General features: G+C 44.0%; 19 protein-coding genes across 24 annotated transcripts in view; 11 read left to right on the top strand and 8 right to left on the bottom strand.

The window, feature by feature from the left end:
- LOC8058374 (phospholipid-transporting ATPase 2) overlaps nt 1-14430 on the top strand; it is a 17323-nt gene extending 2893 nt beyond the window's left edge. For both annotated transcript variants that reach the window (XM_021453156.1, XM_021453157.1), the window contains exons 5-25: nt 359-451; nt 590-764; nt 2447-2613; nt 3152-3256; nt 3823-3920; nt 4013-4155; nt 4504-4600; nt 4694-4803; nt 4881-5045; nt 5569-5723; nt 5803-5883; nt 5980-6100; nt 8273-8379; nt 9751-9882; nt 10703-10856; nt 12287-12404; nt 12491-12664; nt 12795-12846; nt 13434-13561; nt 13643-13793; nt 13880-14430. In XM_021453156.1, coding sequence (XP_021308831.1) covers nt 359-451; nt 590-764; nt 2447-2613; nt 3152-3256; nt 3823-3920; nt 4013-4155; nt 4504-4600; nt 4694-4803; nt 4881-5045; nt 5569-5723; nt 5803-5883; nt 5980-6100; nt 8273-8379; nt 9751-9882; nt 10703-10856; nt 12287-12404; nt 12491-12664; nt 12795-12846; nt 13434-13561; nt 13643-13793; nt 13880-14212 — 2859 coding nt within the window. In that variant the 3' untranslated portion in view covers nt 14213-14430. The remainder of the gene's footprint in view (nt 1-358; nt 452-589; nt 765-2446; nt 2614-3151; nt 3257-3822; nt 3921-4012; nt 4156-4503; nt 4601-4693; nt 4804-4880; nt 5046-5568; nt 5724-5802; nt 5884-5979; nt 6101-8272; nt 8380-9750; nt 9883-10702; nt 10857-12286; nt 12405-12490; nt 12665-12794; nt 12847-13433; nt 13562-13642; nt 13794-13879) is intronic.
- On the top strand, nt 24471-25966 carry LOC8058373 (GDSL esterase/lipase At4g10955). Of its 2 annotated transcripts, none has more exons than XM_021452661.1 (2): nt 24471-24773; nt 24894-25966. In XM_021452661.1, the coding sequence occupies exon 2, from the start codon at nt 24916-24918 to the stop codon at nt 25651-25653; it is 738 nt and encodes a 245-aa protein (XP_021308336.1). In that variant the 5' UTR covers nt 24471-24773; nt 24894-24915; the 3' UTR covers nt 25654-25966. The 2 variants fall into 2 exon arrangements, with proteins under 2 accessions (XP_021308336.1, XP_002463102.1); XM_002463057.2 differs by having other exon boundaries at nt 24478-24767.
- Nucleotides 28348-29141, top strand: LOC110433163. Of its 2 annotated transcripts, none has more exons than XM_021454899.1 (3): nt 28348-28561; nt 28677-28767; nt 28906-29141. In XM_021454899.1, the coding sequence occupies exons 1-3, from the start codon at nt 28450-28452 to the stop codon at nt 28952-28954; spliced, it is 252 nt and encodes an 83-aa protein (XP_021310574.1). In that variant the 5' UTR covers nt 28348-28449; the 3' UTR covers nt 28955-29141. The 2 variants fall into 2 exon arrangements, with proteins under 2 accessions (XP_021310574.1, XP_021310573.1); XM_021454898.1 differs by having other exon boundaries at nt 28350-28561; nt 28677-28771.
- LOC8058372 (protein EFFECTOR OF TRANSCRIPTION 2) lies at nt 43860-47219 on the top strand. Its single transcript, XM_002463056.2, has 3 exons — nt 43860-44090; nt 44276-44638; nt 45830-47219. The coding sequence occupies exons 1-3, from the start codon at nt 44001-44003 to the stop codon at nt 47021-47023; spliced, it is 1647 nt and encodes a 548-aa protein (XP_002463101.1). The 5' UTR covers nt 43860-44000; the 3' UTR covers nt 47024-47219.
- LOC8078973 (SUMO-activating enzyme subunit 2) lies at nt 48927-56740 on the bottom strand. Its single transcript, XM_002460895.2, has 11 exons — nt 56457-56740; nt 56251-56340; nt 55085-55168; nt 54757-54975; nt 53192-53293; nt 52388-52831; nt 52070-52299; nt 51719-51812; nt 51454-51636; nt 51139-51236; nt 48927-50611 (listed from the first exon to the last, which is right to left on the bottom strand). The coding sequence occupies exons 1-11, from the start codon at nt 56499-56501 to the stop codon at nt 50275-50277; spliced, it is 1926 nt and encodes a 641-aa protein (XP_002460940.1). The 5' UTR covers nt 56502-56740; the 3' UTR covers nt 48927-50274.
- LOC8078972 (peroxidase 70) lies at nt 60228-62105 on the bottom strand. Its single transcript, XM_002460894.2, has 4 exons — nt 61642-62105; nt 61343-61534; nt 61067-61232; nt 60228-60800 (listed from the first exon to the last, which is right to left on the bottom strand). The coding sequence occupies exons 1-4, from the start codon at nt 61873-61875 to the stop codon at nt 60415-60417; spliced, it is 978 nt and encodes a 325-aa protein (XP_002460939.1). The 5' UTR covers nt 61876-62105; the 3' UTR covers nt 60228-60414.
- LOC8058371 (threonine--tRNA ligase, chloroplastic/mitochondrial 2) lies at nt 64418-69515 on the bottom strand. Its single transcript, XM_021454329.1, has 8 exons — nt 69109-69515; nt 68795-68941; nt 68551-68698; nt 68189-68442; nt 67242-67619; nt 66304-66612; nt 65211-65411; nt 64418-65028 (listed from the first exon to the last, which is right to left on the bottom strand). The coding sequence occupies exons 1-8, from the start codon at nt 69406-69408 to the stop codon at nt 64768-64770; spliced, it is 1998 nt and encodes a 665-aa protein (XP_021310004.1). The 5' UTR covers nt 69409-69515; the 3' UTR covers nt 64418-64767.
- LOC8058370 (GDSL esterase/lipase At3g26430) lies at nt 73368-77271 on the top strand. The gene is made up of 5 exons (XM_002463054.2): nt 73368-73814; nt 75745-75957; nt 76080-76249; nt 76355-76625; nt 76716-77271. The coding sequence occupies exons 1-5, from the start codon at nt 73541-73543 to the stop codon at nt 76982-76984; spliced, it is 1197 nt and encodes a 398-aa protein (XP_002463099.1). The 5' UTR covers nt 73368-73540; the 3' UTR covers nt 76985-77271.
- On the top strand, nt 78738-87180 carry LOC8078971. 3 transcript variants are annotated; one of them, XM_021453444.1, is made up of 7 exons: nt 78770-80242; nt 80349-80492; nt 82877-84428; nt 84510-84654; nt 85474-85633; nt 86408-86587; nt 86912-87180. In XM_021453444.1, exons 3-7 carry the CDS (start codon nt 83909-83911, stop codon nt 86915-86917), a joined length of 1011 nt encoding a protein of 336 aa, XP_021309119.1. In that variant the 5' UTR covers nt 78770-80242; nt 80349-80492; nt 82877-83908; the 3' UTR covers nt 86918-87180. The 3 variants fall into 3 exon arrangements, with proteins under 3 accessions (XP_021309120.1, XP_021309119.1, XP_002463097.1); XM_021453445.1 differs by lacking the exon at nt 86912-87180 and having other exon boundaries at nt 78738-80242; nt 86412-86556; XM_002463052.2 differs by lacking the exon at nt 78770-80242 and having other exon boundaries at nt 80296-80492.
- On the top strand, nt 78927-83514 carry LOC8058369 (FBD-associated F-box protein At5g60610). Its single transcript, XM_002463053.2, has 7 exons — nt 78927-79393; nt 79489-79675; nt 80015-80242; nt 80349-80492; nt 82877-83041; nt 83316-83419; nt 83502-83514. The coding sequence occupies exons 1-7, from the start codon at nt 78927-78929 to the stop codon at nt 83512-83514; spliced, it is 1308 nt and encodes a 435-aa protein (XP_002463098.2).
- Nucleotides 88211-89413, bottom strand: LOC8058368. The gene has a single exon (XM_002460892.2). It carries the CDS (start codon nt 89217-89219, stop codon nt 88374-88376), a length of 846 nt encoding a protein of 281 aa, XP_002460937.2. The 5' UTR covers nt 89220-89413; the 3' UTR covers nt 88211-88373.
- On the top strand, nt 91515-98141 carry LOC8078970 (NADH dehydrogenase [ubiquinone] iron-sulfur protein 4, mitochondrial). Its single transcript, XM_002463051.2, has 5 exons — nt 91515-91773; nt 93052-93140; nt 93973-94102; nt 95065-95094; nt 97741-98141. Exons 1-5 carry the CDS (start codon nt 91609-91611, stop codon nt 97798-97800), a joined length of 474 nt encoding a protein of 157 aa, XP_002463096.1. The 5' UTR covers nt 91515-91608; the 3' UTR covers nt 97801-98141.
- On the bottom strand, nt 98243-99620 carry LOC8058367. Its single transcript, XM_002460891.2, has one exon. It carries the CDS (start codon nt 99409-99411, stop codon nt 98434-98436), a length of 978 nt encoding a protein of 325 aa, XP_002460936.1. The 5' UTR covers nt 99412-99620; the 3' UTR covers nt 98243-98433.
- LOC8078969 (probable amino-acid acetyltransferase NAGS1, chloroplastic) lies at nt 102114-108385 on the top strand. Its single transcript, XM_002463050.2, has 10 exons — nt 102114-102491; nt 104219-104306; nt 104734-104942; nt 105373-105524; nt 105732-106248; nt 106384-106481; nt 106796-106907; nt 107011-107170; nt 107514-107586; nt 107703-108385. Exons 1-10 carry the CDS (start codon nt 102177-102179, stop codon nt 107854-107856), a joined length of 1878 nt encoding a protein of 625 aa, XP_002463095.1. The 5' UTR covers nt 102114-102176; the 3' UTR covers nt 107857-108385.
- Nucleotides 111175-112809, bottom strand: LOC8058366 (cysteine-rich and transmembrane domain-containing protein A). Its single transcript, XM_002460890.2, has 3 exons — nt 112633-112809; nt 112307-112478; nt 111175-111492 (listed from the first exon to the last, which is right to left on the bottom strand). The coding sequence occupies exons 1-3, from the start codon at nt 112679-112681 to the stop codon at nt 111447-111449; spliced, it is 267 nt and encodes an 88-aa protein (XP_002460935.1). The 5' UTR covers nt 112682-112809; the 3' UTR covers nt 111175-111446.
- LOC8078968 lies at nt 115039-116045 on the top strand. The gene is made up of 3 exons (XM_002463049.2): nt 115039-115557; nt 115657-115726; nt 115851-116045. The coding sequence occupies exons 1-2, from the start codon at nt 115101-115103 to the stop codon at nt 115719-115721; spliced, it is 522 nt and encodes a 173-aa protein (XP_002463094.1). The 5' UTR covers nt 115039-115100; the 3' UTR covers nt 115722-115726; nt 115851-116045.
- LOC8078967 (non-specific lipid-transfer protein C6) lies at nt 119121-119671 on the bottom strand. Its single transcript, XM_021453616.1, has 2 exons — nt 119293-119671; nt 119121-119206 (listed from the first exon to the last, which is right to left on the bottom strand). The coding sequence occupies exons 1-2, from the start codon at nt 119669-119671 to the stop codon at nt 119121-119123; spliced, it is 465 nt and encodes a 154-aa protein (XP_021309291.1).
- Nucleotides 122028-127794, bottom strand: LOC8058365 (putative MO25-like protein At5g47540). The gene is made up of 11 exons (XM_002460888.2): nt 127188-127794; nt 126403-126564; nt 126133-126251; nt 124964-125038; nt 124228-124321; nt 124084-124143; nt 123551-123619; nt 122919-123017; nt 122763-122807; nt 122586-122688; nt 122028-122365 (listed from the first exon to the last, which is right to left on the bottom strand). Exons 1-11 carry the CDS (start codon nt 127311-127313, stop codon nt 122307-122309), a joined length of 1011 nt encoding a protein of 336 aa, XP_002460933.1. The 5' UTR covers nt 127314-127794; the 3' UTR covers nt 122028-122306.
- LOC8078966 (histone H3.3) lies at nt 130160-132389 on the top strand. Its single transcript, XM_021454635.1, has 5 exons — nt 130160-130249; nt 131371-131448; nt 131543-131622; nt 131767-131857; nt 131997-132389. The coding sequence occupies exons 2-5, from the start codon at nt 131371-131373 to the stop codon at nt 132165-132167; spliced, it is 420 nt and encodes a 139-aa protein (XP_021310310.1). The 5' UTR covers nt 130160-130249; the 3' UTR covers nt 132168-132389.

Raw genomic sequence — 137532 nt, 5'->3', positions numbered from 1 at the left:
AAAGTACATATATTATTCCTTTTAACAACACCATCGTGTTTTCATAAATCATATATGAAATCTCACATGAAGTGTGATATAAGTAATAAACTGTGGTAGGGCTGGAGTTTGAACAGTCTGAAACTACTTGTGATTCGAATTCCAGACAAACTTTTCTTCTTCATTTATTACCCAGCTGATGAAACGTGATTCCAGAAACAAGTTTAGTTGGCAACCATGTTTTATTATTTCTCGACATGTGCCTTGAATTTTTTGTCCTTAGATGGGATATACTTTTGAGTTTATTGTTATCCAGTTAGTTCTTTACAGATTGAATATATATTATCCTCCCATTCTTGAATTCTAATTATGTTTGTAGACAGCTGCTCTTGATGGGGAAATTGATTTGAAGACAAGAGCAAGCCCACCACCTTGCGTAGGGCTGGAGTTTGAACAGCTGCACAAAATAAAGGTTAAAAGTTTATTTCTTTTTCTTTGTTTTTGCTGCTCTGCTCTCATTTATTTTTTCTTTTGTGAAAACAGCAGGGGAACCCCCATTTTAGTATGCCTTCATTTAACTTCTCATTACCTTTATGAATTAACTAAACAGGGTGTGATCGAGTGCCCGATACCAGATAAAGACATACGAAGATTCGATGCAAACATCCGCCTGTTTCCTCCATTCATTGATAATGACATTTGCCCATTGACTATTAATAACACATTGCTGCAGTCATGCTACTTGAGAAATACAGAATGGGCTTGTGGCGTAGCAGTTTATACAGGTAACTTGTTGATACTTTTTTTTTGTTTCATGTAACAGCAAGGCTACGAAAGGTTAAGAATGTGGTCATCCTACAATAATCATGGAATGATCACTATTAATGTAAACAAGGCTGTTGTCGGCAATGTTACTTAAGTTGACAACTTGGATTTCTATAGCATTTACATTTTATCGTTGATCAATATCAAAATATTTACTTTGGCATATATTCTTCATAACATTTGAGAAAGGCTATGTATGGATATGGATATACAAATAAAGGGCAAGACCACCTATCCACAACCATAATGAAGAGGACCCCTGGATGGATAAAGCCCAACTTGCTGGATATATAAGCCCAGGATGGGAGACGTCCAGGGGTTAAGCAAATTCAAAGTCCAAGAGAAGCCTAACAAGCTCGTCGATGTTACCCCTTTTCTGATCTTGCCCAATCAGTAGCGTAGGTTGGGCTTTGCAGCCAGGCCTAGGTGTTCAAGTTACAAACTTTAGTTGTAATCAGATCATCAATGAATAGGAAGAACATGTGACATATAGTTGTTATCCTCTGGAAGCTTGAATCTATATACATTGTGTGTCTTGAATACTCAGTATTCATCTATGATCTTGTGGTTTCAAAAGTACCAAATTCCATCATAAGTATTATTGTCGATTATCAGATTGTCAACAAACATGCGTGTGGATAGAACTATTAGTTTTTTTTCTCTCGAACATGCAGGAGAGCTGCATATCATTATATTAAGAAGGAAAAAGGGGACAGAGCCCTTACAACCCCCCCCCCCCCCCCGGTCAAACTCAGTCAAAGATAGCACTTTTAGTGTCTAGTTCTTCATCACCTTTTAAAACTGGTGTGCATTTCATCTTAGATGCCGGAGTACGATAACCTGACAGTCCATCATGTTTGAAAGAACTGCATTTTGGTGAGATATGGATTTTGTCTTACTCAGTTAGAATTTGATAATTTATAAGGCCCTCCAAATCTTATTATTCAATATGTTCAATTTCCCCCTACTTATACTGGCCAATTAGACGATTTCAGCCGGCATACCTAATTATCTACGGATATGGGTATTGATTTGAGCGGTTGAGCCAATGAGGATTGATGGCTGAAATTTGATTAGGTGATTGATTGAATCTTACAACTACTTGTTAATGTTCTCAAGCGAAAACTTTCATACAAATCAGTAAATTTTCAAACAAACACTATGGACTAACTCAATTATATATGTACTATTGTACACATTACACACTATAAAGTTCCAAAAAATGCTTGTTGCTATGTGATTTTGTCCTTAGCAGCTGACAAATTTAATAGTTAATGGGCTTATTCAACGAAACTGAACTTGAAAGGGCTTCATTGCACATTGATGACAGGAAAAGGGGCTGCAGTCAGTGAGATTGTGCTTTAGTGCCTTGATTGCAGAAATTTAAATAATTTGAGGGCTTTCAGTAAAGATAACACTGTTTAGCCTTACAACAGTCATGTAGAACACATTATTGTTAGATTTTTTTACTCACACCCCTCCTACAAATTTAGTTTCAATGGTATTATAGTAATCTGCAGAGTAACTGGCAAATGTGTTTTCAGTCATACCATTTTTACATATGAATCAGATTTTGTGACATGGATTTATTTTAAACTTCAACTTTACCAGGAGACTGATTATTGATAATCTCTGCTTCCAGGCAATGAAACTAAGTTGGGGATGAGTAGGGGTGTCCCAGAACCCAAGCTAACTGCTATGGATGCAATGATTGATAAGCTTACTGGTGCCATATTCTTATTTCAACTTACAGTCGTTGTCGTTCTTGGGGCTGCCGGCAATGTTTGGAAGGATATGGAAGCTCGCAAGGTAGTTTTGCTTGTAAATTTTCTCATTGTGTTCTACATATTAGCTCCATTGTTACTAGTGTATTGGGGACCTGCAAAAATATTTGCAGGATGTAAATTCTTGTCACAAACTACTACTGAAATGATAGAGTTTATTGTGCATCTCTTTTCAGAGGTTTCAAGTTTTGCCATTTTGAGATTCGTAGGTAATAAAAGATGGGATCGCCTTGGAGTTACAAAGTAATTTTAAGAAAATTAAGCACCTAATTAGAGCTGAAGAGTATTTGGTGGTGGGTGTGTTCATCGGATTGCCCCCCCCCCCCCCCCCCCCCCCAAAAAAAAAAAACTCAATATATAAGTTCTGTATTTTGACCGTAAGGTTGGACATGTGATTACAAAAGTATCTCAAGGATCTGACATGCGACCTCTTCATTACTCATTGTGCTAATTTACCTGCCCAAACGTGAAGCCTCTCATTAACTGAATTATACATGGCCTCATTGTTCTTTTGGCCTTCTATATTTTGTTCATCATCTAATATTTTGCTTGTCTCCGTGTAGCAATGGTATGTTAAGTATGATGACAATGAACCATGGTATCAGATTCTGGTTATACCTCTGCGGTTTGAACTATTGTGTTCTATTATGATTCCCATCTCGATAAAGGTATGCTCATGAGTTTTTCAATTCACATGGTCTTCAGATTTTTATATAATTCGTTAATTCCATTTCTCATGTTATGGCACAACTATTTGTCTGATATATTGTTGGCATATTCACCAGTCTATCCTTTTTAAAATATGCTATTGCAGCCATGCTGTGTTTACTATTTAATTGGTGGAAAAATCTTCTTGCAATTGCATAGTTGCATTTGTATGATTACTTAAACACTTACAGCTCATAGATATTCTGGATGTTCAGTTACTCTGGTCTATGGGCAGTGGTCTGCATAGACATCTTAGTACTATTTAAACTCATTTTCACTTGAGAACTATTGAATTCTCTATTTGTTTTAGCACATGCACTTTCTGTATGCAGTTTATGTTTTCCATTTTATAGTTTCCTTCTGTATGTAGCTGCGTTATTGTCTTCTCTAAAGTAAGCAATGCCATAATGCTACAGGGAAACATTGCACAGTAGATACACTTTCTCTTACGGTCATACCAAACGAAAAGTTGCTTCTATTTGATACTTGTCAGTGATGCTCTAAAGAGGATTTATGTGTCTTGTAGGTTTCTTTGGACTTTGTTAAAAGTCTGTATGCAAAGTTCATAGATTGGGACGAGGATATGTATGACCTGGAAAACGACATACCTGCCCATGCAGCAAAGTAAGCAACCATGCGTATTTCTATCGATAAGGAGACGTGCAATTGTTCTTTCTTTTCCTCTGCTAAATCTACCTTTACGCAATAATTTTCAGCACAGCAATTAGTGAAGACTTGGGGCAGGTTGAATATATTTTGACAGATAAAACTGGGACATTGACTGAGAACAAGATGATCTTCAGAAGGTGCTGTATTGGGGGCACCTTTTATGGGAATGAATCTGGAGATGCGCTCAGAGGTCATACTTAAAACTTCAATTAACTATTTTCTTAATAGTTGCAAAAGTTAGGATCCCGTGTGCTTTCTCACTATCTTCTCATATCTGGGTTCTGCCATCTTTGTTTCCAGCTTCCATCTTTCAACAACATGATAAAAAGAAAGAGCCTCTTTTTGCTAGCTTTAATTGGTCCTCCTGCAAGATTTTCTTCTAAATTGCCTTTTTCTGTTGTTAACCACTACTTTTGATACAAATGTACTTGGAACTCATTTAAGATGTAGAACTACTTAATACTGTTCCAAGTTCATATTTATGCCAGTTTTAGAAAAAACTTCATATTTATGCCGACTAATCGTTCTCCCTGTTTAGATATTGAATTACTGAACGCTGTCGCCAATAATTCTCCTCATGTCATCAAGTTTTTGAAAGTCATGACACTCTGCAATACAGTAATTCCTATAAAAAGGTTAGACATTCATCCTTCTGACAGTTTCGCCCACATATTCTCTTCATTCTTACCATTTATATTTTATTCTTTACCAAACGCTATGGCTTCCAGTCCTAGTGGATCAATTTTGTATAAAGCCCAGTCCCAGGATGAGGATGCTCTGGTTAATGCGGCTGCAAATTTGCATATGGTTCTTGTCAGCAAGAATGGAAACAATGCAGGTAGGTTTTCTGGTTCCTAAATTTGTTTTGTTTTCTATATTTTATTGGCTAAATAATTAGACATCCACTAAAAGCAGAAATTCACTTCAACCGGCGAGTGATGCAATATGAGATACTTGACATTCTTGAGTTCACATCTGACCGGAAAAGAATGTCTGTTGTCATTTTGGATTGCCAGAGTGGCAAGATTTTTCTCTTGTCCAAAGGAGCTGATGAGGCAATGCTTCCTTGTGCTTATTCTGGTAATCGCCTCGATTATTAAGCATAACATTTTCTCAGTATCCTTTAAATATTTTAGGACCTAGCATTTACATACTTTCTTCTTATTTTGTGGCATAAATTTAATCCACACTTTACTTCAGAAGTAATAAACGTCTGTTCTCTTGACTGTGATCACTCCCTCTCTCTTGAGAGTCTATCACAAATACACAGTAGCTTCTCTCTAGTGGACACAGTACATAGTGACACTAGTTGTTTTTTGTCGATGCGGCCACACAAGAGCTCACCATTCTGTCATATGAGAGGGAGCTGTCCTTGATCCCTCCTAATTAATGTACTATGATTGCCCATTATTCTCCTAAACTGCTAACTGAAAATCTTCTATACTAAATACTCTGTTCCTACACAAAATGAACTAGGACACATGCAGACACGCAGGATTCTAGCTAACTGGTCTTCGCAAAGCAGAACATAGAATTTTTTGTTGATGCAACTCTATTAGTAAATTGTGTTTGAGCTGAGGATCTCATGATAGTTAATTTTCAGGACAAAAGACAAAGACGTTTGTTGATGCAGTTGACAAATATGCTCAGCTGGGGTTGCGCACACTCTGTTTGGGATGGCGTGAGCTGGAACCAGAGGAATACACTAAATGGTCTCAATCATTTAAGGAGGCTAATAGCTCGTTGAATGACAGGGAGGTAATTATCATATTTATTAATTCAATTGAGAAAATTTTGATAGAAATAAAAATAATTCCTCTATATTTGCTTTGCTCAGTGGAAAGTTGCTGAGGTTTGCCAAAGGTTAGAACATAGCTTGGAGATTCTAGGTGTCAGTGCAATAGAAGATCGCCTCCAGGTTCTACTTTGGCTTTGCTTTTATATCATGTAACAATACATTATTCTTTTTAGTGTTCACCGGCCACCTGGCCCTTATATTTGGATCTGTTCATAGGATGGGGTACCAGAAACTATCGAAATACTGAGGCAGTCAGGAATCAACTTCTGGATGTTAACTGGTGATAAACAAAGTACTGCCATTCAAATTGCTCTATTGTGCAACTTGATTTCTTCAGGTATGTGTGTTTCATTATACTAGTTTTTACAGCTTTACTTCATTGTAGTTCCATAAACTTATTTTAGAGTTTTAGGGCTACACCCAGTCTTTTAACCAAATAACCAAAAGATAGTTGAAATCATTACAGCATAGGAGGTTGATCTGGGACCAGTCAGTTCAAAACTCGGAGAACCTCACAAATAACCTCCAAGACTAAAACCTGAAAAAAATTACATCAACTTCATGCTGTTGGCCAGATTACACACCAAGCTTCTGTGACTGGAAGTGGAACCTCCAGGTTGTTATACCTTCCCTCCTTGCAGCTGTTGAGCGCCAGATCTTCCATGTTGATCTGGGACGGAAACTCTTCTAACCTCGTTCCCAGTTTGTTCAGTTCCAAAGCCACAGAACTGTTTTTGCCAAATTCCTGATCTCCATTGTAATCTGTCTCAACCACTTACTTTTCTGCTGTACACAGAATTATCCAATTTTATACCATGCCAACCATTTTGTACAACAGCACATCCATTCCTTTCCAGCCTACTTTCTGAAAACAAAGATCATCTGAGTTTCCAGATACTAAGAGCAGCAGAAGTAACCATATTAAGTAAACCTAGGGATGAAAACGGTACGGATATTTTCCGACCGTATTCGAGACCGAATTTGTTTAGAGGGGTTCAAATCTGTCCGTATCCGAGTCCGAATATTCAATATCCGATACCGTATCCGTATCCGAATACTTAAATCGTATATTTATGATGTCGACATCCAATCGTATCTTATCCGACATAATTGACATTATCCGTATTCGAATCCGAATCCGACCAGAAATATGAAAACAAATATGATATTGGCGATATCCATCTGTATCCGATCCGTTTTCATCCCTAAGTAAACCATGCCTTTTGTTACTCTGCCAAAACGTTCCTACATCATCCAGACTACCGCCTATGTTTACTTTAAGTATATCAGGAAGCATACTCCAAAGCTGTTTGGCCACAGCACAATCAAAGAACAAACGTTGCACTGATTCATACTCACAACATGTACTTAACTATTCGTAAGTGCATCCATAGAGGCCACAGGGAGTGAATAAAACCAGTGTCAGCTGAGTAGCTCATCAAAAGTACATTCTAAAGGAGGCCCAGTGCAGTTTTTTTCTTGAATAATGGTGATGTGGAGATGAATTAAATATGGAAAAAGTCTATATAACCCCCCAAACTATCTAGTAGGGTGGACTACTTCACCCCCGAACTATAAAACCGGATTTTCTACCCCCTGAACTTTTAGAACCGGCAAATAACCCCCTGGAGTGGTTTTAGATGGTGGTTTTGTCTTTTTCTTTTTTATTTATTTTCGCTGAATCTTTTAAAAATCATAATAAATCGCAAAAAAATCATAAAATAAAAAAATCAATTTTGTTGGACTCCTGATGAGTAGATCTACACAGTGAATATATAATATGGTATATTTTAGTACAAAGTTTTTGTTGTAGCTTTAAATCTATGTTTTTCTGTAATTAATTTGAATAATTCATATATGCAGTTTCTATGGTCCAATTGTGGTAAAATTTTTATGGTGGGTTCATTATTGTATGCTTGAACTATGGTAAAAGCTTCGTACCCATTGGATCACGTATAACTTAGTTATCGATTTATTTAGCTCTATTCTTGTTAAATCTATGCTTTATCTAAAACTAAGTTATACATGATCCAATGAGTATTAAATTTTTAACATAGTTCAAGCATACAATAATGAGCCCACCATAAAAATTTTACCACAATTGGACCATAGAAACTGCATATATGAATTATTCGAATTAATTATAGAAAAACATAAATTTAAAGCTACAGCAAAAACTTTGTACTAAAGCATACCATATTATATATCAAATGTGTAGATGTACTCATCAGGAGTCCAACAAAATTAAAAATTTTATTTTATGTTTTTCTGTGATTTATTATGATTTTTCAAAGATTCAGCAGAAATAAATAAAAAAGAAAAAGGCAAAACCACCGTCCATAACCACTCTAGGGGGTTATTTGACCGGTTTTAAAAGTTCAGAGGGTAGAAAATTCGGTTTTATAGTTCGGAGGGTGAAGTAGTCCACCCTAGATAGTTTGGAGGATTATATAGACTTTTTCCAATTAAATATCATTTTTACTTTTGTTGCCTCATTGCCTGTTTGTAGAACCTAAAGGGCAGCTCTTGCATATCGATGGGAAAACTCAAGATGAAGTTGCTAGAAGCTTGGAAAGAGTTCTTCTTACCATGAGGATTACGTCATCAGAGCCTAAGGTTTGTTAAATGTGGTGTATTGCACATCTCATTTTGGTAGCTTCAGAGTCTGGAAGGACAAGCAGACTCTAAACTATAATCTTTTGGGGGCCATAGGAGTTTTTGTCCTGTTTGAACCCCTCATGCACATGTTGATTCAGGCCTATTATTTGCTGACTCAAACATATAATGCCCTGTTTGGATCCATTGAGCTACTAGTTAGCTGCTCATAATTAGCTTCTTTGTATCCAAACAGAGTCTAGCTAATTGTCAGCTGAATACCCAACTAACAACTATCAAACCAGCTAATAGTTAACTGTTACAATCACAGGCACTCAGGGCACACTCGCTGGAGGTGGACATGGCCTCTGCTCTCTCCTAACCAAGCTCTAGATACCAAATGTTACAATCACAGGCATAGAATACAAGTAGTTTTGGGCTGCCAGAGGGCAGCTTGGCAAGGATGCCGCTTGGATTGTATTGAAATTGCAGGAATAACTTATCTTACAAGAAGAAGACCACTGCTTATATATAGCAAGTGGTGCCGTACCTACCCAAGGCATATTCTAACTGCATAAAGCAGATGCTATGATTCTACTTGGTTCTCAAGGCACCATGATCAACTTGGTTGCCAAGGAACCTAAACTACCTTACAGTGACTAGTAAAAGTAATAGGTAACTAGATACATGGGTTTAGCACTAGGCTAACACCCTCATTAACTAGCTAATGTTAGGTATGAGCTATTATTAGCTAGCTAATGGATCCAAACAGGGTCAAATTCCCTCTCTTCTAAGACCATCACCTGCTGGAATGAGGCACAGCCAACTGCAACAGCAACTCTCACTGGGTTATGAAGAAGCATATCTGGTGGTGACAGTTGCCATTAAGTTGCTTCATTAGCTATGTCGAAAAGGTATTATCCACCTCTGCCACAATACTGGGCTGTTGACCTGGAATAGTCGCAATTAAATCCAGGTGGTCTAGTGAACTTAGGTTGGTCCTGACACTACTTGTTGTAACTCTTATCTTTATATGCCACCATCAGCTCCTCTCAGATCTGAACTACTCCCTGCCATTGTTACTTTCTCTTCTGGCAGGATGGCCTGTCATTTCCTTGTCAACCTACCTTTCTGATCTCTGATGCGGTCATTGCTAAGGCATTGAGAGGGAAAAAAAAACAAGTTTCCTGAATGGCTAATTTGACCCTTTTCAAATAGCATGATCAAAATAAAAGCCATCTGTGACGATTCAGTGACCAGCTGGTCCATTGGCCGATTTAAGTATTTGTAAAATTAGGATGACTTCAAATCTATGCCTTTACAATGATATTATCACCTTAAAGAAAGAAAGTATCTTGACTTGCACCATGATTTTGTATTTGCTTGAAACAGGAGCTGGCTTTTGTAGTGGATGGCTGGGCACTAGAGATTATTCTGTCACACTATACTGAAGCTTTTACTGAACTAGCAGTTCTTTCAAAAACTGCATTATGCTGTCGTGTTACACCTTCACAAAAAGCTCAGGTAATTCTTTACCGTTGCCTTTTTTTTTCTTGCTTGAACAAAATATATCCATCAGCATTAGTTATTTGTATGAATAAAGTAATGTTTAAAGTACAAATTGTTATTTTGAATAATAAAGTGCAACATAAAAATATGTTTTTTAATCAAGAGTAAAGTTCGATTTGCCCCCTTGAACTTGTTGCGAAATTTAAAAAACACCCTCAAACTCGAATACCAGACAACATACAACCCTTAACTTTCAGAGCTGGACAAATTACCCAATAAAATAGTCCATAGTGGTTTAGATGGTGGTTTTGGCTGATGTTGGACATATGTGTCATGTGGGCCCCACATGTCTTTGGTTTTCCATCTTGTATTGGATGTGTGTGTGTGTGTGTGTGTGGGGCTACATAAGGAGCTAGCATAAGACAAAACATGGTAAATTTATTTTTCTTATCAAAACACATGTATACACATAAGATCTGGCAAAGTTGACATGATATCCATTGGAGGTCTACTTGGGTCTGTGTTATCTTCTAATCTTTTGTACCCAGTTGCAAATTGTCTAGTTCACTTTGGCTTTGTCCTAAATCATACTTCTCTAATTTTGACCCTTATAGAAAATACACCAACATCTACAACATCAAATTAGTTTCTACCACGAACTATGTTGTGATAGTACATTTATTTAATATTGTAGATGTTAATATATTTTTCTAAACACTTAGTGCAAGTTAGTGAAAGTTGACTTAAAACAAAGCTAAAATGAGATATAATTTGGAATGGAGTAGTACTCTGTTTCTCCTTGTAAATTACTCACCCTAACATTTTGTTTCCATAGCTAGTGAAGCTTCTAAAGTCATGTGACTATCGAACTTTGGCAATCGGTGATGGTGGGAATGATGTAAGGATGATACAACAGGCTGACATTGGTGTAGGAATTAGTGGTAGGGAAGGTCTTCAAGCTGCAAGGGCTGCTGACTATAGCATTGGCAGTGAGTACTTAACATCTTCTTATCTTTTTCTTCTGCTACCACAATTATTATGGCGCTACATCCTTTACTTATAAGACCTGCGGGTTATCATGGTTTCTGTATACTAGATAGCTGTGATAATATTACTGTTATTTATTCTCATGTTTTTGTTGCAAATTATCTTGTTTAATTTTTCTGGTATATCAACTCCGTTTAATACGTCTTCAAGTCAGTTATAAGTGAATCATTTGTGTGTTAAAGTCAATAAGAGAGTCTGGGAATACCAAAGTGTACTCAAAGCAATTGGTGTTGCATAGCCCAACAGTGACATCTTGGCCTTTTGGCAGACAACTGCAGTTTGATGACTCTTGCCGACCATGGGTTGGTTGGGTTCTTCATGTGCACTTTCTACTAGGTTTTCAAGGGATTGAAACTTTGACCTGTATATTGTGAAATGTGAGGACTCTACTAATCGGTAACCAAATTGTCTCCACTCAACCAAGAAAAGGAAAGGAAAAAAGATCAGCCAGTCAAGCTGGTATATATATTCCTTCTAGAACAAGAGGGGAGCCTAATGACTATACAATTTATCTTTTTGGTGCCTGGATCGACTTCTTTGGCACCAAACAAGTAGATATGAATATTTCGAGTTGTTTGGTCATATGCTGCCCTGGGCTCATTGAGATACAAGTTCAGTTATTTCTATGTTCAAGATACTGTTGATATTAATAGTGATATGCCAATATGTGCTCAGCTTTCTTGGCCTTCACATGGAAATTAAGCTTCTAGCTCAAATATATTTCCATTTCTGTGGGAAACGTCATCTTACAGTGTTGTCTGTTGGGAAGATCAATCTTGTAGTCCTGTAGTTCTACACTCATACTTTTGTACCCTGATAAAGTGAAATATTTTGTGTGGTCATAAGTTTTATAGCCTATCGGTTAATGAAGCATGCCTTGTCATTTTTCATTAACTCGTACTCGACTTATGTGAGGTCATAACAGTTTTTTGGCTGTGGTTTGGTATGAATTCGTGTGAATTTATATGCTCTCTGTTCTGGTCTAGGTTCTACAATATTTTGATTAAACTCTGGAGTAGTTAATACCGTGCAAGTTTAGGGCCTGTTTAGATTTGAAATTTTTTGGCCCAAAGAGGAAAATTTTTATGGAATTAGGGCCTGGGAACTAAATGGGGCCAAAAAATTTTGGGCTGCAGGGCCTGGTACTGTGCACGCACTCTCATGGAAGCCCACCAATGACAACTGCAACTGCATGTAGCCCAAGTTGTGTTGGAAAAAAATTTGCCAAACTAAACACCTAAAATTTTTCGCGTGCGTCAGACTTCTGAGCTAAAGTTCTGACCACAAAAAATTTTACCACTTTGGCCAAAAAAATTCAAATCTAAACAAGGCCTTATATAACCTTTCTGACACTTCTATTTTTACTTGACAGAATTCAGGTTCCTGAAAAGGCTGATTCTTGTCCATGGGCGGTACTCCTACAATCGCACTGCCTTTCTTTCGCAGTACTCTTTCTACAAGTCATTGTTAATTTGCTTTATTCAGATACTGTAAGCCATAAACCTTTGGTACTTGTATTATGGTAGTTGGACATATAGTGTGTGTATTTTCTTGATTGCTCATATTATGTGCACAGTTTTTCTTTTCTTTCAGGCATTGCTGGAACAAGTTTATTCAACTCAGTTAGTTTGATGGCTTATAATGTTTTCTACACAAGCATTCCTGTTTTAACTACTGTACTGGACAAGGATTTATCTGAAAAGACAGTGATGCAAAATCCAGAGATATTACTTTACTGCCAGGCTGGAAGGTAAGCTTGCATGTTGCTGTTAAGGGTCGGTATCTCTTTTGTGATTTATTCTTATCTGCCAGCATCCTAGATAAATTTTATTTTCTTACACCTTGAATTTCTTTTAACTATTTGATGAATATATTTGTAGGCTTCTCAATCCAAGTACCTTTGCTGGTTGGTTTGGTCGATCGTTGTATCATGTAAGTTCTTTGTTCTATATTGCCTTTTTGCTCATGGTTTGCAAATGGTAATTTGTGCATTTTCGCTAGAAGAGCTCAGAATGCTACTGGGATACATATTGCTTAGATACTACCAATACATAAGAGTTCAACAACTCTAAAATGTTGACCAACAAATTGGATCAGTAAAAAACTGAAAGCAGTTGGTCTCTGGAACAGCACCTTAAGGCCTGGTTTCTGAGATCCAGAACACTGGATTTATTTAGCTCAAGAAGACATCAGTAAGAGCTACCAATCAGTCTAGTGGTACCTACTACCTACTTATATGGCATTCACAACTATCGTAAAAAGTGTACGCAAACCTCTTATGTTTTTTTCTCAAACACTGTGAAGCTCTTATCTTAGTAGTTTTCTGCTTCACCATTTCCTTAAATACCTCAGTTAAGCCCGCTATTGACTCATTGACTATACTTAAAATATGTACGCATGGACATATACTTAAGTAGATGACCCATAAGACTGGAACTGAGTGTTTTTTAGGTTAGTTAAATTAGTATGTTATTGTTTATTCGGCTAATGTGTATGTTTTCTCTTTTCCTTGATTGCAGGCAATCGTTATTTTCTTAATAACCATCCATGCATACGCTAATGAGAAAAGCGAGATGGAGGAGCTCTCAATGGTTGCACTCTCAGGAAGCATTTGGTTGCAGGCATTTGTTGTGACATTGGAGATGAAGTATGGATTAGAAAAGCTTTATTCTCCTAACTAAGAACTGCTATTTGTTAAAGTGGTCCTTATTTGCCTTCTCACTTGCAGTTCCTTCACATTTCTGCAACTTCTGGCCATATGGGGAAACCTCATTGCCTTCTATGTCCTCAACTTTTTTATCAGCAGTATACCCACTTCTGGAATGTACACCGTTATGTTCCGCCTTTGCAGACAACCGTCATACTGGATAACGCTGGTGGTAAGTTCTGCTAGATGTTTTTTTATTGGTTTTATAAAGGCATGCATTCATCAAATCGTAGTGACTATAATGTGTCATTGTTCCAGTTGATCAGTGGAGTTGGAATGGGTCCTGTATTAGCTCTGAAATATTTCAGATATACATACAGACCTAGCGCGATCAACATTCTTCAGAAGGCCGAGCGCTCACGGGGGCCAATGTACACCCTGATGAATCTGGAGTCTCAACTGAGACCAGATAAAGATAATATGATGATAGCCAGTTCCACAGCGCCAGCCAAGAATAAGAGCTCTGTTTACGAGCCTTTGCTTTCTGACTCACCGATGGCATCCAGGAGATCCCTTGCACCATCTTCATTTGACATCTTCCATCCAGCACATTCGAGAACATCTCACCCTAGAAATATCAAAGCCAATTGATTTTTTTTTTGGACCACAGTTAACTCCTAACAGTATGATGTATACCAGAATGACAAAGACTAGCTGTCAACTGAATTAGATATGTTGCACAGTTCTGTTAATTATTTAGTAGATATATTGCCCAAAAAGATAAACTGAAAAGTCATAAGCCTTTGTATCATACACTGTATTTTATACCTGCTAGCATTTCCTGGAAAATATCTTGGTCTCCCACTCCATATTCGAAAGCTTCGCAAAATCGAGGTACAACCGTTGATAGATAAGATTGGTGCAAGACTGCCGGGATGGAAAGGGAAGCTACTATCTACTTCCGGAAGGGAAACTCTAGTCAAGACGGTTCTCTCAGCACAACCAATTTATCACATGACCGCCTTCCTAGAAATGAAATGGTTAGTACAGAAGATCGATCGCATTAGGAGGAGTTTTCTATGGAGGGGTGACACCCCGGACAAAGTGTATGGCGGTCACTCCCTAGTAAATTGGCCAACGACGTGTCGACCGAAAGAAAAAGGAGGGCTTGGGGTGCTGGACCTAGAACGTTTTTCCCGTGCGCTAAGACTACGATGGCTTTGGTTCAAGTGGAAACACAAGGAGCGTGCTTGGAATTGCCTAGATTTGCCATGCAATTGGCGTGATCGCGATCTCTTTGCGGCCTCCACAGTGGTAACAATAGGAGATGGTAAAACTGCGAATTTTTGGACGTCGTCCTGGATTGAGGGAACATCGCCAAAGATCATTGCGCAGAACCTTTTCCGAAAAGCTAAGAGAAAAAATATTACGGTGTGGAAGGCACTTCAAGATAACCGGTGGGTGGCACATATTCTACCGCTGCAAACAGTTCAAGAGCTGCATGAGTACGCCACACTATGGGAACAAGTACAAGAAACTACACTTGAGGAAAATAGTGAAGACACAATTCGTTGGAGATGGACAGCAGACGGGAATACACAACCAAAAGCGCATACAACATCCAATTTGAAGGATCTTTCAGCAAGCTAAAATTGACACCAATTTGGAAAGCACAAGCTGAACCTAAATGCCGATTCTTTGCGTGGACACTTCTGCACAAGAAAATTCTAACTGCCAACAACTTGATAAAACGTAATTGGGCAAATGATCCCATTTGCAAACTATGTGGAATGGACCCAGAAACGCCAACTCATCTTTGCAAAGACTGCACCTACGCAAAGCAAGTCTGGTCTTATTTAAAACAATGGCTCAATCTATACGCGCTAAACTCGGTTGGAATGAATGGATCCTTACATGGTTACTGGTGCAAATGTCGAGCAAAGTTTGATAGAAGTGAACGTAGAAAGATAGATGGTGTCATGATCTATTTTTGGTGGAACGTCTGGAAGGAACGCAATAGAAGAACTTTCCAACAAAAACATCTGCAACCGATCCAAGTAGCCCAGCTGTGCAAGGATGAAATTCAACAATACCAAATGGCAACAAGACCTAGCACTATGGTTGAGTAGGTGTTTATGCTAGTGCAATACAGTGGTTTAGAACCGGTTACTTTTTTTTTTTTCCTTTTGTTAGTCTTTTGGTTTTTGGCATGTGTGCCATAGTAGTTTAAAGTCGAGTTGCTATGTAAGTTGTTGTAAATATTTTCTGTTTTTATTTTTCCTCGTCTAATAAAAATACGGCAAAGCTCTTGCCGCCTTTCTAAAAAAAATGGGTAATGAATAAATTATTTTTTCCAGTCCATCAGATGCACAAACATAAATTAACGTCCCAGTCATACCAAAAAGACTGCGTTTTTTCAAGACCTATCCAGTTTTAAACTGTGATATAGTCTCGGGCCCCAAGCCCCCAACTCTGTAGAGAACTGCATTTTTCCCTTTGCTTTCCCCAGTTTCCTTCACCTTTTTGTTCATCATGTGGTTATCATGCACATTGGAATGGTTATAGTAATATCTCAGTTGCAAAAGCATTTTGCTTTCTGGTGATGCTGCTTATACGCAGCTAGAGGTGGAATTCCATACAGATCAAGTTCTACCCGCTAGTTTTGGTGAAGAGAACAAGTAATCATTCATTTACAATGTATAGATAAATTTTCGCTAACGAAGAGGTACGTGATGTTGAAGTTCATGTTTTGATTTTTTTTTTCTTTTGTATATCCTTTTAGCTATTAGCCAAGACGAGGAAAAATGACACTCCCTATCAGAGTGGATCATGTACTTGCTGCCCCTTCATCGCTATCGTCTAGAATCGTAAGCATTAGCAAGCTTTGTTTAGAGAAGTCGACAGGTTAACTATGGTCTATGTATTACTATAAGAGTGAACAACATAATAAAGAAAACAACCAACAACATGATAACAACCATAATATCTGTCAATGGCCAAGCTTATCCCCTAATGGTCCACCGCCATATGGCCACTACTTGTCGTGAAGAGATGAACGATGGGGCTATAGGGCCTAGAACTAGAAGCCTAGGACTAGGAGACGTCGAGTGGATGTGCTAAGCGTGTAGCTGACTCCCACAAATCCACACAAGGTAGTTATCGATCCAACATCTATAAATAATCAATTAATGTAGTTTTACATGATATAATAAACATTTGTATGTATTGGTCGAATTGAACCAATGTTTATTCACTGAACGCAAGATCATTGCTAGAGCTATAGGATGGCGTGGCCACATGATTTCCATCAAAACCTTCTTATTTTATTTTTTTTTCCATTATTGAGGGTGTGTTTAGTTTCCCAAAGAATGCAAAATGCCAACTACTTTGAAATGATAAACTGCAAAATGCCAAAAATTTTAGGATTATGTTTAATTTTATCTAAAATGTAGAATTTATTGCCCTCATTAATGGCCTCTTGAGGCTCTTTTACGTTTTTTTTGGCCTCTTGAGGTCAAAATTCAAAATAGAGAATAACTATTTTTTTACCAAAAATTTTATATGGTGTTTAATTCTATTATACAAAATGATGGACCAAATCCTAGAAATTTTTGGATGAAAGAGGAATTAAACAGCCCCTGAATTGGAGCTGGACCATCTTATCCTAGACCAAGCATCGCCAATATTCCCCTTCACATATTCTTTGCTAAAAAAAATTATCAGTACACATCTGGTGATGATAAACAGGAACAACTACTTGACATGGATCTCATCTTTAATTGTTCGCCCTCACTTTCCAGTGCTCCATAGCTGTCTACCAGATGATTCTATCCCTCGGCTCCTTCCTTTGGCCTAGCTAGCTTAAACTAACGAGTACCCGGTCCTTCCTACCAGCTTCTAGCTAGATCTGTTTTTTCTACCATGCATGTTGTCTGCTATGCGTCTCTATTAAGGCCTTGCTTAGTTTCTTTTTCTTTTCTTTTTTTAAATAGACACTATAGCATTTTCGTTTATATTGGACAAATATTATCCAAGCATAGATTAACTGGGCTCAAAAGATTCGTCTCGCAAATTACAAGCAAATTGTGCAATAAGTTATTTCTTTTATCTATATTTAATAGTTTATGTGTGTGCCGCAAGATTTGATGTGACAGAAAATCTGAAAAATTTTAAAAATTTTTGGGAACTAAACAAGGCCTAAATTCCTTGAGAGATCTCGTGGAAGGTGGGATAAGCATTTCCATGGACTACCTTGACTCCCATCACGTCCAACCATTTCATCCGTCAAGACTGATGATTCTTCCTTACCACCACCTGAACACAAAAAGGCAACAGATGGTAAAACGATTCTTCTTCAATTGTCACAGAGAGAGATAGATTGACGTAGCAGCAGAACAGCGAGGTAGAGAGCCACTAAATATATAAACAAGTTTATCTTCGGTTAGATCGCAGTTACTGGATATTTGTGATCATGTTAATATTCAATACAATCGTCAGGACTCCGGAGCAACTAGTGAGTGGTCTTTAGTGTTCACAAGCTACCCAAAATATGGTCTACTTAAAATATGAAAAGAAAAACCGTATAGTATAGTGCGCCTAAACCTTTTGTGATATGTCGGTCCAGCCACTCAAACTCAAACAGTAAAAAGTAGAGTAACCCACTGAAGACTGAACTGTCTTTACGTTCTTGAGACTTTACTTCCCCAAAGTGTATTCACGCATGTGCATTTCGGTTCAGGCCAGCAGGTTGGCTCGACGGGCCGGGCTGGGCTGGGCTGGGCTGGTGCCCATCAACAAGCAGGCCTAGAGCCCAACCCAAGACGTACAACCATCCATCCTGACAGACCGGCTGCCCAGGTTGCTTCGGCCAAAAAAAAAAAAAGGTTGCCTCGGCGGTTTGGCTGAAAGGCTATGTGAGTCTGGCAACCAATTTCCAAGTCTTCCTAACAGATTCTCTCTTTTTTTTTTTAAGAAGAGCCAAAGAGAGAAAAGCTTGGTATCAACTTGACCGCAGTTGAAAGCACTGGATTAACAACAAGGCGCGAGTGAATAAGTTCCCTGATTGCCAGTGTAGTGCTGAAATGACTTGCAAACCTTCGCCACTAATCTACATGCGTCCCACGGAGTTCCATTTCTGCATTTGAGCTCTCCGTGTACTGTTTCTTTACCAAAGGAAAAACACATCATGGCCAGAATTGGACCCCCTAGTTCAGCTCCACACCTTCTTTTTTTTTTAGGCGTAGCCCGCACCTTTTGAGCTTTGACGACTAAAACTTAGAACCTATTTAGATCTTGTGAGATCCAGCTTGTGAAAACATCCAAACATCCATACTCCACACAAACAAATATATGGAAGTGCTATAGCACACACGGCCACGCCACCCCTTCCCAGTCCCTGCTTTACGCCACCTCCAGCCATTATCGGATTATCCAAGGCTTTTTTAGCTGTATTTTTTTGAAAAATGGACATTATAGTACTGTTGTTTATATTTGATAAATATTTTTCAATCATGGATTAACTAGGTTCAAAAGATTTGTTTTGTAAATTAAAAATAATTTGTACAATTAGTTTTTTTTATATATTTAATGTTCCGTACATATGCCACACATGTGACAAAAAAATTAAAATAATTTGTAATTTTTTTTAAACTAAACAAGCCCAAGCAAAAAGCCTCACCAAAGGCAGGTCAGAGGCCAGAGCAGCACGGCAGGCGTCGGCACGCAGCAGTCACCGTCCCTGAGTGCCCGGTGCTCGGTAGTGGTAGTGGTAGGGACCGAATTGTCGTTCACACACAGACACACCGTGATAGATAGTGATAGTGACCAGATATTTTGGCAGCAGCGAGCCAGCGATCACAGGCAGGTGCAAACGTCGCCGCTGCTCTTTTTTTTAGCAAAAAAACGTCACCGCTGCTTGCGTCCGCAGTGCCATGTAGGGATGAAAACGGATCGGATACGGACGGATATCACCGATATTATATTTGTTTTCATATTTGTGGTCGAATTCAGATCCGAATACGGATAATGTCAATCATGTCGGATAAGATACAATTGGATGTCGACATCATAAATATACGATTTAAATATTCGGATACGAATACGGTATCGGATGTTGAATATTCGGACTCGGATACGGACAGATCTAAACCTCTCTAAACGAATTCGGTCTCGAATACGGTCGGAAAATATCCGTACCGTTTTCATCCCTATGCCACGCAATGCCGAGCCCGCCCGAACATGCCGCTTGCCGCATACTACAGTCCGAGTCGTGAGTCGTGACATGAAGGCCCGGGTGTGATTACTATGATGAGTGTTGGCAGCACAACGAGGTACCTAACCAAGTTCACTAATACTAGATGTCAGCTTTATAAATCATCCCCTGTCAAAAAAAATATAAATCATCAAGTGTTATTTCCAATTTTCCACTGCACTTGTGTCTGTGTGCACCGTCGTCCTTCTCACCTCTGACCTCCCTGGACTACATGTGTTAAGTAGAAGAGCAACCTGTTGTACTACATATAGCTTGAACATGGCATATTGCTAGGGGTGTTTGGATCCCAATAAAGCTTAGAAGGTGTTAGAAGGTATCATATCGGGTGTTCAGATACTAGTTAGAAGGACCAAACATGAGCTAATTATAAAACTAATTGTAGAAGACATAGCTAATTCACGGATTAATTTATTAAGCCTAATTAATTCATAATTAGCATATATTTACTGTAGCACTACATTATCAAATCATGGACTAATTAAGTTTAATAGATTCATCTCGTAAATTAGTCTCAATTTAATACTTTAAATTAGTGTCCAAACATCCGATGTGACAGACAATAAAGTTTAGTGGCGGCGGCGGGAGGAGGGGGGAGGGGGGGCTAGCCCCATCATCTCATCCCGCTCGAATTCACGTACATTTCGTCGCCCCTTACCTTCTGTCCTTCATGTAGGCCTGCCCGCGACTAGCGCACCGCTACGCCATCATCGCCTTGCTATGCCTTGCACGCTTATTCACCACGTTGTGCTTTGCGTGCTTCTCCAATCCATGACTCGAAAACGATAGGAAAGAGAAGTGAGAGGAAAGTAAGAGATAATGTAAGTGACTATAATATAAATAATGGAGGAGAGAGAGTTTGGGTCCCATACTATTTTTTAGGGTGAGAGAGGAGTGAGTCTGGCACTGCTTTTTGGGATTTATATATGCACAGAGTGAAATTTGATTCATGCCTAACATTTTTATAGAAAGTGTGGGGTACGACCAACTCTAAAAACCAACATGTCCAAAATTTAGTTATATTTTTATGAATGGTCGGCTTAAAAGATTGAAAATCATATTTTTCAGGAGTGGTTGTCTTAATACTACTGCCCTAAAATAGATACATTTTTAGAGGCAGTTATACCTTGTGCCACCCTGAATCGATCCAATGGTGAAGCTATAGAATGGCCTAGTTAGTTATAGTTTATTAAGTCAACCATCATGACAAAAAGAAGGTAATCCTAAAAATTATCCATTCATGTAGTAGTGGCTTCTGGTTCACTTGTACCCATCAGCATCCATATGTAGCACTTGGTTCTTATTCACTCCTTCTCGCAACCACATATCAATCTCTTATGGGAATATGATAGAGAGGTTGATATAGTGATATGTTGTGAAGAAGTTGGTATAGTGATATGTGGTGGAGAGAAAGAGTGGAACTTAGTTCTTATTCATAGTGTGGTTGACCTCTTATGAGAACTTGGTTCTTATCCATACCATGATTGAGCTTGGATTTGGCGTAGCATAGCTCTCTCCAAGGCGCTGCTTCTCTTTCGACATGGAACCGCTCCCTCCTTCCTATAGTGAGCTGGATGCGATAATCTCGGGCTCATAGCTGGAGTTGTAGCCTCTGGCCCATCCCTCACTATTGCACATCTAAGTTTGTATATGTTGCAATAACTAATTTATGATGTGATTTTTCTTTGTATTGCATGAGACTCTTGGGAAGTTGCAACAAATGATTGTTGAATGTTGCATAGGTCATTCATGCACTGCAGAAAGTAAGTTTTGATGTTGGAATTACCTTTTTCTCCTAGTGCGCTACAGCAACCTATAAGTTTTAGCCTGTTCTATATGATGTGGCAGGTTAATTCAATTTTTTATAAAGTCAATTTAGTTGTTGGCATTACCTTTTTCCAAATGTTGTGGCACTCAAAAAGTGCTTTGATTGTGATGTTGTATTCAATTTGTGATGGTGTAATGTATGATCTTCTTTTGTGTTTCATGAGATTATCTAGTTTGAAATGCTTCATCTTTTTCATGTTCCATAGTCGATTTTTTTGTATCATATTAGATAGTTTGTGATGTTACAGTACATGGTCTTTTACTAATAGATTATTTCTCATGTTGCAGTAAGAAAATTGAGATGTATTACATGATGTTTGACGTTGTAGTACTAGATTTGTCATATTGATTCAAGATATTTTCATCTCTATATGTTCTTATGTTATTGTCCTTTTTTTGTTATTGCAATGTGCAATGTTTTATATTCTAGAAGATGATTTTATGTGTTGTAAATACTTTCTCTTTTTTCCTACTATGTTCTTATGTTACCGTCCTTGTTTTGTTATTGCAATGTAAAATGTTTTATGTTGTAGAAGACGATTCTACATGTTGAAAATGGTTCTCTCTTTCCTACTATAATGGATTTGGGGATTAAATAATGTGCAAGCAACATGATGATATTTTTTGATGGGATATTTCCTTCTTCCTTTTCTATTGAATGATACAACGTGATGGTAATGTTTGATTTGGAGTTTTTCAGCTTTGTGATTAAAGGCTCAACTAATTAAAGCACCCAACTATCCAAACATACGGATGATAGCATACATTATTACTCTTTAACCTGATGGATTAGTTGCTGATCCCGATGCATGGACTAGATCCGTGTGTCATCTTAGTGGAAATTCTAGTCTGTGTTGATATCCATAGAACTAAGGAGTATCGTTATTTGGAACAATTCCTTACAAAATCAATGCATTCTTCAAGGCTAAGAATCACTTCACGCTCAATTTCATTGTTGCATGATTCCTCGAGTTCATGAAATGGGCATAGTGAAGATAGATAAAAACCAAGATAATCCTTTCCAAAGCTATTCATCCCACGTCAAGATCAATTCGTTAAGGCATATTTTCTCCATTTTTTTCCTTTGGGGGCAGCAAGAGCATAGAATATGATACAAATAATGGAAGCCAAGTGAAGTGAGAATCTTGCAAATTTCTTCGCTAAGCCGGGAACACCATTGTGCATACTTCTTAGACCGGTTCCACGTATGTAATAATTGAAATGTTACTTACTATGTTACAAATGACATATCACTCTAAATTTATCCTAAATCAAATTTGTTTTAACTTTGACCAATACAAGTTCATAGAAAAAGAACCATCAATCTACAACATCAAATTAGTTTTAAAAATCTTCATGGATTATGTTTCAGGTGTATTTATTTATTTGATCTTGTACATCTTAAAAGATTTTTCTAAAAACTTAATAAAAGTCGAGTAAATTTAGAAAGCTACGATTCAGAATATGGATGGAGTATCGGCTCTAGCTCTACAAGGTGAAACTCTAGGATTCTTTCTTTAGAAAAAAAGTGAAATCCTGATAAACCCAAGCCCAGAACAACCGGGCCATCCTCAAGTAGTACAAATGCGCTCCGAACCCTTGGGTCCCAACGGGCCCGGCGTAGGGCCGAAGTTGGATCGCGCAAAGGCAAAAGCAACCCGCACCAAGCACGGCGTACGGGTGACCGATGGATCACACGTCTACGTCCACTGTGATCAAAGGCAGGAAAAGCGCAGGCATCCGTCAATGTGAACGAAATCAGCACGCGGGAGCCGATTAAGACCGGATTAATCCCTGCTAACGGCGCACAAATTCCCCGATTAGGAGCGCAAAACGTGGGGTTTTACTACAATACCCGCCGCGCACAAATTCCCTCTATTTTATTATTAGTATTAGTAGTAAGCAGTAGTGCAAAATTTTGTCCCAAAAAAAAAAGTAGTAGTGCAAAACGTGCCCGACGCAGATGGCACGCACGCTAGCTAACCACGCGACTCTCACCGCCAGGTGGTCACAGCGCTAAATATCTATCTCTCCATCTAATCACCGGTTGCTTTGCTTGCCGTTGCGTGACGACACCAACCACGGGGACAGGAGCAAACCAGGCGGGCCGCCGGCCGCTGCTACTGCTAGCCGGCACGCCGCACCCGGGCAGGCAGAAATGAGAGATCCCTGCGGCTCCTGCCGTGAAGCTGTCCGTGTCCCCCCCGCACCGCAGCATCGCCGCCGGGCTGGACGGACGACACGGGCCGCCTGCCTGGCCTTACCAGCCCAGCCCCCCCCCCCCCCCCCACCTGTCATACGGCCACGCGAAATGATTCGTTCCTTAGTCCCGTCACCATCGTCCGAGGACGAGCTATGCTACGTCGCGGACGTAGCTCATTACATGTACACTGCACGCTTGGTCCAGCACTTGCACCTCCAGCAGCCGGTGCCGGGGAGCGAATATATGCTCGGCAGCAAAAGCGCACATCGCCGTGGTCCGTCCGTCCGTCCGTCTAGTCGTCTACTCGCGGTCCGCGTGCCTGGTGCCTGCCTCCCCCTCGCCTTTGCAGCCTGGCGGCAACTATTGGTGCGCTCGCGTTGGCTGCCATCCATCCACCCCACCCGCGCCGCGATGCCGACCGATCGAGATCTCGTGTGCGGTCCGATCCGGTCGATTCAGTCTAAGTCCTCGCTCGATCGAACTGGGATGGAAAAGGAGGGAGGAGGGGACGGGGGTTCCCGTCGAGCGAGCGCGCTTTGTTCTGGCGCGTAGGGGCCTTTATTCCCGGCAATTAAACAAATGGGATTACGGGCTTTGCTCCACTAGCTAAGCAAATTGGGTTCGGCGTGATCCTCCTGGCCTGGCCACCGCTGCTGCCCTCGGGGGTATATATTGCCCGCCTCCCCTGCCACGCCTTCCTTCCCTACGACACCAACGGCAGCTGCAGCTCAGGCACAGCATAGCACGCAGAGTAAGGAACAAAGATATCTCTCAGATCAGCGAGTGGCAGCTGGTTGCTTCAATCAAGGATATATTAGCTCCGTGGTGGCCATGGCAATGGCGCAGCAAGCGAGCTTCCCCTGCTCGACTGCTACTACTCAATGGAGAGAGCTCACCAACACGAGCTGGTGAGTGTATGTGTTCGAATTCGATCCTCCCAACGATGGTTGGGTTGTTGGCTATTTGATTCTTGCAGCTCGGTTCGATCAACGAGAGATGTCTGTGCTCATGGATGTGTGCATTGTTGTTTACAGGAGGGACGATGACTACCGGCGCATGGTGATGGCGTACCTGATCGAGGCGGTGTACCTGCTGGAGCTGGAGCGGCAGGAGCGCCGTGACGCCGCGGCGGTGGCGCAGCAGTGGTGGAAGCCGTTCCACTTCCGCCTGGCGCACGAGCTGGTGGACGACCGCGACGGCTCCGTGTTCGGCGCCGTCTTCGAGCGCGACCACCACGGCGTCTCCACCGACGCCGGCAGCAGGCCGAGCCCGAGCGGCGCGCCCAGCGCCGTGATCGCGTTCCGGGGCACGCTGCTCCGCGCCCCCACCATCCGCCGCGACGTGGAGGACGAGCTCCGCCTGCTGGCCCGGAACAGCCTCCGGGGTTCCGCCAGGCTGGGGCGCGCCGTGCAGGCGCTCAGCGCCACCATCGACCGCTTCGGCTCCGAGAACGTCTGCGTGTGCGGCCACTCCCTGGGCGCCGGCTTCGCGCGCCAGGTCATCCGGATGCTCGTCGCCTCCTCCTCCTCCTCGCCGCGCCAGCAGCAGCAGCAGCAGCAGCAGCAGGCGGCCGCCTTCGCCGCGGCGTCGCTCGAGTCCCACCTCTTCAACGCGCCCTACCTGTCGCTGCCCATGGGGGTGAGGAGCGTCGTCAAGACGGCGGACTGCCTGATCAAGGCGGTCCGCTCCGGCGTCGCCACCGTCGGCAAGTGGCACGGCAAGGCGCTCCGCAACGTGGCCTACGCCAACTGCATCCTCGGCTACACCAGGCTCGAGAGCACCAGGAAGTTGTGAGGATCGGATTCGGATCGGATGCACTCCACTCCACCTCGTCGAATCCTCGATGCTGACTTGAGCGGTTGAAGCGTTGAACCGCCCTGCCCGCGAACCAAACTGTACCTATGCGACCCGTGTGTGTATGATCGATCGCCTTCATCACCTTGTAGTAGAAAGTAGTACTTAGTAGAAATTAATTCAATTCTAGCAGGAGACGAATAAGCATCTGACCGGCCGGAGGATGCAAGGCTTTGCATGCATGCTTTGCTTTGTACAATCTTTAAATGTGAATTATAGCAGCTATATATTTATTATTGTTCTTCTTCTTCTTCTTCTTCTTCTTCTTCTTCTTCATGTACTACTATTTGGCCAAGCTGTCTTGTTTTCATACGATTACCGATTGCCGAAAAAATGGAAGAAACAACGGGAAAACTGTGATGAGATCGAACACGAGCTAGTGACCAATGCAAAGATCCCCTCTGCCGGCAGTTCGACGAGATTGGCTTGTAGCTTTGGCCTTTGGGCCCAACCTTGTAGCATGAATCTGTCTCAACGTACACCACCACACACACACTAGCGCACTCTTTGAGTGCTTTCATGTCGCACGCTAGCTCTTTGATCGCTTCTGGTCCAATCGATGGGCACGACAACAAGCTTCTCGATCGGCCGGCATGTAGGACAAAGGTGTCTCGGGTCTCATCGCATTGATCGATCGAGCGGCACCGGCAGACGGTCGTGCCGGGGGAGCATCCTACTGCCATGTCCTGTAACAATGTTCGTGCTGGTTTTGAGCTTTCAGCAAGCAGCTATCATGGGGGCAGGCAGACAATTATGGACACTTTCCATCGTTCCTTTTTCTTCTATATGTGCTCATCTTTTTTTTTGCCGTACTTCACTCTCGTCTCTCTTTGAAACTTTCTTGATTTTGCAATCTTCGAAAGGGAGATGGTATATCAATTGATAAATCTGGACACTTGTAGATTAGGGCACATTTTATTTCCTGATGAGCATCCGAGAGCCAGATTGGCTCGTCCAAGAAAGCAAAGGAAAAAACTTGCTTTCGTAAGCATCAGGACAGCTAGCAAAAAATCTAAATGGCGTCCACTATTCCAATTTTTTACCTAGCAAAAGATACAAGCGCCCTAGTCTTATACCATATTTTGTCACTTCTATTTTTAGAGTCCGCACCACCCACTAACCTCACAAACTTTTGTTAGGCCATGCACAGCGCAGGGCATGCACCTATATATAGAAGTGTTAGCCTCACACAAAAAGATTCGCACCAAGTAGGAACAGATATTTGGGACAGAAGCCAATAAGTCACCATTCACTTGTTTTGTGGTCCTCAGATAATATTACACTTTTCTCTTCCATATTTTCGCTTTCCTCTCACACTCAGCTCTTTTTCTCTCACATCTTCTTTACTCTTTTCTCTTTTGTATTTCTTCTTTCCTCTCACACTCTCTCTCACATGTTTTTTTCCTGATGCTATGGTAATCTTTAATTTGTAGGTTGTCTTGACAAGTGTAGAGCACATAATTTATGTACGCAGTGGTATCCGAGCATAACTAGATCTGTAAGATCACAAGTGAAACCACTGCGTTGGGCGTGCTCTTAGTGGCCATAGTTTAGCCAAAGGCTATTTAAACACTCTTTCCTTTGTAAATTTGCTCAAAAATGATGGAAGAATGGACATTAACATTTGAAAAAGTTGGGTCGAACTCCCAAAGTTTCTTCCGGAAACACGGTCCAAAACTTAATTGCAGCATTTTCTTGGTTTGAAACTTCCCTGTTAAGGATTTTCACAAAAAAAAAAAAAACTCCAGGCTTGGTGTCCAGAACTAGTCAGAACATTCGCAACGCGGCATTGGAAATTTTGGACTGAACTGCCCGTGCCGTTGGAACGCGAACGGTAGACCCCGTTCCATTTAGTTGCTAGAAAGACAACACGCCTCAGACGGGGTCACCGGCCTGGCCCCGTCGGTGAGCACTACACTGGGTCACTCTACCTGAACAAGTGGATGGAAACACGACGACTGGCCCCTCCTTTTGGCCACTGGCCAGGTCCATGCGCTCACATGCAACGCACACACACGGCGCACGGCCGGCCGGCCGGCGAAAGCAAGCACCAGACTCCCCGGGTAAAGACAGCCGAGGAACGTACGGAGAAGCGCGACGGAGCAACCCGCAACAGCAACCGGGGTGGGGTGGGGTGGCCCTGGCCTGGCCCGGTGGGTGGCCAACACCGCGTGGCCAGTGCGGGCTACGGCAACGGCAAGGCCACAAGGGCAAGCAACCGCCAGGCGCCAGGGCGCGAAACGCGGCCCCCACGTTTCCACGGCTAAAATGTGGGCCGGGACAGCGCCGCCGCCACGACGATGCATGGTTGGCCTTTTGTTGGGCGATCCGCGATCGGGTGGACGCGTGTGCCGCTTGGTTGCCGCCTGCCCGTTTTGGGGGGCAAATGACAGCGAGGCGCCGAGAATAGATGGCATGACTGGCGCATGTGACACACGGCTACAGGTGTGAAGACACAGCCAACAGCTAGGAGGGATCCAAAAAAAAACAGAAGAAGCAGAACAGATCGACTGCTGAAACGTACTAACAGCATTGTTCTCGTTCGTTGCAGAACTAAACGTTCAGCCTTTTTGGGGGTGGTCACGTTGCACAAATAGAGGCCCTCCCCTCTCTGTCCATGTAGAGGATTCTTCTGGCCTCTGAAACTGTTTCCATTTGCCGAGAGACCAGACCACGACGTCGGACGGAGCACCCAGCCCCAGCAGCGGCTCAGCCGCGGACGGCAACGCTCAGGAGATGCTGCACAGGAACACGTCTCATCGCGACGGGGCCCAAGGGGAAACGCCGTCGTCGTCGCCTTCCGCCGCGGCCAGGTCACCGTCCGCCGCCAGGTCGTCGTCCGCGAGCAGTACGTGCTCCGCCGCAGTCTCTGAACTCAGCTCCCACGGGGATGTTCTGCTGCCTGCAACGCCCATTTCGACTCATCTGATCGTGTCTGCATGCGTCTGCGCTTCTCTCTGCAGGGTCTTCTGGGCCGATGACGCCTCCGTCGGCGGCGACGGTGCGCGAGGCCCCGGACCCTCCGCCGGCGAGGCAAGGCTTCATCGTCGGATTGTACGTAAGCCACAAAACGTAGCTGGCAGCTACGACTATTATTTGGTCAATCAATTCTCCTGCTGCTCACGGATTGAAGAATAATGTGGCAAATTTTCTGTTCTGATCCCGACACCGTTTCTTGCCATGCGATTGCAGCTTCATGGCGGTGTGCTGCTGCTGCCTAGTCGACGAAACGATTATGTGACGCGGATCGGTGTACATCTCCATCAAACATGCATTGTACATAAATAATAAATTTATGATAGTACAGTAGTTGTGATATATGCTAGGAATAGGCTGCATTTTCCCGTCGCAGCCATGCCCCCATATTGGAATGAACATGTACAGTACGTTCTGGAAATGCAAACAGAGTGCAGATGCTGGCTGATGAAGTGATGAAAGATTTACTGGACCATGCGATACGTGGTAGCATAGTGCCATAGCCACCGCCCACACCTAAGAGCCTGTTTAATAGAGCTCCATCTAATTCTGATTTTCTATTAAATGAAAGTAATTCTCTTTGATTCTTTAGTATAAATTCTCAAAACCACAATAGAAAATCATTTTATAGAATCAGGAAAAACTATTTTTTCCAACTTTCACTCTCTTAGTTCATTTTAAAGAATCAATTCAGTAGAGAATCATTTCTGTCGACGAAAGCTAGTCGGCAGTCTACCTTGGGGTATACCCACGGTAGTAGTTTATCGGTAGACGGTGCGCAAACTACGAACTCGATGGTGACGCAAGACACGGACAAGCTTTTTATCCAGGTTCGGCCGCCGAGTTGGCGTAATACCTACGTCCTGCGTCTGGTTGTATTGGATTGTGTTGAGAGATAATCTGTCCTAGGGGGTCCCCTTGCCCCTCCTTATATAGTCTGGAGGGCAGGGTTACAGATCTAGAAACTAATCCTAGCCGGTTACAATTGCCATAGATAATTCGATATCAATTCCTATTCTAACCGACTAGAATCCTGCTTGATCTCCACGTCCTGTTTCCTTGCGCGAAACTCGGGCTGTCGGATCAAGCCTTGAACTCGTCTCGTAGTGGGCCAAGCTTCCTAGCTGAAGTCTAGCCGTAAGGGTATAGGGGTTTATACCCCCACAGCTAGTCCCCGAGCGCCATGTATTGTGACGCAACACTCCGTCTTGAGCTTCTTCGATCAGCGTGGCCTGTCGTCTTCAATGAGCGGGGAAATCGCCCAAACGGTTCATTGATCAACGTTGTCATCGAAGAAGCAGGTTGTTCGAAGAATGCATGGTGCTCTAAAAAAAATTTCTTTCCTGGTGAAGTGTGCCCACTTTGCCTTTCTGAAAGGTAGAAGCAACAAAAAAGCAAGCAAATTCACCGCTAGGTGAAGTGTGCCCACTTAGTCCCCGAGCCTGGTAGTAGGTGTCGTAGGCACGTGGTGCCAGGGTCAAAAGAAAATTCCCCAAAGTAGTTTTGAGACTGAGATGCATCGCTAGATGCATCGTACCGATGTAGTCCCCGAGCTTGCTGGAAGGCGAAGTATGAGCCTTGTAGCAAGGTCTAAAGAATTGAATTTACCAGTCCCCGAGCATGTCATGCTCGTCTGCAATCGAAAAGACCAATCGACCAGTCCCCAGGCACTTAGTGTGCTGCCTGGAATTACATGTTACTATACTGTACGACCAGTCCCCGAGCATCGAGTGCTCAGTGGTCGGTGCATGCTTTAAAGCTTTGAGCTGATAGACTGAGAGACCAGTCCCCGAGCGTCGAGTACTCAGTTTCCTAAGCATGCTTTAAAGCTTTGAGCTGATAGACTGAGCGACCAGTCCCCGAGCGTCGAGTGCTCGGTGGTCGGTGCAGTCCTTGAGGTTCTGAGTTGATAGACTGGGCAACCAGTCCCCGAGCGTCGAGTGCTCGGTGGTCGGTGAAGTCTTTGAAGTTCCGAGCTGATAAACTGGGCGACCAGTCCCCGAGCGTCGAGTGCTCGGTGGTCGGTGCAGTCTTTGAAGTTCCGAGCTAATAGACTGGGCGACCAGTCCCCGAGCGTCGAGTGCTCGGTGGTCGGTGCAGTCCTTAAATTTCCGAGCTGATAAACTGGGCGACCAGTCTCCGAGCGTCGAGTGCTCGGTGGTCGGTGCAGTCCCCGGATTGCTGACTCACTGGCGTATGTGTCTTCTTACTTTTGAAAAGGTCTTTCAAATTTAAAGTTGACGTGACGGGGTCTCCTGACGATATGTCAGACGGATGCATGAAAAGCTGTGCCTGGCAACTGTACAACCGCTCTTTGCGTGGTTTGAGAAAAGGAAACCATCAATTGGTACGAAAACTCCGCCGCATTAATTGTCTATAATCATTGTAAACCGAAACGCCGCGTCCGCCGCATGGCCTGCCCACTTCCCGAGATTACAGGAAGTGGGAGAGGTGGGGTCGCTGGTTTATAAGGGCCTAATAGGACCGCCTGTACCGCTTCTCCGGCCATTGCCTTCAAACCTTCCGTTCTCATCTTCTCCAATCACCTGCATCTTCCTAACTCCGGTCCACATTCGCACCTCTAATGGCGAAGAGCGACTCCAGGAAGAGGGCCGACCTGATGGCCAAGGAATGGAAGAAGTCTCGCAGCACCACAAAATCTCTTGGTGACCTCGTCGATATGGGGCTGCTGCACGACGCAGAGCTCGGCGGCTGGAGGGCACCAGAGGGGGAGAGCTACCCCGATCCTCGCGCCGGTGAGGTCGTCGTTTTTGAAGACTTCGTTAAGAGAGGTTTTGGTGTTCCTGTCCATCCTTTTCTTCAAGGTCTTCTTTTGTACTATGAGATCGGGATTTGCAATCTGCACCCGAACTCAATTCTCCTTATTTCCACCTTCATCCATCTGTGCGAGGCCTATGTTGGCATAGAGCCGCACTTTGATCTTTTCCGGTATCTTTTCTGTCTGAGGAAGAAGGGAGCAGTTGGAGGCTCCAAGGTTGCAGGTGGAGTATACCTCAACCTCCGTGATGGGATGAAGAATCGCTACCTGCACTGCCCATGGAACACCTCCTTGACCGAATGGTACAGGAAGTGGTTCTACGTCAGGGAGGAACCGGGCAGCTCCACGTTCTGCGACGTGGGGTACGTTCCCGAGAAGAGGGCGAGCTGGACTGACCGCCCAGAGTTCGACGGTCAAGTGGCGGTTCTGATGAAGCTGATCGACTGGTCGCGCCTGGATGGGCTTAGCGTGGTCGGCAACTTCATTTGCCGCCGGGTGATGCCCTGCCAGAAGAGGGTGCACTCGGCGTATGAGTATGCCGGAAGCACAGACCCGACCAGGATGCGGTCGGAGATCCTGGAGAAGGCGGAGGTACAACAGCTGCTGAACGAGCTGTTTAACTTCGCGGATGGGGGCTTCACCCGTAGCAGTGATCGGGTGCAAGCCTTCAAGTTAGGACGACCAGCACCAAAGGTATGTAGCAGACTTCGTTTGATCATTCGTATGTCGCCTGTAGTTGGCTCATCTCTGTTACCTTTGCAGGTCGGTGATGTCGACCGGTGCGTAGTGTACGTATCACTGGCACCGGGGATGGAAGATCCTGTGGGAGAGGTCCCGCCAGAGGAAGGCAGAGCCCGCCCCGTCCCGACCTCCGAGGAGAGGGTGGCGGGGAAAAGGCCATTGCCGGTGGATCCCCTGCCGACGCCGGAGTTGCCAGCAGACCTACCGGCGGAGAGCAGCCAAGCGCCGAAGCGTCGTCGGCTCGTGCGGATTGTCGACGACGACGACGACGAGGAGGAGGCTGCGCCGTCGTTGGTCCGACGGCCTCGGGGCCGCCCAGACGCTGCACCGGTCGCCACTGATCGAGTGGCCAGCGGCGCGGCTGCCCCGCAAGTTGCCGAGGTGGGGGCACAGGCGCCGACCGGCCGGGCGAGGAGGAGGTTCACCGCGACCCATCGCCGGTCAGACCTGTAAGTGTTCAACTTACGTATTTTGGACTCCCCTTCTTTTTTTTTTAACTTTTGTTCCTGTAGTGCGGCATCGGATGTCGACCCTGGCCAAACTGCCGGCCAGGGAACGGGCGAGCCTGCCCGCGGTTCTGGGGATGCGGCCCCCAAGACCACAGAACAGCCGACTGCTGCAGTCGCGCCTGGGAGCACCGAGGAGCTCCCGAGCGCGGCGCCGACTACAACAAGCAGCCCGACCAGGGTTGGGGAGGCTCCCCCAACTGACTCCTCGGAGAAGGGAAAGTCTCCGACCGCTCCTCCTGCCGGGGGGAGTGAGGTCCCCCCGCCGCCCCGAGCAGGAGCCTCTCCGGCTGCGTGCTCCCCAGGTCTGGTCCAAGGGACGGTGACGCCTGGGACCACCACCGGGGGTGACGCAGCCCAGGAGGAGGAAACCAGGGTGGCCTCCGACGACGAGGTAGAAGAGATCGAGGGTCGTCCCCGTGATGGCCGCCAACACGTGTATGTGTGGCGCCAACGCGGGGATCACTTTATCGGTCATGAGGAGCTTGCCGAGTCCGAAGAGGCTGCCAGGGTGGAGCGCGCGGCCAAGCGCCTTGTCGACGAAGTCAAGGTAAGCGTCGTTTTGAGCTGCCGCGCATTCTTTTGCCTTGTCTTCTGCGCATTGTTATATGCTTGCTTTGTAGGACGTTATGAAAACGGCGAAGTACCGAAAACGGTGCTTTGACCAGATAGAAGGCGTCATGGCCGAGAACAAGGCCCTTGCCGCGGAGGTAGACCGGTTGCGGGCGGAGGTCGGAGAGAAGGTGGTCGAGATGAGCACCGAGAAGGAGCGTCGTCTCGACCTCGCTCGTCGCCTGGCCGACCAGTACCGGCTGCAGGAAGGTTAGTCTCACGCTCCGAGCAGTTTCGCAGACTTGTATAGTTTGCTTCGCTGACCAGTTTAGGATTCACGCAGACTTGGAGGAGGAGGTGGCGAGCCTCCAACAAGAGAAGGAGCAGCTCGGCCAACAGCTCGCCAGTGTACAGGAGTCCGGACGGCGGGCGGAAGAGGAATTAAGTCGAAAAGACCGGGAGTTAGCTGGTAATGGGTGCCGCCTTGTTGGTTGCTACCTGCCCCTTTGCTTGTCTGGTATGCCGAAAGTAACGTTTCGTTTTGTTTGCAGTGCTCAAGGTGAACGCCAAAAAGCACCTGGATGAGCTGGTCAAGGACCGGGACTCCTGGAAGGTCAACTGTTGCAGGATCTGGAAGGGAGTGTCCCCGGTCCTGGACCTGATCAGTCCCGAGCTCCCGGAGAGCCAGCCCCGCGCACCGCAGTTGACCCCGGTTCAGAAGGCGCAACGGGCGTGGGACTGGCTCCAGCAGTTTGTGAAGGACGCCGGGGAGTTTGCCGGCGCGCACGTCCTCAGCATGGTACGCGCCCACTACCCCCTTGTCGACTTGAGCAGGCTGGAGAAGGGGTACCCGAAGGAAGTCGGCCCACAGGAAGCGGACGAACTTCGGGGTAGTCTGCTGGACTTGTCGTCGACAGTGATCGGCGACATCAACCTGTGCGGAACGGCCACTCCTCCAGACCAGCCGAGCTCAGATAGGTCGGCCAGGGAGTTGTCGGGCGCGTCCTTTGCTGGAGATGGGCGGTCGACGCCTGCGGTCTCGACCAGCCAGGCGCCGGTGGCCCCGACCCCTTCGTCCGGGCAGCAGGGCCAGGCGGGTGATCAGCCCGAGCAGCTAGGCCAATAAAGTAGTCTGTAGGAATAGACTAGTATCTGCCCGTCAGGGTATTTATTGTAAACTTTGTATGTAAAGTTTGTAATAAAGTTTTCTTTTTTGTCATGACTGTTGTTTTGAGCGCTGTACAATATCTGAGTGACGTGTCACCGTGTTTGTCTTGGTTGTCGCCAAGAGCATCCATTGCAGGAGTTTTGCCGAGTGCTGTGTATGACAAGGTATAGGCGAAAAATAGAGAATCTTATTATCAAAAAATTATAAGATACTTACAAAAGAAAGTCATTAAAACTTTATGGATAGAAACGTCGCAGTTTGTCGATGTGCCAAGAGTTAGGTACTCGTGTTCCGTCTGGGTATGCCAATCTGTAGGACGTAGGTCGTGTGACCTCGGTCACGACGAAGGGTCCTTCCCAGGGAGTGGATAACTTGTGCATTCCCTCCTGGCTTGTTTTCCATCGGAGCACCAGATCGCCGACCACGAAGGAACGGTCCTTGACGTTCCTGTTGTAGTATCGCCTGACTGCCGCGAGATATTTTGCTGTTCGGAGACATGAAACTAAACGCCTTTCCTCCATGCAATTGATTTCGAGTTCTCTGGCGTTGTCGGCGGTCGCCTGGTCGAAGTGCTCGATTCTGGGAGATCCGAAGTGTATGTCGGACGGCAAGACCGCCTCTGCACCGTACACCATGAAGTAGGGAGACACCCCTGTGTTTCGACTGGTCTGAGTTCGGAGGCCCCAGACCACTGCCGGCAATTCTTTCATCCATCGACCGGGTGCTCTGTCGTTCTCGGTGTACAATCTTTTCTTTAGGGCGTCGACGATCATTCCGTTAGCACGTTCAACTTGACCGTTGGCACGTGGATGTGCCACTGACACATATTTTATGACTATGCCTCTGTCATCGCAGAAATCCCAAAAAGTGGTGCCAGTAAACTGAGTGCCCAGGTCGGTGATTATGCTGTTCGGGATGCCGAATCTGTGTATGATTTGATTGAGGAACTCCACAGCCTTCTCGGAGGTTGCCTTGACCAGGGGCATGTATTCAATCCACTTGGAGAACTTGTCGATTAACACGAAGACAAACTTGAAGTTGCCCGGAGCTGGTTTAAATGGTCCGATCATGTCGAGCCCCCAGCAAGCAAAGGGCCAAGACGACGGGATGGTTTGAATTTCATGGGCAGGTACGTGGGTCCTCTTAGCGAAAAACTGACATCCTTCACAATGTCGAACCAGTTTTTCTGCGTCGCTGACCGCGGTTGGCCAATAAAAACCTGCTCGGAAAGCCTTTCCGACCAGCGTTCTAGATGCGGCGTGGTTGCCGCAAGATCCGGCGTGTATGTCCTCCAAGAGCTTGATACCATCGTCTTGGGGTATGCACTTGAGCAGTACCTCGGAGCTTGCGTTTTTCCGCATGAGTTTTCCGTCAACCAGGATGTAGTTCTTTGATCGTCGGATGAGACGCTCGTTCTCTGTTTTGTCTTGAAAACCTGTCCCGTCCGAGATGTATTTGATGAACGGGATACGCCAGTCACGCCCACTGGTTGTCGGAGTGGCGTCATCTATGAGCATTGCCTCGGTGGGTTGCTTGTCGACCAGGGTGGAGCTTACGCTCGGCTCACGGATGTCCTGGACGAAAATACCCCGCGGGATTTGGGCCCGAGACGAGCCTAACTTTGACAACGCATCTGCTGCTTGGTTCTTGTCCCGGACCACGTGGATGTATTCTATGCCATAGAAGTTAGTTTCCCATCTGCGAATTTCTTTGCAGTAGAGATCCATCTTCTCGTGGGTTGCGTCCCACTCTTTGTTGAGCTGGTTGATGACCAAAGCGGAGTCGCCGTAGACATAGAGGCGCTTGACCCCCAGTTCGACGGCTAGTCGTACGCCATGTAAGCAAGCTTCGTATTCGGCGACATTGTTTGACGCCGGAAAAAGGATCCGAAGGACGTATCGGAGTTTGTCCTTGTTTGGTGATACGAACAATATCCCAGCGCCTGCACCGTTGATGTTCAAGGACCCATCAAAGAACATTGACCAGTGGTCTGAGACATCTGGAACGGAAGGTTCATTGAGGTCCGTCCATTCGGCAATGAAATCGACCAGGGCTTGAGACTTGACAGTGGTGCGACTCTAGAACTCTAGGGAAAATGGACATAATTCCATTGCCTATTTCACGATTCTGCCATTGGCGTCTTTATTGCGCAGGATGTCCCCGAGAGGAAAGCTGGTTGTCACCAGGACTCGATGGCCGTCGAAGTAGTGCTTCAGCTTTCTAGACGTTATCAGGATGGCGTATATAAGCTTCTGTATTTGTGGGTACCTGGCCTTGGATTCGTTTAAAACTTCACTTATGAAGTAAACGGGTCTCTGGACCTTGAAGACGTGACCTGGTTCATCTCGCTCGACCACTATTGCCGTGGAAACAACCCTGTCGGTTGCAGCAATGTAAAGGAGCAGGTCTTCATTGGGCTGAGGCGCTGTGAGGACAGGCGGTGAAGTGAGGAAGGTCTTAAGCTGAGTGAACGCAGCGTCGGCTTCTTCTGTCCAGGAGAATTTTTCGGATGCTTTCAATAGTTTGAAGAAAGGGAGGCCTTTTTCCCCCAACCTTGAGATGAAGCGACTGAGGGCGGCCATGCATCCGGTTAGCTTCTGAATATCCTTGACGTTCTTCGGTGGTCGCATGTCGAGTACGGCCTTGACCTTTGAAGGGTTTGGTCGTATGCCGTCGCAACTGACGACGTTGCCGAGTAGTAGACCGGAAGGGACGCCGAAAATGCATTTCTTGGGGTTGAGCTTCCACTTGTACCTATTGAGTGCCTTGAAGGTTCGGTCTAAGTTGTCGATTAGGGTGCTCGCGTCCCTTGTTTTTACGACCACGTCGTCCACATAGGCCTCGACGAGGTCATCGCGAATCTCGTCGTGGAGGCATTGCTGGATGGCCCTTTGATAAGTGGCCCCGGCGTTTTTAAGTCCGAAAGACATGGTAGTGTAACAGTATGCGCCGAAGGGCGTGATGAAAGATGTTTTGATCTGATCTTCTTCCTTTAACGAGATCTGGTGATAACCAGAGTAGCAATCTAGAAAGGAGAGGAGTTCGCATCCGGCCGTTGAGTCGACCACCTCGTCGATGCGAGGAAGACCAAAAGGATCTTTAGGACAGTGTTTGTTGAGATCGGTGTAATCAACGCACATTCTCCATTCATTATTCTTTTTGCGTACAAGAACCGGATTGGCGAGCCAATCGGGATGATACACCTCTTTTATGAATCCGGCTGCTAGAAGCCGTGTTATTTCTGTCCTAATGGCCTCCTTTTTGTCACGAGCGAACCGTCGCAGTTTTTGCTTGATTGGTCTTGCGGTCTTCGAGACGTTTAAGGAGTGCTCGATCAGGTTTCGTGGGACACCGGGCATGTCTACGGGTTTCCATGCGAAAACGCTCACGTTGTCCCTTAGAAACCTGACGAGCGCGTCTTCCTATTTTGGATCCAGGTTAGCCCCGATGAGGGCTGTCTTCTCAGGGTTGCCTTCGACTAGCTGCACTTCTTTGTACTCCTTGGATTTCGAATTCTTTCTGGATGTCTCCTGCTCAGGTAATCGGAGCTGGTCGGGAGGCAGCTGCGCGGCTTGGCTTGCTGTTTCCGCCATGCGGATTGAGAGGTCAATTGCCTCGGTGATCTTGAAGCTTTCTTCTTCGCAGGTGTACGCCGTGTAGACGTTGCCTCTGACGGTTAGGACACCCTTCTCCGTGGGCATCTTAAGCACTAAGTATGAGTAGTGCGGGACTGCCATGAACTTTGTCAGCGAAGGGCGGCCCAGTATGGCGTGGTAGGTCCCGTCAAAGTCCGCGACTACGAAGTTGATGAACTCCGTCCGGAAGTGATCGGGTGTGCCGAATTGGACAGGCAATGTTATCTGTCCGAGGGGCACCGAACTTTGACCCGGCAAAACCCCCCAGAATTGGGCGTCGTAAGGTTTTAGTTGCGCCGGTGATATCTTTAGGGCGGGCAGGCTGTTGCGGAAGAGAATGTCGATGGAGCTTTCCCCGTCCACGAGCACGCGCTCGAATCTGATGCTATTGATGCAGGGATCAAGAATCAGTGGGAAACGTCCCGGCTCTGGGATAGCGGCCCACTGGTCCTTCCTGCTGAACGAGATCTCCCTGTGGGACCACGCGGGAAATTTTGGATCTGCGATCAGCCCGTCCGTGCTGTCTATGTTGAGGCAGGCTCTCTTTAACAGCTTTCTTTCTCGCTTGGACTCAGTGGAGACCTTGCCCCCGAAAATGGAGTGGACCACGTCGGTGGGGCTGACGTATTGGTGTCGGGGGTCCCTGTCTTGGTCCTCATCCTCATCTTCGTGGTCGTGCCCGTCGCGTTTGTTATTTTTCTTGGCGGAGTCCTCTTGGGCGGCCCGCCGTGTATAGATACTTTTGAGGACGCGACACTCTTCCATGGTATGGTTAGACTTTGGGTGTAGCTGGCACGGTCCCTTCAACGTTTTGTTGTAGTCGTCTTGGTAGTCCCGTCGTCCGTTGGGACGTTTGACCGTATTTACTTCGTGGTCGTATTCACGAGGGCGCTTCCCTCTGAAGTCGTCGCGGCTGTCGCGCCGCCGATCCCAACCCTCTCGGTGATCGCGGTTGTCGGAGCGGCGGTGAGTTCTGTTGTCGTAGCGACCACGACCGTCATCCCGCCGAGAAGGCTGGTCGGGGCCTCTCGCGTCGTCTCGGATTAGTTTTTCTGCGTCATCAGCATCGGCGTAGTTTTTAGCCGTGGCGAGGAGCTCTGCTACCGTTGATGGGCGTTTACGCAGCAGCTTGTTCCTCAGCGCTTCATGGAAACGCAAGCCCTTGATAAAGGCTGATATGGCCTCGTCGTGAGAAATCTTCGGGATTTTGAGGCGCATATCCGAGAACCGTCGGATGTAATCGCGCAGAGGTTCATTCTTCTTGTCTCTTATCCTTTCAAGGTCATACTTGTTCCCGGGCTGCTCGCATGTGGCGATGAAGTTGTCGATGAAAGCCTGTCGTAGCTCTTCCCAAGATTCGAAGGAGTCCTCGGGCAAGCCGAGAAGCCACTGATGACCAGCCTGGTCGAGGACTACGGGGAAGTAGTTAGCCATGACGTGCTCATCTCCTGCCGCTGATCGGACGGCGATTTCATAAAGGGTGATCCAGTTCTCTGGATTTTCCTTGCCGTCGTATTTTTTAAGTTTTTCGAGCTTGAAATTGCGGGGCCACACGACCTGACGGAGGTGCGAGGAGAACTGCCTTAGGCCCGGAGGACCGTGGGTCGCGTCGTACTCGATGCGGCGCAGGTTTTCGTGGACTGCTCTTTCTGCGGCGCGCCTGTTGATGCGATCCCGGGCGTCTTTGGGGGGGATGTTGTGGCGGAGATCCCTGTGTTGATCTTCTTCTTCTTGGTCGCGTACACGGTTCTGCTGGCGGCGGCCATCGGCGTCCCGACCACCATCGTCGCGCCGTGAGTCCCCTCGACGGTTGTCGGGGGAGCGGCTGCGGCGGCGCCTGCTGGGTGAGGCCCGGCTGCGATTAGTCTGGTCGGAGGCGGCTTCCGTATAAGAGACGTCCTGGACTCTCTTGAGTAGAGTGGCTGTCTGTCCCATTGCGGCGATTAGGTGTGCTCGGATACTGGTCCGGACTCCCTGGCATTCGGGGGTGTCAGGAAGCCGATCCAGGTTGGCCATGGCGACAGCCACGTTGGCGCTTGGCGTTTTGTAGACCGGCTGGTCCCCGACCATGTCAAAGGCATCGTTGAGGTTACTTGGTGGCATCTGTTGTTGCTCATCCGCACGCCGTCGGGCGCGATCGGCGTTACGCTGTTCGCGGAGTTGCCTCTGGTCGTCTGTTTCTCCGTCAACGGCCGGCTCGTCGGCGCTGACATTGAACACGATATCCCCTCGCCGGGGGGGGAATATCGGGAATCGGTCGAAACCCGGAGGGTGTGAAGGAAAATCCAGGTCGTAGCCCTCGTCTTCGGTGTTTATAACCTCGGTGGGGACGGAGCCGGTGCTTGAGTTGGTGCTGGAAACCTGGCCGTCCCGTAGCTCTCGGATTGTCACCATGTTGACATGGTGACGATTGTTCCTTGTCGGCGACCAGCCCGCTTTGCTGAAAACGGATTGAACATGCTGTGAGTAGACAGAGGCCGAGTTATTCAGGCCGCAAGGATGGTCTCCCTTTTTGAGCTCGACGGATCGTCCTGAGGAGGTTGAGGTTATCGTCAGGGACGTTCCCAGCCGTTCGTGTGTGGTGACACGAGTTGGCCGGCGGGATTTCGAAAAATCCGCTTGAGTGGCTTGGTCGGGCCGGCGCAGAACTCCATCTATTAGTTGGGAGACTTCGAGCAGCTTGGAGTCGGCGCGATCGAGCGCTTGGAGGAGGTCCGAGCAGTCGATCTCCTTTCCCTTGTAGAGTGGGAACGGTGGTCGGGAGTTTGGTGCCGTCATGCGTGTGGTCGGAGACGGCGTGATCTCAGATTGGATCTGGATCTCTTTCGGGACCGTGGTCGGGAAGCCGCCGCTGCACGTCGTCCACGTGATCTGGCCGACGGTAAACGTGAGGCCTTCGGGCACGGTCGCGGAAGCTGGGATCGTGACCATCTTGTTCGCCGGAAAAGTTGCACGCACACCCCCTACCTGGCGCGCCACTGTCGACGAAAGCTAGTCGGCAGTCTACCTTGGGGTATACCCACGGTAGTAGTTTATCGGTAGACGGTGCGCAAACTACGAACTCGATGGTGACGCAAGACACGGACAAGCTTTTTATCCAGGTTCGGCCGCCGAGTTGGCGTAATACCTACGTCCTGCGTCTGGTTGTATTGGATTGTGTTGAGAGATAATCTGTCCTAGGGGGTCCCCTTGCCCCTCCTTATATAGTCTGGAGGGCAGGGTTACAGATCTAGAAACTAATCCTAGCCGGTTACAATTGCCATAGATAATTCGATATCAATTCCTATTCTAACCGACTAGAATCCTGCTTGATCTCCACGTCCTGTTTCCTTGCGCGAAACTCGGGCTGTCGGATCAAGCCTTGAACTCGTCTCGTAGTGGGCCAAGCTTCCTAGCTGAAGTCTAGCCGTAAGGGTATAGGGGTTTATACCCCCACAATTTCTCTCTGAAAAACTGTTTGCAGAGCTCCAGCTGGATTCAGCGGAAAATCAGCTATGCGAGCTCTGCCAAACACCCTCTTTCCCACCTCTTTGTCATGCAGCTTCCAGAGCAGGCCACTTCGGTGCCGTAGGGGTGGCCCACATCTGGTCCAATATTGTCCACTTTTATTTTATGGGTTCTCTATACTTAGTAGGTTGTTATACCAAATCTCAACACAATCGTGACAACAGCTTCTGTATACCAAGTTTCAATAAAACCAAGATGTCTCCATCTTCTTCTCTTTCTTTTGGGATAAGAACTTGTATAATTTCATCAATCTCAAAGTCCCTTGCGGAATCATTTCGGCGAATCCTCCCCCTCATTGTCGATGTTGTCATAAGGTTATTTCATTGTGCAGACTGGTGGTATTTTTTGTTGTCTATATTTCACCTACTTTATTAATAGGTCTTGTCCGTGTGTTACACAATGAAAGAAACATAAATTTTCACAAAAAAATTAATCTTTTATGAGCACTCTCAAGCTCATGTATTTTAACATTTTATATCGGTTGTTTGCCAAAATCAAGATATGTGGGTTCATATTCATGTGTTGCTTGATGTGTTTCAAGAACTCTCCAAGTCAAACAAGATTAACACAATAAAAAAAAATCTTCCTTTTATAACTAATTATTTGTCAGAAAGTGTTGGACCCTCATTCGGAGAGTCTAAGTGCGTATATCTCGGCACCACGTTCAAGTACATTCGCACAACAATGAAATAGAATGGTACATAAAAACACCTTACAACAATCAAGTCCATAGCATGCTTGAGTGGTAGAAACTCTACATACTAGCAAGTAGCAACTCTATCTCCTAGCAGGTCATCAAGGCCTCGCGTAACTCCTATTTCTCATGGATTCTTTCCTTGTTGATGCCTTTGGGTTCTGTATATGTGAATCAACGAGTGAGTATGTAAATAAAAGTGTTATCTATTCCGATCACATGTTTGCTAAATTAATGACAATAAAAATAAAGAACTATCAAAGTTTATGAAGTGTTTCACTAACAATAATGCAGAAGGCAGAAAAAGAACCCCCCAACCCACCACGCGCGCGCGCACACACACACTCAATCTCTTGTGTGGTAAAGATTGGCAAAATGACTTATATAGAAGTGTTGACCTTTTCATACTCACTCGTTGATTCACATATACACAAAAAAGTCATGTGCGAATTAGGCAAATCGAGCTGTATGAGCTAATGTATTGTTTTTCTACGCCTAAAGGCCTATTTAATTTGACCTTCTAGCAAGGAGTGCTCCAAGCATCGATCTCCATCCCTAGACACTCAAAATCCAACGTCTAGGGAGCACTAAACACCAGGTAAGTTTGCCTAGGTTGAAACAAAATAATAAATGTCTTGTTCGTTTGAGCTTATCAACCGAATCTAAAGCCATTTAACAGTGTTTTTTCTCACAACAAATCAGCCAACGGTACTTTCTACCATGACCTATCATCCAAACAAACAATATGTTGCTACCTGCGTTAGAAGGTCATCTGAACAACATACCATAGCTTTCTCACAAGCTCTAGGCGTTGCTCTAGATGGCATCCAAACACAACCAACGTACAGCTCGCGCTTCCAACTATAAGAGTAGCTCCAGTGTAGAGTAAAAGTCGAACCGTGGAAGGAAAATCGAACTTTACACACTAGAGTTTTTGATTGTTGGATGTGAGAATTTATCGACCCTCCAAAACGGTTTGAACCATGAGCTTCACAAATGCACATATAATACTCGAGGCATAGAGTCTTCAGGGCAGACACAAAAGCTGATCGGTTTTGTGAAGTAGAATATGTACTTGCATTTTTTTTACTTGAACATGGGTGATACCATTATACCAAACAAATCACGTGATTCCATCCAAATTGTTAAATGTTTGATTTTTTTTAAGTATCTAGTTATAATATATATTTAAATATGTAGTCAACACTATTAATCTAGAAATATCAGAACGCTTATAATTTGAAACGGAGGAAGTAAACTTTTCTGACACACCAATAATAAACATTTTTAAGATTCTTCGTCATATCGAATCTTATGACATATGCACGAAGCATTAAATATAAATAAAAAATTAATTACACAGTTTGTTGTAATTTACAAGATAAATTATTTAAGTCTAGTTAATTTATAGTTAAATAATAATTATAAAATACAAACAAAAATACTACCGAAATTCCAAAACTGTTTTTTATCTAAACTAGACCTTCTCGAGCTGCTCTTGCCTCAGAATTCTGGTGGTCCCCCTCTAGCCACAACCCGACAAAGCCCGGCTCAAGTTGGAACCCATGACCCACCCCTGCGACCTGCGTCCACGGCCAGCCCAGTCCAACGAGCCCAGATTTTCAAAACACGACACGAACCCGCTCCCGGCGACCATGCCGGTGGTGCGGCAGCGGCGGCGCTGAGCCGACTGCCAGCCGCCCGCAACCGGAGCAGGCCAGACAGAGCGATGCCTGCGCCTGCCGCACCCGTAACCGCCAGGCTGAAGCGGGAAGACTGCCCCCGCACCAAGCACGACTCCCTCTTCTCCCCATGGAAGGTGCAAACTCCCCGTCTCATCACTAGTTCGCCTTCTCTCCATCTGCTCCTGTTTCTGTCGCGAGCTGGCTGAGGGCACGATGCAGTTCACGGGATCTGGCTCCCCGACCACCAATTCGCCATCTCGCCTGTGAAACCTGGTGTCCAATCTGGAGCGCCTCAACCCCTCACATCTCCCATTTCCAGGTTCTTGTCGGGCCGTCGGACTGGAAGGACCACGCTGCCGGCAAGGAGGGGGTCCAGAGGTACCGCATCCGCAACCTCCCGGACAACTTCCCCGGTCTCTATGAGCTAGGCGTTGCCGGCGCGGCCGATGAGGGCGTCAGGACCCGGAGGCGTGACGCGCGAGGCGTCGTCGTGGTGTACCTCGGGCAGGCCGACAGTGTCCGGGCGAGGCTGCAGCAGTATGGCCGCTCGGGGTCGCATCTGGACACTGCAAATTCGCTGGGCTCTGCTGGTAAAGATGCGGTGAATGCGCTCGCCGCGGGTCCTGGACTGTTCAGAGAAGTGTTCTCCAGAGGCTACTCCGTCGTGTTTCGATGTGCACTGGTAAGCATTTCTATTTATCCTTTTTCCATTCTAGGATTTGCGGGGTGGTGGAACTGTTGCATTGTGCAAGTGTAGCAGCGTATTGCTTACATTAACATGGTTACATGCCAATGATGTCTGAGTTCTGAATGAGATTGTAGTTTGAAGGTTTCTGAACTGCAAAGAAGAAACCTATGATTTCGATGTATTAGAACTTGAACGTATTAGCCCATTAGGATCACTAGCCTAATGACATGAACACACTAATTCCATGGTTAATTAGCACAGACCTTGATTAGCCGAAGATGAATAGATGCGGACCACAAAGTCTCCTGGATCAGCCTCCTGTTGTCGGCTTCAATCTGCAGTGGGCATCGACCTCCTGGATGTTGATGGATCACCATTACACTTACAGACAAATGGTGGTGGCGATGGTCTTTAAGACTCGGTCAAACAACCTAAGCCGAGATCAACTCTAACAAGATGCCCACAATATTTAAGTAGCCTCCCATACATAGATAGCATTATGTTCAGCTGACAGAGTGATATTGTGTATATGTGTTCACATGTTTCGTTCTGACAAATGTTATGCTTGCTCACTTAATCCATTTCACATTGTTTCTTGCTGAATGTACACTTTGCTTGATTTTCTTCATAAAGAATTATCATTCTTCTTCAGCAGTTGAATTGTTAGATGGTTTGCTCTTATCTTAAATTTAAATTGAGTAATAGAAATACTTCCTCCTAAAGGTTTCTAGTCTCACCTTCACTGCTTCCTTCAGTGTTACATTCAGAATTGCATTTAACTACAGTTGAACTATCAATATGCTGTTCCACATGAAAGACAGCCTAACTTTGCTCACCCATTCATGGAAAACTACTTGGTGATATATTTGTCTTGTGGCATTATTGGAATGGAAAAGGAATCACCCCTCCCTCCCTCCCACCCACCCACACACGCGCATTTCATTCATTCCTAATGCATATTGGTTGGAGGAGATTATTTTGTTTCGAAACATGGCCTAATGGATGTAGGGAAATCCGTTGATATTTATATACTTGCTTAGTTGCTTTATAAAAACAGAAAGGGTCCGTTATGAATTCCTGGTTGTCCTTTTCACCTTAGCAGTTAACATCTTAATTTGGTTATTATATGAGTGGTCTTACATTTTCCATTCTTTGTTTGTCCTTTCTACTATTGGAAATGAACAGATGGACAATAAACAAGAAGCTGAGAAGACTGAAGCACTACTGTTGAGAGTATTTGATTATGCATGGAACAAACTTCAGAATGGTGCTTGTCGCCGGGAAGAAATACTGCACAAGTTAGAACTGCAAGCAGCCAACCATAGATCTCTACTTAGCAGAGTAAGTGACATGAAACAAAAAATATTTGGAGAGAAAGCAGGTATAAAGATAAAGGGAAGTGGGTCTGCTAACACCTCGCCTGGCATAATTAAAAGTATGCTCCCAAGGGTTCGTACTATTGTTCGTTTCAGACCTCAGGTACTTAACTCTGAGGACAATGAAGGTGAGATGACTGATATTCCCTGGAAGAAAATATCTGATATTCCGTATGCAAATAGACAAGCACATAGAAGGAGGTCCGAAGGATACAAAGTAAAAAAGATTGATGTTACAAAACGGAGAACCGTGCCGATACAGGATTCTAACTCTGTTTGTGGAGTGGTGCTGGAAGATGGTTCTTCTTGTCTGGAGCACCCAGTTCATGGAAGAAAGAGGTGCAGCTTACACAAAGGTAAAAGAGTCAAAGGCAGCCCAAAAAGTTCACCTACTAGCTATCCTTGCCAAGTTGAGATTGCAACTACTGAGTTCGTACCTTGCCTAACTGAAGATTTGGACAACTCAGTCCCAAAACAAGAAAGCGAAATACTGCCCAAAAATATGTCTATAACTCTGAAGGAACCTTTGAGGCAAAGCAATAGCTTCGAATCAGAAAAGGTGAATACTGGAGAAGCTTCTACAGAAGATGGAACATGTGAAATCTCCAAGGATGCTTGTGCCTTAGAAGAGAAGGCTTGCCATGCTGAATCTGAGTCTAAGGAGCAGCAGCCTTCTGGGAGAATGTGGTTTGAGCTGCTCAAATCACAGACGAAATCGGCGAGCACACATTCATCAAGAGGCTCAGGATCTCAGATAACAGTAATGACAGATAAAAGGCCTTGCAAAATGGTGTCAATTGCAGAAATGGAAAGGTGTGAGAAGGACAGTGGAATAGAGGTCACTGTTGCTTCGTTTTCCAGAAGCTCAGGATGGCCGTGTACCTGTGGCGCCCATACATCAGACGGTTCACCTTGTATGAATAGGCCGGTTGAAGGGAGGAAGAGATGTGCATTGCACAAAGGGCAAAGAGCAGCATTCCTCCCTACATCATTGGTACAATAGACAGGACGTTTTTTTATTCTTACATCCAATTGTTGTGTTCGCACTTCTGTTAGCAAATTGAAACACAGAAAGCTGTTTTTTTCATAAAGTCGTTTTTCTCCCAATGACGGTTGATCATTCATATTTACAGACGTTTTGTAACTGTATTTGATGGATTCGTAGAAAGCTGAAGGATGGGATCTTCTTATGCTGGCCATTGCTCGTCTGATGGGCTTAACTTCTCCATTTTCTACATCATGAATTTTCACGCCAGTTTTTAATGTTTTGCGCTTAGGCTACAGAATTGTACGCTTGGTCGCTTGGATCAAGTAACCGGTAGGCGTACAAAATGGCAACGATCAAGTAGGCGAAATAGTTAAATTGTAATGGCAGATCTCACAACTTTAAATGTTGTAATGGCATGATCCAAATAACACTTTTTTATAAACTTTTTTTTTTCATTGAGTTCACCCCTGCTTTCCTGGATCGTCATCGAGGAAATCGTCTATTTGATGATGGGTTTGATCGCCCAGACGGCCAGACCAACGCCAGGCGGGCAGAAGATTTCACGAATTCGCAGAAAATTAGTGTGACGCTATAAAGTTCTCGTGGGCCTGCGGATCCAAATTTGAAAGCACTGCCCGAGCGTCCGCACGCACCGCATTGGCCAACGCAAAAAAAAAAAAAACGCCGAGACGATTGCCAGCCGCAGCCTTCGCCTTCGCTCCACCCATCCATCGCCCCCGTGCTCACACGATGCTCCAATCCCAACTCCTCCGATCCTCGCGCCTCTCCCTCGTCGACCCCGTCGCCACCGACATCAGCTGCAGCCGTGGCGGCGGCCGCCGCCGCAGCCGCCCGAAGCTCAAGACCAAGACCATCGCATTCCCGCCGCCGCCCCTGCGTCGTCTCGTCTCCACCTCCCTGCGCCGCCTGCTTCCCCGCCCGCGCCCCCTCATCGTTCTTCCTGGCGGCGGGGGCGGCGGATGGTTTAGGTTGGGCAAGAGGAGAAAGACAACGGCCGAGGAGGTTGCGGCGGTCGCGCTTGTGCTGGCGCTCGGCGGCCACAGGCTCGCGGCGCTCGCGGAGGCCTGGAACGCGTCCGGCCTGAGCCAGGTGCTCGACGTATGGGCCGCGGTGTTGGGGAGAGGGCGGAGCAGGCGAGGCGGCGGGTTCCGGCGGCTCGCGGCGTTCCTCCTCGGCGTCGTGGTCTGCGCGTTGGTCTGCCACATGAGGGGCGCGGCGTTCTTGGAGGGGATCCAGAAGGCCGGCGGCGGCCGGAAACTAATGCGGATTTTCCTGCATTGATGGATTTCTTCATTTTTGTTCGTGCTTGAGGAGAGTTGGAGGTTCTTTGATGATGCGGATGGATAGTGTTCCCGTTCTTGGGAGTTGGAAATGTGGGTTGTCGATTTTTATTGTTTTTTTTCTTTGAGAAAATGTGGGATGCCGATTTCGTTATACGTTGGACTGTTGATACGTTTTTATAGTTCCTGCAGTCCTGTTGATTGGAGAATTTAGGGCCGATTTGGTAGCTGTGGTGGCCAAGACAGCTTCAACTGTGACTTGCTCGGTGGAGCCACAAAGGGTGTGTTTGGTTTCGTGGTTAACTTTAGCCTGGCTAGAATCCTAGCCTGGGTAGCCTTAGCTTGCTCCCACTAAGCCAATCTCTAATTGTTTGGTTGTTTGTGCTATCTAAGTCTGGCTAACTTTATGATATGTTTGGTTGTCTGATTTGTTTTGATATAGTCACCTCTTCTTTAAATGAGTAAGGTTACTCCTTTGACATATTTCATCAAACAAGTAGTGGGCATCCTCGGTGACCACGGTACACGACAGCAGCAAGATGACCAGCGTAATCATGAAAGCAAGCACGGCGAGCACAGCCAGACCATCTCATTAAATGAGGCCGAGCGGGGCGATATGCGACAATAATTTTCTCCAAAAACTAAAATACAGCGTCATGTATAGTCGCATTAGAAAACAGAAATAAAAATTAGAGCCAAATGCTCAGTCCATCGAGGCAAAATCCAGAAGAGAAAAGAGGTCTCTGTTGTGCTCACGCAGTCACGCCGAGTTGCCGCTGCGCGTTGGCAGAGGCAGACTGGAATCAGGAGGCACGCGACGACGCCTCGAGCTCTCGACGGGATTTCCTGTCCACCCTTCACAGCGACGTGGTGCGGCGGTCATCCAGCGAGCGCTCCAGCCCCAATTTGATGTCGCCTCCGGCCTCACCGTCGATGGAGATGTCGGTGTGGCGGTCGTACAGCTCCAGCGAGCGCGCCGACCCTGATTTGATGTTGCCTCCGTCCTGACTGTCGACAACGACTCCAGCGAGGTTGCTCGTGCTCTTCCAGAGACGAGATCTGACGCTTCAACCATGGCGCGCGCGAGAGGGTGGAGGACAACGGCGCACGCGAAGGGTGGACGATGCGGCCGCGGAAGACGAAGACGGCGTGCGTGGGCGGAGCCATTACCGTAGAAGATGAAGTCAGAGTGCGCGAGCGGTGAGGGGAACTCTGCAATGGCTGGCCAGAGCCTGGCTCCACAAAAACGCCCAGCTCCTGCGTTTTTCTGGGGCCTGGCTAAGTCTCTTTGGGTGGCCTGCTTGGGCCTGGCTAGGAGACTTATTTAGTCAACCAAACAGGCTCAAGTTGGCTCTAGAAAGCCTGGTTAGGAGATAGCCAGGTAACCAAACAGGCTCAAAACAGCTTCAGCTGTGACATGTAACCCGGAGCAGCTTTGCTTTCCACTGATTTTGGTCATTCTGGTGAGTACCATACGATATCCTATGAATGATCATTCACTGGTTTCGAAGAAAACCCATGCGTTATCCGTAATACAGTAAATCTAGGAGTTTGTAAACCCAGGCCTTGTTTCTCACATATAGCGTAACACTAATAGGATTACAGGATGAGTCCATGTTTCCAGACACTGTGAATGGCACATAATGTGACAGATAACTTAGTGGTTAACCCGGTCACCCCTCAAAACTGAACAAAAACCATCACTAACACAGGACCTTGGCTCTTGAGATACAAATGCTATCTTGCAGCAGGCTGTCAGCAGAGCATTAGTTGCTCATGTGCCTAAAACCTACAAATTACAATCCTACAGGGCGGTATCTGAGGCCAAAAAAAAAGTATCTCAGGCATTGTTACCAATGTCTCAACATCAACCTAGCATATCACCGCATAGATAAGTTATCAAAGATGTTATGATTGAACAATGTGTTAGCCATGATGCCGGGAGTCAAGAGCTGTTATCGTTTGCTATTGCAATCTCTTCTTCTTGCTTTGCCTTGGGTCTTCATCAAACATAACAAGCTCGTCGTCGTCATCATCTTCAACAACTTGAGCGCTGCTTGAACCAACATCCGAAGGATTTTCAAGAGCATCAAAATTTTCCTTTGCCTCTAATATTTCGTTCAGCTTACGCTTCATTCCAGGCTTCGCTGATATATCCTCGGCAGTACCATCAACATCTTCTGTATTCGATGAAGATGGAACTGATCTATTCTCACCATTACTGGTAATTTGCTTATCAACTGGGCCAGACCACCCAGCAAGAACCATTCCGTCAGGCTCCTTTTCTTCATCGAACTCATCCCTGCATTGACCATTCAATTGATGAAGATACAGAATTGTGTGCGGCCCAATAGTACAGAATTGCAGCATATGAACACCATTTTGTATCTGTAGGACACAAGCAATTTGGCATCCAATAATCATAGAAATGGAATATCTCAGAATGTATCTATTATATAATCAAGGTTAATTGAAAATAAGGGCAAGTTACACTACCATGCAGCTCTAGTTTTTGTATATGAGTGTAAGGTATTGCATATCTCGTTATGTATCTAGCATAGAAGCAAGGTTGATTCAAAATAAGGGTAAGCTACATAAAACAATGCAGCTCTAGTTTCTGTAGATGTGTAAGGTATGGCATATCTCATTACATATCTATCATAGAAGCAGAGGGTTAATTCAAAACAAGGGCAACAAGTTACATAATACCATGCAGCTCTAGTGTTTTTTAGAGTGCAAAGGTACACAGGGGCCAACCACCAACATTTCCCAAGAAATGGAACCATGAAATTATAGGGTGCATAGTCAACAGAAAGAAGGAAAAAAAACCTGTGTTTGATGTTGATACTGCATTTTAGTTCCTGGTGAAAATCCTCGACTGTAAGCGTTGTACCATTTAGGACTGGAGCTGGAAGTTCAGCCAAGACCTGAAATAATGGATCAACTAAGCAGGGAATAAACACAACTAAGGACTGCAAGCTTAAAATTTAAGTTTATACAAATCAACTAAGCTGGTCATGAACACAACAAAGGGCTGCAAATTTTTAAGAAACAAGATAATTAGAATATATGCCACAGTGCATACAAATGACTTTTCTTGAACAGGAAATTAACTCAGAAAGTATACAGTTAGTATCACAGCACCTTTTCGAGGTTCAAAGCATAATTTGCAATCTCATCCTCCTCCAAATCTTCACCATCCTCAAAAACAAGTGTGGCGCCAACCATTATCAAAGGGAGGTTCATTCCAAGTTTGCTTTTTATGACTTTTTCAATGACCTCCCGGAGCTTTGTTGTCTTAGTATTAACCTCCAGAACAACTGGGGTCTGTTGCGTTCAGTTTCACTTCATGTCAGTGCTGAAGAAACAGATAAAATGTAACAAAAGCCTTAACTATAAATGTACATACCTCAGAGCAGACATAGCATGATTTACTAGGTTCAAAAGGCTCAACAGGCATCAAGAGCATCTTCCTTGCTGGATGCTCAAGACAATACGTCATTCTGTAAAACATGAACCATGAAGTTACATTACTTCTATTTTAAACATGCCCAAAAACCAATAGGAAAGCAACAAGATCAACTATATACAATGAGAAATTGATAAAGAAAACAAGTTCCATTTTAGTCTAGATATTTCACAACTTTGACTCTTCAGAAGCAAGCATAAACATAAACTAAGCATTTGACATGAAAAGCAAATCTTAGATAGAAACCGTTGGTGCAAGAAATACAATATGACAGGTTTAGAATGTGGTTACCTATAATCTTGATAATCACCCTTGAGAACTTTAATTGCTTCAATGACGATTAAACCAGCTATTATAGCATTAGTAGTTGCCACAGCATGAACTATATTTCCAGCAACACCTTTAGCTTCGAAAAGGCTATGCAGTGGTATTCCAAAAGAGGAAGCTCTGATATTTGCTGCAGCAGTAACAAACTCGACAGCCAATTGGTCATCCTTGTCAAAAATAAGGCTCCCTATTTCCTGAAAGAGAAAATTAAGCCTTGATTAATTTCTATATAAAGAAAAAATTTTAAGACATCATACGACTCAGAAAAAAATGCATATGAACCTTCTCTCTTTTCTCAAAAAATAATTTTAAAGCCTCCAAGAACACTCTTGAATTTTCAGCAAGACTCCATATCTCTTGCGAATTTCTAAGGCCTAGGGATACCATAGCAGACGGATCCTGCTCCTCATTCATGTGATCCCGAGAACGACCATTTTGCTGAACAGCGTCTTCAGGCAATGCATCTTTAATGTATATCGGGTTTGGCTTTCTCCGATTCTTCCAAGTTTCTTTATTATCCAAGGCAACTTCAATGTTGTAACCAAATACGTGGTCATATATTCTCTGGGCATATTGCTCAAGATCTTCATCTACACTCCTTTCAAAAACATCTGTTTTTGAACTGCTATCATCTTTCGAGTGCACATTAAGATCATTACCCTGGTTTTTATCACCAAATAGCTTTGCAAAAAGCAGGTCTTTCGCCCAAACAATGCAATGAACAAACTGCAAAGAGATAAAATCGGTCATTAGTGCAGATGCCAAAAATAACAAACTGTCTGTAAGAATACAAGGGCACTCATGCCCAGCTAAATCCAATAAAACATTGGATTGAGATAACTTGCCATAAAAATGGGGAAAACATCATTTTTTCATATACCAAAATGCAATACATAATAGTTTACATTTATGAATCTGAATAGCAAACACATTCCACAAGATGTTCAAAACAATAAAAAACTAAAGGATTATAAACTTACACTTGCATGCATACGATAACACAAAGAAAACAAGAGCGGATATGCAGCATAATAAACTGTCCAACAAAACAAATAAATAAAAAGCTGAGCCGGAGAGGTAGGTAACCTTTGATGGTGTGCTTGTAATTGTGCAGACAGGATATGATTTAGGTACAGGCTTTGGTTGACACTCATAGCACTCTGTTTTACCCTTGACATGAACAGTAACCTGAAATATATGAAATGTAAGTATTTTGAGCAAAGCATTAGATGGAGTAATATGCAGGGTGGTGTCGATTAAGTTTGTTATTAGTGACAAATATTCAACACATTTGAGTTAATAAATGTATCGTTTATTCAGCTGAAAATAAACAATGTACCGGATTTTATGTATACTAAGATGCAATGGCCAATTAATACAGACCAAAATCAATGCGAACATTTGATCATAGTGCGATACGCTGACTTGTACATATTCCACCAGCATTGCAGAATTACTGAATGTCTCAAGCTTCAAATTCTGAGAGCACTGTTTGCACACTACCAAAATCCAATAAAATCACCATATCTAATTATATTACTAACCAAATAAAAAAAGAACACAGTGCATATAATATGTAAAAAAAGATTGTATCAAACCATCAGAAATCTGCTTGAATCTTGCAGATGATTTATAATCATACTTTTGGCGATCCCTAAGTCCTAACTGCTAAATAAACAACCATTTTAAAGAGGTAAAGTAAAATTACATGGAAGAAAGAAAAATGACATATCAAATTCAGAGTTCAGACTAGCCTATCTAGACCCCAAAGTTCCAGCTGATTTTATCAGCATCCTCTCTGTAAGACTAAATGACATTTACTATCTTAATTTGCGGGCATAAATAAACAACCAGAACAAGTTAATGCTTAATGCTAACTGTGTCAGCATACCCTCTCAGGCCACTCAATTTATACCCCAGAGATTTCATAGCAGCGACATACTTCTAAGAAAATGACAATATATACACCTGCATAAATTTAACTGAATCCCCACAGATTTTCTACTGATGTAAATCTTCTAAAAAACAATATCAAAGGCCTATACAAAACATTTATCTATGACTGAAATTCCATTGCCTTTGTAAACAAATTCGGATTTACCGTTGTGGATAAAAGACAACATTCATCCGAGGGATCATTATGTATTCTATGCCAAATGCAGAACATATAAAACCAAAAAGGTGAACATCTATAATAAAAGAAGATACGCCATCAGAGTTTCTCTAAGGATAAAATATGTTGTGTGCTAGTTGAGAATTCAAAAGGTTGCACGCTAGCTGAGAATTGAACACAGCACTGCTAGTAAAAGAAAAACACACATCAAAAACAAAAACCATTGTTACTGACAGATGTAACTAGATACCTCACGACTCACATGCTTCTTACATATATAAAACAAAACCAAAGAAGTTATAGTCATCAGTACGAACTAAAATCACAAGGAATACATCAATATGAAATAAAGCTATAAGCATATACTTGTTTTTGAAACAAATCGGACAGGAGAGCTGCCGACTGTATTAAAATATAGCCCATACTGGGTAGTACAAAGATACAACAATGACCCGAAGGATCTAGCAACAGCAACAGCTATAACCATATACTGCACAAGTGATTTTGAGACTATGACTGCAGTATTTGGTTGCCTTACCTGTCCCAAAAAACCAGTAGTACCACTTTCAACCAAAGGAACCTCAGCAGCAAGGCAAAGGCGGTTAACATGGCGTCTAGCATCCAAGTTATCAAGACCATTCAGAACAACATTAAACTGCTTGAAGAAATCAACATTGAAATTAGAATCCTTCACATTTGCATGGTACGGTGTTATATTTATATTTGGCCTAAACTTCAACACAGCATCCCGAGCAACCTGGCAACACCAATGGTATAAAACAGTGTAAGAAAAAAGAAACAACAAGCAGGTGATTACAAGAAAAACTATTACATGGATAATTATTCTAGTCAAATGTGAAACTCACTTTAGCTTTTGACTGCCCAACATGACTCTGCCGAAACAAAAACTGTCTATTCAGATTGCTAACTTCAATTGTATCCAAATCAATCTGCAGAGAAAAAGGTTGGATTACTTGGGTGCACCGTCTGAGAGGAAACAGACAGATTTTTATTATTACCATCAGCAATAAGGTAGTATAATCTTTACAAATGCATACTTATTTACTTACCAATTATCAAAGTATAAGATGGATAAAAATCCATAATAGGAGTCAAATGATAGGCATCAAAATAATTAAAAAAATTACAGATGCAGCAGAAATTTATTATCTCCCTGCGATATGCCATATACAGTAAGATAAATGGTTGTTTGCCTGGCGCAATATATAATATAAGTTAAGGAAATAATAGAAGCAAAAGGGCCTCACAAAGTGCAAAAAGGTCCCACACAAGGTGGGGTCTTGGAAGGGAATTTATAGACAGCTCTGAATTTTCTTACTTTACATGGAGGCTGGGGTTCAGACCCGGGACCTCCTTGATACTTTTTTTTTTGGGGGGGGGGGGGCGCAAATGGCACAAAAATACGTTTGCATCACCTTGTGCTATGCTAAAGACAGCAAGATAGAGGTTTTGTAGCTTGAGAAATGATTTTGATTTGTAAGCCCAACCTAGTCTAATGGGACATTGCGATAAAAGGAAATACATCGTAGATATCTCAAGCACATTGATTTGTGTACTTTGGTTACCTAAACAAGGACTAGGATGTGTCCATTTATAATTTATAAACTGGTTATAAACTACACTGAACCTAAGTAATTAAGGTAAAAAAAATGAAAATGTTTCATGCCAACATAAAAATAAGCACCAGGACAAGAAAGGGCCTGCAGATAGCAAGGCGCTAAACACAATTGTAAAAAGGAGTGCCCCCAGAATGCAATAAGAACCCACAAGCACAATTGCAAGCAAGAGCATTGAAGTCATCGGCGCTACAGTAAGTAAGCCATCATAGCAGCAGATTGCAAGCTCGTGGGTTGAACAGTACAGGTCCACTTCTCAACTCTAGGTCAACGCTATCCCTATCATAGATCCCACTAAAAGCCCAGAACACACCAGCAAACCGGCATCCACAGGCCCTGCGAAATCCAGATTCATGCAAAGCGGGGCAGTAAACCTAGACGGAGCGGAGACTCACGATGTGTATGTCGCTGAATCCGGAGAGCGCGAGCGTCTTCAGCAGCTCGCAGCCGATGCCTCCCGCCCCAACCATCAGCACCTTCGCCGCCTGCATCCCCGCGCACCGAGACGCACGCACGCACACCAGGAAAAGCGTTAACGAATCAGCCCTGCGCGCAGGCGCAACCCGAAATCCAACAGCGAACGACGGGCCCCGTCACTCACCTTGACGGCCTCCTCCGAGGACGCGGCGGCGGTGGCGGCGGCCATCGTGGGGCGCGCGCAGTAGTGGGCGCGGCGAGGGTTTTGAGTGAAGTGGGGTTTGGGGGGCGGATGGGAATTTGGGGCGAGAGGGAGTGCGGTTTGGGGGGAGGGGGATTTGGGGCGAGGGAGACGAGGAGAGGACGGCGGGCTGCCGAAGCGTCGTGGAAATTGAGGGGGCTGGCCGGATGGCTGCCGAGCTGCTGGTCAGTTGTCGTCCCCGGCTCGATCGGTTCCCCTACCCCTTGGACTATGGAGTATGGACTCGAGACGCGGGAGGGGATCGGACGGACTCGCTGCCGCTGGTAGGCTTTCGGGCTGCCATTCTGCCAAAAGGGTTTGGGCGTGGGGACCAAGTCGTCAGTTGATGAGGCTTGTTTAGATGTGAAATTCTGTAGTATTTTTATTTGTTTGTGATAAATATTATTAAATCATAAACTAATTAGAATTAAAAAATTCATCTCGCGATTTACAGCTAAATTATGTAATTAGTTTTAATCTTCATCTATATTTAATGCTTCATGCATGTGCCGCAAAATTCGATGTGACGAGAAATTTTGGAAACTTTTTGGTTTTTTTTTTTGAACTTTAGGTCTTGTTTAGATGCATCTAAAAAACTAAAACTTTACAAGATTCCCCGTCACATCGAATCTTGCGGCACTTGCATGAAATATTAAATATAAATAAAAAATAACTAATTGCACAGTTTACCTGTAAATCACGATACGAATCTTTTAAGCCTAGTTATTCCATGATTGGACAATATTTATCAAATAAAAACGAAAATACTATAATATCAAAAACTAAAAAAAAATTGAATCTAAACAACGCCTAAAGGCCTGAGTTCTATGGTCTCGCACGAGCTGGTGTTGGTGCGGCAGCCGGCAGCGGTCATGTTTGACCTTACCTCTGGCTGGGCCCGGAAAAATCGATCGGCTAGGCATCAATCTTTTCATTCCAAAAACACAATCTTTCCTTTTAAAAAACAATCTTTATGTTAGCATTTTCTTTCCAGATTGTTTGGATCAACTCCAACAGTTTAACTAAAATTAATATCTAAATTTTATTATTTAGTCATTATATAAAACAAAAACTTCTTAAAAAATAAGAGATCCACAATAGTCTTGTCATTTTATAAAGTCAAGGTAGTGAGTGCCTATAGTTGGCTATATATAGCCACCGAAAATTAAAAGTTTTTTATTTTATATAATCAAATAGCATTTATGTTTGAGCCTATTTTTTACTATACAAATTCTAAAATAACCTCCAACCTCCAGAACAAGAATAGTCAAGTTGTTGGAGTTGCTCTAACACAATATATTTAGTAATTCATAACTACATTGAGATAAAACCGAAACAACCAAAAAATGTTTTCTATAAGCAAAACTCGAAAAGTCGGTTCTGACCAAATTTCCAAAATCTGATTTCTTATATCGCTTCTCTTATTGTCTCTCTCCTCTTTTTTTTTTTCTTGCCAGCTAAAGGATTGATTGACTCGTGAAAATCGTTAAAGTATCCGTTCTCACTTGTGCCACCCAAACTAAGACGAATTTTGATATATACATGGAATGATGGAATGCATGGGAATATGTTGTTTCTGAGAGAACGTTGGATTTGAAGGTAACCCCCAAGTAAAAGACCCACAACTACGACATACCAGGATCATCAATGAAGACAAGTCACTTGTCAAAGAAATGAAGACAAGTCCCAACCACCTTGATCGTATTTTTATTCTCTGTGTGTAAATAACAATACCAACACGACTTGATATGTGGCATTGTTACTTGTTTCCATAAAAGCTATTTCAAATGTTGTATTAGTGATAATCCGCAGAGTCATTACTATTCATGGGCAACTAGAACACCATATGCCCTTGAAAACCTACAGCTTCACCCACCCTTAGAACATGCTCGGGTAGTCCATGCTTTTTTAGAACTATTGGTGTTAAGATAATCAGTTTGTTTTCTCTTCAAAGAAGATAAAGTAATATTTGGAGAAGATAGATCATTTTACTCAAATATCATAACTTATACAAAAATTGACAAAGGTGTGAGTTTTCATGAAAAACGGGTGGGAAGAGAAAAGCTTGGAAAACTAGTAATGCAATTATAGGAAGTGTTTTCTAACACAGGGCAGGAGGGTGTGTTGGGTAAAATGTTTGGTAAATGAGCGTTATGCATGAGTAGAAGGTGCCCACCTCAATCACATAGGATTGGTTCATCTAAGATACCCAACCTAGCAATATTATGCAAACCACATGTGTGTTTGTAACAGGACAAACCTTTGTTGAAACTCCATTAGGCTAATATAGTGCACCCTAAAGGCTTGGCGAGAAACGAATGGTTAGAAGATAGAACGGGACTTTGTGCCCATCCAACTCCATTGGGCTCATATAGTATGCACCCTAAAGGCTTGGCGATGAACGGATGGTTAGAAGAAGACTAAGACTTTGCCCCCGACCCGGCTAGCGCTTGCAAAATCCTAGTGATCTATGTGAAATCATTGAGGCCTCCTTTATTTATGGTACCAAATATATGTGTGAAATGTTTTGCTAAGTGAGATGTACCAAACATCCACCCTAAATGCAGTTTTTTTATTACGATGAAATGTTGTAGGCTCAAGTGAAAAACCTAAACCTAAACTTTATTTTATCCTCCCAAGCATATAAATTTATTGTAATGGTTGAGATTTGTTGAGGATGAATATGCTCAAACTTGGCTTCAAAATGTTAAAGAAATGAAGTTAATAAGATTGGATGTTGAAGATAATGATTAGATTATTCATATACCCAAATTGCCTATAAGTTTTCGGGTATGCATGTTGTACATGCTGCAAATTTAATGGTTCTTGTCCAAATCCGAGTTGAGTAAAGGTGTATAACATCACCAAATTCTCTTTTACAACAAAATTCATACATCATCTTCATGCTCTATTATGTTTTTTTCTAGTATTAGCTACTAGCTTAGTGACTGATACAGCAAGCACCAAGATTCCCCAAAAATGTATACAACCAATGTCGTGTCTTATAGAAATAATTTAGAAAGATATACATATTGATTCATGAGTGGATAAATAACACCGACACCGCAAAAGGAAATTAACCAAGAAGTCAGGCTCAATTGTCAACTATCAAACCCTCCCCTTGTAGCTAGTCCCATTTTTCTCTTTCTTTCCTTTTTCTTTCCTTTTTTTTGTGTGGGGTGGTGTGTGGGTGGATGGGGGGCTTCCCTTCTATAGTGTTGGCATGAACCACACATGTCACGAGTGAACTAGAAACCATTAGTCTTGTGCTAAATGGGGTCTTGGGACACACCTGGTTGCTATCCATGGATGCCTCGCCAAATCTAGTTTGGTCGGCCAAAGTCTGGCATGTGATTTGGTTGCCCTGAATTGGCTGGGAAGAGGCTCGAAAATAAACTATGCATTGGTACAGTAGATCATCAAATTTGGACATCCATTCGAAACAAGTCTCTCACCCACAATCAATGACCTAATATTAGTTGGCACCTATTGGGCTCAATCAAAGTCCCCCTTAGCGTTGCCACCATTGCTAAATTTCATGTAGCATAGTCCAAGGTTCCTACAAGCTTAACTTTATTTAAACTATTTTTGTTAAGTTGGTTTGGTCTAAGATAATGTACTCCCTTTATTTCAAATAAAAAGATACTCTGGTTTTTTTAGATGCATTTGTTTTTACTAAGTACTAATATCTAAGTGCATAGCAAAAACTGTGTATTTAGAAAAGACCAAAATATCTTAGAATTTAATGGAAGAGTACTTCTTTAATCCCAACATCAACACAAGCTATATGAACTCGTTGCCCCTTAATCTTTACAACTTCCTTTAACCATGGTTGGATAGCTCAGCACACTCAATTTCTTTCAGAAGTGCGATGCATGCAATGCAGCATTCTGCAAGCTAGCTAGTTCACCCTCCGGCAGTTGCGCCGGACCTCTCCGCTGCTCCCGGTTATGACACCAATGCCGCCCATCTTGACCATGGCAGCGGCGAAGTCGCTACTGAACCGCGCCGAGCTGGCTGCGTAGCTCCTGACCAGTCCGTCCGTGGAGCCGCCGTTGAAGAGCTCTTGATCGGAGTGCAGCAACCCCTGCTGCGCGACCAGGTCGCCGTAGTACGCGTTGTCGAACGCGTTCGGCGTGGACGCGTCCAGCGGCGCGTTCGCGCCGCCCCCGCCGCCGGCCGGGCAGCCGGCCCTCAGCGACGCCGCGAAGGCCGCGTTGATGTTGGCGTCGTTGTAGATCCTGGCCTGGTAGTTCTGGCACTGCGCCTGCCCCGCCGTGTGGGCTCCTGCATGCACAACGCAACCGCGTCACGTGTCAGTGGTGACCAGCGGTACGTGGCGGTGGGGGGCGGTGGCGCGGGTGCTAGCTGCCAAGCTGCCACCGCTGTTAGAGTAGAGGCACAGAGGGGGAACTGGTAGTTGCATGGTCACGTCGTCGTCGGTGACCATGCCAGGACGTCACTGAACTCGATCGATCAGGCGCTGTGGTGCTGGCTGATCACTGATGAAACCGTGTGATTGGATTGGTCAGTGACGACAGCGAGGAACGCACCAGACAGAGCGACCATGTCGGTGCTGCTCAGGCCTTTCCTGGCGAATGCGGCGAGCAGGGTGCTCAGGCTGGACGCCGGCGAGGGGAGGTCGGTGTTCGCGGTGGAGAGGCTCGCCGTGGTGGAGTCCCTCCTGCCGAGCTGCACCGTCCACGATGGCCCTCCTAGCTGCACACCCAAGATCGCAAGACAATGTGTTAACTGTGTTAAGTGAGCTGGAGTCCTCCGCGTGAATACTACTGCGACTGGCTCATGATTGGGATGATTGTCATCCGTACCGCGACGACAGAGTCACGGGCGGCGACGGCGAGGATGTCGGCGCACGACACGGTCCGCGGGCACAGCGCCTCCAGCAGGGCCTTGATGGTGTCGATGACGCCGAACCCCCTGAGCGACCCCGCGTTCGGGCCCGCGCTCTTCTCCCCGGTGAAGTTGCCCGTGTCGTCCAGCAGAACGGACGCGTCGCAGCCCTGGCGCACGCACATACACAGGCAGCAGGTATATACACAGCTCGTCACACGACTGGTTCACAAAGAGTCCTACACCTCGACCGCGCGACTGCTGTGGATCGACTTGCCTGCACGAAGCAGTCGTGGAAGTGAAGCCGGAGCAGGGAGGCGCCCATGCGCCGGTCCAGCACCAGAGCAGCCCGCACGGCGGTCTTGATGGTGACGAGCGCGGCAGGGCACGACGAGGCGTAGAACGTCGGCGAAAGCTGAGCCCGTGCGGCGGCCACCACCGTGGCCAGTGCCAGGATCAGTACTGAGAGCTTGGAGTGGCGAAAGCGATGGCTGCTGCGTGCAGCAGCCATGAGCGAACACTCGCTCCGGAACTGAAACGTATTTGCGAGGCTGAGCTCAGGTGCTTGGGTTCTTGTGTGCTCTGGTTACTGCCTGCAGTGCTGGCAGCTTGTGTGTATATATAGGCTAGATCCGGCCAGACTCAGAGCAGCTTTGCCTTTATAATCGCTGGTCTTCGTTGGACATGTCCATGCTTTTGGTTCAATCAAGCAAACCGATCGAAAATTCCATAGGTTAAATTATTTGATATGGTGTAAAGTTCTTTTGTGTACTCATCGCAATCACCGACAGTTTGATAGTTATCGAGCATCATTTTGACGAGAAAGATGCGTAGTCATGAACCAATTTGGTCGATCATTGAAACAATTTCTTAGTAAAAATAAAAATAAAAACAATCATTGAGCGGTATAAGGAGGTGGAGGAGCTACGTCCTACGACACACGGGTCTATCCCAATTCCCAAATGTGACACCACGGACCACATGTATTTTTTGTGTGGATCCGTTTGCAATCGGATAACCCCAACGGTCCCCCGTAGAGCTCACTTTATCTTTTTCTCTTTTCCCCCCTCTGCAGCGCAATGTCCTTTTTTTTTTTTTTGCGAACGGCGCAATGTCCAGTTTAGACCATGAAGTTTTCACTTTATTTTTTGTTCTATTTCTATTTTCCTATTTTTATCTTAACTTATCAATTTTTCTTCTATGCACTAAGAATACATTCAGATTTACAAGTTTGTCCAGAACGAGTTATATGGAAATTTGTTAGACAAGAAAAATGTAATGTATATATATGCGATTCATAAAAGATAGGTTGGTGAGTATTCGTGTGCGGACACCATGTGGTGGATCCCTGCTTCAAGCCACTTGCGTCTTGCGGTGATTAGTCCTGGCTGTGATGTGGTTTCTGTTCTTTAATTTGTAGTACTATATATTTGACAAACCATCGAAAGATTTTTGTTGCGGTATTTACATATACGTGCCTTTTTATTTTCCTTTCACTTTCATATGTACATGACCTACAGTAGATGGCCATTTTTATATTTCTATATATCTACCGTTTCTCCAATATCTTGGTATTTTTTTTCTTCATTTGTCTCGCCTTGTTTAGTTCATCTCAAAAACAAAAAACTTTTCAAGATTCTTCATTACATCGAATCTTGCGGCACATGTATGAAATATTAAATATAGATGAAAACAAAAACTAATTGCACAGTTTGTCTATAAATTGTGAAACGAATCTTTTAAGCCTAGTAACTCTATGATTGGACAATGTTTGTCAAATAAAAACAAAATTACTACAGTATCAAAATCCAAAAACTTTTTGATCTAAACAAGGCCATCTATGGCCATGTTCATGGGCTGACGTCCGTTCAGTTTCCACTTTTCTTTTTATTTTTGTATTGCTTTCTCTATCAGATTTTATTTTCTCAGTTCCTTTTCTCCTTTTGTCTTTTCATCCTTTTTCGTTTTTCTTTTTTTTGTACGTATATTGAGAAATTTGATCAAAATAAATTACATAAAGACTATATTGGATAAATTGTATGTATATATTTTTTTCAAAAGAAGTTGGGCAACAATAATATAACTTACGTGAATAAGTTATGTTATTCGTATAATTTATTATGTAAACTCATGATTATAAAAGTTATGTTGAAAAATTGTTATGAATAAGATTTCCCTATGGTAATTTTCAACAAAATTTAGACTTCAAAAGTTATGTAGAAAAGTCATCATGACAAATTGTCTATATAATATTATTAAAAAACTATTGACTAAGTTATGCTAGTATGTTATGGCTTGTAAAATATTATGTGTAGAAGTTATATGTGCAACTTTATAACTTTTTAAAATATCGCGAAAATAAAATTTCCAAAAATGAAAAGAAAATCGTGGGGGGTGGTGGGATTGGCCGCTGGTTTGACTTTCTTGTAACTTGATCACTGCAAGTCGTTGCAGTATTTCACATGAATCATGTATGAGCTCTGAACGGATGGACATCTGAGTACCTCGTCTTTCTTTAACCCCTGAACACTTCTCTTTAATTCTCGGCCTATGACAAAAAAAAAAGTTAACCATGCACTACAGACAAAAACTAATGTTAATCCTATTATTATAGATTCAGGTTGACATGAAGAATCACATTCCTTCTTATTGAAAAAGATTGGTGGTGAGCACTGAGCACTGAGCACTGAGCACTATTTGAGCTGAACAGGATTCCTTCAGCTACAAGATATGCCCATGGGTCGGTGACATGGATATTTGGTTTTCTAACACTATCTGAACACAAGCTTTTGAGATTCTCTCTGCTTTATAAGCTGTAGCTGACCCACATATTCCCCGAGTCGCACCCACAAAGATTGATTGGTTCGGACATCGATCTCACGGCCAACTTAAGTATGCTTGAGGATATGATGCGAGAGGCTAGGGATGAACAAAACACACATTAGTGGAGATGTTTTGCATCAATCCAAACACAGCCACTGCATTTTGCAGTACGAATATATAATTAAACTCCAGGCATAATTGATCCACCGTGTCATGTAGCACATTCGATGTAAAACATATAGGCCTTTGAAACGGTGAATTCGTAATGAAGATGACTGAAATGGCAATGATCACGGTCGACACGTACTTAACTAAAAGCATCTCTTTCAGCCAAAACGTAGAGAGCAGTTTTTTTTCTTTTGTGTGTGTGTGTGTGTGGGGGGGGGGGGGGGGGGGGGGGGTAAGAGAGATATTCTGTAACCTATGATGACTGATGGCAACTATGGACTATGCTATGCACAAAAAAAGTGTTGGACCTGCTTCTGCAGACCTTAGCTGTTATTTTACTTTGATGGAACAGATCTATGTGTAAAGGATCTAATGTTCTACATACCGGACTGAAATTTAGTGGAACAACGGTCTATAACGATGATTTGTTTGCGACAGCAAGTTGAAGTCTCGTGATGAATTCGTCGACGGGCATTGTGCCGATCTCCCCATTGTGCCTGGACCTGATAGTCAGGGTCCTGGCTTGAACTTCTTTAGGGCCAACAACTGCCATGAGTGGCACCTTTTGTGTTTCAGCATTCCTTATTAGCTTTGGTAGGCGCTCTCCATGACAGACTTCAACACGTAACCCTCTTGATTTCAGTTCTGAGGCCACCTCGTTACAGTATTGCAACTGAAAAGAATATAAAATCAAGATGTCATGGTTCCATAAATAATACTAAGGCAAACATCTATCTGAACTATAAACATCTCTTCAATCGAAAGAGAAACAGATAATCCAGAGTATCAGTGAACATATGCTTTCAAATTTTAACAACTTATGGTGAACGATAATGCAAAGCAAATGAATCAAACCTCATTGTCTGTCACAGGTAGAATACGGGCTTGGGTTGGGGCAAGCCAAAGTGGAAAATCACCAGCATAGTGCTCAATCAGGACACCAAAGAAGCGCTCCAAAGACCCAAGGATAGCTCTATGAATCATGATGGGTCGCTTTTTCTCAGAATTTGAATCAACATAGGTAATGTCGAACCGTTCAGGCAAATTGAAATCCACCTATAACATATAAGAAATTGGAGCGTTAGTGTATCCTATTTTCTCTTCGAACAATTTGATTATTGTAAATCGCGTTAGAGACCATTAAACTTGTAGTGTACGTGTCACCAAGCTTTAAAATGGGACTGATTCATCACTAAACTTTCAAAGTGGATCACCTGAAGTGACTTATGTGGCAACTTGTCTAATCACGCTAGCATGGACTCCGAGTTTTGTTCGACATGGCAATGAGTTCAGATTACAGTTATATTTGCATTGAACCCCTGCATGCTAATCATATTAGAACTAATATGTTCATGAACTAATTCATGTACTTAAATATTTGACCCCAGTGCTGGGCAGAGCTTCATGGAGGCGAAGCTGGGCAGCACCCCCCCCCCCCACCCACCCCCACCCCCGCGCGCGCGCTCTGAACAGATTACCAAATATCATAGTTTATTTAGTATAGAGACATCAATTTCAACATAGACTCCTAGAGTTTATTCATAGTCCATCTCATTCTCGTGTCGATTTAGGGCACAGCCACATGTATTATCTGGCAGCAGCACACTAGCCATAAGGTGGCTGGCAGGCAATTTGCATTGGGTGGGTGAAAACTAGTATACTACCGTGTAGAAAGGGCAAATTATAAGGAACATATGGATTAAAGGATGTTGGAAGACTTTTTTAAAAAACTATTATGCCGCATCCTTCACTATAATTTCCATGTCAGCCTTATTGGATGGTGGTACATTATTGGTGATTTTTAGACCATCCAGTTAGAAAGTTTAGTCATTGATTAGTTTAATTTTAAAGAATAGTGACATTTTTGCACGCACAAGACAAGTTTGGTAACCTTCAATGCCATTTACACATTTGAGTACCTCTTACCCCATAAAAATATATAATTTACCTGCACAGTGGAACACTGCCATTTCCTTCCAAGAGCATCCTCAATTTTTAGATCGATTTTTGGACCATAAAAAGCACCTCCACCTTCATCAACCTTGTATTCCCAACCTTTATCATCTAATGCATTCTTCAGAGCAATCGTTGCCTTTTCCCATATGTCATCAGTGCCAACAGATTTTTCTGGCCTAGTTGAAAGGTTTATCTCATAATACCGAAAACCAAATTGTCCAAGTATTTGCTCAGTTAGATCAAGAACACCTCTAATTTCATCTTTTATCTGGTCCTCCAGGCAAAATATGTGGGCATCATCCTACATAAATAGAAATAGTTGAAATTTAGGCATCATCCTAATAACTAGAAATAGTTGAGAATTGAAAACAATACCAAGAGTACTTCTGAACTTTATAAAGTAGTGGTGAGAAGATTCTAGTACCAACCAGCCAGTGCTATGATTGTTAGCAACATGTTACAGAGTAGAATGTCCATATTCCATAACTTAAGGATAGTATGTTTAGAAAAGGAACTGAAACGAAAGGTGCTGATACCTATGATGTGTATTCTTCAAAACAGAAAAAAGGTCATGTGTGGACTTGATTGCTGGCTAATGACATTACATAAGCACGTATAAAGCAATAAATAATGCCAAAAGGTACTTCAGGGAAAGGAGCAAAAGCTGCAAAGTTGTACTACAAAGCATGTCATTCGAAAAGAAAACATCTTTAGCATTGCTCATCTCATCTAGTAGTAATTACAAATAAGTAAAAAATAAAAATTCTTAAAGCGGTAAGGCATCCTGTGTGATTTGTGCCGCTGACTGGCAACCTAGACATGCCTTGCTGCCTTGGTGACACCTTAGGAACCATGCTAAAAATTATGAAATGATCATGATCCCATCAGTAAAATATTAGTGGTATAAGGGAACCTGAAGAAGGGAAGCACCTGTGTGAACCCTCTTACACGGAACAACCCGTGAAGACTACCAGATAGCTCATATCTGTAGACCGTTCCTAGCTCTGCCACTCTGATAGGAAAATCCCGATATGAATGTAGTTTTCTCTTGTATACCAAAATGTGGTAAGGGCAATTCATAGGCCGCAGTTGATACATCTCATCTTCAACATCCATTTGATTGTACATGCTCTCTTTGTAGAAGTCTATGTGTCCACTGATCTTCCAAAGATCAGCCTTCGCAACATGAGGAGTGTACAGTAGATCATAACCATGTTGCAAATGAATCTGTTTCCATGAGTCTTCTAAAATGTGTCTGATGATAGCGCCTTTTGGATGCCAGAATACTAGACCACCACCAGCATCATCCTGATTAATTCACATAGGTTACGGTCACTAATAAAAAAAATATAACTTATGCACAGGATGCAAGTCATATTTAGAAGTTAGACCTGGTTATCTATTTCATAGAGTAGAAAAGTAAACCAAGAACATGGACAATATTATATTGGAATAGTCAGTTATAGCAAACTGTTTGCATCAAACATCACATTTTTGGCGCTTACTAAGAAACATCAATAGATGTTAGCAGGTGCAGAATACAAATCAAATGAAGTTGTGCTATGACTATTTCAACATAGTGAGATCGACCAGAGCAAAGTGACCACTTTGTCTTCAAATCCCGAGCACAGCAAATCATTCCAATGTTGTAGACTCAGATCTTGTTCACTTTTGCCATGGTACACTGTAAAGATTCTCCCATGCATGAAAGCTATCAAGAACTATCAGGCATTTAAGGGCTCTAAAAACTAACAAAACCACACAATCTGGCATCGTTCAGTTTTATTGCTGGTGGAAAGGTTGAGGCATATAGTTACCAATGAATCACTCTTCTGTATTTACATATGCTTTCTCAGAAATTAAGATTTAAGACGCACCTGTATAGAGAACAGATCAAGGTCCTGACCCAATCGTCGATGATCTCGGCGCTTGGCTTCCTCCTTAAAGTGGATGTAAGCCTTCAGTTGATCTTCATTTTCCCAAGCAGTTCCATATATTCTTTGTAGCATTTGGTTTTTCTCATCACCTCTCCAGTAAGCACCAGCAACAGACTCAAGCTCAACAGCCTTTCTGTTTATTTTTCCAGTTGACTCCACATGAGGCCCGGCACAGAGATCCCACCACTCTTCTCCTACATGACACGAAGGATCTCATCAACACATGCTATCATAAATAAACCAATCAAGAGGGGTAAGTCTCTTTTGAAAAGATATCCAAGTCACCAATTTACAAGGCTAACCAATGTGGTATATCGTGATTGGTTCTTCCTTAATGCTCTCCAAAATCTCCAACTTATAAGGCTCATTGAGTGCTTCAATCCTCTTCTGAGCCTCTTCTCGGGACACCTCCTCCCTCACCAGCGGGAGGTTCTGTCGGATGATCCGATCCTATCAACAATTGAACATACCAAGTTGACAAATCAAAACCACCACTTTGCAGTTCAGGTCAATTCAGACATGCTCAGTGTAGGAATGCAGACTCACCATCTCCTTCTTAATCTTCTTGAGGTCCTTATCTGTCAAGGGCTCCATGTCAAAGTCGTAGTAGAAACCATTCTCTATCCAGGGACCTATTGTCACCTTGGAGTTGGGGAACAGCTTCTGGACAGCCATGGCCATCACATGGGCGCACTACAGCAACAATTGTGAAAGACACTAAGTTGTCTATAGTTTTGACGGGACACTAAATTGCACACGTATTAGAGTGACGGGATTTTGGTGAGAACCGAGACCAAATTAAGCATACAATACAAGGTTCAAACACTGTAACGTAGGGGGGAGAAGGGGATAGGCAGTACGGTGTGCCGGATGCGCAGCAGGGTTTCGGAGGACTCGTTGGTGGGGAGCACCACCCGCTCCTCCTCCTCGTCTCCGGTCGGGGCCGCGGCCGCGGAAGCCTCTTCCACAGGTGCCGAGGGTGAGGCAGTGGAGGAGGACCGCACCGCGGTGTATGGGAACCTGCGGGAGGAGGCGGGTCTGCGGGGTGGGAACTCAAGCAGGGAAGTGGCCGCGGGACGGTGGCGCGGCGACGAGGGCACGAGCGAGCCGCGGTGGGGGTGGGAGCGGAGCAAGGGGGCGGAGGCGGATGGAGCCGCCATTTGGCCCCGGCGACGCCGAGCTCCGGGAGCGTGTGGCGGACTGGCGGGGCGTTCCCTCGTGGCCTCGTCTTTGGCACGTTACCCCGTCTGGAATTGGATATCGTTCGTCTGACCCACGGCACGGCACGGGCGCACGGCTAGTTTTACTGGCCGATTGCAAATTTTAACTATTTCTTTGGATGGACAACGTTATGCCGCGACCGGCCTTCAACCTCGCCACGCCCTTTCCTCCCCCACCCGTGCCAGCCCCGGCCGACGGCAGCCTCGCCGCACAGAAAAGTTCTCCATTAAACACTTATCTAGATTCAAAACTAAAACAACAATCATTTTATTTTTGGAAAGAGATTTTTTTTTTCAAATTCTCCATATCGTATACGGAGTATGTGCCAACAATGCAAATTAAGAGGAGGCCATATTTAGTTCCGAAGTTTGGTTTATTAGATGCGACTACTCAAGAATCAGCCAAAATTTCATCCAACATTTAAGCGGGCTTGTCCGTGAGCCCACAAATATGCTTAATTTTTGTGGGCTTTTAAAGAACTCACAAAAATTAAGAGTTAATTTGGCAGAGCTCTTATTTAGTTCTGCCTTCTACGTTTTTTTAGAAAAGCTATTTTCTAAGTAAAAAATAGAGAATCTAGAGCTATTTTGATGAAGCCATAAATTATATTTTTTTTCAAAACGGCTCTGACTCATGTAAATGAGTCCCTCATGAGAAATTATACCAAACACCTTCTAAGTCTATTTATGGACTCATGGATGAATCTTCTTCGTGAAAAACTTTCTTTCTATGTAACACACTCAACGTGAAAACACCTCTATAGTTGGTGAAAAGAAAAATTCTGCGACACTGTAGCACTTTCGTTTGTTTGTGGTAATTATTGTCCAATCGTGGACTAACTAGGCTCAAAAGATTCGTCTCGTACATTACGACCAAACTGTGTAATTAGTTTTTATTTTCGTCTATATTTAATACTCTATGTATGTGTCTAAAAATTTGATGTGATGGAGAATCTTGAAAAATTTTGCATTTTGTGGTGGAAGTAAACAAAGCCTAAGTCTATTTATGGACTCATGGATGAATCTTCTTCGTGAAGAACTTTCTTTCTATGTAACACACTCAACGTGAAAAAAAAAAAAAATCTATTCTATGCAATGTAGATACTTTTATGTTCGATTTATCTCCTACACTGGAGCTATTCATATGTTATGCTATACAATATCGCAAAGCCCAAAAGCTGTAAGCTCAAAATTATGGACCATCAGTCCATCACTTCATTTTCAGGGTAAAAGCGCCTCGCACACTAAGGGCTTGTTTAGTTGTGAAAATTTTTTAGATTTCGCTACTGTAATATTTTTGTTTTTATTTGGTAAACATTATCTAATCATAAAATAATTATATTTAAAAGATTCGTCTCGCGATTTACAGACAAACTGTGCAATTAGTTTTTGTTTTTATTTATATTTAATGCTCCATACATATGCCGTAAGATTTGATGTGATAGAGAATCTTGAAAAGTTTTTGGTTTTTAGTGGAAACTAAACAAGACCTAAACATCCAAAAAAAGTCTGATAATTGACTAATAATTACTGTAATACTAGCATAATCCAAGACCATGAGCATCAAATAGTCACGGCCCATCGAACACAGTATACAGCATAGTGCTACTAGACTCTGCGTCACGACCACTTCATCGAAAGTGCCCTCTACGTTTGAATTTATTAGCACTATTTTTCAATCATAAAAATATTTTTTTTACAACAAATTAGTATGAGTAACAGTCATGAAAGTTTTGTCCTGTTCACTTAGGCTATTTTTAGTGAGAGTTCCATGACTCAGTTTTTAACACATCAATATTTTGAAAACGGAAGAGTTTTCATTCACATAAAACTCTCTCTGCTCCCATAAAATTTTTATCAACTATCTCTTCATTAATATAGTGCCACATAAGCATATTTAGGGTGTGTTTGACATTACTCCATAAACTCCGCTCCACGAACTCCACCATAGAGCATCTTCACAAAAACTGGAGTAGCTCCACGTTTTTCAGCTCGGTGTTTGATACTGCTCTGCTTCATGTTTTTCAGCTCCGCTCCATATTTTTTAGATAAACAGTTTCTGCTCCACACACTTACTTCAAGGAAAAAGAGTGGAGCTGTGAGAGCACCTAAAGAGGTACTCCACAAACTCCAGTTTTTTGTGGAGCTGCTCTATGGTGGAGTTTGTGGAGCAGTCTCAAACAACCCCTTAATGTCCATAAAACTCTAATGAAACTCCATTAAAACTGGTCTTATGAGACATTGCGTCCTAAATCCCGATAAGGTCAGTCTCAATGCATAGTTTCATAACAGAGTTATCAAGATTATAAATTAGTTAACCGAGCTATATGAGTTTTATAGGGATGAAACTTCTCTCTCATTTGATGGAACTTCTTCATTTAATGATCCTACCAAGTCAGCAATTTTACTTATGTGATATCATATTTAATGTATATGACACTCTTATTAAACATGCATCAAGACTACCTAATAATATGCCACCCCTTTTATACTCTGTCATGACACTATGGATGCGTAGCACGGTAGTTTCCAGAATTCCAGCACTGCATTCCTGCATTCCGGCTAATGCGCAACCCACGCTAGTTCATCATGAAAACCAAAAATTCCCCGTCACATCGAATCTTGTGGCACATGCATGAAACATTAAATATAGATGAAAATAAAAACTAATTATATAGTTTAGCTGTAAATCACGAGACGAATCTTTTGATCCTAGTTAGTTTATGATTGGATAATATTTGTCACAAACAAACGAAAGTGCTATAGTACCGAAAAATTTTCACTTTTCAGAACTAAACAAGGCTCCAATCATATTTCTACTTCTGTTTGCCTTCAGATCCAAGCCTCCCCGTTTCCCCCCGCCTTTCGCGAGCTCAGGGGCACCGTGTTTCTTACTCCTGCCTGCAATGCTCGTATTGTTTAGTTCTAAAAATATTTTGGATTTTAATACTGTAATATTTTTATTTTTATTTAACAAATATTATCTAATTATAAATTAACTAGGTTTAAAAAATTCATCTCATAATTCACAAACAAATTATATAATTAGTTTTTATTTTCGTCTATATTTAATGGTCCATATATATACTGCAAGATTCGATATAACGGTAATCTTGAAAAAATTTTGGTTTTGGTTAAACTAAGGCCTTGTCTACTTCCAAAAAATTTTGCAAAATAGGAATAGTAGCACTTTCGTTTGTATTTGACAAATATTGTTCAATTATGGACTAACTAGGCTCAAAAGATTCGTCTCGTCAATTCCGACCAAACTATGCAATTAGTTTTTATTTTTATCTATATTTAATACTCCATGCATACGTCTAAAGATTCGGGCCTTGTTTAGTTCCCAAAAAAATTTGCAAAATTTTTCAGATTCCCCGTCACATCGAATCTTTAAACGTATGCATGAAGTATTAAATATAGATAAAAATAAAAACTAATTGCACAGTTTGGTCGGAATTGACGAGATGAATCTTTTAAGCCTAGTTAGTCCATGATTGGACAATATTTGTCAAATACAAACGAAAGTGCTACAGTGTCGATTTTTCAAAAATTTTTGGAACTAAACAAGGCCTCGATGTGACAGAAAATCTGAAAAATTTTGTAAAATTTTGGAGAACTAAACAAGGTCTAAACAAGGCCTAATGTGTGTACCGCGTGCGTACTATGTGCCGAACTGCCGAAGCCCCGCGCGGCACCGCACGAGCACTCGTGAGCACACATTATTATTGCGTGCTCCACCAACAGCAGGAAACGTGGCACACCCTTCTCCGAGAAGGCGCGCGCCGCACCGTCACGTCACCGCCGTCTCTCCCCGCCGCGCTCGGGCGCGCGCCCGCCACGCCGCCACGGCACCGCGTCCGCGTGCGTGCCGGCCCATATATCTCTATCCATCCACTGGCCAGTCCCCATCCGCCTCCAAACCCACGACCCACTACTCCACCAGCCCACCGCCACCGCGCACCGCTAGTCCGCGACGCCAGCGCCCCCAGCCTCGCTCCCTCACTCCTCCCGCGCTCCCCACCGTGCCGCCACAAGCGACGCGACGCCGCGACACGCAGGGGAGAGGGAAATGGCCACGGCCGCGACTGCCACCGGCACCGCGGGGAGCAGAGCAGCCGCGCTGCCGCTGCTGCTGCTGCTTCTCTCGTTGGCGCTGCCGCTGCGGGCCTACGGCGCGGGCGGCGACTGCCACTTCCCGGCCGTGTTCAACTTCGGCGACTCCAACTCGGACACGGGCGGGCTGTCGTCGCTCTTCGGCGCCGCGCCGCCGCCCAACGGCAGGACCTTCTTCGGCATGCCCGCCGGCCGCTACTGCGACGGTCGCCTCGTCATCGACTTCATCGGTACGTGCACGCTCGTTCTCGTACGTCTCGCCTGCCCCCGAACCACTCGGCCGATGAACCCGCCGCCATGGACATGGTCTGCGCGGGGATTTTACTGTTCACTTTTCACCTGCTCTCACTCATGGTCATGGGGCTCATGGCTATGATTGCACTGCGCGTCGGGGGCCCATCGATCGACACAACCAAAACCGCCTTCACTTGCCGGGACCAATGAATGCAGCGTTAATTCGTCCTGCCTTTCGTCCAGCGACGAAGATAGGCCTGGTTTAGTTCAAATTTTTTTACAAAATAAGAATAATAGTACTTTTGTTTGTATTTGATAAATATGACTAACTAGTTTAAAAGTTTTGTTTCGCAAATTACAGGTAAACTGTATACTTAGTTATTTTTTATCTATATTTAATATTTCATGTATATGTTTCAAGATTTGATGTGACGAGAAATTTAAGAAATTTTATAAAATATTTTGGGAAATAAACAAAGCCTAAGTTAGGTGAAAAAGCAGCAGTAAAACAACGACTCTAGCACACAGTACGTAATACGTACGACGTAATTTTTTCGTTATCAAATTACCATCTGTTTCTCACTTCGTCTCGGCTGGAACGCAACGAGGAGAGCCGAACCGAGCAAGCAGAAGCAGACGGTTTGCTTCATCAGGATCTCTGAAACGACAAGCCAAACCAGCCAACCCCGAGTTCCTGACACGAGACCGTGACCCCTGAAACACCGGTTTCAGGCCATGTGCCGGACGAGCATGGGCTCCATTCGAGCTCGACCGGCCCGTGCGCGTGCGGGCGTGTCTCCAGCTCCAGGGCAACCATGATGCGCGTCCCCGTCTCCGTCCAGCACGTGAGCACGCGTGTGATTATTTTGAGCTGCCTGCCGACACGATCTTGGTTTTATTCCAAACAATCCGACAAAAATTTCAGTGGCTTGCGCAAAGCATCTTTGCATAATAGGCCGGCACTGCCCATGCTGTTGGGAGATACGCCCAATGGAGACCGCCCTGTTGGTCTGCCAATGCGGATGCCCATTTTACTTTTAGAGCAAGACCAATAATACATTATACAGCCGGCGTGCTGTTATATAGTAGTGAGTTTTTCACTACATAATATGTACTGTAGCTCATTTGTCTCTCTCGAAGATTCTTGATTTTTTGTCTAAGTCGACTTTAAGCTTATAGCCCGTTTTTCCTTTCTTTTTCATCTCAGCATTTAGTCAGCTTTGAGCTTGTCATTATACTTGCTCTTAGCCTTTTATTTTAGACGAACTCCTTTAGCCTTTTAGGATGATGCTGATACGGGAAGGACAGATACAAGCATTAGCCTATTCTGGTAGGTACGTGAAAATATAGTGGGGGCAAAGAGGCATGAGGAGGGAACAATCAGGGATCAGATTTGGGTGGCAGTGGAGGAATATTTTATCAAATATGGATGCTTCACTTTATAGATTGTGACCACAGTGGAAGGATAAAGGGTGACACTAACTTTTTCTTAACTTGTCCTTTGGTAATTTTAAGGGTAGATATAACACTAGAATCTGAACAGCACACGGTAGGAAGTGATACAAAATACATGCATGCGGTCCTGTTCGAAATGCAGGAATTCAGTAAGAAACTGAATACACAAGAATTGGGGCTTCAACTTGTATGAAACTACCTTGTGCTACATTCCTACTCAATTTTCTGATGGCTTCACTGTTTTTGGCCAAATTCATGCACCTACAATTTTTATTTTGCACTGAACGAAAACTGGTAGCAAAAATGTCTCCTGTCACTGGACTGCTAACTGGAATGTACTCTTCAGTGATTCTTCAGTGATCAACACAGTTTTGCCATAGACTAGTGCCAACACAGTTATTCTTCAGTGATCAAATGACAAAATGGCGCTTCTTAATGTACTCTTTTATCTCCTTTTCCCCCGAACTGCAGCTGAAAGCCTGGGACTAACTCACCTCAGCGCGTACCTGAACTCAATTGGAAGCAACTTCACACAGGGAGCCAATTTTGCAACAGCTGGTTCGTCAATCAGAAGACAGAATACATCTCTGTTCGTCTCAGGCTTCAGCCCCATTTCCTTGGACGTGCAGTTCTGGGAGTTTGAACAATTCATCAACAGAAGCCAACTCGTCTACAACAACAAAGGTGACAACAGAAACCCCAAAACCATCTCTATCAGTATTCAGTACCACACCAAGCTCGATAGTATTTATGTTTTACTCCATTAATTTTTTTTATTTTAAACCCCTTTTATCTTTTACATGTAGGCGGTATCTACAGGCAGATCCTACCAAGGGCAGAGTACTTCTCCCAGGCACTTTACACCTTCGACATCGGTCAAAATGACATCACCTCGGGCTACTTTGTTAACAATAGCACTGAAGAAGTCGAAGCCATAATCCCTGATCTCATGGAGAGGCTCACATCTATAATCCAGGTGCTCTTTGACAGAGCAGCATCAAGTTGCTATTTGAAAGATGTAGCGCGCACACACCGTTCCATGGATGGTCTGCTCATTAGCTGAATATATGCAACTTCGCAGAGCGTGTACGCGCGTGGAGGAAGGTATTTCTGGATCCACAACACAGGGCCGCTCGGCTGCCTGCCCTACGCGCTGCTGCACCGCCCTGACCTCGCCACTCCAGCGGACGGCACCGGCTGCTCCGTCACGTACAACAAGGTCGCGCAGCTCTTCAACCTCAGGCTCAAGGAGACCGTGGCGAGCCTCCGGAAGACGCACCCTGACGCCGCGTTCACCTACGTCGACGTCTACACCGCCAAGTACAAGCTCATCAGCCAAGCCAAGAAGCTCGGTAAGGCGCTCAAGTTGGTGTTGTCTGCAATGCAAGCTCTGAACATTTCCACGCGCGCGGGAGCTCATGTTTGTATTGTCTGTGATGCAGGCTTCGATGACCCTCTGCTGACCTGCTGCGGGTACGGCGGCGGCCGGTACAACTTAGACCTGAGCATCGGCTGCGGCGGGAAGATGCAGGTGAACGGGACGTCGGTGGTGGTGGGGAACTCGTGCGAGGACCCCTCCAAGAGGGTGAGCTGGGACGGCGTGCACTTCACCGAGGCCGCCAACAAGTTCGTGTTCGACCAGATCGTCGCCGGCGTGCTCTCTGACCCGCCCGTGGCGCTGAGGCAGGCGTGCCATAGCAGAGGGCAATGAACCGGCCGTGTGTCGCTCGTCGGGATGACTACGCTGCAGCTGCTGCTGCGGCTGCTTCTCGCTGTGTAACTTTGCAAGTGTAAATCGAAGGAGCAAGCATGCTCGACAGCTCGAGGATGTAATAAGGGACATGCAAATCAGAGCAGAGATCGAAGAGCAATGCTGTCTGCCTGTCCATTAGTGGAGGACGTGACCACGAAAAACTATAACTAAAAGTATTATTCACTGATTTTTTATAAGAAAAAAATAATACTGGCTAATAGAAAAAATATGGTTTATAAGCGAAACAAACAGAGCCAAATAGCATGCATTGTGAAGTATTCTGTTGAAATATTGATCATCACAGGCGCCATTGCACCGGTATAAAATATGAGCAAACAAAATGTGGCCCGGTTCTTAATATAAAGATGTGTAAATATTTTATGTGATCGAGAAAAAAATATGGCCTGGTTGGTTTCGCTGATAAGTCAAGCTGAAAACTACTATTCACTGATAAGCTGATTAGATAAAGCATTTTGAGTGCTGCTTACGTTTGGCTAATAAATCATGACTAAAAGTATTTTTTGCTAATTTGTTATATGAGAAAAACACTACCGAATGTTGACAGATTCGGCAAACAATCTCAAGTGAATAAGCAGAGATTTCTCTCATGACAGACTAAACATCCATACACATGAAATTCATGATAGGTTCTTAATGATGAAAATTTAGCGTTATATTTGTGATTTTTTTTGTTTTTATTTTTTCGATTGTTCTATTTTCCTTTTGTACTTTGTGTTTCTTAGAGGGTGTTAGTTTGGGCTGCTAAAGTTTAGCTGGCTAATTTTAGTCCTATTTAGTTATTTTTTACCTGAACACTGTGACTAAATAAGACTAAATGAGTATTTAGCCAATTAGTCACCAAAGAGTTGCTAAGGCCTTGTTTAGTTCACCCAAAAACTAAAAACTTTTCAAGATTCCTCGTCTCATCGAATCTTGCAGCACATGCATGGAGCATTAAATATAGATAAAAACAAAAACTAATTGCACAGTTTGTCTGTAAATCATGAGATAAATCTTTTAAACCTAGTTACTCCATGATTGGACAATGTTTGTAAAATAAAAATAAAAGTGCTACAGTGTCAAAATCCAATTTTTTTTACATCTAAACAAGATCTAAATGGGAGTGAAGCCTAGACTGTCTCACCTTTTAATCACTTTTTACCTAAACATATAGGCCTGGTTTACTTCACCTAAAAACCAAAAACTTTTCAAGATTTTCCGGCACATCGAATATTGCGGCATATACATAGAGCACTAAATATAGACGAAAAATAAAAATTAATTGTACAGTTTATCTGTAAATCGTGAGATGAATCTTTTAAGCCTAGTTACTTTATGATTGGATAATGTTTGTCAAATAAAAACGAAAGTGCTACAGTCTCGAAAACCAAAAAATTTTCAGAACTAAACAAGGTAACTAAAAAGAACTAAAAAAAATCTTTATAGTCCACCAAACTCGAGCCGAGAAATAGACATTTTCAGCTTTCGATGTTGTGTCATCGAGCCCAAAGCTCTGGTCCAGCCCAACATACCCAAGCGCTCCATAGAGCCGGATTTTTATTTATTTGCCACTCTTATGTGCCAACTCTATGTGTTAATGATATGTGAGACTATATGAGTCCCCGACATATAGGCTAGGTCAGAAATGACAAATCTACGAGAACCTACCCATAATGATGACATGTGGTGGCAAATAACTGAAAAGCAGCCATACACTCCCAAGTCCCAAGTCCGGACACCGGAAGTCCCAAGTTCCGTTCTGTTTCAGTCGCCACCCAAAATCCTGCCACATGAGCGGCCGCGGCGGCGGCGGCCGCATCCCCATCCCCGCCTACATGTGCTGGCCGCCGTCCGGTGCGCAAGCGAGCACGGATGAGTGGATGACACAGCGCCCGCTTTGATGCGACACGGGCTGGATCCGCGGACGCTTGACATCTACGAGGAAATGGTGCTCAACTTCATCTACCGTTTCCTCCCCAAGCCTTCGGTCTCTGTTGCCGCCACCCTGTCCTGCGCCGCCGCTGACGCCGAGAAACGCGATGGAGTCGACCGCATCAGCGGCCTCCCCGACGACCTCCTCCGCTGCGTTGTCGCCTGCCTCCCCGCTAAGGACGGCGCCCGCACCGCCGTGCTCTCTACGCGCTGGCGCGGCCTCTGGTGCTCGGTGCCCCTCGTCCTCGTGGACACCCATTTCCTCCCCCGCGGCGGCGCAGAGGGCCGGCCCCCGAGCCCTGGCTTCGTCTCGCACGCCGTTCGCCGCGCCGTTTCCGACGCCCTCCGCGCGCATCCTGGACCGTTCCCCTTCGTCAGCATCTCTTGCCAGTTCATGGAAGCCGTCGATGCGGACCGCGCCGTGCTCGCTCGCTGGTTCTAGCTCCTCGCCACCAAGGGCGTAAGGAGCTCGCCTTTGTCAACCGCCCCACTCCCCTCATTGACCTGCGCATCCCTGCCGCGCTCTTCAGCTGTGCCTCCCTTCGCCGCCTGTATCTCGGCGCATGGATTTTCGTCGACACAGCCACTCTCCCACATGGCGCCTCCTTCCCCAGTCTGCAGGAGCTCGTCCTAGGTGCTATCGTACTGGAGGACCGCGACCTCGACTTCCTGCTCTCCGCGAGTCCGGTGCTTGAGATCCTGACCTTTATTGGAAGTGTGAGGCCTCGTTCGGTTGTAGCCACCAAACCGCCTGGATCCGGCTGGATTCAATCCTGGGCCTCGCTGCGTCCCACAGGTCTAGGCTGGCCAGTAGCAGGCTGCCCACCTTGTCATTATGTCAGCAGTGTCACAATCGTCACCCACGCTGTCTGCATCCATGTATGATGGCCGCCTGGATTCAATCCGGACCTCTAGAGTCGTGGAACCAATCCTGTTCAAAATCTACATGTCAATCCTGGATTACATTCCCCCATGCATTTACTCTGCAATGGAAAGGAGATACTCTCTCCCTCCCTGGATTAGTTCCACCTGGATGCAACCGAACATGCCCTGAAGGGTTTGCGCGCCCGTCTTGCCAGCCACAGCCTACGCTGCGCACAGTTCTGTCTATGCTTTGTTGAAGAAGTGTCGGTACTGGACGCCCCATGCCTGGAGCGGCTCTTCATCTGGAGATGCCCAAGCTCAAGCGTGAGAGTCAAGATTGGCCATGCTCCTCAGTTGAGAATGCTGGGTTACCTGGAGCCAGGAGTGCACGTACTGGAGATTGGCAACACCGTTATCAAGGTCCCAGTTTCCATTTTTCTTTATTGCTTTTAATAATTGAAATGACATGTGCCAATTAGGAGCCTAATGGGATAATGTCATGGTTTTGTTATTTCGTGCATTGCAGTCAACAACAAAGCCAAGTCCTAAAACGACTGTTCCAAGCGTGCGGATGTTGGCACTGGACCTGCAGTTCAGAATTCACAATGAGGTCAAGATGCTGCCAAGTTTTCTGAGATGTTTTCCCAATGTTGAAACACTGTGTATCCAGGTAAAATCAACATCTCCTTTGGCATTTGCATAATTGCATTTTCGTTGTTGCTACTAGCGACTTTGTATCACTACATTGGTGTTGCATATACTAGCTAATGGCCCGTGCGTTACTACGAGCACACAAAATTTGAACAAAATAACAGTTATTCTAAAACATATATTGCTGTAGAACACTTGATCAATAGGTTATAACACCATTAAGAATTGGTCATGGTGGATACAAATACAAATGCAAGATGACAGCCAATAAGGCTAAAACCGCACTAGGCAAAAACACAATACAACTTGCGATAATACTTGCTAAGACAACTGTCACCATGATTTAAAGCATTAATTACTTAGAGCCAAAACCTCTCATCCTCTCCTATTTAAGACATCATCTCAAGTTCTAACACATAGAGTACATGAGTGTAAACAAGCACAAATTAAGAAATGTAATCTATTAACAATGTTCTCAGACCAACATGGCAGCATACCTTACTTGAGAGTCTACGGTTCATATATGAGTTAGGAGGACTTACACAGTGCAAACTGAGATATGTCATGCATTCCACAGGGCACCGTAACAATTTGCTCAATAGAATCCTAGTGAATCTCAGCATTTGGACAAAGGAAACAAAAAATGCACAATACCCTTTCTTTGTTCAACGACCAACTGCAGTAGAAGTTGCAACTGGGACTAGCTGTTGCACATTTCTCAGTCATCAACAGTCAATCAAAACCTTGAGTAATATGAAATTTTAAATATTCCAATAGATTAGATAATGTGATAAATATGAAATATTCCATACATCTCAACTCAAATTTAAATATCATTCATCTTCACACAGAACAAGTTCAGTAAAACTTGGGTGGAAAATAGAAGGTCCATAAGTATCTTAAGAATAGTACTGTCAGCAATCATATGTTTTGCAACAACCTGTGGCCTGAACGAACATTTTTTATAACTCTAATCACAGTAAGTTGGGATAACAGGTGAAAATATATTTTCAGGTACTAAACTAACCCAAGAGAAGAAATGATCCACTCCTTAAGAATTTGAGCATTTAACATTGTTTCAGCTGTTGTGAATGTCTTTGATACAACCACCACTACAAGTTGTTAGACAGGAAATACTACAAAAGTCTTCAGCAGATATTCATCAGTCACATACAAAGAATCTATGTTGAAGTGAGGGAAGGTGATTACCAAGAGTAGTTTCTTGATCTAAATCTTTGCTAGGCTGATACAAAATGGACGAATAGCATAATTTTTTTTTATGTGACTGATCTAAATCTCTGTTGCTTCTTGATCTGAAGATCGGCAACATTTTCTGGAGATTGGCAACATTTTCTGGACATCAACCTCAGCATTACAGTTTACACTACCATTATTCTTTCTCTATTTAATTGGCTAATCCAAATAAAACTACCATAATTGCAACCTATCATTCACTTAGTCACAGTAGAACAGTCTTTCACTTTGATACAGACCTACTTGATGGTAGTGTAAACTGCAATACTTAAGTTTCTCGTGTATTTCGTCTATTAAACACTAAAGAAATAGTATTGTAATCCATGATCTCCTTGATCCAGTTTTATTTATTTTGCTACAATGCTACCAGAGTGACTAAGACATTGATGTAGCGTTTGTGTTCTTTTTACTTAGTTTCTGTACACCTACAAGTGGGCAATATTTTGAACATATTTGAAGTCCAGGCCTGAGAGAGAGCTGATGTAGCAGAGTCTACAAACCAAAAATTTGTCCCATTCCAAGTTTTAATTGGCATTAATGTGATATGGCATCACAGAAGCATTCCAACAAACACCTAGCATGCAGCACCCAGAAGATATGAGGGAGTGCCTTGGCATAGAGCCGTCCACACGTGAGCGAGAAGGCGCTGCTGTTCCTGCTGCCTCCTGTATAGCTTTAGTGGAGTAAGACAGGAGAGCACAAGATTAGCGGAGGTTTCGGAATGGGGGATCACAATGTATCTTGGTTGTGCACCACCATCGCTTATCCACTTTAGCCACTGTTTGTCACCGGCACTCGCACACATCGTCGGGGATCCTGTCCGAGGCAGGCACTCTCTCGGCGGTGAACCCGGAGAGAGTTTGTGGCAGATCAAGCTGCTGATTGGGGGGCACAAGCAGGTGTGGATTGATGTTCCGGCCTCCTGGGCGCTGATTGGGGAGCGACGGACAAAATGGGTCTAGGGCTGAGGGCAACGTGCGGATGAAGGGGTGCGAGTTGCTCTCGTATTTTTTAAGTAGGAGAGAATGTGAACTGTTCGCGAACTTTTGCTATAATCGCATTTTAGTTGTTGTCACTGGCCACTTGTTGCACTACATTGTTGTTGCATATAATGACTGATCTGTTTCTGTTCGCGAACTTGAATTTCAGTCAGAAAAACCTGTTGAGCCCACCGATTGCCTGAACGTCAAGTTTTGGGAAGAAGCTGGTCCCATCAAGTGCGTGCAGTCAAACCTCAAGAGACTTATGCTCCGGGAGTTTCATGGAGATGACAATGAGTTTGCTTTTCTTATGTATATTGCTGAAAATGCCAAGGTATTGGAGTCAATGGTTCTTGTGATGGGACTCCGAAGGCACTCTGAACCAGAACAAATGGCAGCCAGAATGAAAGCCCTGGATAACGCAAGATGGGCATGTGGAAGCAGCAAACTCAGGTATATGATTTCCCAGCTTGGTGAAGAAGAAGGCAGTGTTTGGAATTTCACAGTGGCATCTGACTTCATGTGGAATGATCCGTTCTTCTGTGGAGTTTAGATAGTGCATATCGTGCCTCTTCTGCGTCAAATTGTGTAATCATTTCTGCTAACAGTTCTGTCTGGTGATCTGGTCTGTGGTGACTTGTGAACCGTATCAGCCTGTATGCCACTACCACAGCACTGCCCACATGGTTGTAGGCGCTGATGTTGTTATATGGTATGACCATGGCTCGCCCGTTCTTGTTTAATTGTTTCTTGAGCATCAGCATGTTTCTCTTCCAAATCCTGGATTGGGAAAGGTGGGACGACTAGCGATGTCAGGTTGTTTCAGCAGAGCATGAAGCTGTAAGGTTTTGCCGTGGCCCGTGGGGACGTTTTTGTTCGCTTGTTTCTAGATTTATATGAAAGTTGTCATAAGTTCTGCATGGTGAAAGCTTCGGCATTTCTCCTTATTTTTATGTACACTGATGCCTTGGAACTTGGAATAGCAAATAATCCGTTGGATTATGGACTTGCACACAAATCATTCATGAATCGAAATGGCTGAACCCTAATAACAGCAGTGCAGTGAACAGCTTGCTGCAGATAGATCCAGCCTCAGGTTTGCAGAACTGTAGCGAGCTCCTTCCTCCCCGTCTACCCGTCAGCTGGCCGTCGCACCCAAAACCCCAGGCTGCCAGCCGCCGCCGCGACCCACCACGACACCATGTCCGCTGCCTCGGCGCTCCGGCCGACCGAGCTATTTCCCCTCCCTAGCGGGCTCTCCCTTTCGCCGCGCCTCAAGCTTCTGCTCACCTTCTTCCGCGCCGACCTTACCGTCCGGCCCCTCGACGAGTGGCAGCTCAAGTCCGCCCTCCTCGCCTTCCTCCGCGACCCGCCTCTCTCCCTCCCGCTCCTCCCCGACTCCGACCTCTCCGTGAGCCGCCTCCCTGACCTCCAGAAGCGCCGCCGCGAGGAGCCCGTAGCCTCTGGGGTCCTCCACGTTCGCGACCTCACCTTCCTCCGCCCCCGCAAGGGCGACGGCGAGGCCGAGGAGATGACCCGGGAGCAGGAGGAGGAGAAGTACTTCGAGTGGCGGAACACCCTGGTCCAGAAGCTCGAAGGCATCGAGCTCAACCTCGAGGGAGTGAAGTTCCGGATGACCGTTGAGATCCCGTCGTCCGACGACTTCAGAACGATGAAGAAGTCATGGGAGGATTTCTACTCCTCCGAGCTACTCAATAGCAGTATGATCTGGTTCCTGTATCGCGTTTTCTTGATTGCATTGCCGGCTAGGTAGAGTTGGGATTGACATTTGCTGATATCAGGGAATCCGGTGAGAAAGATAGCAAAAAGGCCAGACACTATTATCGTCCGTGGCGTGCCTTCCAGATGGTTTGCGGAGACAAGAGTATCATCCAAACCTTCCACGCTGGTCACCCACACTATTTTCTCAGCTCTTGGTAAAATAGGGTGAGCTTTGGTGTTCTCGAGTTTGTTTGGCTCATAGTGCACTATCTGTTTTTCCTCTGATTATATCTAATTAGTGATTTTGCATCAGTGAGCTGCATCCCAAATGAATTAGTGCTTCAAGAAATGGAAACTGCAAAAGCCTAAAGACATCTAAACTAACTGGGCATGACCCACATTTGGAATTTATAGAAACTTAATACATCATTGTTGGATTCAATGATTTTTTTTGTTCATGTTGGCAGCCTCTTGTTTCTGTTGTAGAACAATATTTAGTGTCATGTACCTAACCCTCATGTTATCCTGAAAAGTGCATGGTGTTAGTGAATTGATGTGCATAGGCAAAAACCTGTATCACAGTCAGTTTTGGAGTTACCTTCTGTGTTTGTATTAGTTCATTTTTCTCTGTTGTTTTCTGTTCATTTTGGTAATATGATACGTCACATAAATTAGTAAATAGATACTATTGGTGATTGTAATTGACTAATTGTAATTCATGTGTACAATACTGAATCATAACTAGAAAAAGAAATGCTAAAAACACATCATGGTTAGTATACCACTTTTCAATAAACTGACAAGTTTGCAAAAATGATTTCCTGTGAACTGGCTTCACTGAAGTGGTGATGCAGACTGCAGAGATCCTTCAATTTCATTTTTTTCATTGGTATCTGTCTTCATCTAGTTTTTACCTGACTAGCCTTCAAAATAATATGATGATTTTTTTAGTTAATTAGTACTGGTTTATGCAATGCATTTGACTGTCTGTGAATACTGTTTAAATTAGTACTCACTTGCAACATTCTTCCATCCAAATGTCAGCAACCTAAAAATTGCCAATGATGATGAGATAGAAGCTAAAGGAGATGGAGCCAGTAAGGAGCTCATATCTGGACTTAATTGCAAAGTTTGGGTGCAATTTGAGAACTATGATGACTTCCACGATGCAATGAAGGCATTATGTGGACGCTCTTTAGAGAAGGTAAGATTTCTTTTTCACTTATGTATCATTTTTCAACGCTTCATTCTAATTAGAACACATAATGAAGCAACATGTGAAATCAGAGACATTTGCTTCATCTGTATATTTATGGCACCTAAGTTGATTCATAATTCATTCCATAAGGATTGAATGTCTACCTGCAGTGATTTTGTATGGGTGTTTCATATCATTTGCCCTTCTCAAGTGCTCATGCGCAACATAATCACATAAATATCTCAAATAGTTCTAGATATTATCAACCTTTGTTATTTTGTGTAACATTTATGGCTTCCTTTCCACTCTCTTTTCTGGAAAACCCTGTGGAGAACCATTCCAGGATCTTGAAAGTGCCTAAGTCTGCAGGGCATGAACTGAAAACTTAATGAATTGTAGTAGTGTGCACTAATTAGAGTACACATTATCATAAATTAGCAAAGGACAACAAGACCCCAAGCAGCTCGAAATGCTTGTATATATTGTAACCTTTAGTTCGAAGTATTGGTATAATAATTTACAGTTGCAACAATTGTTAGGAATTGCTCATTTCCTTGCATATCTCTATTGAGTGGAAACTGAGACAGCCTTTTCAAGAAGCATCATTTGTTCCACCTTAACACACATCTGAAGTGACAACTTCTCTTTTTTTATAAACACTTAATGAGACACATTTGCAGTACCTTTTCCTTTCAGAATTGGTTGATGACATCTAGTGATTGTTTGTATTCTATCATTTTGGAAACATAATGAGGTCTAACTTATATTTTGTTTCTGAAGGAAGGATCTCGGTTGAAAGTAGACTATGACGTGACCTGGGACCGTGAAGGTTTCTTTCGCATTGCTCAATATGAGCCAGCTGGTAACAATTCAGGGGAGAGGGATTCATCAGCATCGGTTCATGGCCGGAGGAAACATCACACTTCACGCATTGAGTCAGATTATAGGAAGAGATTCAGGGTAAGTTACCATATCAAGGCTTCTAATTGTCAACTGTTCTATGTGGTGTGGGCAGTCTTCTTCAGTAAGTTATTCATGTGAATGGTAGCTGCCATTTTTTTTATTTAACTTTTGATGGTTCTAGTGAAATACTGCTTGTTTTTGTTAATTGTCTGTAAAATTGTTTCATTTCAAGTTCTTGGTCGGTATATTCAGATGGTACGCATTGTTATGGATTTTATTACCAATTACCATGTTCGTTCTGTGTATATGCACTCAAAGTTTCTTTCTGTTTATATGCACTCAAAGTTTCTAACCTTTTTTTTGCCTATTGTTGTGGCTCAGGATTGATGACACAGGTCCATGGTATGAGCGATATTCCTTTGTCCTCTGGAGAGGGAAAACAGCTGCATTGTACCACTATTGTTTCATTCTCAGATTTGAAGTTATATTTCTCCTCTGTTCACACTTAACCGAACAGAAAAATCTTCTAACTAATTGATAGTTATTATTAGTATCAGTTTTATCCTTGTTGATACCCTGAGGCCAGAGTGTACCACAAAACCAAACTGTTTTATTTCTTTGCAAAGAATTCTTTAGCATATTGAACGTCAGTACCTGAGGCCTTGTTTAGTTCCGAAAAGTGAAAAGTTTTTGGTACTATAGCACTTTCGTTTGTTTGTGACAAATATTATCCAATCATAAACTAACTAGGATCAAAAGATTCATCTCGTGATTTACAGCTAAACTGTGTAATTAGTTTTTATTTTTGTCTATATTTAATGTTTCATGCATGTGCCACAAGATTCGATGCGATGGAGAATGTTGAAAACTTTTTGGTTTTCAGGGTGAACTAAACAAGGCCTGAACCCATGCTCAATGATCAGTCACAATGGTATCTGAGTTCAGACTTCAGAGTAATGAATGAATGATTTCAGAAATGAGCGTAGGCACGGGTAAGCCTACACGTGCGAAGCTTTGACGATAGATCGGGTACAGCCGTACAGCCGTGCAGGTGGGTCTTTCTAGAGACCCAAACTACAATACTCTTTCTGGTTTGGATAAGCTATTTTCTGTGTAGAGGATCAGACTCAAAAGCCAAAGGCTAAGGTCGAGAATGACAATTCAATGGAAGGTGATGTGCATCCCTGCATGTGATAGGTGGATTTTGCAATTTGGCATTGGTGTTAAAAAATGTTTGTTGTGGAGTCACGGTGTCGATGTGGCACGTGATCATGCATCAACTTGCATTGAATCTTCTCGTCTAGAACGTCAACTAGCCAGTATATTTCCAAGCATCTAGTACACATGACTGGCTTCTGTTTCATGCGCACTTGCTGCACGCTGATGCAGATCGTTGCACATGCCTGAATCAGGACTTCAGGAGTATGACAGCCGCTGATATAGATCGTTGCACATGCCTGAATCGTTGTTCACTTGTCGGATGGGTCAGTAAAGCCGCATGCGAATGAGTGGGAAAAAGGACCATATGTCCAGTTTCAAAAAAAAAAAAAAGGACCATATGTCCGCGACTTTGCGAGATAAAAGCAGGCTACGAACTTTGCGAGATACCCATGATACCTGTATCAGGAGTTATTTGATATTTATTCCGAATGATCGATGCTTTATAAACACTTTTGGGGGTAGCCACACACAAAAGGGGCTGCTGATGTACATTTTTACAGGCACGAAAAGAGGAGTAAAATCAACTCTAACAAAGGGAGGAAAGATAACCTGGAAAATTTGATCTTTCTGGCCACCCAACTACACAACTATATACATCACAATTCACAAGACACCCTGCAAATTACCCCTTCTTTCGATGTGCATGGCTTCTGGCTGAAATAATCTCATGAGCGGCGCCAGCGCTGCTACTCCTCTTGCCATGCGAGTCACGCGGCGCCACCGCTAGTTTGTCGCCGGCCTTGATGCCGCCAACATCCTTGCGTGCCTTCGTCGCCGTCGTCGCCGGTGATCTCCCGGCGCCCAGGGCTTCCTCCCCGTTCAAGATCGGCAAGAGGTACCACCAAATGGAGGTGCAGCAGATGGCGAACACCCTCCCGAACACCACGAGGCACAGCAGCAGCAGCGTCATGGCCAGCGGCCAGTAATAGCACGGCCTCATCACCATCTTCCTTCCCCACGCCCAGGACCACCTCACGCCGCCGGCCTTGCTCTTCTTCGCCGGCGGCACGGTTGCCTTCGCCTGCACCGCCACGGGGTCTTCCTTGGGGCTGGAAGGCTCCGTGGGCGGCGCCGACGACGACTGCGAGGCCGGCTTGCTGCTCTGCTTGCCCTGCCTCTTCTTGGCGCCGGCGGCAGCCTGCTCCTCCTCCTCGTGCGGGAGCTTGACGACGATGGGCACCCACCCTTTCTTCTCCGACTGCACGAACCGGACCATGAGATGGTCGGCGTCGACGTCCGAGCCGGCGCGCCGCAGGATCTTCTCCCGCTTGGACTCCAGCTCGGACAGCACGACGGAGAACTTGTCCAGCCCCCGCGACGCGTAGGGGTTGCTGTTCTTCCCCTGCTTCGCCTTCGTCTTCGCCTTGGCGGCGGCCGGCTTCCCGGCGGCGGCGCCGGCGGCGGCCGCGCCCTCCTCCTTGTCGACGTCCTTGAAATTGCCCGCGCCGCAGAACATCTTTTCTCGCATACCGTTTGCGACTTCTCCCCCCCGTGTCGGGGACGACCAAAGACTTTTTATAGAGCCTGGACGCTGAGCAGCACTGCAAGCCTGAGCTGCTCATGGCTTCGTCGCGGCGTCACGCCTTGTCCTTGCCATCCATCCGTGCTGAGTCGTTCGTCCGGTCTCTGAGTGGGATGACCAGGCCAAGTGAGGATGGCGCAGGGCAGTTCGTGCTTGGTCAAGCGTGGAGGGGAGAAGCACTATTCAATCCATTTCCCCCGTCTTGTTTGCCACGTTTGACTCGGTGAATAGTCCGTGTTTCCTTTACAAAATGCAGGAATTTTCCGAGAGCATACCACGCTCGAGCTGACGTACGACGTTTCTTGTGTACCAGTAGCTTGTTTCTAATCTGTTATCCGACAAATTTATCCAACAGATAGTTAAGGTGAGAAATTGTGGCTGATTTTTCGATTGGTGCTGATGTTAATGCTGATTTGTTGTTTCATATCTGAAAAGGTGCTGATGTTAATGCTGATTTGTTGTTTCATATATGAAAAATCGGACAGATAAATTCATGCCAAGACAGAGCTTGCATTTAATTCCATCATCCAAAGTCTAACACACAGCTGAGACGGCCACTATTTCACTTTTCACGAGCGGCACGAGAGTTGAGCATCGTTTTCACGATTACCACCATCGGGGCGTGCCAGTGATTACTCACCTAACTTTCTGTGCAAGATTATGATGTCTCGTCTCCAACTCTCTGCACTGCATCCTTCGCGACCGGGCTGTGTTGACCTGCAGCTAGCCAGGTTTGATTGCTGGCCAAGGCGTTGACTCTGAAAGGAGCCCAGCTTTATTATATACTGCAATTTAATCATCACGGATCGTAAAGGTAAATAAGCGTGTGCTTGAACGGATCAAAGGCTTACGTACTCTTCCACGCAGTCTCCTTGTATATACTAGACGTATTATATATATATGCTCGGCTTCAGGTCAAATGAAAGCAAGCGAAAAGTTCTTCAGCTGAAATAAGCTGTTTAGATTTCCGTTGTGGTTAGGTTAACAAATTCTATCGTTTTCTGACTGACCAGTGGATAAGATGAAGATGAAGACGAGAAATTAGTATATACCAAGATGTCTGAAGAAGAACAGTCGGAAACCTAGCATAATGAGGCCTTGTTTAGTTCGCAAAAATTTTCAAGATTTCTCGTCACATCGAATCTTTGGTCGTATGCATGGAGCATTAAATATAGATAAAAATAAAAACTAATTGCACAGTTTACCTGTAATTTATGAGATGAATCTTTTGAGCCTAGTTACTCTTTATTTGGACAATGCTTGTCAAATAAAAACGAAAATGCTACAGTAGCCAAAAACGAAAATTTTTACGAACTAAACAACTCCCTCTGTCCTGAAGAATGATATGACAGCTAAAGGATTAGCGTGTGCAAGTATGCAACAACGAAAATTCACTGGTTGTCACCATCTGCTTACATCGGCTGTGTCCGTGAGAATTTCGATTATCATGAGGCTGCCTGCCTCCATGGATGGATTAATGGTTTCTGATTGCTGCTACGGACCGATTAGCATGAGGTTCCTGTTTCTTGCACTTCAGGCTCAGGGTTAGGGCAGCAGATTATTCTAAACCTTCTGGACGGACTGTGTCGTCGTCAGCACTTATTAGGAGTGAAGAGTTGATAGATGCATAAAGCAGATAAGGTTGCTGTCGTTTCTTCACGCATGCTTTGGTATGCTGCCATGGCACCATACGAAATAAAAACGGAACCAGGGCGAATGAAGTCTGAGTAAAGTCATTCTGTTTACCTGTTTTTTTTTCTCCTTTTGTTTTTGGATCGACGTTGAGACACTGCGTTGCAGCAAAGAATTGCAAGGTGCAGAAGTATTCTAAACAGTTTATGTGCTGAGTTTGGATACTTGGAAATGATTTGTCCAAAATTATTCTCATAATAATACAGTTTTGCTAGGTGTTCCATCACATATTGTAAAAACAAAATAATAGTATTTTTTTTATTTTTGAAGACTGGGTCACCGGAGCATAGTTTATTTGTGACTGAATGGAGTATATACCATGCATTTTTAGTGTAAGTAATGCAATGATACAATCATACAAACACTTCCTCGCAGGCCTAATTAGCCAAAGACCGGCCTGCTAAAGATCCATTGCTCTTTTTACTGACAAAGAAAGAGAAGCCCATACTTAAGGCCTAATCCAGCGTACTGTACGGACCCAGCACCCGACAATTCTGGGCTGACGGCCCAAGCATAAGGATGCGTTCCGCTCCGTCATATTCTCGATCCAACCAGGTCGTTCAGCCGCAGATTAGCAGGCCGCCTGCGCTGACAAGCTCCCCCTTTCCCCTCAGCCTCCTCTCCGGTGTACGGCTCCGACGAGATGGCCGCCCCGCTCCGGCGGAGCCTCCCCTCCCTTGGCCGCGCGCTTCTCACGCCGGCTCCGGCGCGGATGCTCTCCGCGGAGGCCTCCGATGCCCTCGTCGAGATCAAGCCTGGGGAGATCGGGATGGTCTCCGGCATCCCTGAGGAGCACCTCCGCCGCAAGGTAACGCGGTGAACCCCTTCCCTGTCGTGTTTTGTTTTTAGCTGGGAAATGGTAGCTGGTGTGGATCCATGCTGGCGTCTTGAGAGATGTTCGTTCTGGAGTCAATACGGGGACGCTGGGACTGGATCGTTGTCGGTTGTGGTTGGAGTTTGGGGTGGGATACAGATGCTAAATCGTTGTTTTGTTTTGTTATCGATTGGTCTGAAGGTCAAGCTGTGAACTAGAAGAATGTGTGTAAGATGTGGGTTTCCCCTCATGTCGAGTTGGCGACCTCTAGTTCGATTCCTCTGCAAGAGGGTCTTCTGTGACAGGAATGGGCACGTTTGTGCTTGCTTCTAGAAGTATTTGCGATGAAAATGGGCAGGTCTGGCCGTCTGGGTCAGGAAACTGAGCATCTTCAGAGCCTAGATTATGTTGGGCAGATGTTAATTGTCTAATTTTCAGCAGGATAGATGCCTGCAGGGCTAGTTACACTTAGATGCAACATATGCGAGCTTTATGAAATCAATGTTGAGATAAATATCTGAATCCGATTTGGATCTTGTAGGAAGAAGCTTCACCTCATGAACACTATTGTTTGGTGTGCCATTGCCATTGGTGTGTTGTATCTTGTAGAAAAGTAGCACTGTCATGTTTGAAGCTTTTAATATATACCACCATTTTTGCTCGATTGGCTTAAATACTAAACTTTCCAATCTTTACTGTTCTATTGTCCCATCACACAAGCTTGAGACCCAGATAACTGAAGCAATGGTTCCCATTTCATTGGTCCTATTGTTGGTTCAAACTTCAAAGTAGCTATATATCCCATACTTACTGCGGGTTAAATGTTTGTGCATAACTAAATCCTAGAGGTTCACAACTTCACATATAGCCAAGTCATTCAACTGACAAAAGCATGCATGTACCTGTTCTTTTGCATCCTGTGACGTGTGGAGTGCCGGCAGTAGGTCAGCAGTCTAAAACCTCTCACCCACTCCAGAAGGAACTAAATTATCATTTTCCCAGTTTTAATTGGAAAATTATTAGTTAACACTTAACGCACTGGACCATACTAAGCATGGATTCCTTTTTCTTTTTTTTGGTTGAACTGGCAGTAGTGTCTGGTTTTATAAGTAGGACACTGACTATGTTTTGAGATGAAGAGGGTCAACTATAACAGATATGTTCACTGCTGATATGTTCTGGTTTTAGTTCCTGTAATTTATGCATCTCAGCCAATGGGAATGTTTCAGTTTTTTCTTCACAACTGGTCAGCTTATCCTTGTGAATTGTCAGGTTTTAATTTATTCACCAGCTAGGACTGCATCCCAGCAAGGTTCAGGCAAAGTCGGGAGGTGGAAAATTAACTTTTTGTCAACCCAAAAGTATGCTTCTTGTTCTGCTTTTCAGCCTTTTTTTTTTGCCTCCCTGAATCTTATCCCTAAGGCTTTGTTGCTGTCAGATTGGCTGCCTTAATAGATTTATCTTACAGTTATATGTTACCAACTTCCAATTGTTGATGCACTGCTGAAGTCCCTTTCCCCATTCACTTAATGCCACTACAAAATTACATGGTCTCAAGATGGAATGAGAGTATATATCCAGAGATTAATGCTAGTTCTTAACAATGACTATACTTGAGTATGCATTGCGATTTTCAATGCTTATGTAGAGTCTTAGCTTTCTCTTAAACTCCCTATTATTCATATTTGTTACTGGAACTTTAGTAACATCATACAATTTAGATCTATCAATACTCGTATTGCTTAATAGTTGTAAACTTGTAATTTTTTGGGGGTAGGGTGGGTTTTAAGTGCCATGCTTTTGGTTTCCACTACCCACACCCTTGGAAACTGCATTATGACTTTACCATCCGTCTGATGTAATGATGGGTTCTTCTGTTGAGTAGCAGCTCGGTGTAGGGTTATTAACTTATTATTCTGTAAAATGGTGTGAATGCAACATGTCCCTTGGCCAGTACACAAGATGCTGGACCAGTGTGGTCATTTCTCCTTATTTTCACTTTTTGGATGTAGACCATATGCCATGCATGTTTGTATAGGGTTCTCAGATTGCATCAGAGCTTACTAAATTATTTGACTGCAAATGAAGGAAGTAATTGGACAACTGCTGCAGTTTTTTTTTATCGTTTTCTCATAAACAAATCCCCCACCCCACATCCTCTGACAAATCGGTTGTCATTTGAATCCATGCTAGGTGGGAGAACCCGTTGATGGGATGGACATCTACTGGGGACCCATATGCTAATGTCGGTGAAGCAGGACTTACATTCGACAGTGCGGAGTCAGCAAAGGCGTTTGCTGAAAAACATGGATGGAATTATGTGGTGGGTTTTGTTTTTTCCTTGTAGATATCACATGGAAATTAGATGCTCTATTTGCGATTGCTACTTCAGGCCCATTTGGAAAGATTGAAGCAAGCTTGAATGACACTCTTTTCTTTTTAACATATGGCTGTGGGTTCTTTTTACTCCTTTTTATCTTTATAAAGTTAAATTTGAGGAAGCAGTTATAGGGTATTGATGCTTAGTTGTCTAACATAGCAGTGATGGTAAACAAACTAGATCTGCTTGTGGTTCATCATCTGTTGAGCTAGAAATGAACATAGACTTCAACATGCTCATTATGTATAGTTTTGTTCCACTTATAGTGAGTTTTTTTGGTAATGTTAATTTCCAAATAATAGTTATTGCTCTATTGTCACATACTAGTCCCTCGGTAGCATTTTCACATACTTCAATTTTTGTCAACTAGTGGAAAACATGAGGTTGATGACAATAGCTAGTGTGAGGGTGTAGTGCTGCACTTTGTCTAAAATGTCTTATTACCTACTTTTTTTTCCCATGCTAATCTTGAAATGCTTTTCGATGCAAATTATTTGCTTCCAGTTTGTACTTGTGCTGCTTGCTTTAAGTTCTATCTTTTCAAGTTGCAAACACTATAACTTCATTTGATGTAGTATTGCATTATATCTGGTGGTAGTGTTAGAAGTTCTTTCTGTGTATTCCTAGGTATTGCCCCTATGGGGCTATTATTCAACACAAGTGCTATACTGCTATAGTGCTATTGATAACCGATAGATCACTCAACAAAACCTACTGTTCCTTTCCAATTCTATTGGCGCTTGTAGCTTTCATGTTGAATGACTAAACTGAAGCCATATTTCCAGTGTAATTTTTTCTAGATATATTCTTTTGGGCTACTGTTGAAGTATCCAATGATTTGAAATGAGCCTCTAAGGTTTCTTTAAAATGCAGGACTATACTTACATTGCCTCTTTTTTTTGTAGGTTCGGAAACGCCATACACCTCTTCTGAAGGTATGTATGTCTTCCTACATATCCTTGTTGACTTGTTAATGCTTTTCTTTTACCATGTATTTAGATCCTACAAAGTTGGCTTGTCATCTTCTTGCAAAGTTTATCTTATACAACTCTATATTGTCAACAGTGCATCTGTTTTTTCCCAGTGCAGTACAAACCCTCACAACTATATATTCTATCTGAACTACAAATGCCATTGTGGCGATAGAATATACTATTTTTCAGTTTATGTGTTGTGTGCATGTTTTAGTGCAATGATAAATTGATAAGTCATAGGAAGTAATTTAAGTTTCAAGTAAGAACTGTGAAGTGAAAGACACTTTTTAGGGACAAGATCCATAAAGTTTTTCCAGATATATTAATGATGCTTTAATGAAATGGTATGCTATCTTGTTTCCAAGATATATTCTCTTTCTGCATGGCACCTTGTCTGCAAATGTAATCTTTGTATGTATGTAATATGCAAGATAGTGAACCATTGAGTGCTGGAAGCCTGGAACATCTGAGATCCAAGTTTCTATTCTATAGATGAATAGTTAATTTGCATGGGTGGACTGTACGGTGAAAAATCAGTTCGATTATGAAAATTCAGCTGCCAAATATTGACAAAATTTTTGTGTCTTTCTTCATACAAGATTTCTACCTTAGAAGTATGTTTTTGGCTTAGAAGCCTTTTTTGAACTCTGTTTATTGCTATCTATCTACTACACATGTTATTACCTCAACTAAATTTAAAGCATTTCACAAGTAAATGGCATTATTTTTCTGTGTGCAACTTGGCATGTCTTAGCATGTTTGTACATGATAATTAGTATCCATCTTTGACATAAAAACAATATAGCACATGTTAAATGCTGCTGTGTACCTTAGTGCTGATTGTTTGGATAAAGATTATGCGATGCTTGTATAACGTATGTCAGAGGCAATGTGAGGGAGTGGTCTTCAACCTAGTGAGGGAGTTGTGCTGTGGATTATTAAGACGACAGTTCAAATAGTAGATGTAGGAGTTCGGGTCTGACTTGTGGGTGCTTGTGTGCGTGAGCTCATTCTAGTTGAGGTGGGGACTACCTTACCTTAGGGTGAGGGAGAGATTGACCATTATGTAACACCAGCATGGAGAAGAGCAGAAGGGAGGAAAAGGAACTGTAAAGGTTTGATTGAGAGCAAACGTGCTCACGGTGCAGTGGTGGCTCCTCCCGTTGTAGAGGCCACCTACTCGAGTTCGATTCCTAGTCTTGGTTTCGACCGGGTGTTGCACCAGGAACTTTATCCTGAGGGAACGGAGCGTGTGTGTGAGTAGGGTGTGCGTGTGTGTGCTCGGTAGACGCATTCTGAGATTTCTCAGGCAGTCTCACCTATATTTGAGCATGCGGTCAGTATAGTTGCCATATGAGTCTTACATAATATGCCAGGGCTCCTTGCCAGAGTTAAAGAAAGGTTTGGTTGAAAGGAAAGAGGTAATGGGCACTTGAAATGGGTAACCTGCTACTGATGGTAGCATTTGACCGATTTCTTGATGTTCACATGTTGCATGGCCACTGTATGCCCCCTTTTAAGAAAGTTGTTTGAGTCCCTTCAACATTTCTTATTACTGAGTCAGAGGTTGGAAAGAAAAAGCCAAATTTGGCATTAATGCTGTAGATACGATGAATATGAATGTGTGAACTACGGAAAAGTTGGGGAGTTTACCATCCTGGTTGACTCTTGAACCCTATCTTCCGTTAGCTGGATGTGGATAAGGACAAGCTGCTATGTGCTAGCTGCCATATACTCCATAGTTTGAATCGATGTTTCTGTTGATGCAATGTGACTGCTGTTTTGGCAGTTTTCTCGCGGTGCATGCATTCTTACATGTAAGGCATATACCTGCTAAGAATTAGGCTTGTTATCCCTGAGACCAGCTATTTTGCTTTAGCATTTGAGGTATATGTCGTTCACTATGTTATGCCAGAATTAGAATTACAAGCAGCAAGTGCATTACTACGTCAAAACACAATTATTTGATAAACTGTAAGGAACAGAAACGGGCATACTAGTATCGAAGTTAAATATTTGCATGCTTGTGGAATGTCCTGAAAGCTAAACAGTAAGGCCAATAATCCTCCTCAGCTATTTCTGTACTTGCCTGGCACAGTACTAGTCCGATCCAATTATTTTGTGCAACATGCATGCTATTGGTTTGTAGTGACCGTCCGGGCACAGGTCCAATCAGGCGATGGAACTGGCTCATTACCAGTAGTCTTTGCTTGACTGGACTTCTGCTTTTGGTACGGCTGCTAGGACCGAGCTGTACTTTACGTTAATACTATAGAAACAAATGGTAGTTTAAAGCAATACAGTTGCTAGAATAAGCTTGCTTTGGGACATTTCAAAGTAGTGTATCTATTTATATTGCATGAACTGGAGAAATGATTTACCTATTGCTATGCTTCATTCTAAGGTGATAACTTGCAATACTGTAGTCAATTGCATCATTTGGTGTCTGTCATATGTGAGATATGGCTCACATATGCCATGTTTTGTGCTAATAGAATAATTATGTTTGTGTTTGAATTAATATATTTTTCGTTCTGATCACTGATCAATGTTGCTGAAAATACATTGGCTTGGTTGTGATAACCGGATTGTTTTTCAACCATGCAGCCTAAGGCTTACGCTGAGAACTTCAAGTGGAGAGGCCCTCCGAAGGCGGAGCAAGCATGAGGTCAAGACCTCTATTCTGTGAGCCTGACATTGGGTCCACGTTGTTTTCCACCTGAGCTCTAGACCTCTAGTCTGTGAGCCTGACATTGGGACGACGTTATTTTCCTCCTGGACAGCCTTTGCTTTCAATCGTGTCCGTTGTGAAAGTACGAGCTAGAATATGCATCTATCAAACCTGTAATAATCATGATCTGCAATCAAACAAAATAGTATCCTTCCAAAACGTTTGTTCGTGGATGATGACATTGTATTTCAATCCTGTGTGCTTGCTTGGCTGGTATCTTACAAGAGACATCATGCCATTTCTGAGTTGAATGATGATGCCTACTTGCTTTTGGCTATATATCGGACATGAGCTGCCAAGCCTGCTACGCACGACCACTCTTGCATGTCCGTGTGTTCATGGGCAACCCATAGTTATGAAATGAGAAAAGTCAGGTAGTAGGTCAGTTTCATGGAAGTACAGGTTATATTTCATCTTATATTTACTCCAGATTTCAGAACTGGGTCTACATCCTATGGACTTGGCGAAAGAGGAAACTGATCAGTTTTAACATGCAGCTAGCAGCTTAGCCTATGCACTTTGTTTCATTGCAGGGCGCACAGGATGCGGCTCAAGCAAAGCAAGCTTCCCTAACTCTCACTAATCTCCTCGGAGCTGTGGCCAACGGATGCGTCGGCGTCGGCGGTACGGAACCTCCAGGTGAAGAGGTAGTCTCTGGACTCGCAGTGCAGCCGGCTGACGTCGCAGGGTACGGCGATGGAGGTGACCTTCCCGTCGTCCTCCCACTCGATCTTTGCCGTGCATGTGAACACCCCGTACGTCTCCGGCAGGGAGGACTGGTCGGCTACCACCAGCGCCACTTCCCCACTGATCCTCCTCGACGTGGCCGCCACGGCGTAGAGCCACGGGCACTCGGGCTGCCCCACCATCTCCTTGTACGCGTCGTTCACGAGCCGGACGCGGTTGCTGGAGTCGGAGACCACCGCCGGGAGCGCGTCGACCTCCAGCTCCGCCTCCACCTGTGCCGCCGTCTTCGAGGCGGCGGCGGTGCAGGTCGCGTCGGTGCGGTGGATGCACCCGACGTGGATGGCGGAGCACACGGGGCGCACCGCCCGCGGCGAGATGACCTTGGGCTCCAGCAGCTTCCGCAGCAGGTCGCGCTCCACGGGGACGTCCCTCCCCTCCGCCGCCGCCACCTTGGCGAGGTCCTCGGCACCCGCACTCGCCGGCGGGAGCGACGCCAGAGGGAGGCGCGCACTGACCGGGACGACCGCGGACGCAGAGCAGGCCGTGGCCGCCGCGCACCGGAGAGGCGGGTACGGCGTCGCCGCTCTCTTCCGCTTGGCGGGCGACTGCGCGCCCGAGCCCGACTTGGGCGGCGACACCGGCACGACGGTGGGGCGGCCACGTTTCCGCGCGCGGCACGGCCTGCTCTGCAGATGGCACAGCACGCGGTTCGCGGCCACGACGCCCTCGGCCGCGGCCTGCGCCACGGGCGACGCCGCCGCGGCCGCGGTCGCCAGTGTGGGCTTGGGCGCGATGGGCCGGAACCGTGCCAGGATCTCGTTGGCCTTGACGGCCGTGTCCGCCGGCTGCACCATGGCCATGGCGAGGCGCGCTGCCGGTGCCGGCGGACTCACGAGCTGAGGCTCGGGGGCCAGGTCAGTGGTCAGTGAGCTCGATCACTCTGGGGCGGAGACGTCGACGGAGAGCACGGCGTTGGGGGCCCGGACGGGGGCGGCAGGCGCGGGTTAAGAAGGGCGGGTCGGCCAATCGGACGCGCGCAGAGGGAGGGGCACGTGGGAGAGCGCGGCGGGGTACGTGGGCGACCGGCGGGGACGCTGCCGACACGTAGGCGGAGCCGAGTCGCGGGGCGCGTGCTTTGGAGAGCAAGGGCGGGTTGGGTGGATTCCAGTGGGAGAGAGCCCTGGGACGAGGATGGCGAGGGGGCTGCTGCATTCGGGTCGCTTGGCCGCTTCGGCTTGCGTCGCCCCTCGCCTTTCGCCATGCCGCGCTGCCTCGGGCGCCTCGTCCTCGTCTCCCGTGGCGCGTTCCGCTGGCTGGGGCTGGGCCGCGCGCACGCGGGCGGGCACTGGCTGGCTCTCGCTGCCGTGCGGGGCCATTCATGGGGGCGTGGCGAGTGGGCGTTGCTAGGTTTCATTGGCCAGTGTTGCGGCATTGCCCACCAACCAGCGGCGTATATACTCCTGCACAAGCAAGTGTAAGCACTTTCACTCTCTTGTGTTTTTGAGAATTTCCACCGGATCATGTTGCCCCTCAACCGGAGTACCAAACTGTAAAACCAACACCATCGGGTATCGGCCGCCTAATACGTTAATGTTTCTGCACGTGCTGCTGGTCACCGCTCGTATACGCGACTGCATACACGCACACAAAAACTGAAAAAAAAAGTTGAGAGAAATCTGTTAGATCTCTAGGTGCAATGTGACAAATGCGTCATCCCGTCGATGAATTAAACGTTGGTGACGAACAGTCTTTGAGCTGTTGAGCACGTGGCGTGCAACAGGACTAGAGATCGCCAGACTTGGATGGGACGGGACGCTTGCGTACGTCGTCCAATGCATGCGTCTTCCGTTCCGTCCTCTAGTCAAGCTCAAATTTACTGTGCTCAATTTCTCAGGAATCGGGCGGTACTACCTAGTATATCCTAGCTTTTCAGTACAGATATAAACCAGTACTGTACCATGCATGATATGTAAAGCGTAGAAAAACCTGTCACAGTTAGCTAGTCACTCTTTATTTCTAGACTAGATGCCCTGCACTAATGGATGGATGGATGTACGCTGCTGAACATTGACGGACACGTAAGGCCGATACGTACACGCTCCTCGTACACGAGCCAACACACGTGGGCCATGCATGCATGCAACGCAAGCGGCAAGCCCCCATGTCCTACTGGAACCCCAACCACGGGCCTAGCTAAGGTAGCTTTTGGTAGCCAGCCGCACGAGACCAACCGGGCCGGGGCGCGTCGCCTCGTCGTCTCTCCGTCTCCCCGTCCGAGGAGAACCGAGAGAGAGAGATAGAGAGAGCTAGCTCTAGCGTGTAGCTAGCCAGCCTTTTGGATGCTACTGGCGCGATCTCTTTTAATCGTTTTCTGCTGCATGCGCGGCATGTGCTGCGCGCCGTGGCGAGCGGACAGGAAGGGGGCGCGACGAGTGGCCGCGCTGCCATTGGCGGGAGCGGGTGCGCGCGGCAGCGCGTGGTCGACGCATGCCGCGCGCGCAGGCGTTGGCAGGAGCCCCGGCGAGTGGGGGCGGCCGGCCCGAGCGCCGAGCGGGGGTCAGGGGACCCGGCCGGCCGGCGCGCGTCGCGAGGGCTGCCGGCTGCGACGACGCCAGACCGCCAGACACGCCTGTGCTGGAGCTAGCAAGTAGCAATAGCATGATCCGGTGCTTCTGCCGCCTGTGCGCGCTGCGCTACAGCTGTTGGCGAGGGAGCCATGCTACAGTTAATGCGAGCCTTTGCTGCTGCAGTTCGCTCATGCTTCATGGGCACCGGCCGGTGACCGACGCTAGATGTTTTTGTTTTCTAGACGTTCTTTATTTCCGTAACAACGTGTTTGTAGCGTACTACAGGACTTGTATCACTTTTTTCTCTTGAGAAAAAGGGGATTTTCTAGCTGTGACTTTGCTGCGTCTCGATTCAACTGCGAGTCTGTGAGTGACTGACCGATTTCTGCTGCTTGCGCTCAAGAAAACAAAGGCCATCGCATTTGGGCCCTATAAGTACAAAGCGAACGTTTGGGCTAACTCAGCGGAACTGCGATAATCGAGCTCGTCCCCTCGAGGGCAAAATGGACTGGGCCTAATCCTGCCTAGTACGTTATGGGTCTTTGTGGCTTCACGAAAAAGCCCAAATCCCGATCCGCGTCGCGCGAACCCGCTTCCCTAAACAACGGCGTTGCTGCTGCAAAACCATACAACGTGTTTCCCCTCGATCGTGACTCAAATTCTCCAATTCTAAATTCTACTATGTATTTAATTAGGATTAAGAGAGATTTACTACTAGCACTTCTACTTCTATTAGGATTGATTATAGAATTCTACTTGTAAAGTGCTTTAGAGGAGACTCTTATAAAAGGTGCAAATCATAGATATCAACTAAACTAACATGATCTCATGCAAGACTCGTGAGAGTAATTACGAGCAATTTAAAAGATTAGAGTAGCTACAGTGTCACTTATACTGTTTTGGATTTGGAGTTCTACCTATAAAAGTTATAGATTTTTTGGTTGGTTTTATTTACCAAAAGTTCTATTTTTCACAATCAACAAAAAGGTCCGAGGCTGCTAACAGAACCTCCCCTACAGGCTACAGCCCTACTCCCGCCTAGGGTTGGAAGCTTCTGTATGGCCACCTCGGCGGTCGTGGCCCGCCTCGCTGGCGAGGCCTCGCGGCCCAAGGTCCTAGCCTCCGCAAATGGACTCTCATCCTCGCGGTCGCGGGTAGCCGTTAAGCGCCGCTGGCGGGGCCGAGGCGTCCGGTGCTGCGCGGCTGGTAGCTCCGGTGGGGGCGCCGGCGCCGGCGCCGTGGTCCCCGGGGAGGAGTTTGTGGGGTTCTTCCGAGAGGCGTGGCCGTACATCCGGGGCCACCGTGGGAGCACCTTCGTGGTCGTCATGTCCAGCGAGGTAGTGTCCGGGCCGCACTTCGACCGCGTTCTGCAGGTATTGGAATGGTTGCTTGTGATGTTGTATTTTTGAGCATTTTGGATTCGTCTGATGATTTCTTCGGAGCAGTGGCGGACCCAGGATTTGGTTAGGACTAGGGCCAAATCCTAGTAGCAAAAAGCCAAAAACTACACCGTCGTCTATATAATCTATGTATAAAAGTTGTTATTACAAAGAAAATTTTTTAGATCAGAAGTTCTCCAACTATATATTGCCATACAATTTTTAAGAATACAACATTGAACTGCAAAAATAAATACTTAACAATAACAAGAATATAACATTGAACTACAAAAATAAATACCTAGCAATGATATGCTACATTCGCATTTTTCATGTCCTTTTCAGTAACGTCTAAATCTAGACACAAGATGTGAGAGTTAATTAAAAAAGACAAACAAAAGTAAGCTTACTTAATGACAATGGATTTGTAGCCGCTTGTAGCGTCAGAGAGGATCGTAACATTGTCCATTCGTTTCCAAGATTCATTGTGGAGTTTTCTTTTGTTAAGATCAGAACAGATGTAGTAGAAGAATTACAGGTGATTCAATTACTTCATAAAGGATCAAGGCTTTCTTGAGGCCGTGACAGAACTTGATGAAGCGTTGGTTGATCTTCTCCCGCCCCTTCCTCTCAGTGATGATGTTGTCTCGCCTACTCGCCCGACTATGGTGCGGTGAAGCACTGGCGGGCAACGAGCACCAGTTACGAGTGGCGGCGCGAGCAAGCAAAGCATCCAAGCGAGAGGGCTAGACAACAAGAGAATAGGCGTCGATTCCTAATCTCCCTGGGCTGGTTGGCATTAAAACTATTGGGCTAAGGCCTTGTTTAGTTGGAGAAATTTTTTGGTTTTGGCTACTGTAGCACTTTCGTTTGTATTTGATAATTATTATCCAATTTTATAGACTAATTAGGCTCAAAAGATTTATCCTGCAAATTATAAGCAAATGGTGTAATTAGTTATTTTTTATATCTATATTTAATACTTCATGCATGTGTCTAAAAAATTCGATATGACAAGAAATCTTAAAATTTTTTAGAAATTAAACAAGACCTAAACTCTGATAAATTAATAAGACAGTGGTCCAAAAATTAAAGAGTTATACCTAGAATACCTAGTCTACGACTAGGGCCAAGGCCCTAGTGGCCCTAGGCCTGAGTCCGCCAATGCTTCCGAGTATAGTACATTTGACGTCCTGCTGTGTATTTTTGGATTGAGCGTTGAATTTGATTTAGCTGTTTTGTACTAATTGTGGCCAGCTTAGCTTTTGTTTTTCTCTGCAAAAATGATCAGACCGAAATAATTGAATCGTTTACATCAACAAATTATGTTGGTAGATTATAATCCATTTCGTTCAGCGAGCTGGACCGCACAGTTGACTTACAATGACTGGGATGAGAATTAAGCGTCACGATTGGGCTGACAATTTGAGGATCCTGAGTTCCTGACTGGGATGACAATTGTAGGTTGAGGCTATAGCTGTGTTTTGTTTGGCAGCAAAATTGTATTGTAGACGTATATAATAAGAAAAACAACAGCATTACTCAGGAACAAGGGGGTAGCCAGCATCAGTTTCCTGTTAGGTTTTTAGTTCTGTGTTAATCTTATTCTAAGGATGAGCTTGTAGTGTTTTGCTACAAATTTATCTTCTTTTATTGCCACAAGAAATTTACATTGTCATGGATTCCTCATTCCTAACCACACTTTCTTTCTAAATACGCAGGACATATCACTTCTCCATGGTCTGGGGATTAAATTTATTCTTGTTCCAGGAACACATGTCCAAATTGATAAGCTGTTATCAGAAAGAGGTCAGTTCTGTGCAACGCCCTCATGGGGCACCTGCCTGTGCTCAGAAAAATCTACCAGATTTTAAAAATAAACTAGCATATAGGATGGCTACTAATCATATAAAAACTATTATAAGAAACTTAGAGAATTGTTTAGCTGCTGTGGCATATAATTTTGTTAGCCATTTGGCCCTCAGAGCTCCAGGACAATATATTTAATATGCTTGCAGACTATCTTGGCTATAATTAGAATTTGGTGAAGTACATTAGTCAAAATCTGAAGCTTTGTTAGGCCTTCAGTTGCTTTTGATTGCACAAAGAGTTACTTTTTTTTCTACACTGCTCTGTCCTTTTGCTAACATCTATTGGTTTGATGATTCTTACTGCATCTATATATATCTTACTTTAATGTGAAGCAAGTGTTTATAGCTTATTAAATTTTGTGTAGGGAAGAAGGCCAAGTATGTTGGTCAGTACAGAATTACTGATAAAGATTCGAGAGATGCTGCAATGGATGCAGCTGGTAGGATACGGTTGACAATAGAAGCTAAACTTTCTCCTGGTCCTCCAATGTTAAATCTCCGTAGGCATGGTGTTATTGGACGTTGGCATGGTCTTGTGGATAACATTGCAAGTGGAAACTTCCTTGGTGCTAAGGTGAATATCTATTAATAGCTGAGTTTTTTAATATCTGGCTTCCATGTAGTTATTATATAATTATTTTGTAGCATATTCTTTGTGAATTCCAATGTTTGTAAACGGCTCTTCATAAGAAAGATAACACTGCTTTTCTTTCCTAACTTTTCATTACATCATAATAAAATCATATTATATAATTATTTTGTAGCAAATTCTTTGTGAATTCCAATGTTTGTAAATGGCTCTTCATAAGAAAGATAACACTGCTTTTCTTTCCTAACTTTTCATTACATCATAATAAAATCATACAATCCATAGTGAAACTGGATGCTCCACAAATAGGAGTATGCTTATTATTTGTGTTCGTTTCCTTCCTTTGTTTTTGCTATTTATTCTGAACTTTACTCGACCGTGCAACGTCAATACTGAATATGTATTTCTTTGGCAGAGAAGAGGAGTGGTTAATGGAATTGACTACGGATTCACTGGTGAAGTTACGAAAATAGACGTTTCACGGATAAGAGAAAGGCTTGATAGTGATAGCATAGTTGTTGTCAGCAACATGGGATACTCAAGTTCAGGAGAAGTGTTAAATTGCAAGTATGCTTTCTTAGTTATTATTTTTTTCGTATGATTGTACAATGCACATCAAACTTTTGTAGTTCTATCCTAGTATCCTTCCCACCAAGTCGAGCAAACGAATGACATGCGCAAATGTCCTATCTTGCAATTAATTTTCATAAAACTTGTTCCTTTGCATATATTGCTACTAAACAAAATTGCTTTGTCTTGTTTGCTATCATTCAGCACCTACGAGGTTGCTACTGCATGCGCTTTAGCCATGGAGGCAGATAAACTTATCTGCATTGTAGATGGTCAGATATTTGATGAGCATGGACGAGTCATTCATTATATGTCTATTGAGGAGGCAGATTTGTTGATTAGAAAGCGTGCTAAGCAAAGTGATATCGCTGCAAGTTATGTCAAGGTTGTGGATGAGGAAGGCATCAATTCTCTGCATAAAGGGGACAACGGATCATCATTGAGTGCCAAGGCTCATATAAATGGGTATGCTGCTTCTTTTCAAAGCGGATTGGGTTTTAACAATGGAAACAGTGTTTATTCTGGTGAGCAAGGGTTTGCTATTGGTGGTGAAGAGCGGTTAAGCGGATCAAATGCTGCTTCTTTTCAAAATGGATTGGGTTTTAACAACGGAAATGGTTTTTATTCTGGTGAGCAAGGGTTTGCTATTGGTGGTGAAGAGCGGTTAAGCAGATCAAATGGCTATATTTCTGAGTTAGCTGCGGCAGCATATGTGTGCCATGTAAGTATTTTGCCCACATGATACTCTTTATTTTTCCCACATGATACTATATTGCTTTGGAATGTTTAAACTTACAAATTTGGTTAAAGCCGATTTGTTAGTCTTGACTACCTATTTGTTCCTTCCAAATGTCAGGGTGGCGTTCAAAGAGTTCATGTTATAGATGGATCTGTAGATGGATCACTGCTATTAGAATTGTTTACGAGAGATGGATCAGGAACAATGATAGCTAGGTATTTTGAAGATCTTATTTTCTCAACTTTTTGCTCAAATTTGTTGTTTTAGTGTTCATTTCAATAAGCATTCTCTTTTATCAAAATGTATTCTATATCCTAGATATGTAGTATAATTTGTTTTTGTAGTCCTTTTTACTAAAAGAAACATTTTCATGCCTCAGTATGTTTCGAGTATGGAGATATTCTTGGCTGAAATTTGTGCTTGTGTAACAAATGTTTGCCATGAAAATTTTGAAGAAATAAGTGCCTTAGAAAATTTAGCATCTACAATCTGTCATGGGAGTTCCCTAATCCCTACCATATGTTTTCAGGGATGTTTACGAAGGAACAAGGATGGCTATAGCGGAAGATCTTCCTGGCATAAGAAAAATTATTCGGCCGCTGGAGGATTCTGGCGTTTTGGTGCGCAGAACAGATGCAGAGGTGAATTAGTGGATAAATACTTTTGATTCTAACATTCTTTTGTATCTTCCTAATTTTGTTCTTGCTACTGCTTTAATGGATCTTTCTTTTCTATTCTCTTCAGCTTCTTGAAGCGTTAGAATCATTTTATGTTGTTGAAAGAGATGGTTCAATCATCGCTTGTGCTGCTCTATTTCCATTTCCCGAGGAAAAATCTGGTGAAGTTGCTGCAATTGCTGTATCTGAAGAATGTCGAGGAAGAGGTCAGGGGGACAAGTTACTTGGTAAGTTCTTTACTACATGGATAATCAGAATCCGTTCTCTCTTCATTTTTTCTGCAAGTCTGTTCTCTCTTCATTGGTTATATTGGAACCCCTCTGCGAGATTGCTACAACACATGTTCCTGTGTGCGCTTTCTCACATGCGCACACAATCCCTAAATATTATAACAAGATAACAGTCCACCTACCAGTAATGTGGTGTTAAAGTTGGGGGTCTATGTTTTTTCAGTTAGCGTATCTCTTTCACCCATTTTAAAGGAGTTTCAGTCTTGTGGTATTTGTACTAGAACAGGCTAAGAATTGCTTTTTTCTTTTGGTTATACTCATGGTGGTTGTCATTCTTCAGATTACGTCGAGAAGGTGGCATTATCCCTTGGTCTCGAGAAACTATTCTTGCTTACTACACGAACTGCAGACTGGTATTTACCTTTGTTCTTCTCTTGACTCACTACTATGTACAAATAGTAGCAATGCTCCGATTTTCAGTTTTCCGTATGCTTGCTTGTACCATGTGCTTAATTTTGAAATGTCGCAGGTTTGTGCGGCGTGGCTTTTCAGAGTGCTCAATTGAATCTATCCCCGAGCAGAGGAGAAAACGTATCAATTTGTCCCGTGGATCCAAGTATTATATAAAGCAGCTGCAGCCAAAGCCTGCTGGGGTTAACGCGAACAATTTTGTCATCAGATGACTCAGCACGCACGGAGCTTGGTGCCACTTAAGAAGATAGCTAAGATCACACCAATTTTGCGCTTGCCCAAAGGCATAATTTCACAAAGAATCAAAACACCATCTTTGTTTAAGTATGTGAAGGAAGTTTGTTTCACCAATGGAATCAAGGCAGAGAACAAACAGCTGATCGAATTATATGTAAACCCTATTAACAAGCAATACCAAATAGAGGCATGCAGTCAGAACTTACCTTTTCCACTTTTATTGAGAGAAAAAATAACTAGTGAAACCATTGGTTCTATATTGTATCCATAGGTGCCAAAGTACCCGCGAAAACAAAGAATAGAAGATAGGTTGCCTTTTTTTTTTCCCGTGTGTGTGGGTCTGCAAAAAGGAGGCGGCTTTGTTATCCGCCAGCTGGACTGACAGGTTTTCTAGTTTTGCTGCCAACCAAGAGTTTGGTTTTCTTTAATTATAAGCTTCAAAAGTGGAACTACTTATTCTGATAATGACTTTGTTCTGCTGAGATCAAAGGCAAGGCTTTTCTACTTCTTTTTCTCCCGTAGAAAGAGAGAACATCAGTAACGTGTGATGGTGATATCGTATCATTGGCGAGGCTTTATTCTTTCGCTGAGATCAGAGCTTGTTTTTCGTTGGATGAGATGTAGATGCTGGTGTCGGGTATATATGGACGCTGATACAGATTTCTGCACATAAGTGTGGCAGATGCGAAATTGGAAGCATGCAGTGCAACATTTCCGAATCGCCGATAGAACTCGTTGTCATGGACGAAAGAATCGGTAAGAAGTTGGGTGCCGATAGAATTCTGAATTCATGGACGAAGGTTCCATGAAAGTGAGTGAACCAGCCACATGATGCAGCGCCAGAATGCCGAAGGTTACAGAAGCAAATTAGGAATCACATTCACTGCAGATTTCAGAACTTAGGTGAGGTTCTTTTAACTTGCCCAACCACAACACCGAGTGGAAGGTGCAATTGCATTGTGCTGCGTCACACACTCACACTGCCATGTGGCAAAGCGCAAACATGGCCACGTCGTTTGCTGCCAAACAATTGTTGGCCTAATTCGTCTGCAAAGGGTTTCTCTCCGATGGAGACCTGTACTGTACCTGTAGGAATACTAGAAATCAACATCAAGTGCTGGGTTCACACGATACACCAAAGAAGGTCTCTGGTTCAGATCTGGAGCTGGGGGGTCACAGTTTCTAGCACCATTTTGTTGCAATGTACTCAATCCATCCTAAATTGTAAGTCGTTTGACTTTTTTAATATCAAGTTTGATCACTCGTCTTATTCAAAGTTTTGTACAAAATATCACCTTTTTTGTTGTGTATTGGTTTATTAATTAAAGTTATTTAAGAATGACTTAAATTTGACTATATTTGCACAAATTTTTTGAATAAGACGAGTGGTCGAACTTGAGGTAAAAAAAGTCAAACGAATTTGAGATGGAGGGAGTACCATCCTAACAAGCATACGGGTGAGCTGCCAGACAATGAGTGGTTACCCAGGCTGTATATGTAACTACTCTCGGGTTCTTTTTTTTTTTTAACAAGAGTTGGGTTCTTCGTGAAGAGGACTAGAGCTTTGCTAAATGTGGGGGTGATGTGCAGTTGGCCTTGGCCTGGCCTGTTGTGTCAATGGACTGTGGAGATTGACTGTACATGCAATGCGTCAGGTTATCTATCGGCGTATTGCACATGGGCGCGGTGTTTCTGAGCCGGCAGCCGGCAGGCGGTTGGAGACCAATCGCATCCACCACGGTGAATGCTACGGGTGCGTCGTGCTGCATCAGGGCCTGTTTAGATTGGGAACGAAAATTTTTTGCGTGTCACATCGGATGTGTCGGAAGGATGTCGGGAGGGATTTTTAGAAACTAATAAAAAAACAAATTACATAGCTCGTCAGGAAACTGCAAGACAAATTTATTAAGTATAATTAATCTATGATTAGCATATGTGGGTTACTGTAGCACTTAAGGCTAATCATAGAGTAACTAGGCTTAAAAGATTCGTCTCGCGATTCTCAACTAAACTATGTAATTAGTTTATTTTTTTATCTATATTTAGTGTTTCATGTATATGTCCAAAGATTCGATGGGATGGATGAAAAATTTTTGGGTGGGAAACTAAACAGGGCCAGTCATCACTGATGAAGGCAGGTACGGCTGTGCTGCTGCTGCTGCTGCCAAACGATTATCACGTTCCGTGCAAAGAAAAAACTCGCTTGTCTGTACGAGTAGCTCTGATTTATCTACGCTGTACGAGTCCTTACGATGGATTAGTTTGTAGCCTGATCCATCTATGTTGTACGAGTTCTTTGGACGGAGACGTGAAGGTGCAGAGTTGCAGAGTCTTGAACGTCAATACTCGTCCACAACAGACACCGAAGAAGGTCCGTGTTACAACAGACACCGAAGAATTATAAGGCCCGTGTTACAGAGTTTCGTCCACTAATTTTCATAGCGACACAAAAGCGTAAGAAGGTTGCTTAAAAAAAAGCGAAAGAAGGTCCGTGTTACAGAGTTTCATCCACTAATTTTAATTTTTAGCGACACAAAAGCTAAAGACGATGGATGTCTGACCATGGGAAAGAACGAGGGACGACGACAGGGCGTAGCACTGATGAGGTGATTAAAGGCGTGCCGTGTGCAGTTGGGTGATTTTAAAGCGTCTTCTTCTTCTTTTAAAAGTTCCTATCCAAAGCTTTTCATTTTGCAGTCATGATCGATGATCCCTCCTCCCTTTTTGCAGTTCAAAATTCGCAACAAAACATTGTGCAAGCCTGTGCCAGACTCATGAGTTGCCAACTTTGGCCCCTACCAAACTGTTCTCGGTCGACAACACGACACGAACGTGTCCAACGGACTGTTCTCTGTTGTGGTCACTTTTATATTGAACGTGTCGAACGGTCCATACTCCAGCAAACCCAGTGGTCACTGTTATATTGAACGTGTCGAATGGTCCATACACCAGCAAAACCCAGGGAGCAAATGCCAAGACGCCTCACGCAGTCACGCTGCTGACCCCGGAAGTCCAGCACGAAAAAGCGACCAAGGTTACAGGTTGCATCTAGTGATCTAGATTCTAGAAAGAATTGGGATTTTTCTAACAAGACTTAATCCAAAATGTCAGGTCAAATAAGTCGATCCGAACAAATTGCGCATGTTGCAGGTTTGCATCTAGATCCCACAGTCAAACATCGCGAGCGACTGAGCGAGCGAGACCCGGCGGCTAACACGCCGCAGATAATACCACTACTTTCTAATAAAGTAAGCAAAACGTGCTCAGCAACAGAGTGACAGCAAAGAAACCGATGCAAGTGACAGCGAAAATACAATAACAATCCCAGGGTTGAATTCCACCAGAAACACGGAACATCCACAGAATACACACCGGCCTAGTCTGATCCAATCAACATCAACATAGTACTAGTAGTCTCATAACAGAGAGAAAAAAAGAAGGCGATAATGCAGGACAAAGCTAGAATAGAAGCACGCTAGCGTTTGAAGCTCAGTTCAGTTCCAGCTCTTCCATAAGCTAGTAGTAGTTTCACTTGCAGTCGTGTTGAATCCGTCGGATGGCCCTCTCAGAAGCAGGCGTCCAGGAGGCAGCAGCAGCAGAGGGCAGCCAAGCTGTACAAGCAAACCATTAGATAAAAGGTCCAACCGAAGAGAGCATATATTCCCGTTCTAGAATATGCGTTTATTAAAATGTATACAAAAGATCACTATGATGAGCTTTAACATGATGTAATATGCTTCTTCCAAATGCCTAACCATCCATTGCATTATTCCGATTTCGAATTTTGATTATGCAAGTACAACTACATGAGAGCTAGAGCATCAAGCATCATCTATCGCATTGGTATTAGCGCGTCAACGAAAGTATATTTATCCATTCAACCTAATCCAAAAAAACAAAGGGGATAACAATATCTTTAGGTGACCTCGCCCCGAAGGAATCTGAAAGTCTCAGGGCTTTCATTTCACGCTGACAGCAACCCAACCGTTGAACAGCTCTCTCCACCATCAGGGGCCGAGCACAGCCAAAACGCATGTGAAACGGCAGCATGAGATTGCGACCGCCGAGGCTAGCAATCCGGACCGCCAGTGTCAGATCAGACGGTCCGGGATACTTTGCGTGTAGCAACCGACACGTCGCCACGAGGGTGGCGGTGGCGGCTCCCTTTTCAAGGGTGGTTCACGCGTCAAGTCAAGGCCCCCACCCACAGCGGCAAACGTGCGCACCAGCACGGCGGCCACCTGCCACGGCCACCGCCGGCGGCACCGGCGACGGTCCCGGACGGATCTGGCCGGTAGGCGGGACACGAACGAAGCTGCCTACCCTCTAAACTAGCCCCAATTTTTTTGATCGAATACAGCGACGAAATTTCGGTGACACTCCAATCTAGCAACATGTGACGAGGCAGGAGGAGGAAGAACTTACCATCCCTCCATGAAGGAAGGCCCGCTGCTCTGCTGCTGCTGTGGAGGCGGCTGAGCGTACTGCGGCGGGTAGCCCTGCTGCGGGTACCCCTGCGGCGGGTAGCCCTGCGCCGGAGGGGGGTAGCCGGCCGGCGGGTACCCCGCTGGCGGGTAGCCGTCCTTCCCCGGGTAGCCTGGAGAAATCAAGATCCACACGCAAAGATAATTAGCCTTATTACATATCGTATACTCCTATCACGGAAAGTAAGCGAAGAAGAAACACAAAGGGTTCGCATCAAGGTAATAAAGCAGCAGATAGATCGAAGGCGGGAAGAGCCTGAGCCGCACCTTGCTGCGGCGGGACGCCGACGGGGGGCTGCTGGCCGTAGTAGCTCATCTTCCTCTTCTTCCTTGCGATCGGAGGCTGCGCGAGGGTCAGGGGAGCTCTCGCTGCTTCGGGTTTGGGTTGGGTTGGGGGCGTGACGGGAATACGGATGGACGATGGACGGCTCCGTCGGGTCAGGTGGGTTTTATAAAGGGGGGAACCGGGGGACCGTGTGGGTTTCCGTTTTGATTTTTGGTGTTTCCTGGTGCTTTCTCCGGGTGGCTCCCTCCGGCGAACCGCGTCGGGACTCGGGAACGTGGTGGTGGCCCGGGGGGTGGGTCGGTCTCGCATGGCTGGTCCCTGCTGGTGTGCCGTTTTGGAAATCATCTTGCGCGTCCGTTGCTGACCCGGGTTTTTGTTTGGCTTGGTGGCGTTGCGTGGGGGAGTTGGGCGGAAAGCAGCGTGTTGCGCTTGCGCAGGGTGGTGGTCACCGGATTCTCGTTTCCTTTGATGGACCGGTGAAGTAAGGCAGCTGCCACAAGGCTCCATTGTCATAACGTGACAGTTCCTGCTCAATTTATAGGTTATGTTAACTTTTACCATACATATACACATCTAAATACATAATAAAAACTCTATTGTATCTAAAAATACCAAATAGTTCCATAACTAGGACACAGTGAAGCAATATATTAGTTGTAAAGGTTGGCATAAGAAAAGAGACTAAACGAGACTGTTAAGGACTTGATTGAGGTAGAATTTGGGTTGGCCAACCCAAATCCTAGGGGTGGAACTAAGATTTGGCATAGGGAAGGCCATTCTAATATAACAGTAAAAAAAACAACAGTCATGTATGAGAACTGATGTATTTATATTGACTTAATGGCGAGAGCATACATAGCAATCACATCAATGTTTGTTTTATGATACGAAAGAAAACTAAAAAACTAGAGAAAATTAGTACTGCTTTTTAGAGTTTTAGGATATAGCCTTAGTCTTACCATGCAAAAAGCTCATAAATATATGGCAACATTTGGATCTGATGCGTCTAAAGTTAAAGAAACACCACACTAAAAACACACATCAACAACAGGAACAAAAAAGGGGGGAATTGGAGTTTGACTGTTCTCGAGAGTCCTCAAAATGAAGACACCCTTGTCAGCCGGGAGCCGGCGCAACGCAACCTGCTGGTCCGGTGGACTCTAGCTCGGTGATCCTGCCTGGTAGGCGCCAGTCTCGGTTCGTTCAACCAGGCGCCACGCTCCACTCCGGTCCATGTGTGCCGCTTCCCTGTTGCTTCACCGCGTTGTCGATCGGCTTTGATGGGATTGAGATTGACACGTCCCAACCGCCAGCCGCCGCCGTGTCCAACGCTGCTCTCGTCGTCAACTGAGACCTCCCACCTCCGTCGTCACTCGTCAACACGCCTAACTTCGGAGAGGAGGTGTTATCTGGTAATGGAAGCTGAAAATGACCCGACTAAGGTCTTGTTTGGATGTAGTCGGATTCGTATTAATCCACATGTGTTGGGTGGATTGGAGTGGAACTTGAACTAAATTCTACCTCAATCCACTCCAACACATGTGGATTGAGGTGAATCCGACAACATGCAAACAAGGCCTAATAATTACACATTGATGATCTAGCCCAGACACAGGAAATCATCGAAGGTCCGGGTGGAGCTGCCTAGCCCAGGCCCAGGTGTATTCCTTATGTCTCGATCCAAAAAGTCCACAATCATATCCCCTTCCTCTAGCACAGTCACAGATGTTAAAGCGTGGAATGTTGGGGTGTTAAAGTGTGGAATGTTGCGTTTGGGTTGAGTTCGTAGGCCTAAAGTTCAGCCCAGCCCAAGTTACATTCAGTGCTTGCAACCCATGCTAACTACTATCTAGATATATTTTACAAAGTAGCTGAAACAGTAAATTTGACAAAGCTTTTTGACTAATCTCTTTGAGATGCTCATACATTGTCAGTAAATAATGTCATTTTTTCTATGGTCTAGACAAGTGTAGCGAAAAAAATGATATTTTGTTTTTGGAACGAACTACATATGATTTGCATTTGTTTTGTTCTTCTAAAAATAGTGTGTGAGAAAGTGGGACTGATTGTCTATAACATTGTCAATTATTTATTTCGTGATGGAGTTTATCAACAACAATGCAGCGTTATATGTCTACATACACAAAATTGTTTCTTTTGAAGCCTATCGGTAGTCGATGGCAAAAAGGGGAAAAAAAGTACAGAAAAAAAGAACACATTCCAGATATCGTCGTCGTAGTTGTAGATCACGCTAGAGTTTGTTGGTCCATCTATACTCTATAAAAACAAGATTTTAGAGGTTTGTTTGAGATCCAAACAACCAATCCATGCAATCTTATCTAAACATCCATCTTATAAATTTGACCGCCGGCGCGCGGCTTCCCCAACAGCTTTTACATAGCAAACAAACCGCAAAGAAAAAAAAATCCTCTCCACCTCTCCACGCATCATGGCGCCGCGTAACAAGAGCTTCCTGATCGCTTTGCTCGTCGCCGCCTTGGCCGTCTCCCTGCACCTGCAGCCATCAGCGGCGATCAGGATCCCAGCACTGATCCCTTGCATCCCAGGCCTTCCAAAAATCCCGTTTATCCCCTGTTACGACGTCGAACCATCGCCGCTACCGCCGCCGCTGAAAACTCCATCGGAGTGCCGAACTCCGTTGATGAAGCTGATGCCGTGCGCAGGCTACCTCACCAACGCCAGTGTGTCGAAGCCTCCCAGCGCCTGCTGCCAAGGCTTCGATTCCATCGTTAACAGCGGAGACGGAGAGGGCATCTGCCTTTGCCACGTTGGGAACGGCGATATTGGCCAGCTTTTGCCGGCGCCCCTGAACATCGCGCGCATCTTCAGGCTCACGCCAGATTGTGATAACGATATACGATTGGAAGAATTTGCTGAGTGTAACAGTAAGTCCTATACTCTTATACTTGCTTAATTGCATGCAATTGCAAAGTATGATTATACTAATTTGTGCCGTGGATATCGTCATTGATTGCATTGAACAGTGAATGACGTGCCGCCGATGACTCCATCGTCACCGGGAAAGGTGGCGCCACCACCAGCATCTTAATTAAGGTATGTTCTTTGTTTTTCTTCACCCAGCAAGCTACTACGTTCTTGTATATATATTTTTTGGAGTAGGATTTTTTTTTTCTAACCAAAATATCAACATCTGCTTTTGTTTTGTTTTGTTTTGCAGTAAGGAATTGAAGTAGCGGCAGGAGCTTAGATGCATTCTGTCACGGGAAATAATAAAATTACGGATTGGAGATGGCTGTGCCTTTCTACATAGGAGTACAAGTAAAGTGTATTAGGTTTATTATACGGTTTCAATCATATTCCACCTTGGTTAATTAGGATGTTTCAGTTATACACGCCACCACCAGGCGCCCCATTTGAGCTATGTAAGCTTTTTGGATAAGTATTCTCTCTCCGCTTATGCTTTGAGATATGATTTTCAATCTTCTAAAAAATAAGAGAGCATGACTACTTTGTTCTTCGTGATATTGCTTGAATGGCTGCTCCGTGCGCCTTATATAGGCTTGCAAGAGAGGCACTATTTGGATCGGCTAAAATATTGTTGGCTCCTAATTAAAACCTTGCGCAATCCAATTTGAAAGAATCCTTGTTAAAATGGTTGAAGCAACTAATTGAAGCAGGGCAACAAAAAAGTTGACTCCACAACAAAAAACGTTGTCAACAAAATTGAGAAGTGTTAACCCGGCCTCGTTCGACATGGGCGTGGTTGTGTGGATCGGTCTAATCCACGGCCTTACATGAATGGAATTTTAGCTCAGGAATTTAGCCCACGACTGTGTATCTAGTGGGCCGGAATCAGACCTTGATCACCCCGACCCATGCGGGCTGCCAATTGCAGGCCCTAGCGCCCGCGGACAAAGTCATGGAAGATGTCAATGCCTCGTGAGTGCTTCGTCGTTCTGTTGTCGCCGGTAAATCCAAACCCAACATCTCTCTGTGGGCTTTCTCCCTTTGGTCCCTTGAGGGCTGAGGCTATAAATATCCATGCAGCTCGAGGTACAGCATTTTGGCCTGGCACAAGCACGGCCTAGCCCGGTGAACTGTGGGCCTAGATCGACCCAGCCTATGTCTACAGGTTAGGTTGTGCTTGGGCCAACCCCCTCCCCTTCCCTCGTGAGCTCTCCAGAGTCCTTGTAGTCGCAGTGCCATCAGCCGCCGTCTGTCCTTCCTCTCCTCAAGCAAGGTCGCTGCAGGAGCGAGGGCGCAAGGCTGCTGTGGCAGCAAGCGCGCTGGCCTGTTAGGCAGGCAGACGTGCTTTTCGAGCCAGCACAACACGAATTTTAACCCGTAGTGTTGTGCTTGGACTGAAAGCCAAGCGCGAGGCACGTGGAGGCATGGCCCAAGAGGCACGGCGTGCCGTGCCGGCCAGCCCGATGGCCATCCATACTTGGGGCATTCAATGCTTGTCCCAGCGTTTATCTTTCACTAACACCAGGATGTTTTGTCCACGAACAGCTTCTACTTGATCCTAGAGGCTCATTTGTTCGGTCGTTCGCACTCTTTTCGTTGCGAGCTTTACCGACACTCCTAGTATATTCAAGGAGTCCATACTCTTTATCATTTATCGCACAACGGCAGAGCCGTTGGTCTTTTACTCGAATTTACTGGTTCGGCTGTTATATTTACTGGTTCACACCAACATATTAATTTGTACGGCAGGCCCGTGTACTAAAAAAATGTAAATTAGTTCGACTCGTTCCTAACATTAATATGTTGGTGTGAAAATATCCTCACAAAAGTATGATTGTAGGGTCCATGGAAGAAGTGATACTATACAAGTTTATTACAATGTAATAAGTTATAGTTAGCTTAGAGCACCGGTCTTTTTTCACATTGCGAAGTTTGCATTGTGCATGCTAACAAAATATAATTTGTGTCTTATCTGGAATTTGAGTACTTCTAATCTATTTAGTGGCTTGAAATGTATAATCGGTTACTAAAATTTTCAGAGTCTAAGAGGTGTTTAGCACGACTCCTCGTTACTCTGCTTTTTTTTTTTACTTAAAAACAGTTTTTCCAAAAAAAAAAACATTTGGCAGGGCTCATCTGGAGGAGCCCGAGCCGAAGTCGGAGCCCTACAAAAACAGATCCTTTAGTCTTGTTTAACTCACCAAAACGGAATGTTTACAATCCGTATGTATAACACGTTTTGTGGAATTCACAGTTCAACTAGTAATTTATTTTGAGAGGAAGGTAGCATTAGAGCAAGTTTAATAATACAGCTCACTTGCTGGCTGTAAGGTTTCTTGCAGCCTTCTCCCAGCCCACCCGCTATTCACTATTAATACATGGCCCACTTATCTCTCTCACAAGGTTTTTTGGTTCCTGTGTCTAAGCTGGCTGTAAGCTTACAGCCTGCTTCTCCTCTCTCTCCTCTCTTCTCTCCTCCACCTCAGCATTTAGCCAGCTTACAGCCTACTATTTGCTCTTAGAGAGGGGCGGTGGCAGCCGTACCGTGCCGATTAGGGCAATTTTATTTTATCGTGGCAATACATGTGATACGACAATGTTATCTTATCACGTCACGTAGGTTGATACAACCGAATCAATTAGAATCGAAAGTACCATAATCAAGAACTGAGACTAGTCTCCTTATATTTGGAAGCAACAAAAACTTGAAGCTGACCGTAGTGATTAATGGCTTGTTTGAATTCTCTAGTCTAAATTTTTAGTTGGCTAAAGTTGAGAACTAAAATTTTAGATCACTTTAGCTCACTTGTGGTCTAATTAGGTTTTTTTTTTGTAAGATTGACTAAATTTTAAACAGCACTTTAAACCTCCTGTGTTTGAAACCTCAAGAGATAAATTTTAGACCATAGATTCAAACAGACCCTCACAATCCATACTAGCCTCGTGATATTTCGAGGCACTTTCTTTGGATGGTAAGGCAACCAGAAGCTGATAAAGGCTTGGTGCACCTTGATTGCAAATGCAATGTAGCAACCATTTTAGAGAAAAAGTGTGGTGTGTGGTGGCTATGTTTGTCGTTGAAACCACCTATTTAATTTGGTCCAATTTATCCTTGGAGCCCTAAATGGAATGCATCAGGGCTCAGGGGTGTGGGGGATCCTCTCCCCATCCGTAAACTTCTCCAAAAAAAAAAAAAGAGAAGAAGGCAACAGAAACTTGAAGCTGACTGAATGAAGCCGAGTCTTTTGAACGAGTGAATTTCAGATGGAGGTTAACATTTGTCTTCATTTGAGTAAACACGGTCACGGAGTACATAACACAGTCTCTGAAGGTTTGAGTGTTTGACACACGCACACCACGACGTCGCCGTGGTGGTGGTAGACTAGGACCGTGTTTACTTTAAAAAATTCGACCCAAAAGCGAAATATTTTGCCATTTGGTCTTTTGGAAGTAAACGGGCTCGAAAACTTTCGGACCTTGGAACAGGATATGACGATCCCACACACAGGACAGTCACGGCTCATGGGTCGTCCGCCTCCATCGCCGTTGCCTCCTCGATCGTTGGAAGTGTACCCGGGGGGCTGTTTATCGGCGGAACTGGGCCTACTGTAAGAAGCGCAAAAATCTCGTTACAAAAAAAAAACACTGAAACTGAAAACTGTAGTTAGAAGTTAGAACGCCATAGTTCTTACCGACGCAATTGACCAGCAACGACGGCGGTATCAGGGTTCCGCAATGGAGAGGAAGAAGCGCGAGCCTTGTGGAGCTGATGGGAGTGCTGATGAGGCGGCTCAAGGCGCCGGTCAATGCGTGGCAAAAGCACACGCGCTCCGGTCTCTGGACAATGTCCCGAAACGGGCGGCAGCAGTCTGCCGGCGGAGCTCCTGCACGCCCTATGAGGAAGGGAACACACGATAAAAGCTGGGAGATCGTTCCCATGCAGTTGGTCGGTAACGTCGGTGTCGGTTGCGGCGGCGGTGGGGGTGACGGGTTGGGTGGTGGAGCGCCGGCCGCCGCGGTGGCGAGAAGGGTGCAGACGACGACGAAGGCGATGATCTTGGATTTGGACATCTCGATTGAAATGGGTTACAGTAATTTGTTGCGAGTTACACACAGTCCGCCTAGCTTAATTTATAGTAAGGTGTAAGGGTAAGGGTTCTCTTCTCTCTAGCTGCTGGGTCTTCAGTCTTCACCCTCTTGGCCCCGTGCCGTCCTGATTTCTCGGCTGGTAGACATGTTCTTGACGTGGTCACATAGCTTTCCACAACTTCTGCATGCATGCCGACCGAGTTGTTCCGAGCAGACACCGCGCTAGAATTCGTCCATTGAAAGGAAACGAAGCTGCCCTCGCTCATTGTGCTTGTGGCTTTGTGCAAGACCGCTGCCAATTGCCATTGGAGCCACAAGACTGTGAACCTGCAGATGAGTTCAGCACGAGGACAGAAAAAGTGAGAGCTCGCCGTCTTCCCGGCGGCCAGCACTTCACATGCTCTGAAGTCTAACGTCTCCATAGCCACCTGCACACCCTAAAGCGAACTGGATGGTGTCCAATCAACGATAACCCTTATTGTTAATGATACCACTCCTGACGCTCTATTGAGCAAGTTTCTTTATACTCTATGGTTCATATGGAAAGCCAGGAATGACTACCATTTCCACAGAAAGGATTGGACAGCACCTCAGGTTCATCAGGCCATCCAAGCCTACGCGACACAAAATGAGCAAATTCCAGCCCAGGCATCATCTCATATTGCTCAAAACCAAGGTAATCAACTTTCAGTTTTGCAGGAAATTCTACAACAGCTAGCAGCACACTATTGCCCCCTACCAGCAAACCTCCAGGGTTCAAGATGTTATGTTGATGCAGCAGTAACCCCTGATGATCTAAATATATCTGCTAACAATGCTGGTCTAGGCATATTTATCCTAAATTTTCAGGTACAGCCGCCTCAATACATCTATGTCCAAGCTAAACTTCAGCGCTGCCACTCCGTTCTCATGGCTGAGGCTGCAGCCCTAGCTCTTGGAGTATCTATTGTTCAGGCTCTTCAAATTCCATTCTGCAGCTTTCTTTCAGATTCCCAGCAACTGGTGCATTTTCTCCATCAGGAGAACCAACAAAACCCGCCCCAGTGGAGAATCAAACCGTTTACACAAGTTTTCATCAATGCTGCAGCCACTCTTCAGACTCAACTCTTCAAAATCAACCGAAGTCAAAATTCTACAGCTGATACTTTAGCAAAACAGGCCCGTACCTCCATGATTACATTCCAAAACTGTAATTGTACCAGGCCTGTTTGTGGCCTCATTTGTACTCTGTTTCAGGCTCTACTCCAAGTAGACCTTAACTCTGTAACCATCTTAGCAGCTTCTTGCTGCGGGTAATAAATTTCTTTGCAATCGTCAAAAAAAAAAAAAATCGTTGCTGCCGTGGCCCGTGGATCACTGGCAATCCCTCGCCGCCGGGCGTCAAGCTCTTAAACGTGCACTCAATGACACGATGAGCAAATTGAACCGTGATTTGGTGCTGCTAAAACTGGCAGCATTTTCTGGTGTATTGCTATCTTATATGTCCACATGTTTGAATCAGCATTCACTAGACACTGGCCTATTCGCTTGAGCTTATCAGCCGAATCTGCCAGCCATTCAGTAGTATTTTTCTTTCACAACAAATCAACTAACAATACTTTATGCCATGACTTATCAACCAAACGATGGCATACCCATTATACATTAGGACGGATGACACAATGCATGTGACCAACAAGATTACATAAACCAAATTAGTCATACAACAGAAGCTATTTCTAGCTACACAAGCAAGAGAGGTAACTAGCAAGCTACACAGGCTTTCCGAGAGAAGACCATTCCTAACCACTACCTAACTTAATACTCTATCTATTCTAAAATAAGTGTCGTTATGATGTTCATACCCGTTAAGTTCTCTTAAATTTAACTAAATTTATAGAAAATATTAGCAATATTTGTATCTTATTATAAAAATAGATTCAACAACCTATCTAATAATACTAATTATAATATAACACACCGTTTTTTGAGATAGCTGTACAGCCACAGCGGCTGTTGCTGCTAACTGAATGCTGCAGCTGCAGAAGCGAACAGATGCATTCAGTCATGTGTACAGTGCACAGAACGGTATGTACAGGCATAAGGTCATACAGGCATTGTTTAGCTCACCTCAAAAATCAAAAAATTTTCAAAATTCCCCGTCACATCAAATCTTGTAACAAATGCGTGAAGCATTAAATATAGACGAAAACAAAAACTAATTACACAGTTTAGCTGTAAATCGCGAGACGAATCTTTTGATCCTAGTTAATCCATGATTGAATAATATTTGTCACAAACAAACAAAAGTGCTACAATAGCGAATTCCAAAAACATTTCGCATCTAAACAAGACCATGTTTGCTCGAGATTACATATTATTATGCCTTCATATCATATTTTCCTCTAAATCCTTTAATATTTTGTATGTCATTGAAACACGCCCATAAAAAAGGGCATGGACAACCACACAATCTATTAAAAATTATCACATTTGCTGACAGTATCCAAGCGCAACTCGAGTCAATGTATTGCTCCTCTAAGCCCAACAAAATAATACACAGAAGTTCATTATTTCACATGCACTTTCTTAACAAAAGAAAAATCATCATAATGACTAATTACAACATCAAACATACTCAAAGGGCCGATATTTCCTTTATGACCTGCTCCTTGTCTGCTTCAAACTGTTCGTCCTCTGATTCATATATAATATAATAATAAGGTTAGTTAATGTCAAACTGTTATACTGGCAGATTAACCCAAACAGTAAATAACTACACTGACTTATAATTCGATCAACACTAAAAAAACAGCTCATGCGGCTGAAAATATAGCTGAACCACAAGTCCACAGCTAAGGTATTTGAGTAGATCAGCAAGCAAGTAAACAAACTTAAGTTAAAGCAGGTAGAGTACCTTTGTCAATCTTGAATCCAGCAAAAAACCGAAGTAGTTTGCTTCTATTGGTGACTAGTATGTTCACGACCTCAGGCGGTTTGTTTTTATTCGCAGCAAATAGCTGTGATGTACAATAACCAAATGAGTTTAAGCAAACTTTTGTTGACAAGAAGATGTTAAGGCTGTTGTACATACCTTGAACACGTGAAATGCCTCAATTTGAATATTTTTACTCGAATCCTAACAAAATAAAACACTAAAAAGTTGAGAAGGGGCGGCAAATAGTACAAGCAGACACTTGAAGTGTAGAGCACTTCAAGCGTCGACGACATGGAAATGAGGTACACTGACCCTTAAGAGATTCATAAGAATCATCAGGTTGTCTTTGGAACTAACATAGCGCATCATGACTGCAGCATTTGATCTATCCAGCAGCATATCTCCCAACAACTGAAAGGAAAAGATTAATACATGAGAATCTTGATCAATAAGAAAAGTTGGTTGCTCCTTCTGTTCTACAACATTTGTCCATGGCACATCCACATGGACAAAGTAAGTGATGGTTTTAAGGAAAAGAAATAGTGTGAAATGACCATCCATACCCCTATGGAATAAGATAACAGAGCCATCTCTCTTTTATCCGAACATTTAACTTGTGGGGTGGCTCTCTTTTATCGGAACATTTAACTTGTGGGGAGTGGAAATACTATAATAACTACACCATTGGTATCTTCATTGGACAAATAATGTAGTAAGCTTTTCTCCCGACACCATGGACAATTATGGTGGAACAGGAGCATAGAAGATTTTGAAATGATTCATAATAAATATATATATAAAAAGCTAATTATGGTGCAAGAAATAAATGATTATAGGTGTTTCCTATGTATCTAGAAAAACCAAAATGGCCTATAATTTAGGACGTAGGTAGTACATACAAACAAAGCACAGATAAAGCAATCATAATACAAAGGTAGCAGTACCTTGATAGCTTGCCTTTTTGTAATATAGTTGGTTGATGACAGCAACCTAGAGTTGAATTCTTCAAAGAACTAAGGAATGGAAATGCAAGAGGGTTAAGATTAGAAAAGTAGAATTGCACAAAAAATAAATCATGGTACTAATTACGACAAGTAGACTAGAATAGTGCATGATGCCAGCCAAACTAGGGATTGAGTTAACCAATTATTCAAAGGGTGTATATAGAATTTTTTATAGTTCATAACTAAGATTCATCATTCATCGATACAAAACTTCTAGTAGTTCACCACTACGGTTTAAGCCTCTAAAGAGTCCATGCAGTGAATTCAGCTTGCCAACAATTTGACCATGTAACCAATTCAATCAGGTTAGACCTAACCAGGTAGATATTGACACATTTAACCACAGAATTTAATGTTGCACTACAACTTGAGTAAGGTCATGTATGGTTCGAACATATACAGCGAGAGGAAGGATACAAAATTTTCATAAATGAAATAAGTTTGAATAATGTTCCCAAGGTAAAAATACTGACCCAATCATAATTGTTGGAGAGAAATTCAGCCACGGTTGCTTTATGCCTTGTCAGTAGTTCCTGCTTACAGTAGAGCATAATATGACAAGACTAGACCACAATATATGAAAAATACTTTTGAAGGTAAAAAGTGAAGCAACTTGCCTTAAAAGTAGCAGAAGCATCAGAAGCTATGTCAAAATTTGGAAGCTGTATATAGTCGAAGAACTTTTTCATGTGTTCAGACTCTAAAACATACCTGTCAATGAACAAATTATATAAGAAAATAGCACCAAAAGTCCACAGGAGCTTCCAATTTCAACAATATTTTTGTACTTATGGATGTCCAGATTGGCAATCGTTATTAATTTATCATTTTGTTTTGATATCTATAATATTCTGGGATTAAATAGAGTCCATGGAATAAAACCACTGACCTAATCTAAATCATTCATAGTGATTCCTAGATGTGCACAAAAATCGTCCGCATGATAAAGGACCACACTGCTAATATGCACACCCTTTGTTCAACTGGGTGCGATCAGACTTCTATCAAATAGGAAAACAAATAAGAAAACTTGATCTGCTATATGAAAGGACATCACCCAAAAAAATGAAATCTGCCAAGGCCACATAAATTATTCAAAATTATTCCTTTTATTAATTAGCAATTTTGATGTCCTCTACTGCTCAAAGACTTAGAAATGGAATTCTATTATGGTAAACGAGAATGTATATATATAGGGATTTCCATTGGTGGTTCTTCAATGAGCATTTCATGGGTATGGCAGTCTTCGCTAATGATACTTGATGCTTGAATCTTGATTAATCAATTAACTGTGATATAATATATACTGTGCAGTATTAACATACTATCAACATTTGAAATCAGTAGTATCACCTTGCAATGCTTTGGTGGCGAATACATTCCCTCAACATAGCACCATAATGTAAAGCAATGTCCATATTCTCATACCTGTATGAAGAAATATATAGTGGAAGATGAAATAATGAGTGAAATAAATAAAGCTCATCCCATATTATCAACACTACACAACGAATTCCAGAACAAGCTAATGAGACATTACAAAACTAAAACACATATCTTTGTGCTGCGATGATATACAGCTATTTTCACCTCTGCATACATATTTATAAATTCAGGTGTCAACAACATACATGAACAATGCCATCAAGTCGTCTAGTCAATCCTAGTCGCCATGGGACCGACCAGGCAACTAGTCGCAATTAGTCATTGACCAGGGCAACTAGTCGACCCTGGTCGATCCTAGTTGGCCCCTAGTTGTCCTATACATATGAGGACTAATAAACCAAATATATTACTAATATACTATATGTTCTAGAGTATAAATCAAGCATGAAGATAACTCTAGGGTGGTGGCTGCATGTAGGGCTGCAAATTGGGATAAAAAACATGAGACCAAGTAAGTCATCCCAGATGCAGATTCCATTCTGTTCTTGGTCGTCCGACTAATCATGATTAGTCGACAACTAATTGGGCGACCAGAAAACTAATCAGCCTAATCGAGCCGTAGCCCCTAGTCGAGTGCAGGAGACAAACTAGGACGACTAATCACGATTAATGGGATGACTTGATAACACTGCATGAACATACAAGCAATCTAATCTGTCAAATGACGATAAGTCAGTAACTACAGTGGTGAGTTGAAGTGTATTTGCGGGGGGGGGGGGGGGGGGGTTGACATTCTTCAAATACAGAGATTTAAGCACCAAGAAAGTATCTGGGGGAATGAAATGCAACCAGAATACCAGATCAGACCAAAAAAAACAGTCTAAGACTATGAACATGAAAATTTATGTTTCAGTGGCCTCATTTGGGTATTCAGTATTACAGTACCATTCAAACAATTACAGAACTAATCATAATCAAAGAGTCAGGAACAGGTGGATCACATGGATAGCAATAAAATCTCAAAGATAAAAGTGAGCTAAACAAGCAATATAATAAACATCTCCAATGATTTATTTTGATAAAAAAGGAGAGAACTAATCATCATTAGTTATTTTTTAATTGGGCAGTAATCTTACCCTAAAATTAAAATGTCCAAGAGATCTTTATTTGACTCTAGGTACTCAGATGCAACTATCTTTGAGGATACTTGCTGTCTTTGCAAGTTTGCAACAACTTGAGTAGCATCTTTTCTAGTCTGCAACAATCAAAAGTAGAGATACATCCATAAGAATGTATCATGTTTTTTGTGTAAAAACGACAACACAAGAGGTATATATTACATATGTAATAAAAGTTATTCCAGTAGTACTGTCAATCTACATTAAAAAACAGGTCAAATTCCATACCTCCAAATTTAGTTTTGGAAGATGTATGATTAATAGCCGTAAAGTGTTCTCCCTGAAGAATTCTTGGGTCAGTTGAACACATGCTTCAGTTACAGGCTCTGATTCACCATTGCCGTAAAGGATAGACTTCATGTCCCTGATATTTTTGCTTAGCTCTGTCATCTGCATAAAAGTCATCCTTAGGTACAACTCATTTTAATGGATATAAGACATTGCACATTAACAATCTATTTTTCTTCTTCTATAGATGGCCACAGGCATCAACAAGTATCCAAAGGTTCATACATATAGCATAAAATTCTGAACATGAAGCTGTTCGTACAGAGTGCAGGTTGGTGGTTGGCTGGTGGCAACTTCGACAGAACTTAGGCACTTAGGACATCCAAGTATTACATACTTTTGCTTACAGATGGTCATACCTACTAGTAACTCCACAGTGAGCTATGATGACAAATTAATGGATGATAACCCACGAGATGCTCATATTTGCACCAAATATATCTTAACTATGTAGCTCAGTTCTGCTGATACAGCAAAAACATATTTCCAGGAGTTCCATGAGGTATTTGCTTTATATTTGCCCTATACAATTTGATCATGAATGGCATCAAATAAACTAGAGCACTGCAGTTGCCAGCACTATTTCCATCACGAGATTAGCCAACAGCAATGGGTATTATGCATCACAAATTAAGTAAATATCATCCCACATTCGCGCGCGGGCACAAATGGGGAATCGAAGCCACGAAATCCCTATACAGAGGGTGAGTGAGACCCGATCTCACCTTCTCCTCGCGCTTGGCGTCGCCGCTCCGGGAGCCCGAGTGGAGGTCGAGCTGGACGAGGCCCTCGCGCGTCTGCCGCACGATGTCGACAGGCGTCCGCGGCTTGGACTTGAAGAGGCCCTTCATCTTGGCCCCGTCGTCCCCTGCCGCCGCAACCGCGGCCGCAGCGGCGGTCAGGCGCGGCGGGGAGGGCAAGGGCGAGGCCTTGGGCCGGCTCCGCCCCGCCGACCCGAACGAGAAGCAGCCGCGCAGGAACGCCACGAGGTCGCCGCGCGGGAGGGCCCTCGGGGGGGCCCTGCTCTCCTCCCCGCGGGGCCTGGAGTTCGATCGGAGCGCGGCGAGCGAGCGAGCAAGCGAGGGAGGGTACGAGGAGGGCTCGAGCTCGTCGTGCCCGTGATGCGCAGGGGGAGGAGGGGTGATCCGGTGATGGGCAGACACAGACAGGGCAGGGCGGTGGGGCACGAGGCTGATGAGATCCCCTAGTATCGACCGGTGGTAAGGACGAGGCCGGTCGCGTTTCGCGACGCTTCCCTAATCCTGCCTGCCTCTGCGCTGTGCCTGTCAGCGTCTCGCTCTCATCAGTTTTGCGCTCTCTGCTCTGCCTCTGCTGCTTCTGCGCCCCCTTTTCTGCCGCCTTTTTCTTCGCAAACCATCAGTGGCGACGACGAGATCCTTCGTGGAATGAATCAAGGCAAATCCACGGCCGTCCACGAATGTGATTTGGTGGTATTCGTGTCAAATCGTGATTAATAATAATTATGAAAAAAAACTCGCGGAAACGGCCGTCAATCAAATCAAATTAAAAAGAGAGAGAGAAAAAAAAAAACTTATGGTGATGTGCTTTAACTTTCACTGCTTTAGATTCTTAGGATGCCTTTTGTGCTTTTCCTCCTTGAACAGCACGGGTATTCCGAGCATTAGCCCACGTAGAATTTTGATCGGTACAAGCGCCCTGGTACAGTCATGCATAGGAGGCTAGAAAAGAACCAACACGAGGAGACGGAACAGAACAGCTATTGGCAAAGTGAAAACTGAACCACTTTGTATCGCAAAAGGGGCGCACTCGTGTGCTGTGTTATACTCCGAGCTCAGATTTCTTTTCTGTCTATTGAATTTGAGAAACGATTTGATAATATATATTTATTATCTTATTAATATTAAAAATATTTAGGCAACGGAAAACCTCTGCTTAATTCTCAAGATCTAAAAATTAATTACCATAACCAAAGAAATTAACTATGTGAATGTCGACATTTTAGAATTTAGAATATGCCCTCTTTGGAATACGAGATTTTTACATTTATATTCTGGTGTTTTTCTATATCAAAATGAATTGATTTTTATAAGATATCTTAATAATTCTTATGAAACTCCTTCGCTCCAAAGGGACCCTTAGAGTCAACTAGTGGTTTTGGGCTCCCTTACTCGGGCAATAAGATAAAATGAAAAAAGATTGAGCAGAGGATCGCAAATAATCGCCAAACTAAAGCGAATGGTGGGATATACCTGAAAGGCCAAATGTCTAAATCAGTTCTATTTTTTTTAAAAAAAAAAGGAAAATAATCTCTCATAGTCTCATTTAACCTATGCTTTCCTAGCTATCAAAATGTCCAGATTCCAGAGAGCTAGTCGGGATCTCGATCTAGAGAAAACAAAAAATTATGCACCCTTCCAAGTCGCGAAGCATAACAAAACTAAAAACACAGCAGACATTCAGGTGTCTTTGGTCTTATTAGAGTTACTTGAGCACAAAGACACCAGCAAGACATCTTATCAATGAGTGTAAAATATCAATCATCATCCTATCGTTGTAAGTTTTAACTTTTCTAGAATTGGGAAGTCTCCAATAGCCATTACCAGTTCTCTTTGTATTTATTCTACACAATGCTTCATAAAATTTACAATCTAAGACCTAGGATTACCTTGTCTAAGACCTCAACCTTGAAGGATTTCTTCACTTGGGTAAGGATGGGGACGGTGTTCCAAACGGATATCCGCGGTTCTTCTCCAGTGTAACTGAATGAACTAAATGAAAAAAAATAAGAAAATATATTTTCTATTTAATTCATTCCATTCAATGGTATCGACGATGCAAAGCATATCACACATGGAAAGCCAAACCCAAGATTTTTTCAGTGCAATTGAGCTGTTAATTCAATCCAAGCCATTTGCTATACTTGATAAAAAAAGACAACGTGTGTCCTGCAAGAATGCAAGATGCGCGAGGCCCAGGGTCCATCAGGGTTGTGCCGCTGTGTGGCCTGTGGGGTGTGGCAGATTGCATTGATTTTGCACGTACAAGCATGGACCGTGAGACTCGAAAAGTCATGTAGTACAGTAGTTGAAAAGAGTTTGGCTACTGGTACTGATGGCTAAGGACGAAACAAGCAAACAAAACAGGACACGGTACAATGATTATTCTTGGAACCAATTTTTAGTCGGCATTTCATCGGTTAGGTGAAAAGAGGGCATCATGCATGATGTTTGTGCGAAATTCTAAGAAATTGACCTTTGTAGTGTGGTACCGTAGTACCAGACTACCAGTAATGCTAGTGGGGTAATCATGTTGTGGCATAGGATATGTTTGAAAAAACAGAATCTTGTTGGACTTCTGCTAGAAACACTGGAACGCAGGGTTCTTATAACAAGATTAGATGGATCGGAAAAAGTAGAGGGCTCAGATAGTCAGATGCGAGGAAGAAAAGGTGATCGCCGACCTAGCAAGCTTAATCCAACTGCCCAAAAAAACATTGATCCTGATACGGAAGGAAATCTACATATACTATTATGTACTATATATGCTGTAGTTAATTACATAAATCCTCGTCATAGTGCCACCAGCCAATAAGAATTCAGTGTTTGCCTACACCAATCCGCGGCACATCCTAATCAGAGCCGTCCGATCATGCAGTGAGTCTCGCGTACGTGCCTACTGCCTTATAAATAGCGCCCCCTCCCCCCATCACGGGCTCACGGCTGAAGAGCGACCTAACTACGACTACAAAAGGCATCATCAGTAGTGTAGCAGTTACTAGTACACACACGATCTGCGACTGTGAGAGGTAACCAAACAGGCTCATCTCTCCTTCATGTCTGCAGTACTAACAGATTTGATTATCTATATTCTTGCTTCCTATATATCGGCTATCCAAATATCTAGTAGATACATGTTGGCCATTGCCTTCCTTTGTTATTTGTATAGTTCATTTTCATTCAACTGGCTGTGTGTTTCGACGACCTTGATTGTTGGTTTTATAACGTGTTTGTGTTTCTAGGGTTTTAGTGCGCGTGCAGTTATGGTTTCAAACTCTAATATGATGACGCTAGACAGCAATCTATATCCCCACTCTGCTCAGGGTTTATTCATCATTTTTCCCTACAAGTCTCGATAAATAATTTCTTCGTTGCATGAGTACACATGATTTTGCACTTCGCAGTTCTATTCTCTCGACCTTTATATATCTCTAAACATATGCATGCTTCTGTGTATGTTATACCCTGTAACAGAGAGGAAACGGCAACTATATAGTAATTAGTGTTCCTTTAGTATCCAGGCGATGAATTAGGTTTCTGTTCAATAATGCTCCAAACATCATGAAGAGCCCCTGCTGATTGGCCTGTATTTGCATTGTGCAGTGTAGTTCCCACATCTGAATTCATATATCTTTCTTTATCTGCTGCATACGTATTCTCAATTTATTTTCCTACTACTACATGACATATGCATATCCTATAGTGTGTGACAGTGGTTCTGTGCACATTTCAATTAGATGCAGGATATATACTACTCCATCCATCCTAAATTGTAAGTCATTCCAAGAATTTTAGAGAGTTAAAGCATCTCAAGTTTGATCAAATTTATATGGTAGAATAATAATATTTATGATATCAACTAAGTATCATTACATTTTTCATTAATTATATTTTCATAGTATATCTACTTGATGCCACAAAATTTTATATTTTTTTTTATAATTTTGGTCAAACTTGAGATACTTTGACTCTTCAAAATTCTTATAATGACTTGCAATTTGAGATGGAGGGAGTACTTGTTATATATAATCAATGTTTTTTTCTGTTCCTCAGAAGCATTTTATATATTTTCAATTACAGTATATATATTCAGGATTTCTTTTGTAGATGCATGATCAATCACCAATTCAATTACTATTTTGTTTGCAAGATGGCTCGTACTAAGTGTTGGGCTCGTAGGTCCACCGGAGGAAAGACACCAAGGAAGCAACTAGTTCGAACGATCTTTGTATGTAAAATCTGCATGTTAAGTATCATCAGTACTTGCGTGTTGAAACTTGTTCTAACATCAGTAGTATGGCTTTTGCATTGTGACCATATAGGCTGCTGCTCGCAAGACAGCGCCAGTAACGGGAGGAGTGAAGAAGCCTCGTCGTTACCGCCCTGGAACCGTAGCTCTTCGGTACGTATACATGTGCAAGTGCAACACAGCTGATTTTATTTCATGGCTGCTTTTGCTATCAATTCAAATACAGTGCTGTAATTTTCATGCAAGTAACCGTGTCACAACTGAATCTGAACATCACATTGTTTTGTTTTGTTGCAGTGAAATTCGCAAGTATCAGAAGGGCGCCGAGCTGCTCATCAGGAAGATGCCCTTCCAGAGGCTCGTCAGGGAGATCGCCCAGCTTCACAAGGTATGCATATATATGGTTGCTAATTTGATCACCACCACATGTGCACGATCTGCAATTTTTCTTCCTTGATTTTTTTTTTGTTATTTTCTTTCGAAGCATTTGTAATTTGTAATATCTGAATGCAACTCCATACATGCAGAGTGACCTGCGTTTCCAGAGCCATGCGATCCTTGCTCTGCAGGAGGCGGCAGAGGCGTACCTCGTGGGTCTCTTCGAGGACACCAACCTGTGTGCCATCCATGCCAAGCGAGTGACCATCATGCCCAAAGATGTTCATCTGGCTACCAGGATCCGTGGCGAGAGGCACTAATCGTATTGCGTGGCGTCGTCGTCAATGGAGCTACCGACAACCTGCTGCTTAGTTTTTGTCGAGAAGAAGCACTACCTTAAGTTTGTGTCAAACATTCTATAAATATGTCGAATAACTAGCCAGTTGGTAGCCTCCGATCCGCTAGGTTTTCTTTTGCCGGTGTAAGACATTATTAAGTTTTACGTAACTGAAGTTATATCAGTCACGTTTTTCTGTTTGTTTTCCTGGCTGTTCAATTTCTTCTTCTTTTTTACGTAACTGCAGCCATATCCGTCACAACTTTCTGCTTGCTTGCCTCTGGCTGTTGAATTTCTTTTCACCGAGTCGTACGTGGTACAAGAAACAATGCATAGGCGCGTCAGATTTTGGATTCAGTCGCAGTAATAATGTTATACTCTTAGAGCACTCACAATGCAGACTTTATCATAGAGTCTAAAGTTATTTATTATCTCGAACAATATGGACTTAGAGTCTAAGGACAGTCTCAATGGGGCATTAATGATGATTTCTATCCCTATTAAATATATCTTGCCAACTACGCAAAATGCTGATGTGACAATCTAATAAACGAGAAAAAAGAAGAGAAAATGAAGAAATAGTTTCCTATACAAGAAACCACGTCTTCACTAAACTCGATGAACGAAGAAACCACGAGTTCTGCGTTGGGAAGAAACCGCCCGTGTCTATGTGGTGGCCCCGCATGCGTTTGCCTGTGCCGCCGCGCTCATGTAGTTGCATCTCATGCGCCACTCATTAGCTTGCTTGCTGGCCGCTGTGCACGTCCGCACTGCTCGCTTGCCGGTGCTGCCGTGCTGGCCTACCAGGCTACCAGCCATTGCACACTGCGCTCGCTCACCCGTGCCGGCCGTCGCACTGGTTTGCCGACTACTGCGCTCGCTCGCCCACGCCGCCGCTCTTGACGCCGACCGCCGCACTCGACGCTACTCTCTGGCTGAGGCCTAGCTCCACGGTGATGACAGGAGCGAGCACGCAGTCCTCCATGCTCGTCGTCCATGTGCAGGTTGCTGCATCATGAGGCTCATGTATGCTTGTTGTCCGTGTAGGTTGCTATTCTCTATGCTCGTCGTCCAGGCTAATGTCCTTTTATGCTCGTCATCCACGCAGGCAGCATTTATTAGACGAGAAAACCTCCACCGTATGAGATAGTTTCTATAGATGATTTCTTGTTGACGTGGCAACTATGGAAAACGTGTATAGTTTCATCCATTGGGACTGCCCTAAAGGCACTCACAATGTAGACTCTATCATAGAGTCTAAAGTTATTTATTACCTCGAACAAGGGGGACTTAGAGTCTAAATAAGACTTGGAGTCTTATTTTTTCTACCTCTTTCTTCAATAAATATGCTGCCACATCAGCAAAATACCATAAATAATGTGTAATTAATTGTCTTGGACTCTGTGATAGAGTCTTGCATTGTGAGTGCCCTAAATAAGACTTGGAGTCTTATTTTTTCTACCTCTTTCTTCAATAAATATGCTGCCACATCAGCAAAATACCATAAATAATATGTAATTAATTGTCTTGGACTCTGTGATAGAGTCTTGCACTGTGAGTGCCCTTATAAAGCTAAACCCCACTAGAGATTTCTCTCAACATGCAAGCTATCCACATCAACAATCCACTAAAATTTGCAATTATAGCCAACTAGCACATGTAGTTATGATAGCATCTCTTCATCTACTAACATGCAATTTAGCTGTTCATATTGATATGTCAAATCATTCAACAAAATTAATTTAAGATAATTTTATTTATATAACTATAAATATAAATAGTCTAATTTTCTTTTAAATTATCTAAAATTCCTGCAGCAACGCGCGGGGTATTTGCTAGTAATTAAAGATTTAAGAAGGCACCAAGAGGTGAAAAAAAAACTCTGGCACCAAATAGAGATGGACCAAAGATTTAGAGTCTGTTTAGATCACGGCCACAACTCGCCATAAGTAAAGTTTGACAACCATACTAACCTTGATAGTTGTTTGGTTTTATTTTTAACTTTTGGCAGCCACATAATTTTTGCATATCATTTTCCTCTCATCACATATTGTTTAGTACATGTAGACTGTGGCAAACTTATGGCGAGCGTGGCGGCTGATTTCTCCGCCGCAACCACACTATGCCGATGCATGGGTGGCTTTGTATGACCATGATCTAAACAGGCCCTAAGCAGTCATATAGTACGTAACTTCAGCTAGGGCGTGCCCAACGCGATCTGTGCACGCTGGTGTGCTGCCACATGTGCACGCTGGTGTGCTGCCCAACGCGACACGTTGGAGTCAGGCATCCAAATCGCAACGATTGATGGCCTCGCAGAAGGCTACAGCATCCCCGACAAAAGTTTGAGGCACCCCAGCCGACCGTTGAGAAAATGAAACACTCTCGTGTGACGTAAAGACAATGAAAAGGTAAGTTGCATCTTGCCCGGACAGATAAAACAATAATTCTTGGGACCATGAATAGTAACCTACGTTGAGTGAACATTACCTTTAGATTATTTAGAACTTCATCAACGCAGGCATATATCCATGGTGCTCTCAGCTAAAAGGTGAAGTCCACCTAGATGAGGAAGACAAGAGATGTCAATTCACCCGTTCTAAGCAGTGAGTATCATTTGACTGATAAGCTATGATAGAAAGTGTTGTTCGCTGATTTGTTGTAAGAGAAAAATACTGCTAAATAGCTAACAGATTCGGCTGATAATCTTAAGCGAACAGGCAGCTTTCCTCCTTTCTTTAAGACAGAAGCATTCACTTTCCCACCCTAACGTTCCCGCCAGCAGTACCTTATGTGTTTTGTCAGAGCAAGAAGTTGGTGCTCCTATAGGCTACACTGCCACCTTGAGAAGTCACAAGTTGAGTCTATCTAGATATTTTGGGCGTGTTTGATATCCGAAATAAGCAGTGCAAGGTCGCCTAGCCAGGCCAAGGCCAGCCATGGCTTGGCTACCACGGCGCAAGCCTGCTGTTTGATTGCATTTGAGGAAGAGAGGGTGGCCGAGCAGAGCCCCTGTTTGATACCTCCACGGGCCTGCTCGCAATCAACTACCACCAACTACCTCAATGGAAAGGTGTTTGATTTCGGCCAGGATTCAGTGTGCCATTGCAAAGGAGATGCATAACTGATACAAATTCAGAAATAGATGAAACATCCAGGGTTCAGTTCAGTTCAAATCTGAGCAAATGAAAGGTTTACAGAACATGAATTTCAATTGTCCTTTAGGCCTCATACATGTTCACTTCAACATAGTTCTACATGAGTTGCAGGAGATGCAATTAGAGGTATCAAACATCACAGAAACTGTCGTCATCGACCTATAGACATCACAGAAACCAAGACAAACATGCATTACTTGAACCAAAGAGCAAGAACCTGCAAGACAAAATCTATGATTAGGAGAACTATTAGTAGATTCCTTGAGTCATCCGAAGGGGAGGAGAACCTGCTCAAGTCGATAAGAAATTGATAGCAGACGGGCGCAGATCTGGATGGCAAGGTACAGGAAACCCCAACTCCAAGACCAGCACCACCACACAAGGTCGGAGAGGAAGATGAAGAAGGGAGAACGCCGCTGCCGCGGAGCCTGATAGCGGAGGGAGCGGCGCCACACCGAACCGGATCCAACCTTGGTGAACGGAGATGAAGCCTGACGACCACCGCACCACGCCGACCACACTACCATCACCGATCACTCAACGCAGTTGGAGCGGAAATCCTAGAGCAGGAGAAGAACAATAAGGCAAGGTAGGATAAGGGGTTTATAAAGGCGAAGGTTTTTGGCGACAATGGCACGTGAAAGTTTCCAGCTTCCTGCGCGAACCCGCCATGACACACCCACCACCCCCAAAATTGCCCATTCGAGCTCGCCCTCAACCTAGCTCTCGAAAAACGGAGATGAGGAGCATTGCTGGGGAGTTAGGAGAGAGAGGTTTTTTTTGCAGACCTGGAGCTAGGCCAGGAGATGGGCCAAATCCCCGTGGCCTTGTTTACTTCCCAAAAGTTTTGTAAAAAAATTCAAAATTTATTATCACATCGAATCTTATAACACATGCATAGAGTATAGATAAAAACTAATTGCATAATTTGCTGTAATTTGCAAGATGAATCTTTTAAGCCTAGTTAGTCCATAATTCGATAATATTTGTTAAATACAAACAAAAATGTTACAATGTTTATTTTGCAAAAAAAAGAAATTGTAACTAAACAAGGCCCATATCAAAGGTGCCCAAATTTCTGACGCCGTGGAGCTTGGGGCTGCAGTAACACTGGAGCGAGGTTAACAAATTTAACTGCCCACGTTGGGCCCTTATATCCATCACACTTTTCTGCTTGTTTTTTTGGATGTTCAATTTCTTTTTGTGTAACTTGGTCACTATTTTGCTTGCTTTCCTGGCTGATGAATTTTGTTTGACGAAGTCGTGATACAAGAAACAATACATAGTACGTCAACTTTTGGACTGCGGAACATTTTTTAGGACTCATGTCTTAGAAATTCGTGATGAAACTTTGTCCGGAGAATAGCAAATCACAATATAAAGGACCCAAGAAGTGAAAACAAAAGGATAGATTAAGGCCAGTCTCAATGTATAGTTTCATGACACAGTTATCAAGACTCTAAACTAGGTAACCGAGCCACAGGAATTTTATGCGGATGAAACTCCTCTCTCATCTGATGAAACTCTTTTATTTAATGACCTTGCCAAATCGACAATTTTACTTATGTGGCACCTTATTTAATGTGCATGACATTCTCATGAAACATCCATTGAGACTGACCTAAAAGACATGAGGAGATGAAAAGATAACTATCCCTTCTGTTTGGTTCGTAGAAAGCATAGTCAGAGCACGGTCTCCCAAATAACACAATTATGATCATTGATACATTTGATTATAAACCTAACCGTATTCAGTTTGTGTTATACTCCCTCCGTCCCTGAAAACTTAATTCCTAGAATCCGTTGCAGTCAAACTTTTTTAACTTTAACCAACTTTATAAAAAAGAGCATCAATATCTATGACATAAAATAATTATCTTATAAAAATATATTCTATGATAAATCTAATGATACTAATTTGGTACTATAAATCTTACATTTTTTCTATAAATTTAGTTAAAGTTTTATTAGTTTGATTTAGGACAACTCTAGAAGTTGCAGCTAGACAGAGGGAGTAATAGTTAAGAAATATCAGTTAACATTGTGAGGTTTAAATCTTGATAGGTATGTGTGCTTTAGGGCACTCCCAATGCTAGAAACTATATATAGTTTCTATATCTATTAATTTTTATAGACACTATATATAGAAACTATAGTCACAATGGATAACTTCTATAGAATATTTTGTTT

This window comes from Sorghum bicolor, chromosome 2, assembly GCF_000003195.3.
Source record: "Sorghum bicolor cultivar BTx623 chromosome 2, Sorghum_bicolor_NCBIv3, whole genome shotgun sequence".
Lineage (NCBI taxonomy): Eukaryota > Viridiplantae > Streptophyta > Magnoliopsida > Poales > Poaceae > Sorghum > Sorghum bicolor.
This window is presented reverse-complemented; position numbering and strand designations above follow the sequence as displayed.

Bases quoted from the DNA above. Each gene is read 5' to 3' on its own strand.
- LOC8078968 (XM_002463049.2), top strand. From the start codon at position 115,101: ATGGCGCCGCGTAACAAGAGCTTCCTGATCGCTTTGCTCGTCGCCGCC. The intron at 115,558-115,656 runs GTAAGTCCTATA...TGCATTGAACAG, and splicing joins AGAATTTGCTGAGTGTAACA to TGAATGACGTGCCGCCGATG.
- LOC8078970 (XM_002463051.2), top strand. From the start codon at position 91,609: ATGGCCGCCCCGCTCCGGCGGAGCCTCCCCTCCCTTGGCCGCGCGCTT. The intron at 94,103-95,064 runs GTGGGTTTTGTT...TTTTTTTTGTAG, and splicing joins AACATGGATGGAATTATGTG to GTTCGGAAACGCCATACACC. The intron at 95,095-97,740 runs GTATGTATGTCT...TCAACCATGCAG, and splicing joins GCCATACACCTCTTCTGAAG to CCTAAGGCTTACGCTGAGAA.
- LOC8078972 (XM_002460894.2), bottom strand. From the start codon at position 61,875: ATGGCTGCTGCACGCAGCAGCCATCGCTTTCGCCACTCCAAGCTCTCA. The intron at 61,535-61,641 runs GCAAGTCGATCC...TGCGTGCGCCAG, and splicing joins TCCACGACTGCTTCGTGCAG to GGCTGCGACGCGTCCGTTCT. The intron at 60,801-61,066 runs GTGCGTTCCTCG...TTGTGCATGCAG, and splicing joins CGACATGGTCGCTCTGTCTG to GAGCCCACACGGCGGGGCAG.
- LOC8078973 (XM_002460895.2), bottom strand. From the start codon at position 56,501: ATGGCCGCCGCCACCGCCGCCGCGTCCTCGGAGGAGGCCGTCAAG. The intron at 55,169-56,250 runs GTGAGTCTCCGC...TTTTCTCTGCAG, and splicing joins GATTCAGCGACATACACATC to ATTGATTTGGATACAATTGA. The intron at 50,612-51,138 runs GTTTTTTTTCCT...TGGTCAATGCAG, and splicing joins AGTATCAACATCAAACACAG to GGATGAGTTCGATGAAGAAA.
- LOC8058373 (XM_002463057.2), top strand. From the start codon at position 24,691: ATGGCAATGGCGCAGCAAGCGAGCTTCCCCTGCTCGACTGCTACTACT. The intron at 24,768-24,893 runs GTGAGTGTATGT...TGTTGTTTACAG, and splicing joins GAGCTCACCAACACGAGCTG to GAGGGACGATGACTACCGGC.
- LOC8078971 (XM_021453444.1), top strand. From the start codon at position 83,909: ATGTCCGCTGCCTCGGCGCTCCGGCCGACCGAGCTATTTCCCCTCCCT. The intron at 84,429-84,509 runs GTATGATCTGGT...TGCTGATATCAG, and splicing joins CTCCGAGCTACTCAATAGCA to GGAATCCGGTGAGAAAGATA. The intron at 84,655-85,473 runs GTGAGCTTTGGT...TCCAAATGTCAG, and splicing joins TCAGCTCTTGGTAAAATAGG to CAACCTAAAAATTGCCAATG.
- LOC8058368 (XM_002460892.2), bottom strand. From the start codon at position 89,219: ATGCGAGAAAAGATGTTCTGCGGCGCGGGCAATTTCAAGGACGTCGAC.
- LOC110433163 (XM_021454898.1), top strand. From the start codon at position 28,450: ATGCTGCACAGGAACACGTCTCATCGCGACGGGGCCCAAGGGGAAACG. The intron at 28,562-28,676 runs GTACGTGCTCCG...TTCTCTCTGCAG, and splicing joins CAGGTCGTCGTCCGCGAGCA to GGTCTTCTGGGCCGATGACG. The intron at 28,772-28,905 runs GTAAGCCACAAA...ATGCGATTGCAG, and splicing joins GCTTCATCGTCGGATTGTAC to CTTCATGGCGGTGTGCTGCT.
- LOC8058372 (XM_002463056.2), top strand. From the start codon at position 44,001: ATGCCTGCGCCTGCCGCACCCGTAACCGCCAGGCTGAAGCGGGAAGAC. The intron at 44,091-44,275 runs GTGCAAACTCCC...TCCCATTTCCAG, and splicing joins CCCTCTTCTCCCCATGGAAG to GTTCTTGTCGGGCCGTCGGA. The intron at 44,639-45,829 runs GTAAGCATTTCT...GGAAATGAACAG, and splicing joins TCGTGTTTCGATGTGCACTG to ATGGACAATAAACAAGAAGC.
- LOC8058371 (XM_021454329.1), bottom strand. From the start codon at position 69,408: ATGGCGGCTCCATCCGCCTCCGCCCCCTTGCTCCGCTCCCACCCCCAC. The intron at 68,942-69,108 runs GTACTGCCTATC...TTGTTGCTGTAG, and splicing joins TGCTGCGCATCCGGCACACC to TGCGCCCATGTGATGGCCAT. The intron at 65,412-66,303 runs GTAAATTATATA...TATATGTTATAG, and splicing joins GGCAGTGTTCCACTGTGCAG to GTGGATTTCAATTTGCCTGA.
- LOC8058370 (XM_002463054.2), top strand. From the start codon at position 73,541: ATGGCCACGGCCGCGACTGCCACCGGCACCGCGGGGAGCAGAGCAGCC. The intron at 73,815-75,744 runs GTACGTGCACGC...CCCGAACTGCAG, and splicing joins CCTCGTCATCGACTTCATCG to CTGAAAGCCTGGGACTAACT. The intron at 75,958-76,079 runs GTGACAACAGAA...TTTTACATGTAG, and splicing joins ACTCGTCTACAACAACAAAG to GCGGTATCTACAGGCAGATC.
- LOC8078967 (XM_021453616.1), bottom strand. From the start codon at position 119,671: ATGTCCAAATCCAAGATCATCGCCTTCGTCGTCGTCTGCACCCTTCTC. The intron at 119,207-119,292 runs GTAAGAACTATG...CGCTTCTTACAG, and splicing joins GTTGCTGGTCAATTGCGTCG to TAGGCCCAGTTCCGCCGATA.
- LOC8078966 (XM_021454635.1), top strand. From the start codon at position 131,371: ATGGCTCGTACTAAGTGTTGGGCTCGTAGGTCCACCGGAGGAAAGACA. The intron at 131,623-131,766 runs GTACGTATACAT...GTTTTGTTGCAG, and splicing joins CCTGGAACCGTAGCTCTTCG to TGAAATTCGCAAGTATCAGA. The intron at 131,858-131,996 runs GTATGCATATAT...CCATACATGCAG, and splicing joins AGATCGCCCAGCTTCACAAG to AGTGACCTGCGTTTCCAGAG.
- LOC8078969 (XM_002463050.2), top strand. From the start codon at position 102,177: ATGGCCACCTCGGCGGTCGTGGCCCGCCTCGCTGGCGAGGCCTCGCGG. The intron at 102,492-104,218 runs GTATTGGAATGG...CTAAATACGCAG, and splicing joins ACTTCGACCGCGTTCTGCAG to GACATATCACTTCTCCATGG. The intron at 106,908-107,010 runs GTGAATTAGTGG...TATTCTCTTCAG, and splicing joins TGCGCAGAACAGATGCAGAG to CTTCTTGAAGCGTTAGAATC.
- LOC8058369 (XM_002463053.2), top strand. From the start codon at position 78,927: ATGCGACACGGGCTGGATCCGCGGACGCTTGACATCTACGAGGAAATG. The intron at 79,394-79,488 runs GTTCTAGCTCCT...CGCGCTCTTCAG, and splicing joins CGCGCCGTGCTCGCTCGCTG to CTGTGCCTCCCTTCGCCGCC. The intron at 79,676-80,014 runs GTGAGGCCTCGT...CATGCCCTGAAG, and splicing joins TCCTGACCTTTATTGGAAGT to GGTTTGCGCGCCCGTCTTGC.
- LOC8058365 (XM_002460888.2), bottom strand. From the start codon at position 127,313: ATGAAGGGCCTCTTCAAGTCCAAGCCGCGGACGCCTGTCGACATCGTG. The intron at 126,565-127,187 runs GTGAGATCGGGT...ACTTTTATGCAG, and splicing joins ACGCCAAGCGCGAGGAGAAG to ATGACAGAGCTAAGCAAAAA. The intron at 123,018-123,550 runs GTACTGCTACCT...TTTTCCTTTCAG, and splicing joins CAAAAAGGCAAGCTATCAAG to TTGTTGGGAGATATGCTGCT.
- LOC8058367 (XM_002460891.2), bottom strand. From the start codon at position 99,411: ATGGCCATGGTGCAGCCGGCGGACACGGCCGTCAAGGCCAACGAGATC.
- LOC8058366 (XM_002460890.2), bottom strand. From the start codon at position 112,681: ATGAGCTACTACGGCCAGCAGCCCCCCGTCGGCGTCCCGCCGCAGCAA. The intron at 112,479-112,632 runs GTGCGGCTCAGG...TGATTTCTCCAG, and splicing joins CGGCGTCCCGCCGCAGCAAG to GCTACCCGGGGAAGGACGGC. The intron at 111,493-112,306 runs GTAAGTTCTTCC...TTGCTTGTACAG, and splicing joins CCTTCCTTCATGGAGGGATG to CTTGGCTGCCCTCTGCTGCT.